Source organism: Halichoerus grypus, chromosome 11, assembly GCF_964656455.1.
Source record: "Halichoerus grypus chromosome 11, mHalGry1.hap1.1, whole genome shotgun sequence".
Taxonomy (NCBI): Eukaryota; Metazoa; Chordata; class Mammalia; order Carnivora; family Phocidae; genus Halichoerus; species Halichoerus grypus.
In genome coordinates this window covers 61320417-61442312 of record NC_135722.1, presented here as the reverse complement: position 1 = coordinate 61442312, position 121896 = coordinate 61320417, and the positions used below count along the sequence as shown (strand labels likewise).

General features: G+C 39.2%; 3 protein-coding genes across 5 annotated transcripts; 1 reads left to right on the top strand and 2 right to left on the bottom strand.

Moving 5' to 3' along the window:
* Positions 1–578: 578 nt before the first annotated feature.
* Positions 579–8098, bottom strand: DDIAS (DNA damage induced apoptosis suppressor). Its single transcript, XM_078057503.1, has 4 exons — positions 8046–8098; positions 5694–5855; positions 4679–4796; positions 579–3374 (listed from the first exon to the last, which is right to left on the bottom strand). Exons 1-4 carry the CDS (start codon positions 8096–8098, stop codon positions 882–884), a joined length of 2826 nt encoding a protein of 941 aa, XP_077913629.1. The 3' UTR covers positions 579–881.
* Positions 8099–11272: 3174 nt separating this feature from the next.
* Positions 11273–14383, bottom strand: ZNF232 (zinc finger protein 232). The gene is given in 5 exon segments (XM_078057502.1): positions 11273–11397; positions 11400–11455; positions 11457–11600; positions 11602–12173; positions 14360–14383. Coding segments are annotated over 5 exon segments (921 nt in total).
* Positions 14384–22881: 8498 nt separating this feature from the next.
* On the top strand, positions 22882–94464 carry PRCP (prolylcarboxypeptidase). Of its 3 annotated transcripts, none has more exons than XM_036099733.2 (10): positions 22882–22931; positions 24019–24201; positions 61192–61332; positions 65134–65235; positions 70554–70735; positions 70967–71124; positions 71693–71865; positions 82142–82306; positions 83031–83218; positions 94034–94464. In XM_036099733.2, the coding sequence occupies exons 2-10, from the start codon at positions 24034–24036 to the stop codon at positions 94263–94265; spliced, it is 1509 nt and encodes a 502-aa protein (XP_035955626.1). In that variant the 5' UTR covers positions 22882–22931; positions 24019–24033; the 3' UTR covers positions 94266–94464. The 3 variants fall into 3 exon arrangements, with proteins under 3 accessions (XP_035955626.1, XP_035955628.1, XP_035955629.1); XM_036099735.2 differs by lacking the exon at positions 22882–22931 and adding an exon at positions 23586–23604; XM_036099736.2 differs by lacking the exon at positions 22882–22931 and having other exon boundaries at positions 23939–24201; positions 93714–94177.
* Positions 94465–121896: the final 27432 nt, after the last annotated feature.

Genomic DNA, 121896 nt, shown 5'->3' with positions numbered 1-121896 from the left:
TTACATATGTAAAAGATTTCACAGGGTGCAGCTTAGATGCTGCTAAGGAGAGTCTAGACACTTGTTTTTGCTCCTCTAAGCTCTTCAAGCTTATCTCCTATCATAGAGCTTACCAGATGCTTACTGTTTACACTACTAGACCATGAGTTTCTTGAAGGAATGGGCTTGACTTTCATTTTTGAGTTCCTAGTACCTAGCCCAGTGCCTGGTATGCAGTAACCATTCAATAATTACTTACTAAATAAAATAATGACAGTTTCACATTTAACTCTAAACAGTAAGTATTTATTGACTTTTCTTGTCCCCAGCCCATAGATGTTGCTGGGTTAATTGATTCTCTACCATGCTCCCATAGCAACATAAATGTTTTAGTACCCATTAAAAACCTCTATCATTACATTTACTGCATTGTACTGAAACTGTCTATTATATGTCTGTCTTACCTAGCAGACTAAAATCTTTTGAGATTACTGATCTTGTAGCTTTGTATCACAAACTCAGTACAGTAGTTGGCCCTAATACATAGCAGGCATTTTCTGAGCTGGGCAGAACAATTAAGACTTCAAGTTTTGGTTTGCAAAAGCTTTATTTCTGAATGTACATGTGATCTTAACAAATACTTTTTAACAAGCAAAATTAACAGTATTACTAAAGGACAATCAACAATAAGATAAAGTGCCAAAGTATTTGAACAAGGGTATTCTGGATAAAACACTGGGAAAAATAACGGCTTTTCATTTTAAAAAGCACAACAGTGCCTATTTTCTATTTGCTTCTGTTCGAGTTTTCAAAATTCAAGATTGCTTTCCATACTACAGGAGGCAAAAATTTCTAAACAGACTTACCTTTAAAAGCTTAGCAATTGGGTTCAGGTTGACTTTTTATGAAAATAATTCAGGAGACCAATTGTTTTTAGTCTCAGGCACGGAAGGTGGCCAATTTTCTGAAAATGGAAAGCAACACTGGACTTCTGAACAAGAATCAAGTCCCAAAACTGACTCTTTGGATAGCCAGTCTGAACTTGTTCGTTTGACACATTTCAGTTTTTTTCTCGGTAACTCTTTTTTATCAGGACAATCACAGGCAGCAGAGCATTTCCTTAGACCCACGGCTTGGAATCCAAGCATTTCTGAAGGAAATACTTTTTTTGTGGTAGGGGGGACCCACTCATTATCAGTTTCAGGACACTCAGCAATAGGACTATTGTTGAAAATCTCTGGTTGTGTAATACCAGATTTAATAGGGCTTCTGAATTTCTGGCTGGGTGTCTTTACATTGTTTGGACAGCCAGGGATGGCTTGCTGTGCATCATTTTCAGAGGAAATCCTTTTTTTAGAGTTAACATCAAGCTCCGAATAAAAGGCAAGTAAATTTTTGAAAGCTCCTTTCATCCCATGAGTTGTTTGGTGGAATCCTGCAACTGGAGTTGACTGTGAACATGGAACAAAGTCTTGGCTATCTCCAAAATCATATTCTGAATCTGCCTGAAAATGAGGTGGAGAAGAACATGTTCTTGGACACACAGAGGCAGATATGCTTTGCAAAGATAACTTTTGTGAAAACTGGCTGGAATTCTCAGGAAGTGATCTCAGTGAGAAGTCTGATTCTGTATGATGACTTTCTGTCAAAGATTTTCCCCACTGTAACAAAATATCCAGTGACTTTTTGGTAGTTTCTGTTGTAATGTCCATTTCTTTAGCACTATCATCAAAGAGATCAGCAGAAGCATTGTAGCTACCTTCATGACCAGTAGAATAGTTCTGTGTTAAGTTATTGTTGATACGTCCACAAGGCATTTCTTTCAGTGTATTTGTACTTCTATTTGGACTACTGCAAAGTGCTTCTAAAGGATATGTAAGTTTCTTGCAGACTGTATAACTGTCACCTTGGTTCTTTGGCCACCTACAATGTTGTTTATTTTCTAAGTTGCAAAGGTCAGAAATACTGTTATATCTCCTTGAACACAAAGTTACTAACTTTTCACTCATTTCTGAAAGTGATTTTCCTCCACATCTTTTGAAATATTTGCTATTGAGATAAGATTGGTCACTCTCTGAAGTATTGCACTTAAGTGAAATTTCAGCCCTATGTGGTGGAATTCTGGTAGACTTAAGAGTACCTGTTGTTCCTAAACACTTTGAAGATGGAAACAGAGCTGACAGATAAGCATTTGGTGGAAAATACTCAGAAATATCACTTCCATTGCTACTTATAGAGACAGCCTCTGCTGTGTTATTTGACTGTGACTCCTGAACACTAGGACTTGGATTTGCTTCACAGCGGGAAAGGAAGTTATCTTTGCTACAGCTTGCTTTGACAGTTGCTTGAGATGATCTTAAAGCTATAGGCAGTGCATGCACGGCTCCAGTAGTTCTCTGGGAAGTCACAGATAACCTGCTGTGGTCTGCATGTAATCTATCAATGTCATTATCTAGATGACATTTCCTACTACTGGCATGTATCTGGGTTACAGCAATTTCACTTTCAATAACTGCCAGAAACTCATTCAGGCTTTCAGAGAATGGCAGATCATCCCAAATCTCAGGGTCACAGTTCTGGGAACCACCAGCTATCTCTTCAAGTCTGAGTGATGAAGGTGGACAACATGTAGATCTCTCCTGAAGGCTATCGGGGTTATCTAAATCATGATACTGGTGACATGTTAGCTCATGTGGGGAGAAATTTTTAATTTCCACTGCACCGTGGAAGGATTTTTCATTACTTGATTCCAGGGGTTCTTGCATTTTCAAAGGGAAAAAATTAGAGTCAGTAACTCTGATTTCCTGACTGCTATGGACTGCAGTGGGCTGATAAGCTTGTAAGCCAAATTCTTCACCCAACTTCTGTGCTGTACTCTTTTTATCCATGTATGAAACAAGGCTCCAAGAACCCTGAAAGGCATCGTGGCAGCTGCTGGAACCAGTGGCGTCTGCAAAAGAGATGCACTTTCTGTTCTGGTAAAGAGTACCAATGGCCTTGCTTTGTTCTGAAGCTGAAAAATCATCATTTGTTAGGTGTGGAAGAGTGGAACTGAGTTCAAGTGATGTCTGCCAGAATCTTGAAAAATTGTCTCTGCTATGGCACTTGAAAAAACAAGAACTGCTGTCAGGGCCACAGATGTTGCTGAGATCACTATTTGTGTGTTCTGAAGCAAGTAAGTGGCTATTTGATGCCTGGGAGCCACCATCAAGTTTCCTGAAATCAGAAATCTGCAAAAGCTGATGGAAGTAGTCAATGACAGTGAAGCCTGCGACACCTGGGTCTGGTAGAACAATCTGGCAAGCGACTAACGCTTTAACTTCTCTCCTGTGGTCAGAGCATTGCTTTAAGAAGTTATTGGAATCTGAACCTTGTCCATGTCGGTTTCCAAAATTCTGTGAAAGAAGTAAATGAATTTAAATGAGAACAAAAATTTCTTCCTTTGACTCAAAGGTGAAACAAGGATGTAACATTAAAATAGACACAGTTATAAGTCCTACCCCTATAATTTCAATTCCTAATAGGAGTGTTATAGGCAGAGTAGCATAAGTAATAGAAATAAACCTTGGAATAAAGGTTTTACTAGTGTTGGGGCTTTGGACAAATTATTTAAATTCTCTGAACCTTAGTTCTCTCATGTATAATACAAGGATAAATATGCAGGACTATTGTATTATTAATAACACAAGGAAAACTGCAGTGCTAAGCAAATAGTAGTTGCTCAATAGTACCTACTATTATATCTCTCATTAGATTCCAGAAACTTTGAATGTTTAAGGGAAAGTTCTCACTCATTAAAAAAAAGAAATGAGGGGCACCTGGGTGGCTCAGTCGTTAAGTTAAGTGTCTGCCTTCCGCTCAGGTCATGATCCCAGGGTCCCGGGATCAAGCCCTGCATCAGGCTCCCTGCTCAGCGGGAAACCTGCTTCTCCTTCACCCTCTCCCCCTGCTTGTGTTCCCTCTCTCTGTCAAATAAATAAATAAAATCTTAAAAAAAAAAAAAAAGAAAGAAATGAACAAAAACCATCCCTAAGATTTTAACAACAACAAAAAGCTCTGTAGCTCCTGATTTCACTGTTACTTTGAGTTTTTCTCAATGTTCAGCTGTGGAATGCTCTATTCCCTCTTTTGAAACCTTGATTCAAGGGTGGGCAAAATTTCCATTTGTTCCCTTTAGCATAGATAAGACAGAAAACGATTATTCCTTCAGAGTCAGTATATTCTTATAACTTCTACAATCACTTTTGTAATTATTTTTTAAGACCATCCTTCCCACCTTTTCTTAGAGTAACCAATACTCAGATACTTTCCTTTCCCTGTTAGTTCTCTCCTCCTTTTACAGATAATAGAATCAAACCAATAAAAGAGTTGATAAAAGTTTTACTACAGAATTTAAACAAATTTTGGAGAGTGAAATAAACACCAAATATCAAAACAAAATATCTAACTATTCTGACTTTAAAATTAATTTAGATTTTTTAAGCTCTGAAAGCATTTGAACTGGGCTCTTCTGACTTTTGAAAGAGGAAGCTGTCACACATGGTGTTTTAACAGATCACGGTTAGCCTATTTTTACAGTTTAAAGGGCTTCTACAGACTGTCAGATTTATGACTCCTAAAGCCTATTCAGAAAATTCAAATTATTTTAGTACAATGGAAACGTTAGCAGAATACTAAAAAGAAAGCTAGTCTCAATTACCGTCACTCCAAAAATAAAGCTTTGTCCAACAAAGCAAATTTCAACTGCTTTAGTTAATAGGTTCCGAACTGCATCACTGTCCAGTGTTTCTGAAATTTCATTAGGATCCTGAATGTACCTTGATTGGAAAGAAAAGTAAAAACGTGAAGACAAAAGCTTTGAAATTTTAACTTGCCATAAAAAAATACAATTAGTTTGAAATGCAGCATAAACCTTTTGAGTTACATATGGAAAAAAAAAAAAAGACTATAAAAATAGGCATTTTGCTCCCTCTAGTTTCCCATAGTTTAGAAAGTAAAAAATGATCAAGTGTGTATAAAGTACATGCCTTCCTAGTAATCAGGCCCAGCATTTATTCCAAAAGTGGCAGTAGGAGTAGTAGTGGGATCTCTAGCCCTCAAAGCAGAGGGAAGTCTTTCCTCCTTTAGTAATCCAGTTTGCTCTCAACTATAAGGAAATAGAGATTTCTTCTGTCAAGTGACTAGGGGAGGAGAGCAGAAGATGGAAGGGAAGAAAAAGCTTTAATTGCTTATATCATTCTTACATCTCAGGACACCTCAACAGGTCAAACTATGCAGATGAAGTTGCAGTGCAAGTGAGAGAAATGACAAATTTTCAACCTCTGATATGCAAATATTCCCTCAATGGCTTCTTTCATCTTAAGGGACTTTAGCTACTTGAATGCTAACCTCAGTCTGGATAATCCTTTAGTATGAAACAATTTTACCTTCTTATCTTATATTCCTCTAATCTCGATTAGAGTACTGTAAACTGATATTTTTACGACAGCTAAATTGCCCTGAATAAAAGGAGCTTGGTTTAACATCAATCACAATATGTAATCAGGAAATAAATACCTTTCTATTTATTTGATTATCTTTTAAAGGAACTGATGAACTGAGGTCAAGTGATTATCTTTCAACTAAATGCATATTACCTTAAAAACACGTATCTTCAAATTCTACTGATATACTAAAAGAGTAGCTAGGAAAAAAAATGCTTTAAATATTCTTACCTGTGCAAACCAGTGGCTGTAAGACCAAAAAATGCATCTAAGCAGCTTCCAAATACAGTAATGCCAAACAATTTGTTTGATTCTGCAACTTTTAAGGAAAGTTTGTATCTGTAACTGGCATTTTCAGCTTTACCAGTAGAGCCACATTTTGGACAATGAGACCTGGAGGAGTGGAGGAAAAAAAGTATAGAGATGTTCACTAATTTTTTTTTTATACCAAGGAAAACAAATCTGGAAACATAAAGATTAAAAATAATATTTTGTGTACAAATGTACTTACATAACTTATATTCTTAAACGATTTTAGGTCAGCATCTTTTCAATTTCTCTATTCATAACAACTACTTTTACTGACTTAAATTAAGTAGCAGCAAATTGATAGAAAACTGAAGGAGTGCCTGGCTGGCTCAGTTGGTAGAGCATGCGACTCTAGATCCCAGGGTAGTGAGTTTGAGCCCCACACTGGATGTGGCGCCTACTTAAAAAAAGGAAAAAAAATAATGAAGAAAAACTGTGTGCATGAGAGAGGGAGAGAGAGAGAAAAGAAGAGGAAGAGGGAGAGGGAGGGAGAGAGAGGATAAGGAGGAGGGGATGAAGAAAGATATTCTTATTAGGTAGCTAAATTACCATTAACAAATTGAGGCATATATTAGTGTGGAATTGGGGGGCAAAGTAAACAATGAAATGAGGACCACACCAACAGAAGACCTGATGTTTAATGTATATCTTTTGTTAAGAGAACAATATCTGTTAAGAGAATGATAATCTTGAAACATTTAATATTGATAATACAAAGCACCTAGTTTTCTTTTTCTCACCAATATAAGAATAACCTGTACTTTCTTAATTCTTTGGAATATGCTGAGAATTTATTAGGTTACCAAAATTAGGTGTGAAACATCTTTTTAAAGTTTTTTTTTTTAATTTATTTGAAAGAGAGGGAGATAGCGACAGAGATAGTGAGAGAGAGCATGAGCAGGGAGGAGAGGGAGAAGCAGGCTTCCCGCTGAGCAGTGAGCCTGACGTGGGGCTCGATCTCAGGACCCTGGGATCATGATCTGAGCCGAAGGCAGACGCTTAATCGACTGAGCCACCCAGGCGCCCCTTTAAAGTTGTTTTTAAGGCAATATATATTTATGGCCAAAGGCTTTCTTGGCAAAAACTACTGTGGTCAACTGTAACTCTACTGTTACGTATGTACTAGTGGTCTGGTCTTGGGACACTTATGAAGTACTTAAACCTTGATTTTCTAATCTATAAAAAAAACGGGGTTGAAAAATAAAATATGACAAAGTATAAGAAAGAAAATAAAGAGCAGCACCTGGGTGGCTCAGTCAATTGAGCATGGGACTCTTGATTTCAGCTCAGGTTATGATCACTGGGTGGTGAGATCCAGCCCCAGGTCCAGCTCCAGGCTCAGCCCGGAGTCTGAGATTTTCTCTTTCCCTCTCCCTTTGTCCTTCCCACCACTTGTGTGCACATGCTTGCATGCGTGCATGCTCTCTCTCTCTCAATAAACTCTTAAAAAAAAAAAAAGTAAGGAAAGGATCTAGTGCAGATCTTGCCAAATTAATAAGTGTCAGTCTGCTTCTTCTTCGGAATTACATTAAATACTGTGATGATTAATGTCATTTCTACTTAGTGTTTCCCTTTCTAGTTGTCTGCAATGTCTTTTAACTCTGATAGTCATCTTTCATGTTCTTAATTTAGCAAACTGACCTCTTAATACATCTTATGGTAATGTTAATCTTAGGACTTTATTATTCCTTCATGTCCCTAATGATCTGGCTTAAAAATGAGTGGCAAAATGCAAATAGAAAATAATGTTAGAGATAGTTCTGTAATTTTGATTACTGCCAGAAAGCCACTAGGGGGAGCCTAAAATCCATAGCTCACAAGGTGACTATTTTGAACAAAGGTTAATCCTTTGTATAAGTTACTGATTCACCAACACTAGATCCGTGCTAATTATTACTTTTTTTGCCACACTGAAAATGGATCCATGCCAATCCATTCATCTAACCTTACCCTTATGTATTAATAATGCATTCAGGTCTAATGTAAAGCTCTTAGCAAATCTTAGAAAAATATGTATCAGCATTTTACAGTTTACAAATGTTTTTAAGCAACCCTGGGATTTCTATGCATATTAAAGTTTAAAAAGCTCTAGTCTATTACTCCATACTAACATTTATTTATTTTAATCCAGCTTTATTCCTCTTGGATTATACATATTTATTATGTTAAATATTATAATGATAATATAAATATATTAAAGTATATATAAGTTAGTGTGTATGCATTAGTACTAATAAACCTAGTTTTTGTTAGACTATCATTGGTACTCTCTACTTGCAAGATAGTTCATCATTAGCCTTATAGTTCTTACAGTTATCATAAGACATCTTTGAGGGAAAAACTGCAGGCTAGAAATTGAAATCCTGAGATTTGGGTCATAAAATTCACCTCAATTGCTCCATTTGTAAATGGGGGTAAATACCTTGTTTACTTTGTTAAAATAAAGATTCTGATTCATTAAGTTTGGGACAAGGCCCAAGATTCTGCATTTCAAATAAGCTCCCAGATGCTGCTGATACAGCTGTTCTCAGACCACGTTTTGAGAAGCAAGGGTAGAGACAACACATTCAAATCACAGTCCCCTGATTTAACTTCTAGAGGCACCCCTATTTTCCAAAATGTCATTTGTTACGGAATAGCAGTCTTCAAATTTTTTGGTCTCAGGACTCTTTATATTCTTAAAAACTACTGAGAACACCAAAGAGCTTTTGTCTATGTGGCTAATATCTACCTATATTTTTAATTGAACGAGAAATTAAATGAAAATAAGAAGTTAAAATTGAGAAATCTAAAAAAATATTAATTCACTCACATAATAGATCCATGGCATGATTAACTAAAAAAACCTTATTTTTATGAAAAATAACTATGTGGGGCACCTGGGTGGCTCAGTTGTTAAGCGTCTGCCTTCGGCTCAGGTCATGATCCCAGGGTCCTGGGATCGAGCCTGCTTCTCCCTCTGCCACTCCCCCTGCTGTGTTCCCTCTCTCGCTATCTCTCTCTGTCAAATAAATAAATAAAATCTTAAAAAAAAAAAAAAAAAGAAAAAGAACTATGTGTTCCAAAATAAAAAAATTAGTGTCAAGAGAGTGGCTTTGTTTTATAGTTTGCAAATTTCTTTAAAGTCTGACTTAATAACTACAGCTGGATCCTCATATTTCCTTCTCTGATCAATCTGTTGTGTACCTAAACAGTTCAGTCAGAGCTCCCTTACCCAGGGCATCTTAAGTTCTGGGAAAGAGAGGGGGCAGTGATGTCATTCTGGATACAAATTCCACTGCTAATGTGAAGGTAATATAGTGATTATGAATGTAGACAGAAGGCAAATTGTTTAGGCTTGAATATGTTTCTTTTTTTTTTTAAAAAGATTTTATTTATTTATTTGCCAGAGAGATAGAGAGTACAAGTAGGCAGAGAGGCAGGCAGAGGGAGAAGCAGGCTCCCCGCCCAGCAGGGAGCCCAATGCGGGACTCGATCCCAGGACCATGGGGATCATGACCTGAGCCGAAGGCAGCCGCTTAACCGACTGAGCCACCCAGGTGCCCCTTGAATATGTTTCTGCTAGCTGTGTGATTTGGGACATGTTACTTAACTTTTCTAAGCTTTAATTTTCTCCTTTGAAGGCTAGCAGTAACAATAGCCATCACTCATAGGGCTGTTGTATTAAAAGATATGCTTATAAAGCTCCCAGCATAGTGCTTAGCATATGATAAACATTCATTAATGTTATCTATTGTTATTATCAGGCTGAAGAGTCAACAATGGCAATATTGTTCAACCTAAATTTTTGTTGCAGATTATCTTGATAAGAAATGACTTGGTAAAAAACAAACAAAACAGTTTTAAAAATATTTCACATGTACTGACTACTGATTATGTATTACAGAATATTCTAAGCATTTCATGTATATTAACTCATTAGATCCGTATATAACAACACTATGAGACAGATACTACCTTCCCCATTTTGAAGCCCAGATAACTCAAGTGACAGGGTTGGGAGTTTGGTTCCAGAGAATTATGCTTTTTAATCACCATGATATACTGTAGTAAGTAAAGTATACTTATAAACACTACCATATTGTCATTTATTCATTCACTTAACAAACATTTTCTGTGTATTTTCTATGAACTAGACCTTTAGGCTGGATGCTGAGGATTTAATGATGAATAACGAAACAGGGTGTTTCTGAGTTTACAAATGAATGCTTGAGAGAATGGCTCAATAAAAGAACAGTGATAACTACTAGAAGGATCCCTTAGTCTAGATAGGGGCTGGAACTGTTAATCCTTCCCCATTAAATGCTAACTTGACTATTTAAGAATATTGCTGGCATACTATTCTTACTTACATACTACCAAGTACTTACTATATATTCTCTCCTCTAGGCAGAGAGAAAGTATTCTTTAAAAAAAAAAAATTATTTATTTGAGAGAGAGAGTGCACGTGCCAGCAAGTGAGTGGAGGGACAGAGGGGGAGAGAAGAACTCAAGCAGACTCCCTGCATGACCTGAGCTGAAACCAAGAGTTGGACACTTAACCTACTGAGCCACTGAGGTGTCCCAAGTATTCTTTTATCTATTTATTTATTTGAGAGAAAGAGAGAGAGAGACAGCAAGCACCTGAGCACAACTGGGGGACGGGGGGGAAGGGGCAGAGGGACAAGCAAAATCCCCATTGAGCACGGAGCCTGTCGTAGGGCTCCATCAGGACCCTGAGACATGACCTGAATCGAAGGCAAATGCTTAACTGACTGAGCCACCCAGGTGCCCCAGAGAGAAAATATTCTTAAGGAACTCCAACCCTAACCCTGACTTGTACTTTAAAAATCAAAGAACCTTAGACTTTCAGGTATAGTTGGCCTGCATCTTAGCACCACAATAAAGGATTATGTGTCAAGCTGCTGAAAGGTAGAGATTTCTCTAACAGTCCCTGTTTCTCATAACAGTCCTGTTATGAAGGAATTTATTTATTTAAAAAAATAATCTACCGGGGTGCCTGGGTGGCTCAGTCGTTAAGGGTCTGCCTTCAGCTTAGGTCATGTGGGATCGAGACCTGAGACCTGCATTGGGCTCCCTGCTCAGCGGGAAGCCTGCTTCTCCCTCTCCCACTCCCCCTGCTTGTGTTCCCTCTCTCACTGTCTTTCTCTCTGTCAAATAAATAAAATCTCTAAAAAATAAAAAATAATCTAGGTATCAAGTGAAAATAAACAAATAATAAACAAACAAAAAAACCCTACACCATTCCAGGGATATCCCACAAGTGGAATGAGTTTTTGCATCAGGATTGGATTTACTCTCAAGAAGTTATTTTTCTCTTCTAAAGCAGGTACTTAGCAAAGGCTTGGAGGTAACTTGAAACCTCCCTTTGGCACGAGAGTATTACCAGACAATTCTATTCTGGATTTAAAGAACCAACTCAAGAGAATCTGTCCTGGTATATGGTGATTTTTTTTTTTTAAGGAATTTATAACTTTTATGTGATTTAGCTCTACAACTGATTAAACAAAAGTACAATTCTGTTTAGAGGTGTTTTCACTTTCAGCACATTGGGCAGGCTCTTCTTTGCAATGAATTTTCTGATGTCTAAGGAGCTCTGAACTCCACCTGTAGGCTTTCCCACATTTTTACATATAAAAGATTTCTCTCCACTGTGAATTCTTAGATGCTGACTTAGATATGAACTGACTGAAGGTCTTCCCAGCGTTATTACACTTACAAGGCTTCTCTTCTCAGTGAATCCTCTGATGCTGAACATGATGAGCACTCCACCTGAAGGACTTCCTATACTCATGACATTTGTAGGGTTTTTCTCCTGTATGAATCCTGATGCTGAATGAGGTTTGAGCTCTGGTTGAAGGTTTTCCCACGGTTGCTGCACTTAAAGGGTTTTTTCCCAGAATGAATTCTCTGGTGGATTATAAGGCATGAGTTATAAATGAAGACTTTGCCACATTCACTGTATTTATGGTCTTCCTTCCCTGTGGGAGTTATCTTATGGGTGACAATCACCTGCCTGAAATGTTTCCCCTGGGCAGGGGACTGCCTCAGTCTCTCCACTTGGGGATTTCTCTGTTGCTGCTCTAAAGTGCCCTCAACTTCAGAGGTAGCTTCAAATGTAGAGGTGCTAGTGGAGAGTTTTTCTGAGAACATCTGTGATTCCACTTCAGTAATGAGTGGTTGTGACGGTGATCCTTTGTCCCCAGACTCTGGGTCATCTTCACTCTCTGGGAAAGGCTGGGTCTCCTGAGATGCACACTTGAGCTAGGCCTCCACACTTGATGCCTCCTCCTCCCACGGTTCTTCCTGTGCAGGTCCATGTGTAGGACCTGGGACCTGGAGGTGATCAGGCACCACTAGGTCTGTGTGGAACCAAAACTTCCAAGGAGACTTAGAGACTCTCTTCAGGGTCAGCACAAGATGAAGGAAGAGTAGCTAGAGTCTTGTTCGGGGCTTAAGGGTAGAAAAGACAGAGATAGAAACATACACTAACTGCTCTATCTTGCCTCAGAGAGATCTGAACTTGGCAACTTCCCCTATTGCTGTCTCTCTGTCCAGCCTAAAGGCCAGTGCTCTGGCTCCCACAACAGATCACGTGTCCCCTTCCCACCTGTAGTCCTGGTTCATATCAAGTCCTTTCCCTAAACACTCCAGCATAGTTAGTCTCCTTTCCATTCTTGGGATGATGTCTGGAATGGTGAATTTAATCCTTATTTGCTGTTGAGCTGTAGGAAATCTACAGTGTACACACATATTTCCTCTCTCATGCTTACAGACTTTACTTTTACCTTTTGGAGACCAGGATTATCCGAGAGAAGCACTTCTGACATGAAGGATATATAAAACTGGAATTCTGGAGAGCAAGAACTGAGGCCAGAAGAAATTTTCTTTCTCTATTCATATGTTCTCACCGTGGCCTGCAAAACAAAATAGTCACGGGATGAATGGCAAATCTTTAATTGTATGTATGTAATTCATTTCTCAGGAAAACAACTTAGTCTCCACTGTAAAGTGAATAGATGTCTTTTGTGGTAAGTGTCAAGGTATTGGAAAACTCATTTTATTTTTCTGCCTAATTAAAAGTATTAATAGTAAGAAAGTAAGATTTAAAACAGAGTAGCTCAAACAAATATTCTGTTTTTGAATAAATGCTGCATCCCTGTAATTCAGGAATGATATCATTTAGCCCTTTTCACATCTTTAGAAGAGGTATAAGAACTTGTTCCTTCCGTTAACAGGAAGGAACTTAAATAAACTTATGTGATTCTTTTAAAGAACCTAAATTGGGTAATGGTTCTTTTAGGCTGAAAAAAAAATCACTTTATTAGATTTCATTGTATATATTTTTATACAACTTAAAGAAAAAAAAGACAATTCTGATTCTGCAAACAGAAAAATAAAAACATTACATGATCAAAAGAGTACAAAGTGCTTTAAGATCCTTGTATAAAACACTGAGAAATAAAATAGCAATGTTCTCCTCTTTTTAACTTTCTTTTTAAAAATTCAAATGTTGGTTTATCAAAATTTTAAAAATTGATTAGCTTACTTATAGCATAATATAAATGTTCTGAAATAAAAGTCTCTGTATATGTTCAAGGTAGAACTATATCAATAAATTTTTCATTTGTAAACACATGGCAAAGGTTTCAATTTCTGAAAATGGGTGGAACTGTTTCTGTGACTACCATCAGCAAAATCAGACAAAACGGAAGTTAGTTTAAAAATCATAAAAGAATCTTTTACATATAGCTCTTCCTAAGGATGACCATAAATGTAGAAATGTGCTGACTATGGAAGGGAAATCTAAAGTGATACCAATTCTATCAATCAAAACATTTCTGTGAAAATAAAATCTTGCCACCTAAAGCAATAAGATGAAAATTTGCAAAGATGAAACATAAAAGAACATATATAAACCACTGACCTATGTTATTAAAGGGAACATAGAAAAAAATCAAAAGTCTAATTCTAATTCTTTGTTGTCATCTTTGTTTTGGGACCCTTAGGATACATGACTAGTAAGGTTCTACCATAAGAAGATATGTATTCCAGGGGCGCCTAGGTGGCTCAGTCGTTAAGCATCTGCCTTTGGCTTAGGTCATAGTCCCAGGGTCCTGGGATCGAGCCCTGCCTTGGGCTCCCTGCTCCACGGGAAGCCTGCTTCTCCCTATCCCCCTCCTTGTGTTCCCTCTCTCGCTCTGTCAAATAAATAAATTAAAAAAAAAAAAAAAAGATATGTATTCCAAGATTTGGTTGTCATCTAGGTCACATGGCAATCTCTAAGGACAAAGTAGAGGAGGTGAATGGAATACAAGGGGAAGACAGGAAGGCCACAAAATACTGCATTAGTGCTCCTAACCTCAAGTTTCTTTCCAACACAACAAATGATGGAAATGTAGGTCAGCAAAGGCATCTTCCCTCCCTCTACCATCTCCTCTAAAATCCAGTTTGGGGAAGGGTATAACATGGTGGTACACCTACCTATGAGCTTTGGGAGATAAAGCAGGGCAAAGCTCCCTAATGAAAAATGTCGTTTCTTACCGGCTTAAAATTATGCTATTTAGAATGAAGCCTCAGTTCCTTACAAGGGCGATGAGGCTCTTGGTCATCTAGCCCCACCTCCTTACCTCACCCTATAACACTCTCCTGCTTAATCTCTGCACTTCAATCCATGCTAGCCTTCTTTCTGCTCCTCAAACACACCAATTTCTCTTCTCAGGCTTTTGTGCCTTTCTCTGCCTAGAGTGTTCTTCAAATAGTTGGCTCATTCTCATCCTTCAATCTATAACTCTAATACAACCCCTCAGAGAGCCCCACTTAATCTCAAGTAGACACACCTTCCTCTTAGTTTTATGACATCACCCATTTTATTCCTTCATAGTACTAATCCTGCTTGTGATATATCCAACCATGAAAATGCATATATCATCTTATTTTTGCTTGTTCTACCCCTACCAGTCTGAAAGTTCCAGGGCACCTAGGTGGCTCAGTCGTTAAGCATCTGCCTTCAGCTCAGGTCATGATCCCAGGGTCCTGGGATCAAGCCCCGCATTAGGCTCCCTGCTCAGCGGGCAGCCTGCTTCTCCCTCTCCCACTCCCCCTGCTTGTGTTCCCTCTCTTGCTGTGTCCCTCTCTGTCAAATAAATAAATAAAATCTAAAAAAAAAAAAAAGAAAGTTCCTTGAAGAAAGGGATGTGGTCTATCTTGTGTTCTACTATATACCCCAGTGCTTAGCACAGAGTATGTTCTTAATCAATATTGACTGAATAAAAAACTATAAGCAGAATTTTGCAATTTAAGAAAAATTTTTATGAGTAGGTATATGCAACATAATAGGATTTCCTTCCTTTTTAATTTAAAGGTCCCTTTAAAAAGTCTTCCACTATTAACAAAGAGGTCTGACCATTTGTTTTCTTTGTCTAGTCATTTCTATTTGGTTTTATTCTCCTTAATGCCTTTTTTCTTGGTTCTCTCTCTTGTTCTTTATGTGTTAGTAATTTATGCTAAAGAGAACACACAAAAATAATCTGAGTTGCATCCCTTGTTCTCTTCCCTACCCCCCAACACTCCCCTACTACAATATGTTTTACATTTCTCTGCCTTTGCTTCTTCTTCCTCTAAAATTTTTTCACTTTCCTGGTTAATGCTTATTCTTCTTTAAGAAGTCTTCTTAGAGGCCTTCTCCAGGATGCTTTCCCAGGTAAAGGACCCTACTTTTTATTTATTTTATTTTTTTTTTAAAGATTTTATTATTTATTTGACATCAAGACAGAGACACAGAGAGAGGGAACACAAGCAGAGGGAGTGAGAGAGGGAGAAGCAGGCTTCCCATTGAGCAGGGAGCCCAATGCGGAGCTCGATCCTAGGACCCTGGGATTATGACCTGAGCCGAAAGCAGACGCTTAACGACTGACCACCCAAGTGCCCCAGGACCCTACTTTTTAATTTGCTACTTATCACATCATATTCAACTTATCTGTTTAATGCTTTCTCCTGGAACCAGAGTAAGATCTTAGAAGGACCATCGCATTATATCCCCAGGGCCAAGCTCAAAAACTGTCCATCTGAACTTCAGCTGTTAACTTCTTTCCTGATTTTCAGTTTGCTTCTTCCTAAGCCGATTTTATCATATACCATAAATATAAAACACAATTTTACCAAATCACAAAATAATCTTATATTTGTATATACATCAGCGGGTACAGAGTAGTTTCATATATAGTACCTTATTTGAAACTTATTTTAATCATTTGCATTATATCCTCATTTCCATTTTCCCCCCTTAATTGCGGTCATATAATGCGCAGAAACTATCTTCTTTAGGGCTCTAAAATAAAATTTTATTTTGTACCACAACTATATGGGCACTTATGTCAAATCATATTCTTCACACAACTGTTATCAAATTCAAACTTTAGCAAATGGATTAAACCTTAAAGATAACTAGGATACTGTGCTAAATGTTGTAGAGGAAACAATGAAAAACAAGATGCTCACTGTCTAATTGGACAGACAGCTCACCAAAAAATGAAAAACACAAGCAGAAATATTTGGGATTATTTTCTAAATTGTGCAAGCACTAAGTGCGGTATTTTTAAGTAAAGGTGGTTAAATTGTCTTTATTTAAGGGTCTATTGCCCTCTAGTGGATCAAATAAGTATGTCTAAAAATACTACAGTATTTACAACTTAATGGCAAATTTGAGAACTAAAATGAAAAAGGTCAGTTAACTATTTTTACTATTTGTGTTTCACCTGGTAAGCTCCAGAAAATGGCAAAAAGTCTTCTCATTAATTGTCTGGAGGACAAAAATCCAGTAAGATCCTTTCAGGCAGTCACTGTTACTCTTTTTGCTGTTTTCATAGTATTTCCTTTATGACACTTGTCATCTAGTTTATCTCTTTCTCTACTGCTTGACCTGTAGTGTGGTGAATTCATGTTTGATGGAGAACTGAATGAAGCATCAGGAACAAGTAAATACCAAAGTTATGAAAACCTTATAATGGACTTGGGAACGATTTCATATGTAGTATCTCTTGCAATTTATTTTTCTTCTTGATTTTATTGGGTAGGATGGTGATAAAGCATTAATTTCTTTCAGCTCCATCACAGCCAGAAAATCATATTCCAATTCAATTTATCAGTTATCTGCTGTGCAGCTGCTAAATACCAGGTATTGGGGATAAGTGATGGGCAAAATGGACAATAATCACATAAAAATTTTAACTGATGTGCCAAATTCTATAAAAGAAATGTACATAACGCCATGAGAAAATATAATAAAGGGACTAATCTAGTCTTACGCTGGGAGGAGGGAGAATAGTTAGACAAATACATAATCTTTTTTTGAAAACTATTTTCTCAGAGTTGTCAGATTAAAGGTGATTTTTATTTTCTTTATATGTTTAAAGTATTTTGAAAATGTATTACATTTATACTTTAAAAAATCAATAAATATAAAAATACTAGGTAGAGAGCTTAGAAATAACATACAAAGAAAACCTTGGATCCTCTCAGTCCCTCACACATAAAAGTAAAAACAAGGAGGTTGAGATAGAGGGGGAGAAAAATATATGTTAGGATAGGTTGATGGGAACTAACTAGGGCCTCAGTTGGCTTTTGTTTTGAAGTCCCAGAAGATTTCCCAGGAATGTCCAAGAATGAAGAAGACTGACTTAGATTTATTAAAATACGTGGGGTCCAGTATTTAACATGGAATACTTACTTTCTTTCTACTCAAGCTATATGGGGATCTAAACCATATCCAAAGATGCTTTACTAATTTACCATGAAAAATTACAGTCACAGGGAAGGGACACATCTTAAACCCACATTTTCTTTTGGGTATAACTATGTTAAACGAAATTATAAAGAGAAAGTTGCTTGAAAAAGGGGCATTAGGTGAATCGAGTATTTTAATGGAATCAGGCTAATATAGCTGATGTGTTCTTTTCTCACTAGAGATGGTTTTGTGAATGGGCCCAGATACATAACTCATTAATTACCAACCATTTTCATACTAGCCAAGTGGTTCTCAAACTTCAATGTACATCAAAATCACCAGGAGGGCCTGATAAAACGGATTTCTGGGCCCCAACTTGAGTTTGATTCAGTAAGTCTGGGATGAGGGCCAGAGAATTTGCATGTCTCACAAGTTCCCAGATAATGCTTACGGCACCCACACTTGAAAATCACTGGCCTAGCTACTGAGGCTGTCTGATGGTAAACAACACTTGTGACTGTGGTTATAGTTAAATCATAAAGGCTGAGAGCATTACAGTCTCTTTCAGATGACTTTATAAATCTGTGCTCTACTTTTTTTTTTTTTAAAGATTTTATTTATTTGACACAGAGAGAGAGAGAGCACAAGCAGGGGGAGCAGCAGGCCGAGGGAGAAGCAGGCTTCCTGGGGAGCAGGGAGCCCGATGCGGGTCTCGATCTCAGGACCCTGGGATCATGACCTGAGCTGAAGGCAGATGCTTAACCAACTGAGCCAGCCAGGAGCCCCAAATCTTTGCTCTATTATCTGGAGAACTTTTATCTAAACTCCTTCACTACCAATTTCCTGGAAGGCACCTTAATATGAAAAACTATGGGCGCCTGGGTGGCTCAGTTTGGTTAAGCATCTGCTTTCTGCTCAGGTCATGATCCCAGGGTCCTGGGATCGAGTGCCACGTCGGGCTCCCCAGGGAGTTTGCTTCTCCCTCTACCCCTCCCCCCACTCATTCTCTCCTTCGCTCTCGCTCTTGTGCTCTCTCTCAAATAAATAAATAAAATCTTAAAAAACAAAAACAAAAATCATGCCCCTAAATGCACACACACTGACGTAATTTTTTTCTTCTTTGGGCTAGACTAGAAAATCTAGAATAATTTTTATTAAATGTTAGATCATGCAGAAAAATTTAATTGTTTAATGTTGTTGAGGACATGAATTCCTGTCCTCTTCAAGGTCCTTTTAGCTGCACTAAGAATCAAAATGACATGAGACAGATTAACAAGAAAATCAAATTTAGTCGCATGCATACATACAGGGAATCCAGACAGACCTGAAAATTCCAAAGTCAGGCAAAATAAGGTACATACGACATCTCGAACTAAGTAGAAGTGGGCAGGGGTCCAGGACTTCCAAGGGAAGGCATGCAATCCTCAGAAAAAATAAAAAAGGGTAAACATTTGGCAAACAAATGTTTGCTGGGCCACTCAGAAACAATGGGAATTAAGAGAGGACTTTGACCAAACAGGCCTTGCTGGGTTTCTCCTTTCTACCATACTTTACTATATATCATAATGTAGATCTCTGTGGTTATAGTTCTCTTCTTGGATGAGGTCCTCTATCTAAATTCTTTTTAGGCAGTTATAGGGGGAAGTAAAGAGCTTTTCCCGAATCTGCTGGGTTTTGATTGCTTTTTTTTTTTTTTTTTAAAGATTTTATTTATTTATTTGTGAGAGAGAGAATGAGAGAGAGCACATGAGAGGGGGGAGGGTCAGAGGGAGAAGCAGGCTCCCTGCTCGGCACCCACACTTGAAAATCACTGGCTTAGCTACCAGATTAGTCGGGACTCGATCCAGGGACTCCAGGATCATGACCTGAGCCGAAGGCAGTCGCTTAACCAACTGAGCCACCCAGGTGCCCTGATTGCTTTTTAATTCAAAATAATCTTCATGCCAGAGTGGCCCATCTGGGGCGTTCTCTATACTCCCAAAGCTGTTCTTGCTGTACAAGAAGATCTGTCACCTTGTTGCTCTCAGATTACCTGTTTCATGTTATACAGGCCAAGAGGCCTCAGCTACTTTGAGTTGTTCACTTAAAACTACCTAATGGTCACCCTCAAGGTGCATACTTTGTCTAATTTTTCTAAAAGTAGTCGTAACAAGTCCTTGAGAAATGATTTACTAACATTAACATGAAAATTCTAGAAAGGGATGAGAAGGCAGGAGACAGAAAATTAAACAAATAAAAAACAAAACCTCTTTTATTTGGAGAAATATTGGTGAAAAATACTTTTAAAAACACTACCCAAGAAGGGGCTGGGGGCTGGCTCAGTCTGTAGAGCATGTGACTGTTAATCTCAGGGTCATGAGTTCAAGCCTCACGTTGGGTGTGGAGCCTATTTAAAAAAACAAAACAAAACAAAACAAAAAACCCCCTAACAATAACAAAAAACCCAAGAACCACCCAAAAAACTCTTAGTGAGTACAATAGTTTGTCCATTGAATTTGTGGTAGATGAAGTACTATTTTAGGGATGGGGAGGAGGACAGAGTTACAGATAAAAAACACAGGCTGCTGTGTTCAAGAAATTTATAAACTGTTGGCTAAGACAATGTGTAACTACTAAGGAAGTGACACAAAGGTACATACAATATCTGCAAGCTCCAGACTTTCACATGGAGGGGACAGTTATGGAGAGCCAACTATTTTGATGTCTCATAGACATCTCAAGTTTTAATAAGTAAAAAACTTCTTAGTTTCCTCTTAAACTTCTTTGGAGAGACCGCTTTTAGGCAATAGGCTTGAGCAGTGTAATGTAGAGCAAGGCAAAAGGGCCCACAGTGACCACCTGGCTGAATACAGACAAGCCCATCAGGCGACCTACCTCAAAATATCCATAGGCCCTAACAGACCAATGGGTACTTACAACCAGGAACAGTTACCATAAAGTCCCGAAGTACCAAAAAGAAAAAATTCCATACGTCGCCATACCTCCTCACTTTCCCCCTTGAAATACAGCCCCACTCACTCTGTTGTGGCAGACGGTCTCTCCTTTGCTGTCCTGCCTGCCACTCCCTTGTGATGTATTCAATAAACTTCTATCTCCTTTGTGCTGCCTTGGGTGAATCCTTTCACTGCCAGTGCCACTGGTTTCCACCTGGTCATTGCCCCACATCTGGAGGCCCCCATCCGATTGGACAGACACCACATTCTTTTCTTACAGTTTTCTCCATTTCAGCAAATACTCTCCAACCAGTTAAGTCAGGTCAGATACCTAGAAATCATCTTCCATTCCTTTTTCCCTCAAATCCCACATTATACCCATCTGTATGTTCTTGGATCTATTTCCATATCTAAAAACCACCATCCACTTGCCCCCATAAATCTGCCACCACCTTAATCCAAACCACCATCACCTGTTGCTTCTGCTGCTGCATTAGCCTCTTAACTGTGTGATCTGGTCCCTGCCCATCTCTCAAGGCTCATCTCACCACCTGTCCTTTCTGAATATGTTCCAAGCAGCACTGGTCTTTCCTTAAGTTCTTGAGCACTCAGATGCCAAGCTCTTTCCTGCCTTAGGGCCTTTGCACAACCTATTCATTCTGGAATGTTCTTCCTTTTCTCTATTGCATGGCTGGATCATTCTCATCTTTTAGGCCTTACTCTAAGTGTCAACTCCTTTGTTAAAAAGCAAACCACAGGCCCAAAACGGAGTCATTTAGGCAGAGGGCCCAAAACCGAGTCATTTAGGCAGAGTCCCCCAAACGGGGCTTACTACCTAACCTAACTGCAGTTTTCAACGTCCCTCAGAAATATAGAAATACAAGGGATTTCCCAGATCAACGCCAACAAGAGCTCTCTCCATCCCATCAAAGGTAATCAGCATGGTAAGACTCCCTGCTCTTTCCCCAGAGGGAGAGTGACCTTGCTTGGAACAATCCTTTCTTTTGCTAATAACCTTCTCACCCCACCCTCTTTCCTATAAAAACCTATTTTGTACAACTCTTCGGAGCTCCCCTCTACTTGCTAGGTAAGATGCTACCAGAATCATTTAATAAAGCTAATTAGATCTTCAAATTTACTTGGCTGAATTTTGTGTTTTAAGACCTCAGAGAGGCCACCCCAGACCAACCTAACTCAAACAGTTTCCCTAATTATCCTTAACTCCATCCATCAAAGGTTTAAGTTCTATTTGGTGAGGAATCTTAACTTGTTCACCATTGTAATCCCAGTACCTAGTAATTGTTGGCAAGGGAGGCACTTAAAACTATCTGCAGAATGACTAACTACTGGGTACTTTGTGACCCAATCTTGCAGGGTCAGGAAAGGCTTCCTGACTTAAAAGGCTTAATAAACTGAAAGTTAAGGAAGGAGTAAGAATTGACCAAGGTGGGGATGGGGTTAGAAGAGGTCTGGTGGTGAGGTGGGTTGGTGCATTTGAGGAACTCAAAAAAGACATTTCATTGGGCTGGAGCCTAGGGCTAGAGTGCTGAAAAACAAAGCTGGAGAGGTAGGCAAAGGCTAGACAAGAAGGGCCCTGTCAAATAGTGAAGGAGTTTAGACTTAAACCTGAGGGCAAATAGGAGGCAAGGAAAGGTTTTAAATGGGGAGTGCCCTGACTGCTACTTACCGACTTATCATATAGCCTGGCAATATGGAGACTGGATTGGAAAGTAACACGACTGAAGTAAGAGCCAGCTGGGAGGCTGGTCACCTACCTATGTAGCAGTCTTGGTGTTAAAAGTGGGGAGAATTGTATGGATTTGAGATATTCAAGAGGCTGGTAATGACTAGCTGAATACGAGATAAGGAAGGAATCTAGAAAACTTTGAAGTTTCCGGTTTGAGCAGATAGATAAGCACTTTTTTCTCTAGGCCATCAAAGCCGTTTGGAAAAGACCCCTTTTCAGCACGCATTACTCGGCATAGCCTGCAAAATCCCTATCTCTGAGCACCTCAAAAGCTGGAGTAGTGCTTTTCCTCTTTCTATTACCGGTTTCAGACACTCACCCACATCTAGCTCGATGGCGTAGTAAATGTTGAGTAAACGCTCGCTGAACTCTATCAACAGCGCTGCCTAACATTTAAATGACTGACCTTTTCCCTCTTTACTCCCAGGACCCTTTTACAGAAAAGACTAACTCCTGAAAAAAACAACATAGAATGCTCTAATTCTCATTTATAACGACACTGAGGACCTCGTTAGGAGTCTCGCCCTTTGCGCTTCTCGAGAATCTCTTCCCACAGTTCCTCACCTGAGGCAGAAGACCGAGACCTGCCCGGGCGACGCTCGGTGGCACAGACCCCCGGGACTTCGCGACAAGCCAGGCGCCTTTCAATCGAATCTCCCGCGTCCTTTTCCGCCGGAAGTGACGTTTTGGCAGTGGTTCCTCACAGCCAATCAGAAGAAGGCGCCGCCGAGGGTGGAGATTGAACACTGCATTCTGTGAGTTTTTGGGAACGACTATTTTCGTCAAACTGTGGGTAGAGACAGGGTTTGGCGAATGTTCTTCTCTGGTGGAGTAGTGGCACAGTCTATAAAGTTGGTTTTGGGGGTAGCGTAGGGATCCCAGGAAGGGGTGGTAGCGCCCCTCCAGTCTGGGTTCAGCAGGGTGACTGGAAGGAGGAGTGGAAGCTGGGCAAAGGGGTTGGTGGCGCGGTGAAGACAGAAGGGGGTGTGGAAGCGGGGCCTGAAGCGGGCTACCCCGAGCCGGGTGAAGAAAGGGGGCGTATCCTGGAAGAAGGGACCAGGACCTAACGGGATTCGGGGGCTCTCTGGGCCCCGGCGACTCCAGTTAAGGGATGGATTATGTGGGCAACACGGATGTTTGGGGTGATCCATGAACAGAGTACCACAGGAAGTGGTTGGCTGACTTAATGGAAGTGGGGTGCAAGGAGCCAGACCGAGCGGTTTGCGGAGCCTGCACCCCTGCCTCCTGAGTGACCCAGTGCAAGTCCCTACACCTCTCTCGGGGCCTCAGTTTCCTCCTCTGTAAATGGGAGTAGCAATCATTCACGACACACAGATTGCTGTGATGCTTAAGTTAGATGAGTTGATGTGTGTGCCATTATGCCTAGCGATATAGTGACATGTAGAGAACGCTCAAGAAATTGTCATGGTAGCTATTATTATTATCATTATATGGGGTTTGCGGAGGGCAATGGGTGTGGCAATGGAATTGAAGCGGACAGGGAATGGCAGGAAAGGGGGGCTTGTGGAGCGCTCTAGGAAAGGATGGGATTCCGGCGGTCACGTAGGAGGGGGTCCTGGGATGGTAAGGGTCGACTTGGACTGTGACCGCAGTGAAGCTGGACTCTAAAGAGGGGACTGCACGAGAGGAACATGAAAAGTTGCGGCACCCTCGGGGTCGGGGGAGGTGTGGTTTGGGTGACCAGGTTTAGGCGGTGTTGCTGCCGGGCGGAGCGGGTTTGGGTTTCACCGGGGAGGAGCTTATCTGCGGTGGGCGGAGCTGCGGGCTGAGCTCGGGTCTAGCTCCCGGCATCTGCCGGTCTCGCTCCCACCCGCACTGCAGCCGGCAGCCTGAGCCATGGGGCGTCCCACCGTCCTGCTCCTGCTCTTGGCTTTCCTGACGCCTGGGGCCGCCATCCGTGTACCGCCGGCCATGAAGGCCCTCAGCAGCCTGCGTTGGTCAACCAGTTTCACATCCCGCGGTACTGTTGCCAAGAAGTACTCGATTCACTACATCCAACAGAAGGTAAGGCGGGGCAGGGTGGGCGTGGGGGACGACTGGGGTTTCGAAGTCCCCGGCCTAATAGACCCGAGCCTAGGCGCCGTAACCCACCCGGAATTTCAGACCCCTAATGCCTAGGACTTGTCCGATCTTTGGCTCACAGCTTCCAGAGGGTGCATCAAGTCTCAGTTCTATTTAAAATCTCTCCTCCCGTTACCAATAATTTAGTATCAATCCTGATTCCACACTCTCTTTTGTAATTGGCTATGACAGTCACTTCAACTTCTTCTCCCAGAGGATGCCCTAATTCAAATTCCCCTGACCCTCCGTCAAATGAAAATTATTTAATGCCACCTCTGCCTCCTACTCCGTGGTGACAGTCATCCTTTGTCCCTAAGCAGCCTCTAAATACACATTTCCAATATCTTACTAGGTAGTATTTAGTATTCAACCTAAAACGCCAGCCTGTCATCTCTTGCTTAGCTCAAAGTTGATTTTGTAGCCCTTTGATTAAGAGTTTTTAAGCATTCCTATTCTCCATAAGACTGAACATATGTGTAGCCCATGCTTATAGAGGAAGTTGTAGAAGAAAGTCAAGATTTGAGGGTGGGGGTTAGCATCTCTACGGTTCTGAAGCTTGAGTTTAGAATTTTAAAATAGGCTTGATGCCTTTGTGCTTGGCTGAAGCATGAGGCACTCTTCTGACAAGCGTGGATAGAAAAGTACATCTTGTGTAAAATGACAGGATCTCTTACAGTTCTGTATTTCTGGGAGCCTGTATAAAGATAGGCAAAGATTAGGGAAAGGTGTGGATTTAGAAAGAATGCAAGAGTCTGAGGTTTGGCTTTTGGAGTCAAGTAGAACAGCATTCCACTCTGCTAGCTCTGTGACCTTGGGAAAGAGTACTTCTCTGAACCCAGTTTCTTGGGGCGCCTAGGTGGCTCAGTCGGTTAAGCGTCTGCCTTAGGCTCAGGTCATGATCCCGGGGTCCTAGGATCGAGTAGGGCTTCCTGCTCAGTGAGGAGTCAGCTTCTTCCTCTCCCTCTCCTCCTCCTCTGCTCGTGCTCTCTCTAGCTTGCATGCTCTCTCTATCTCTCTCAAGTAAATAAATAAAATCTTAAAAAAAAAAAATCAACCCAGTTTCTTGATCTGGGGATTTGGTGATGGTTAAATGAAAACAGATGACAAGTCCCCAGCAGAGTATTTGGCCCTGAATTTTGAATTTTGATAGAGGGATTGCATGAATTTGTAACATGCAAGAAATTATTTTTAACCCAGAAATTTAAATTACAGTTTATGAGGAAGAGAAAATATTTTATTTCAGCAGAGGTACCAGGAAACAGGGGACTTTTTCTCAGACAACTTACTTAAATTAACTCTCTAGGGTACCATTTCTTCATTTGTAAATTGAGAGGGTTGAACAAGGAACAGCATATTACACACTCTACTGAGGAAAATTAAGGGCTTTTTAGGGAGCTGTCTCAGGGGGTTGGTGGGTAAAGGCCCAAGTGGTGGCCAAGTTAGGGTGCTCCAGTAACCCCTCTCTCCCTGAAATAACTTTGAGCCTGAGCATTATGCTTTGGTCTGTTTCATATATTGGGATTTTGTAGAGGATTATTTGCAGAGTTTTATTGGCACAGTAAAATTGAAGGGGAACTATTGGAATGAGGATCTCTGAAATCTCTTTAAACGTGATGAAGGGGCACAGCCTGGGTGGCTCAGTTGGTTAAGTGTCCCACTCTTGATTTTGGCTCAGATCTTGATATCAGGGTGGTGAGATCGAGCCCCACATTAGGCTCCCAGCTGAGCATGGAGCCTGCTTAAGATCCTCTTTCTCCCTCTCCCTCTGTTCCCTCCCCACAGTTGTGCACATGTACTTGTGCTCTCTCTCTCAAAAAAAAGAAACGACGAAAAAGAGAATTATCAGCAGAAAAGGGAGAACAAAAGGGGGGAAGAGACCAAATGATCTGTGAGCCCTTAATTTATATTCCTTCATTATACATTCCTTCCTTGACCACGTAACTATTTAGAAATATAGTTTAAGATCAGTTCTTTTTCCATTTTTGGTCATTTGCTAAATCTGACTTTACTCAGTCACCTTTTGCCCTCTGGCTTAGTTTATATTTTAGGATTCCACATATATGTTTATTACTATAGTAATAATTTTCCTTACATCAACTCCAATTGAGTTTTATTTCATTTTTTTGAGAAAACTTCCACATATGTATTTATTACATAATAATGATTATAGTAGTTGCCAATTCTGGACCATAGATTTTTAGTTGGGACTGACTATGTCTGTATAAACTCAACTTCCATTTTTTTTTAGTTAGAGGACATGAAATACTTTTGTGCCTTTTGATAATAGACATCATAATTAGAATTGTAAGGCTCGGTTTTTATTCAAGGTTGAATTTTTATCAACCTTTGTAATGATTTTCTTTATCTGTAGTTATATCTGTCCAGTTGACCAAGCCATTCCCAGCTGTCCTTATATGCACATAAGTTCCATGAATGGTATAGGTATAAAGGCTTAGCCCATGGCCCTTTCCCTCCCCTTCACTCCTCAACACACACGTACACTTTTAGCAACATAGAACATAGACTCAATTGAATTTTACAGTGTTGGAAATTCTGTCTGGAATATCGCTCTCTTCTCCCCAAATTAAACTCATACCCGTATTCCAGCTGAAATGTCACCTCTTTACGGCAACTTAGTTGTTTTTTTTTTCATTCTGCACACTTACTATTTTATATGTGTCCCCTATAGCTAGATAGCACTCTCCAGTACCTAGAAGAGCCCATAAAAAATATAAAGTACAAAATTATTATTTGTTGAGGGAGTGAATGAATGACTATCCAAAAAAAGCCTAAACAAAGCAAAGTCTACCATCATTTAATTGACACGTTATTTTTTATTTTTCTTTTCATTTTTTACTTCTATTCTTCACTAATTATTTTTCCCCTTCTTTCAAAGTCTTCAAAGGTTGTTGATTTAGTAGGAATATTTTTTTTATTTGGTTTCTTTTATCCAAAGTAACTGAACCAGGAGACCAGACAAAGGATAGTACATCACTTGGTTACATCCGGGCTTTGGGTACATGTGTGATGCCAGGGTTGTAAGGGACTCCTTGGAATCTATGGCTTGTGGTTACAAGGTTTTTCCCTTCTTCTCATTACCCTCCAACTCCCACCCTAGCCCCTCAGAGTAGAATGTGAGTCCTGAGGGCATTTTACTGTGTGATGTAGTGGGAAAAGAGAATGGGTCCTTTGAGGCTCTCATTTTCCTGTGTTACTAGGAAACAATATTTACTGTATTAGAGTTCTCTAGAGAAACAGAACCAAAAGAATGTGTTTCTGTGTGTGTGTATCCCTCTTTTCACAGAGATTCATTTATTTTAAGGAATTAGTTCATATGATTATGGAGGCTTGGTAAGTTCAAAATCTACAGGGTAGACTGGCAGGCTGGAGACCCAGAGAAGAGTTGCAGTTTGAGTCCAAAGAGAGCCTGCTTGCATAATTCCTTCTTGATCAGGAGAGGTCAGTCTTTTTTGCTATTCAGGCTTTCACCTGGTTGGATGAGACCCATTCACATTATAGAGGGTAAATCTGCTTTACTCAAAGTCCACTGATTTACATATTAATCTTTTCCAAAAAAACACCTTCCTAGAAACATCCAGAATGTTTGATCGAATATATGGCACTGTAGCCCAGCCAAGTTGACAGATAAAATTAACCATTACTTCTACCAATGTTGTTGTGAGGGTTAAATATGGTAACACATGAAAGCACATGCATAGTGCCTGGGAGATGGTAGGAACTTAAGGAACATAATAGAGTAAATGCTGGTTTCTTCCCCAATCTGTCCTAAAACCACAATCCCCATAGTGTTAGCATTTCAGATTGATCCAAATGCATGACAGTTGTGGTAATGCCTCTTCTAGAAACTTAGTGGTCAGTAATCTATACTCAACTATTCTTATTTAACTACTGACCAGTGTTTATGTTAGAACTCTGCATCTTGACCCAGCGTTAAGCTCATGGCCACTGACTTCTGCAAAGCCTTCCCACAGCTCCCTCCTTGTCTGCTGTGAGGCAGTCACATCAGTGGGCTAAGCTATTTCTATTTATGTACATCCATTACGGTTCTTTTAGTTCCTACTCCAGGTTCCCCTTTTCCACTCATGCCACAGTGACCCTAATGTCTAGTAAAATATTGATCTTTCTCTTCCTCCTCTCCTTTTTATTTTATCCCCTCTTCTCCACTTTTTGTTATTGGTTCATCTCTATGAACCATCTATTGATGGCTTTCCTCTTAGGCCCAGAGTATATGTCACAAATATTATGTGACTTCTGAATTGATTTCTGTTTTTACCCCTAGACTCATTGCCAGAAGGGGTCTTAGAGATCATGTAGTCCACCCCTTAGATATGATGAAGTAACTTTGATCTAAATTATGAAGAGTCAGGAACTTGATAGAGATTGATTACCATACAAGTTTGAGAACAAATTCTGTTTCTCCCATTAGCTGAGTAACTTCAGACAGATTACTCTGAGCATCTGGTTTTATAATCAGCAAGATGGGGATAATTATACTGCTCATCTCATAGATCTGTTGTGAAATGAGCTAATATGTGTAAAGGACTTAATAGCACAGTTTATATATCACTTTACTCAAAAAATGATAAATATTTTTATTTCATCTTGCAGTTTCTTAATATATATGGCTTTAACGTACCCCCTCTCCACACAGAATAAAATATTCAAATCATCACTTACCATACCTAAAATAGTTATTCTGGAAAATATGAAAATTTGTATGAACTCTTTTCAGTTATTTAAATAGTATATATATTCCTTTTTATCAGTGGGGTATAATTTAATATACTTGTACATAAGACAAAGAAATAAACTTTTTCCTTGTTTGAAATAATTTTCTTTCACACAAGACTGATCCATAATGAAAAGCATAGGAAGCTATTTCTATTATTATTATTATTATTTTTTTTAATTTTATTTATTTGAGAGAGAGAGAATGAGAGAGACAGCACATGAGAGGGGGGAGGGTCAGAGGGAGAAGCAGACTCCCTGCCGAGCAGGGAGCCCGATGCGGGACTCGATCCCGGGACTCCAGGATCATGACCTGAGCCGAAGGCAGTCGCTTAACCAACTGAGCCACCCAGGCGCCCTCTATTATTTTTTTTCTATGCTATTTTGCGTTTTGGTAAATTGCGGCGGGGACATATAATGAATGTATCCTTTTAGATTTTTGCAAATATCTTTTCTATTTTATAATAATATTAAATCTAACACTATCTTTCTGATAGCTTTCGATGTTTTATAAGTTAATGCTAAAATATAATTTCGGTAAAAATTAATTTTAAGGTTTTGCACTGTCATATTTATATTTCTGTGCAGCATATTGCAAGGACTTTAAAGCACTTAAGACATTTTCAAAGTTTGGGTTCTAGTATCAGACTTGTCACTAACTCATGGAATGACCTTGGGTAAGTTGCTTACTTCTAGATCTCAATGTAAGATCTCTTATGTAAGATAAGAGGATTGGATCTGATGACCTGTGATGCATCTGTAATTCTGTTCACTGAGTGCTTCCTGTCTATAGGGCCCTGTATTAGGAGCAGTGGGGATTTGAGTACAAGTTTTGTTTTTCCCCTTGCCATTAATTGCCTTTGGCATAGCAGACCTAAACAGTTTTTCCATCTCAACTCTAAATTAGACACAGACTCATATCATGTAAAGGTTTTTTTTTTTTTTTAATTAATATTACTCAGCTTTACCATTAACAAAGTATAACATAGAACACTGTATTTATATTTATGATTTTAAAGTTTGCTTGATTATGGGTGGATTGGAGAGAAAAGAATCATAGGGAAGGAAAAGACCTTGATGACATGTCTTATCTTATTTGTCATCATATTGCTAGAGCATTGCACAGTGCCCTCTACATAGTAGTTTTTTTTTTTTTTTTAAGATTTTATTTATTTATTTGAGAGAGTGAGCGAACGAGAAAGCATGAGAGCAGGGGGAGGAGCAAAGGCAGAGGGAGAAGCACACTCCCCTCCCCACTGAGCAGGGAGCCGGACTACGACAACGTGGGGCTCGATCCCGGGACTCTAGGATCATGACCTGAGCCGAAGGCAGACACGCTAACAACAGAGCCACCCAGGCGTCCCTACATAGTAGTTCTTAATAAAGATTTTTTGAATGGAAAAAATTGGCTATAAATTAAAATGAATAAGGAGTAAGAGGAGGGAGAATAAAATGAAATATGTAGTATATAAATTATTGAATGCACTAGTGATGCTAATAATCTGCTACTGTTTATTGAAAACTTTATATGCCCTAGGTTCTAAGTATGTAATAGACATTCATTCATTTATTTATTTATTAAGATTTTATTTATTTGAGAGAGAGAATGAGAGAGAGAGAGAGCACATGAGAGGGGGGAGGGTCAGAGGGAGAAGCAGACTCCCTGCTAAGCAGGGAGCCCGATGCGAGGCTTGATCCCCGAACTCCAGGATCATGACCTGAGCCGAAGGCAGTTGCTTAACCGACTGAGCCACCCAGGAGCCCTAGACATTCATTTATTTAATGTTCTATGAGGTAGATGCTATTATTGTTCCACTTTATAGGTGAGAGAACGATCATACAGAGAGGTTGAGTTACATGTTCAAGATGCTTATCTGTCTCATTTTGTTTTTCTGAAAATAAACTGTAATGAGTTTCTAGTTCTAAAGCAAATGTCATTACCTTGCTTATTGTACTAGTCAGGATAAGGCTAGGTTATGCTGCTGTAGCAGAACTCCAAAGTTTTAGTGACTTAAATCCCCAAAAATATATGACTCAAACTGTATTTCCATTGGGGTGAGCAGAGGGTTCCCTCATTACATTTACTTAGAGACTAAGGAGCTTATGGAGGCTTTCTCTCAACATACACTTTCATGATCACCATAGCAGTGAAAAAGGAACATAGAAAAATAATAAATGCTCCAGTCTGGAAATTGCACATCACTTCCTTTCATAATTCCTTGGCCCAAACTGGTTATATTGCTGCATCTAAGGACAGGGCAGAGAGACAAAAAAATACTGACTTTGGAGATCCTAGAAGGAGAAACAACATTAATGACTACCACACTCAATTAGTCTCTTACCCACCCATCCACCTACTCAGTGTTCATCCACTTCCTTTTATATGTCAGGCACTGGACTAGGTCCCAGGAAGGCAGAGATGATTACATCCTGGAGGACTTCACATACTTGTTGGCCATTCCAGTCACATATACTCAAGCTTGTATCTGAAAAATATGTAAAAGGACTGACAAATGTGTAATGTCTTGGCATTATGTGGCTGCAATTTACAGATTGCTTCAAAAAATCCCTGAAGATGGCACCCCTGGGTGGCTCAGTGGTTAAGCACCTGCCTTTGGCTTGGGTCATGATCCTGTGGTCCTGGGATCAAGTCCCGCATCGGGCTCCCTGCTCAGCAGAGAGCCTGCTTCTCCCTCTCCCTCTGCCGCTCCCTCTGCTTGCGCTCTCTCTCTGTCTCTGTCTGTCAAATAAAGAAATGAATAAATAAATCTTAAAAAAACAAAAAAATTCCTGAAGTGAGGCTGGTCTACTTGATATTTTCTTGCTCAACTTATCATTATCATGAGATTTCACTGACCTGATGTGTATATACATTGAAGCATGTGATTAATAAAGGAATTTATTTATTCATACTGTCACTCAGTACTTAAAATAATTGTTTTGCCTGTCTTTTTCATAATAAAGGAAACAAAACTGATATAGAGATTTATGTAAAAAATCTGAATTATGCTTTGTAAGTGTCCATCAAAAGGACACTTTTGCATTGACAATGTGTATGTTATTGGGGAGTTATAAAAATCTTTTTTTAAATATCTTTTTTATTCTGGTTCACAATTTAGGAAAAGTAGTCATTGTTGTTTATGAGCAGTGAATGAATAAACATTTATTGATTGTCTTATCTGGGCCAGGTATTATTTTAAACTCTTTTACATACCTGCTTTTAATTATTACAGTCACTTTTAAAAATAGTTGGTTTAATTGAGGTTCATAGAGGTTAAGTGACTTGATCAAGCTATTGAGGGACAATATATTTTAATCTTTTGCTTCCAAGATTTATGATCTTTCACTCAGTTGACATCCTGATGCCTCTGTTTTCAAAACTGATGTCTCTGTATCTATTTATATTCCACATTCAGTCTTTAAAACAATCCTGTGAGGTAGATATTATGCTCATTTTTAGAGGTGAAACTATCAAGCTTCAGAAAGATCAAAGGAAGAAACATCCAAAATATCCCACTTGTAAATTTCCTGGTTTCTCAATCCCAAATTATAAATAATTTGTGGTACATCCATAAAATGAAATATTATTATGCCTTAAAAATGATGGTCTTGAAGTATATCTTGTAATGTGGGAAATGTTCATGAATTACTGATAAATGAAAAAAGCAAAATAGAAAACTTGAATGTACAACATGTTTCCAAATTCATTTACTCTATTTTTGCTAAGTTCTTACTATTTGCAAGGCACTCTTCTAGGCACTGGGGCAAGAGCATTCAAGGCATAGAGAAAAGCAAGTACAAAAACCTGAAGGTAGATGTATACCTGGCAGGAACAACTCAAGGAGGCCAGTATGGCTGGAAGAGGGTAGCAGGGGATGAAGACAGTGAGGAGGAAAGAGAACAGAAATACTCTAGCAGAGAAGGAAAGTAAATGGACTAGGGACTTACAGTTTGATTACCGGCAACTTTGAAGTCTCATGCATGTTAGTAAGACCATTTGATAGGCTGTATGTTTCTCTAGCTACCTTTACTTTCTTGGGTATGAATGAAAAGTTGGTGGAGAGTTCTTTTTAACCAGGATAATCCTTTTGCCAAATCAGTAAAAGAAAGTGAGAGAGAGAGTCATGGGGATTCAGGGGCATATGCAAGGGAGTAATTTATTCATTGACCATGAAATTTAAGCCAAGTAAGGAAGGGAGTGAGGATGGGGTGAGGGACAGTGAAAGGTGGATTATGTGAGGTTGAAGGTCCTCCTTGCTACCTGCATTTAGCCCTCTACTGCAGTCCCCATGGGTCACATTAATCACTTCTCCCATCAAACACTCTTCTCCTCAGAGCCTGCAATGATTCCTAATTGTTTGCTTTTTTTTTTTTTAGAGATTTTATTTATTTATTTGAGAGAGAGAGTGCAAGAGAGTGCACAAGCACGGGGAGGGGCAGAGGGAGAGGGAGAGGGTCAAGCAGACTCCCCACTGAGCAGGGAGCCTGACACCAGGCCCTATCGCAGGACCCTGAGAACATGACCTGAGTCCAAGGAAGACGCTTAACAGACTGAGCTACCCAGGCACCCCAGCTGATTGTTTGCTTTATTTAGAACAAAATCCTGTAGTATTCAAGGCCTTTCACCCTGTGACCCCAACCCACCTTTCCAGTGTGCTAATCTGTTCTTCACACATGCTCATTCTTTTCCTGTTTCTATGCTTTAGCCCACATTGTTCCTTTTGTCTGGAATACCTCTCCCAATGCCCTTCTACCCTTTATCAATCCTATCCTTTTTTTCAGCCTCATCTCAGACACCGCCTATCTCCTCCATGAGGTGTTTCTTAATCTCCTGGAAAGTGTGTGATCAGTCAGATCTGTCTTTATACTTCTCTCATGGCACATGTCTTATTCTAGCCTTGTGTTAAAATCTTTTGTACTCTTGTCTTACTCCCTTTTTAAAGCAGGAACTCTATCTTGTAAGTATCTGTACTCCATAGCATACTGCCCATAGTTTTACATAGTTTTATAGTTCTAGAGTATCATCATTACAAATGTTTGTTGAATCTGTATCTTTCCCCCTCTCTCCTGCTTCCCTATACAATGAGATAAGGAAAGGGTGTGTGTGTGTGCAGGGTGGGAAACGGTATGGAAATTTGATCCTCAACTGTCTAAAATCCTTTTGGGAAACAATGTAGAATGCCAGGCAAATAAAAACAGGCCCACTTATTCACATTCTCTTATTCTGATGATCTGGAAGCTGTAGCTAGTTGTCTGTACTGATCCTTCTCCCCACATATGTACAGAGAAAGAATCATGGGAGGGAGTACAGCAAAGTTTGCTCTTTGTTTTGTGTCTGGGTGAGGGCCAGGGAAAGGATAAAGAATGAAGACATTAGGAAAAATGTCCCCTTAAAGCCTACTTCTGTGGCATTTGTGTACTGCCCATATTTATTAGAGAGCTAAGGTAAAGGCAGTACTTTTTATGGTTCATTTGCAAAAGGAAGCCAATTAACTGTGTATATTTGTAAATCCTTACTTTCTATTATGTACATATGTCAGTTCCAAGTTGCCACACAGTGCTGCACCTGGAGAGGGTCAGCTGTCCTATCTCTGTCAAGCTCATGATGTTCTCTTTCTTGTTGCTCATGTTGTGGGGATGCCCACATGGGTTAAGAAAAGACAGATTTATTAAAGTCAGATTTCTTTAGGAGCTTTCTCTGAACAGCTCTGCAAGGTGGTTATATGATACAATGAAGTATCATTCTATTACAGTAGATATGATATCTAACATACAGTAAAGAAGGACAATTGTATGTTCATCCAGAAATATTTATTGAACTCTTCCAATGTGCCATACACTATGTTAATAGCTGGGGATAAGTGGAAAGCAAAGACAGACCTCATGAAGTTTACAGTTTAGTGGGAAAGAACATAGTGATAAGTAATTACAAGTGTGACAATGTGTGCTTTAAGGAAGTAGTTTGTTGTGGGATCTACAATGGAGTCCTGAGTCTTGTATATTAGAGAATCCTATAGGCAGCAATGGTATCAAAGTAGAGACTGGGAAGCTAAATAGGAGTTAGCCAGGAGAAGGGAGATGATTGAGATTTCTGCCCAGGTAGAGGGTGTATCCTAAGGTAGGAAAGAGCAGTCCATGTTGGGGGAACTGAAAGTTCAGTAATACTGGGACAGGGGGTCAGACTCTATGAGGCAAGAGGTGGGCACTCAACAGTACGAGGTCAGTATTATTACTATTTCCATTGGCACATGCATGGTATTCCTTCTCTGAATCTTTCATTGACTTTAAGAACATAACTTGGTGTTGAAGTGGTAAGGGGCAAAGCCCTGCTCTGCTCCCCAGAGTAAATGCATTCACCTTGTGACAGGTACAGCCTAAGTGCTCTTAATGTATTATCTTCCACCCTGCAAGGAGGTACTACATCTTTTTTATAAAAAAATAAAGGGCTCAGAGGTAAAGTGATATATCCATTATCACATAGCTGATAAATGATAGTGCCAGGATTTAAAATGAGCTCTGTTGACATCAGAGCCCTTGATCCATGTTGCTTCTGTACTAGCTGTATTTCTGGAATAGACAGAAGATTGTGTAATTCATGGCCTAAATTAGAGATAGTGTGGAAGTCACATTTGTTAAGGAATTCCAGATTAGACAGTAATAAAGTCAATTCCCTAACACCAGGCTGGATAATTTTGGAGAGAAAAAAAAATCATAATGGAGGTTTTAACAATACAGAACTTTCTTCTGACTTGGCTTTTGTGTTTCAAAAAGAAGGCTTTTAAATGAATGCGCTTTAAATAATGGACCGTGTTAACAACAGAAGGGGACTATGAAAACTTCTAAGATACACACTATGAGATCTTTTTGGAGGGCTGTATACATTGTAGAGTAAAGGATATCAAGAGACCTCCATTGATGATCACAAAAAGGTATTCTCCAAGAAATAAAGGAGGAGACTAAATTGGTAGGGCAGGAGTGAGGTCACTGCTTTAGAAATTGTCCCCTTAAATTTGGTACTCAGTACAGTTTACCCTAGTTTCATTAGGGAATCCTCCTTTTTAAGCTTTCCCAACAATCTGTGTACAAAATTTGGCTTGGAATAAGTTAATTAAAGTTCATGTAAATGTTGCTCATCTATGCTGCATGAATTAGTTACTGCTATATATTCATCTTCTATTCATTTAAATGTTCCTCTTTTCTCCACTAACTCAAAGGAACAGAGGTCACCATTTGGCACTTGCTTTTGAAAGTCTACCTTGATTAGAAAGTCAAGTTCAGGTAAACATACCTATGTATTTGTTTTCTCTGAAAGCCTGGATAGTGGCCTCATCTTTTTTTTTAAAGATTTTATTTATTTTAGAGAGAGAGAAAGGGAGCGAGAGAGAGCAAGAGAGAGAGTGCGTGTGAGTGAGAGAGAACCAGCGGAGGGAGGGACAGAAGGAGAGGGAGAAGCAGGCTCCCCTTATGGGGCTCGATTCCAGGACCCTGAGATCATGACGCCAGTGGAGCCGAAATCGAGTGTCGGATGCTCAGCCAACTGAGCCACCCGGGCGCCCCTAGTGGTCTCATCTTTAAACATGGTGCTTAGAATGATAGTATTATTCTTCAGTTTAATAAAGTATTATCATTTTAAAGGATATTAAACTGAAAATTTAAGCTAATCTCTTTAACTACTTTTACGAGAAACCTGGCTATTTGAACCATGAGTCTAATTATATTATTCTGATCCCCAAGAGGAAATAAGCAGTCCTTTGAGATGTGGATTCAGAATCTTCAGCATATGGGGTGATGAAAGTGATGCTACAGATTATTTTAAAATTCTTTAGAAATAAGATATTCAGTCACCTTTTATTTTTGTGATTTGTACCTTTTCTCAAAGCTACATAATTCATATAGTGATGAATGTGTAACTAAAGGTATATTGCACTGTCTGTCACAGCACTGGATAGAAAGTCAGAAGCAGGGGCACCTGGGTGGCTCAGTCGTTAAGCGTCTGCCTTCGTCTCAGGTCGTGATCCCAGGGTCCTGGGATTGAGCCCCGCATCAGGCTTCCTGCTCAGCAGGAAGCCTGCGTCTCCCTCTCCCACTCCCCCTGCTTGTGTTCCCTCTCTCACTGTCTCTCTCTCTCTGTCAAATAAATAAAAATTAAAAAAAAAAAATCAGAAGCAAAAACATATCACATACCAGGCCATGTGATATTTAGTGTGTTAGAGACTTTCACTGTCACCAAGTCATTGCCTTGTTGCTGTTTTCAGTTCCATGATAACTGCAAATTTTCTTTTTTTTAATTTTGCTTTGCAAGGTCATATTGTTTTAAGCAAAAAGTTGGAACAAATTGCTAAAGTTTGTTTTTTGTGTTTTTTTTTTTTGCTAAAGTTTTATATCACTGGGATACCTGGGTGGCTCAGTTGGTTGAGTGTCCAACTCTTGATTTTGGCTCAGGTCCTGATCTCAGGATGGTGAGATGCATCCCTGCCTCGGGCTCTGTGCTCAGCCGGAGTCTTCTTGAGAGTCTCTTTCTCCCTCTGCCCCTCCCCCAAACTGCACTTTTGTGTGTGTGTGCGTGTGTGCGTGCACAGCCGTGCATATGCTCTCTCTCAATAAATAAATGAATAAATAAATAAATAAATGAAATCTTTTAAAAAAGTTTTATATGACAATTTCTTCCTCATAAGTAGTAATAGTAAACATATATCTTGTGTATGTTTTTGCGTGTATTTGGCAGTGGTTTCAGATTTGGGAGGTGCATGCTAATAAAACATGCTCTACAAAATATACTAGTAACACATCAAGCTCTCACTTCCTTCAGATCCTTGCTAGGTACTTGCATGCATGTATTATCCTACTTAATCATCATAAGACCTCTCTGAGGGGTGCCCTGGGTGGCTCAGTCAGTTAAACATCTAAATCTTGATCTCAGCTCAGGTCTGAGAGCACCACTCAGGGGGGTGAATTAAGGCGTTGGGCTCCATGCTGAGGGTGTGGAGCCTACTTAAAATAAAAAAAAAAGACCCCTCTGAGATAGGTACTATTTTTTTTTTCATTTTACATATAAGAAAACAAGCCCACAGACATGAAGTAACTTGTTCAAATTCGAATAGCTCTAATAGATGGCAGCGTTGGCATTCAAACTCAGATCTGTCTGCAAATTCCTTTCTCTTTTTGCTACCTTACAGATCATTCCTTTGTGGTTTTCAGGAGAGAAAAAACAAAGTTTTTGAAAGATACCCTTGGTACTGATCAGATTTTATTAGTGCAAAAGTGTGTGTATGTACACTTAAACCTTGACACTGGTATTTTTGATAAGTTTTCCTGATGGCTTATGACTAGCATGTTTGGCCTGCATCATTGTGATTTAATAACCTAATTTAAACAAGAACTACAACCCAAACAATGGCTCTGATTCAGCCGATAGGAAAGTGAGGAAGTACTTGTTATCATTTGTCAGTGAATTCTTATTTTTATACAGTTTGAACTGTGGGTCACACTGCAGACACTATCCTTTAAAACTGCCGGAAACCTCCGTCACTTCCTGAGCACTGATGGCCTCTTCCTTCGAGGGAGCAGCTCATACAACAATTTCTGAAAGCAGTGGTGATGACTCCCTTCTCCTTGGCCTAAGATTCCTCCTTTCTCTTAAACAATTGGCTTTAAATGACAAGGACTGGTGTGGCTAGTGCAGACCAAAACAGGCTTTCTGTTTGCCTTTTATGTAGTCTGATTTCTAGAAAATGACCGTAGTTTAAAAGAGAAGGTAATTACTATTTGCTGACCACCTCTCTGTGATCTCTTCAAAGGCAGCAACGTTGGGTCTCATTCATCTGTGGGTCTGGGAGGCTGCAGTACCAAGCTTTGTACACGTAGAGCTGTGCTGATAGAATGACCCTGCATGTCATGTTCTGTGTTATTGAAAACATTAAATGCAAATATCCAACATTAGGCAAGGTATAAAAGAGCTTCTTGCTGTTACATACCCCCAGTGCTTTGGTTCATCTCTGAAGAATTTGAGTGTAACATGATGAAATGAATGTTGGCTAAGATGCCAGGGAAGTTACTCTCCAAAAAAATGGATCATGGTTTTTAAAGATTTCCAGAAGGGCTTTTTGCAGTTAAATTTTTAACATTGCCAAACCCTTTTATTAGTTTGAATTTATAGTCATTTTTCTATAATCTCTGTTCTCTAGATGATCTTTCTCCATTTCACACTCCAGACAAGCATATACATACATTTACTCTTGCCTATTGGTCTTCCTCTGAAGATTTATTCTTTAAATACTTCTTGAGTCTTCAAGGCATCTGGCCTGTTTAGCACTTGCTTGTTTCCTTCTGTTAAAAAATATTCCCCTCCAGGAAGCCCTTCTTTGTTAATTGGAAAAGTAGTGAGGTCTTCTGTTGTTTTTTTGCTCCTGTTTCACATTCCCAATTAATTCACTGTCCTTGTTTCATCTTTGCTTACACACATCTAAGATGTGCAGACAACTCTAGTTGATTTGTGAATTCCATGTGCTTAATTTTTAAATTCCCAACTGCCTCACCCATGCCTTCCAGGATATTTTGATTGCCCTATCCCTCGTTCAGCTTGTATAGGCTTAGACAAAACAAATGGATTTTAGGATCAGCCTTTAAAAACATAATCAGAGAAATAACTCTGCTAGAAAAGAATCTCTAATATTTTGTTATTTCTTATTGACACTGTGTGCCAGGCATTACACATTGGTCATTTCATTGTTTTGTACACACTGTGCTGGGATGTGGCTCATACAGTACTGGTATCTCTCTGCTTGGAATGGTTTATCTTCCTCCTTTCTCTGCCTGGCACTCCTGTCCATCCTTCACGGCTCAGGTCTTATATCACCTCTGTGAAACTTTATGGGACTGCTTTGTTTCTCTTCCCAGGCTGTGTATTGACTAATATCCCCTTTGTGCCTTCCACTGCACTTTATAAATACTTCTTTTTTACTGCTACTCTGGATTGCAGTGATTTGTTTATATGTTGTTCTCTGTATTAGGATGTGAGCAGCCTGACTGCTGGGACAACACCTATCAGTGTATCTACAGTGTACACCCTCAACAGTTGTTTAAATGAATAACTGGCCCAAGCTGAGGTGATTATTCCCTTTTCTGAATGCTGTTAACACTTGCTTTTATTATATTTTGCCTAGTACTATCAATATGGCATACACACTGCCCAATTAGAAGAGAAGCTGATCATAGAGCTGAGGCCTTTTATACTGCCACGGGTTAGTTCTTTAGACCTGAGGTCTGGAGAAGGAACTGAGACAGTAGGATGGGTGGGCATAGAGTGGGGGTGGGCATCACTCAAGGTGCTGAGATAATTATTTGCTAACCGGTATAGAAGGATTTCAATATTTTAATAACTGGCTGAGTATCAGCCTTGGTTTTTCCAAGTAGTGGGTGCCTTAAGAATAGGATGCTGCTTAAACTGGTTAGTATCCCTCATATGGATAGTTAGGTGCAACTGAGAGGTATGGGTGTTCAAAGCAAGTTAAACTTTTATAAAAAATATTAATGTCATTACATAATACTCCCTTCTAAAACTCCTTGGATTTTTTTTTTCACATTACTGTCAATGGCACTAATCTCCTCCTGGTCACCCAGGATTAGAGTATTTTGGAATCATCGGATTCCTTCACCTTCACCTCTATACCAAAGTCCAATTAGCCACCAAGACTTTTCCATGATTCTTTCCTACTTTATGCCCCTTCCTTTGCATTTCCAGGGTTACTAGCTTTTATAAACCCACACAATTCCAAGCTAAACTATTACAATAGCCTCTTCAGTCCCTTTGTTCTGTCAGCCTCAGGCCAGGCCAGCTGGCACTATGGTTTTTTCTCCCCTTCTCTTTTCCAGTCCAGGCCTTTACTGGGCCCTGCTTAAAGCCCACCTCCTCAGGGAAACCTTCCCCAGTTGACCCAGCCTAGTAAGAGCTATCCTTCCCTGGGCTCCGCTAGTACTTGCTGTCTGTAACATTCGTTAACTCTACATTAACTTTGTGAAATGGCTCTTGTTGCCTGAACTGTAATTACATCTTAGAATGTGATTTAGCAGGCAGTTATCTCTCGAGCAGGAAGCAAACATGCCCTAGAATTCATATCCTCACAGGGTCATAATAGTTCAGGACACTTAGAGTTTTAAAATTTCCTGATTGACATAATTTAAAATTCTGTAGCCAGGTTGCTGAATAGCATGTAATTTTGTTTGAAAGAAATGCTGACTGTGACCCACTAACTTGAATTTATAACCATGAATGGATCACAACCTCCTTCTTATGAAACACTAATCTAGACTATATGGATCCTATAAAGATGAATGTTTCTCATATAATGGAGAGGTAAGGCCTGGAAGCAAAAATCTTTACTATAGGGTGAATGTAATATAGAGATATAATATAGATATAGCATATAGATATATAGATATATATAGATATCTATATATATAAAACACAAGATTTCGGAGGAGGGAGAATTGCGTGGTGAAAACTACTTCCTATTGTAGGAAGATGATTCTGTTTGGGGGAGAAGGCAGTTGGTATCTCTTAACAGTCTTAGAAATTTTCCCTTGATAGTTAAATCATTCCTTTCAGAATTTTTTGGTTTTTGTTTTTTTGTGCTTTATTATTACCGTTTTTTTTTTTTTTTTTTGCAAGAGCACATAGGAATGATATACATTCATTTCCTTTTTCTTTATTTCAATTCTAGTATAATTAGCACACAGTGTTATATTAGTTTCAGGTGTACAATTTTAGATTTCAGGTGATTCAACAATTCTAGTGCCCATGTCAGTAAGTGTACTCTTAATTCCCTTCACCTGTTGCACCCATCCTCCTCTCTGGCAACCATCAGTTTGTTCTCTGTTTTCTTGATTGCCTCTTTTTTTCTTTGTTCATTTGTTTTGTTTCTTAAATTCTACATACGAGTGAAATCATATGATGTTGGTTTTTCTCTGACTTATTTCACTTAATATTATATTGTCTAGATCCATCCATATTGTTGCAAATGGCGAGATTCCAGTCTTTTTATGGCTGAGTAATATTCCATTGTATATATACACCAACTCTTCTTTATCCATTTATCTATCCACGGACACTTGGGTTGTTTCCATAATTTGGCTCTAGTAAATAATGCTGCTATAAACATTGGGGTGTATACATCTTTTCGAATTAGTGTTTTTGTATTCGTTGGGTAAATATTCAGTAATGGAATTACTGGATCATATAGTAATTCTATTGTTAATTTTTTGAGGACCCTCCATACTGTTTTTCACAGTTGCCACACCAGTTTGCGTTCCCACTAACAGTGCACGAAGGTTTCTTTTTCTCCACATGCTCAGCATCACTTGTTTCTTGTGTTTTTGATTTTAGTCATTCTGACAGGTGTGAGGTGATATCTCCTTGTGGTCTTGATTTGCATTTCCTTGATGATGAGTGATATTGAGCATCCTTTCATGTGTCTTTTGGCCGTCAGGATGTCTTTTTTGGAGAAATGTCTGTTCATGTCTTCTGCCTTTTTTAAATTGTATTATTTGTTTTTTGGGTGTTGAGTTGTGTACTTTAGATACTAACCCTTTATTGGATATGTCATTTGCAGATATCTTCTTCCATTCAGTAGGTTGCCTTTTAGTTTTGTTGATTGTTTCCTTTGCTGTGCAGAAGCTTTTTATTTTTATGTAGTCCCAGTAGTTTATTTTTGCTTTTGTTTCCCTTGCCATAGTAGACAAATCTAGAAGGATATTGCTATGACTGATGCCAGAGAAATCACTGCCTGTGCTCTCTTCTAGGATTTTTATGGTTTTAGGTCTCACATTTAGGTCTCTAATTCATTTTGAGTTTATTTTTGTGTATGATCTAAGAAAGTGGTCCAGTTTCATTCTTTTGCATATAGCTGTACAGTTTTCCCAACAGCATTGTTGAAGAGACTTCTGGTTTTCCCATCACCATTTGTTGAAGAGACTGACTTTTTCCCCTTGGATATTCTTTCCTCCTTTGTCGACGATTAATTGACCATATAATTGTGGGTTTATTTCTGGGTTCTCTATTCTGTTCCATTGATATATGTGTCTGCTTTTGTGCTAGTACCATACTGGTTTGATTATTATAGTTTTGTAGTATATCTTAAAATTTGGGATTGTGATACCCCCCAGTTTTGTTATTCTTTTTCAAGATTGTTTTGGCTATTCAGAATCTTTTGTGGTTCCATATGAATTTTAGGATTATTTGTTCTAGTTTTGTGAAAAATGCTGTTGGTATTTTGATAGGGATAGCAGTAAATCTGTAGATTTCTTTAGGTACCATGGACATTTAAACAATATTTGTTCTCCTAATTCATAAGCATGGAATATCTTCCCATTAGTTTGTGTCATCTTCTGTTTCTTTCATCAATGTTTTATGGTTTTCAGAGTATAGGTCTTTAACTTCCTTGGTTAAGTTTATTCTTAGTTTTTAAAAATTATTTTTATGCAATTTTAAATGGGACTGTTTTCTTAATTTCCTTTTCTATGACTTCATTATTAATGTATAGAAATGCAGGGGGTTTCTGTATATTGATTTTGTATCCTGTGACCTTACTGAATTCATTTATCAGTTTTAGTAGTTGTTTTGGGGGAGTCTTTAGGGTTTTTTATATATATAGAATCATGTCATTTGCAAATAGTGAAAGTTTTACTTCTTCCTTATCAATTTGGATGCCTTTTATTTCTTTTTGTTGTTTGATTGCTGTGGCTAGGACTTCTAGTACTATGTTGAATAAAAATGGTGAGAGTGGACATTCTTGTCTTGTTCCTGACCTTAGGGGCAAAGCTCTCAGTTTTTCCCCATTGAGTATGATGTTAACTGTGGGTTTTTCATATATGGCCTTTATTCTGTTGAGGTGTGTTCTCTCTAAACCTACTTTGTTGAGGATTTTTATCAAGAATGGATGTTGTACTTTGTCAAATGCTTTTTCTGCATCTATTTAAATGATCATATGGTTTTTATCCTTTTTCTTGTTGATGTGATGTATCACACTGATTTGCTTATATTGAACCATCCTTGTATCCCAGGAGTAAATCCCACTTGATTGTGGTGAATGATTTTTTAAATGTATTGTTGGATTCAGTTTGCTAATATTCTGTTGAGGATTTTTGCATCTATGTTTATCAGAGATATTGGCCTGTAGTTCTATTTATTTGTAGTGTCTTTATTTGGTTTTGGTATCAGGGTAATGCTGGCCTCGTAGAATGAATTTGGAAGCTTTCCTTCCTCTTCTGTTTTTTGAAATAGTTTGACAAGAATAAGTATTAACTCTTCTTTAAATGCTTGGTAGAATTCCCCTATGAAGCCATCTGATCCTGGACTTCACATTCATTTCCTCTTTATTCACCATCTTGTTTTCCTTCTAAGTGTTTTGTGCTTGCATAATAGCAGAGCTTGTAATTGAGGTTTCCTGACTTGGACTGTATTTCTAAACATTAATGAGCAAAGCAGGATACCATAAGGGAAAAGATTTATTTCTTTTTTAATAGTCATGCATTTTGGGGACAAACAAAAATGACTATTTTTAAAATGGGGAGCTCTAGGAGGTACTAGGTTATGGGATGAAAATATTACTAATGAGTAGTTCACCTTCTCATTGTAGGCTGCTTGGATTATAGTTTTAAAGGGTACAATATCCTATAGCAAGTAGTGTTGGGAGGTTATAATTATTACTCCTGAGTTATATAATTACTCCTGAGTAATTTCCTTTAGAATGTGCTGTTTGTTTTTTATTGATTTTTCTTTTTAAATGAAATGAGCTCTCGAGGTGAAGCTTTTCTTGGTTATATTCTTTGTGGCAGCTCTTTTCTCTTATAGAAGATCCTTTATGTAAATGTCATCTTACATTATTTTTTCTGCTTCAATGAGGACAGAATTGTTCCTGGGGAAAATGTATCATCAAACTGCTTTTTAGGTTTCCCAGGGGTCACATGCCAAAATATCCAAATGGTTGTAATGTACTTGTGTGTGTGTGTGTGTGTGTATGTTTGAATATCACAAGGTGTAATTACTGATAGCTATCAATTACCAGGGAGTATTTGCTATAATTCAATAAATTGGGGGCCTTTACTGTGGTCAGGGATTTATACACACACTACCTTGAATCCTTGCAACCTTCTAGGGAAGATATTAGTACCCCTTTTACAGATGAGGCAACTGAGGTTCAGAGATGTGAAAAAATGTGCTGAAATTCACCTAGCTTGAAAGTGGCCCAATCGGCATTTCAACTCAGAGCTGTCAGGCTACAAAGCTGGGCTCTTCCCACTGGAGAAGCAGCACTCTCTTCTGGGCCTAGGGTTGTCCTGGAAAGCCCTACGGTGGGGGTGGGGGTGGGGGAACAGTGCTTCAGTGAACACATGGATGGATGGAGGATGAAATAGGGAGTTTTCTGTAATGACATGTAATGTCGTGTAATGTAGAATATTCCAGGTGGGGAAATTTCACATGCAGCAGCCTGGAGACTTGGGAAAGCATATTATGTCCAGAGGGTTTCTGAATTATGAAGTAGGAGAGGGCAAGTGATAGAAGATGAGGTTGGAAGAGAGGTGGGCAGGGCCCCAGTATAGGCATTATCATATCCTCTGAGTTTGCCTTCATTGGATTTTATCTCCTCTTTGCTGCTATAACAAACATCCTGTGCTTACCTGCATTCATAATGTGCATCCCTTGTGTAGAAATAGTTTCTTTGCCTGCTCGTCTCAACTAGACTGTGACCTCTTTGAGAGCAAAGACTGTGTCTTTTATCCTTGTGTCCGGTGTAGCCAGGAGCATGCAATAGGCACTCAGGAAGTAGTGGGAGGATGAAAGGACCTTGTCCTTGTTGAGAAGAATCAATATTAATCATAGTCACCTCTGTATTTAACACTCTTCTACCCTTTCAAAGTTGAGTTGGATTTTTAACTTGACAATTTTTGGATCTGTTCATATTTCCTGTGGCTAACACAGCTGATAGAAAGATAACAGTGTCACTGGTGAGACAGGGGCTGAGAACAGAGTTAACTGGTATAATCCAAGTTCAGCTAGGTCACTTGGTCTTCTGGTGTCACATTACACTTCTCACTTTTTCTACCCAGTTCAACTCCACAGTCACTGATGAAACAGTCCTATGCCCACTGTGCTTTGTACTGTGGGGATTCACATGTGAACAAGAGAGGGGAGGCAGTATGATGTGGTGGGAAAAGTCACCCTCTACACTTCATAGAGTTTCTGTGAAGAACAGATGAGAGGATGTACCTTTAGGCTTTAGGTGTGGCCCTTGCATTATTCACAGGGGCAAGAGGGACTAATACATATGATTTGATCAACAGATTCTGACATCTTATATGGGGTTACCTTAGTCTTGGGTTAATAACAGTATGACAGGTATAGGATATGTATATATAAATAACTATAGTGAAAGAGTGTATTTGAAAAATGCTATAATAGAACTAAAATTACCATGGAAGCACAAAGAAGGCAGGAAGGCCAAGGACCGCTTAGTGTAGGAAATGACATTGAATAGAATCTCCTGGACCTTTTCACACAGTGACATACCTGATAGAAGCCTGTAGAGATATTTTTAAAGATTTAATTAATTAATTAATTAATTAATTTAGAGAGAGATCTCAAGCAGATTCCCGCTGAGCATGGAGCCCAACGTGGGGCTTGATCTCGTGACTCTGAGATCATGACCTGCCAAAATCAAGAGTCAGAAGCTTAACCCACTGAGCCACCTAGGAACCCCTGAAGGCTGTGGAGATTAAAGGCTTAATTAACGATTGTCTGCTCTGAGACCCCTTCTCTGACCACTGTATTAAAATCAGATTTACCTTTGTATTCTCTGTTGGAATCAAGCCTGCACAATTGTGGTTTCCAAGTCTTTATTTGTGTATTTGCTTGTTTGTTGTCTGTTTCATTCATTAGACTATAAGCACTGTGAGGGCATTGACCATATCTAGCTTGTCCACTGTTGCCTCACTAGCACTTACCTATGGTAGGCACTCAAGAAATGCTTGTTAAATGAATAAATAACTATAACTATTCACTGCCACTTCTATGTACATCCTATTAACTCTGGGCAGTTGCTATACAAGATGGTGACACAAAGGCAAAAGCACCTGAAAGTAATCAAAGAAGCGACTTGGTCATGTTTGAACTTGTCATTGTTCTGAGTTTTTTGGTTTCAGCTGAGGATATCCTTTTCCTTTCCTTTATCTTTTTTACAGTGTCCTTATCACTCAGACCGGATGAATGCTGAAAACAATGAGTGGACTATAGAGTATATTTTTAAGTTGATGATTAAAGGTCTCTAGAGGCCATTTTATAGTGAAATCAGGACTGAAAACTGACCTTTGGAGTTCCCCATGAGGAAAAAGCTACTTTTCTTCAGTTGCTTCCTTTTGTGGGTGATTTTCATATGAGGATTTCATGAAGTTTAATATTTTGAAATGCTAAAAGCGTTTAAAATCTTGTATTATTCAATGTGATAAAAATAATTCATTTTAAAGCAATCTCTAAAAATGAACGCTGTAGATTTTTGTTGCAGTGATTCTCACAATGTGATTCACAGAAGATCTTCCATGGGGGAGGAGGGGATGCATTTTAGTATTGTGTTGTAGTATCTTGTTCATAGGTACCACTTAAAAAAAAGATAATTTGTTAATTTAACAGAGGTAACAAGGTAAAGATTGTGGTCCTTATGTCTTTTGTCTCATTAGAGAGAAACAGAGACTATAACTTTGAGAAATTTGGAGTCTCATTTGTACAATTTTTTAAAAGTAGTTTTTGGAGGAAAAAGGTAGAAATAGGATCTACTTTATTAACTTCCATTAAATGCTAAGAGGAGCCTGATGGCCTTTGAACTCTTGCCCCAGTTTAGTAGGGCTCTTACTATTTAGAATGCCCACAGTCAGGGTCAGTGCAGAACCAGTTATTGAAGAGCCGCAGTGGTGCTTACAGTTGTTCAAAAGACTTCCTTTTACTGATTGCTGTTGTGAACATACTGCTGATATTATACACTGGGACCTTTTAGATTGTGATCTTTCCTGGGTGTAGTATGATTTTGGAAAGTGAACATTGTTATATGTGTTATATATGTAGCAGTTTAAGTGACTTGGGTTGAAACTGAGCTTATTTATCATTCTTGCCATGATCTCTTACCTGGACCTTTCAGTAACCTTCTGTTTAATCTTTCTCCCTTTTTTAAAAGTTTTTTTATTTTTTAAATTATTTTATTTAAAAAAATATATATTTTTAAAGATTTTATTTACTTGTTTGACAGAGAGAGACACAGCGTGAGAGGGAACACAAGCAGGGGGAGTGGGAGAGGGAGAAGCAGGCTTTCCGCGGAGCAGGGAGCCCGATGCGGGGCTCCATCCTGGGATCATGACCTGAGCCAAAGGCAGACCCTTAACGGCTGAGCCACCCAGGTGCCCCTGATCTTTCTCCCTTTTTAAAACATCATCTCCTTCTCCAAGCCAGCCTCCACAGACAGAGTGATGTCTTTAAAACATGGATCAGAACAAATCTTTTTTTTTAAGAGAAGAGGAGAGAGGTGGGGGAAATAGGAAGGGGCAGGGGGAGAGAGAGAGAGAGAATCTTATCTAGGCTCCATACCCAGTATGAGCCCCAAACCCCTCATGACCCCGAAGCAGGGCTCAATCTCATGATCTTGGGATGCAGGGCTCAATCTCAACCACCCTGAGATCATGACCTGAGCTGAAATCAAGAGTTGGACGCTTAACCAACTGAGCCACCCAGGCACCCCTGGATCAGAACAAGCCTTAAAACTCTTAAGGCTTCCCATTTTCTTAATGTTAAATTTAAACTCCCTACCCTAAGCCTCATCCCATACTGTTCTCCCTTCTTTTGTACCATGCTCCAGACACTCTTGTCTCCTTTCTCTTTCTAACATGGTAAGCCCTTTCTGGCTTCTGGGCCTTTGTATTTTCCATTCCTTCTTTCTGGAATTCTTCCCCTGGCTGGCTCCTTTAAGCTTTACTTCCAATGCCACTCCATGGAGAGTACTTCTGTGTTTGTTTCTTAGGACTGTTGTAACAGTACTACAAACTGGGGGACAGAAATTTGTTTTCTCGCAGTTCTGGAGGCCAGAAGTTCAAAATCAAGGTTTTGGCAAAATTGCTTTGTTTTGGGGGCCCAAAGGGAGAATCTGTTCCATGCCTTTCCTAGTTTCTGGTGGTTGCTGGCAATCTTTGGCGTTCCTTGGCTTGCAGCTGCATGATTTCAGTGTCTCCTTCTGTTGTCACATGGCTGTCTTTGTTTTGTTTATCAGTGTCTTTTTTTTAAAGATTTTATTTATTTATTTGAGAGAGAGAGAGAGCATGAGCGGGGTGAAGGGCAGAAGGAGAAGCAGACTCCCTGCTGAGCAGGGAGCCCAATGTGGGACTGAATCCCGGGACTATGGGATCATGACCTGAGCCTAAGGCAGATGCTTAACCGACTGAGCCCCCCAGGTGCCCCCCTTGGTGTCTTTACATGGCCCTCTCCTCTCTGTATTTGTCTCTGTGTTTCTTCTCATAAGGACACCAGTTATATTGGATTAAGGGCTCATCCTACTCCAGTATGACCTCAACTTAATTATATCTACAATGACCCTATTTCCAAATAAAGTCATATTCTGAGTTTCCAGGAAGGACATGAATTTTTGAGGTGTTGGGGAAGACACTATTCAACCCAACACGCTTTTTCTGAACTGTTAAAGTAGGCTGCATTAGTGGAGCTATGTCTATAAACATACTCACAAATTATTTTCTTCTAGCCAGTGGTGAGCAAGACACTTCATTAGACCACATTTCATGCATTGCACTCAATTCTGGGCATGCCATCCATGAGAGGAACATAATTGAACTGGGATATGAATGGGATTATGAACATTTCAGAAATGGTGTTATATGGGTAAGAACCAGGGTTGCTCTGTTGGTAAGATCTGAGAAGTCCTCACAGCCCTCTGCAGGAAGACTGTCCCTTCAGAGGAGGGGAAATACAGAAGACTGGGTGGTTTTACATACACCACAGGGCTATAATCCTGTATTTGGAAAGCATGGTTTTGCCTTTTTAGGGGTAAGGGTGGAATCTTTATTTTTTTATACTGTACCTGATTCCAGTCTCCATCTTTCAGAAGATCTGGCATGGTATACGATTATAACAGTGCTACCAGAAGAATATTTTGCATGTCCAGAAGCATTCAGAACAACAGAATATAAAGGAAGAAAAATATTAATAATACATCATATTATATTTAACAAAGAAGGAGAATATAAATGTGTAAAGCTGTGTTTGGTAATATACAGCATTATATAACTTTTATAAGATTACTGTTGAAATGCTTACGTACTGTATATATGAGTTCTGTCAAGGTTTTTTTACTCCATAAAATGGAATAAATATAATAGTCTAGATTCCCTTGCAAGTCAGCAAGTGGATTTTGGCAACGTTTGTCTATGGTGTAGAGGACCTCATGGTTCTAGGTATTCATGCTTGCATGGAGATCAGGAATGACCTCAGTTCCCTTTACCCTGGTCCTTCTGTCAGCCTCTTTATGGAATTCATGTTCTAGTTTTATACAGCCGTTAAATGTTTCTGCTCCTATCCCTGGGTTGTGGACCTCTGCTGAAGCAAACCTATAACTAGGCAGGTTGTTGTGCCTGCAAATCCAGCCCCCACCTCAGGGACCCTCTGGAGGCCCAAGCATCAGTTCCTTCTTCCATGTCATGCTTTTACTTCTGTCTTCAAATCGTTGCAACACTATGCTCTTTTAATAGATATCCCTGCCCCCTACTTGACTGGTTAAAAAAGTTAAGGTGTTGTGTAAGAGGCATTTTAGCTAGAACCCCTTCAGTTTCTTCCCTTTCCACCTAGAAATGTAACTCCTCCTTCACTCATCTGTTACCCAGTGGAGGAGAGGTTCCTCCTCCTGTCCAAGTCAAGTCCCTCCATATTTGCTGTTGACCCCATTCCATCTTGCCTCCTCAGAATCCCCCTGCATCACGAAATGCCTCCTTACCGATAGTTTCAACTATTCCCTCTAATCACTTTTTGCTCTTGGCTTTGATACCTCTTATGTGTTTCTTCCTTCTTTATAAAACTCTGTTGTTGAGAAAATGTATCTTAAACATTGATCAGATCAACATTTGGTGGCATATTCAGGTTTACCAAACACCAGTATGCTGCCAGATATATACATTTTATGATGATATACATTTTACAGGTAGCTGTCATTCAGGTTAGATAACTGTGCACTGGCTGAGAGCCACACCTTTAGATCCTTTCCAGCCCTAAAAACTGTGACTATACCCCTGTCACAAGTCAAGTGTATTTTAGGTTATATACTTCAGAAAAATGCTGATTAGTTTTCCCCTGCCCCTCCATCCAGATGCTGGCTTTTGGTCTATATTAATTTCATAGTTATTTATCTTCCTGTTTCTACTCCCAGCAAAGGGCATGCAGTTCCTGTGTCCTCAGCAGCCTGTATAAGGCTAAACTGTTATGAGTTGGTTTTAGATTTTATGCTTGGGTTCTCCCTTGGGCATGTGATTTGTCACTGGGCAAAAGACAGCCAACCACAGTGTTGTGCAACTCTTCCAAAGTCAGTTACATGCCCATGCAATAAATGAACCTACACAAACTTGCTCTTGGGCACTTTGATCTCCATTCTCATTGCTTTGAATCATGCTGGTCTTTGAAGCAATGTTGGGTCTTTTTTTTATACCAATAGCAGAGCTAGGATGTATGCATGCAATCATTCATTCCCTGTATATTTACTGATCTTCTATTACGTGCCAGACATTATACTAGTCACTGGGAATTTCGTGGACAAACCAGATAAAAGTCTTTGCCTCATTAAGGCTCTATTTCTAATGAACCAGTTTCATTCAATGTTGGTTTAGAGAGGCAAACTCAAATTTCAGTTAGGTTTCTCTTGATAGGAAGATTTTCATATCTACATCTGGAGGCAGCCTGATGAATATAATCTTATCTCCCATTTCTTCCCCTCATAAACTATATACCTCCTGCCATAAAACAACAACAGTTCCTGAATATGCTTGTCCTGCACAGCTTATCTTGCTCCCTTTGCTTGAAATGCTCTTCTGTCTCTTCTGTACCTGAAAAAAAAATTGTTACTCTTTAGGGTTCAGCTTGGATATTCCCTCCTTGGTGAAGCCTTGCAGGATTACCTCAAGCAGGATGGTAACTTCCTCTTTTGAGCTCTCACAGCACTTTGTAGAACTTAACCACACCATCCTGTGATTGTTTATTAGCATGTTCACCACTTCTGTTAAATTCAAAATTTGAGAGATGGAATACTATCTTAGTTCTCTTAATGCCTGTCATTTAATGAGTACTCAATACACATATTTTTAAATGAAAGAAAAATCTACTATAGATGTGATTTAGTGCAGTATAATTTACATACGATTATAGTGAAATAGAAATGTAAACATACATACGTTATAAAATAATTCATATACCTTAAAGGAAATCTTAAAGGTTTATAAGTCTATTTTGTTGATTATCGTATACATATAGAAAAATGCACCATCCTAATTCTAGAATCTCCTCATTCTCTTTTAGAGTCATTTTTCCCCTACAAGAGTAACCACTATTCTAACAGTGTGAATTTTTGAACCCTTACTTTAAAAACGAAGGATGATGAATGCCATATTTCAATTATGTGAATATATCTTTTTTTAAAAAAGAGAGATTTAAAGTAATTGGCATCTCTGTATCTGAGTTTTTTTCACCTAAGAGTTTGGACTTCAGATCTAATCTGAAATTTTATGAATCTAATATTTAAAACTTAATGGTCTCCCCCACCTTTACTTCTTATACAACAGCGCCCTCTGATGGTGTAACATTTCCTAAAATTTATGTATTTAGTAATCACTGCTGCACTTTCTAATTTGAGAACTTAAAACTGTGGCCAGCTAATTCTAGTAGTACAAAGCTTCCTAAAGCCATTGGGAGTTGATCATGTGATTTATTGATCATGTGGTGCTTTGTGAAAGCCAACAGATGATGCCAGAATCTTCATCTGATGCAACACTTAACTGTTGTTTGACAAAACATGTTATTTCTTGATTTACTGTAATGTTTTAGATGTTTCAAGGGCAGGATATCTCTACCTCTGTTTTAGCAGTAGAGGAGAGAGTATTTTGTGTTTGTAGAATTTTGGTAATTTAGAGTGTGTTTTCCCCTCTGGGGCCCACGGTCTTTGGTCAGAGGAAAAGGGAGTTACTGAGCACTGCACAGTTACTGGAGAGGGTGCATGAGTCCATTTTCTTGCCCAGCATATACTATTTTTTCAAATGTAATTAGATGCTATTGTATATTCATTTATACCAGTATTAAATTTATATTAGCTTCTTTTGTGTATTTTCTCAAACATGGACTATTAAAATAGAACATGCATGCAAATTCTAACATTAACAAAAGGATTTCATACATAAAAATAGGAGGAACCACTGATTAGAAGAATTGAACTGCATTCATTTAATAATTATTTATAAAGTATCTGTCTTATACAGGTACGCTTTGGTAGCTATTGTGTTCTTGCCTTTCTAACTATCCTTTTATAAGGCTGGATAGTCTAACTTTTTTCTACAGGGGACTCTCCCATATCATTTCTTTTCTACCCCCCTTGTCATTTTCTCTTTAAATAAATAATTTATTTCTTTTAAAAAATTTTTTTTAAAGATTTTATTTTTTATTTATTTATTTGAGAGAGAGAGAATGAGAGAGAGAGCATGACGGGGGGAGGGTCAGAGGGAGAAGCAGACTCCCTGCCGAGCAGGGAGCCCGATGCGGGACTCGATCCTGGGACTCCAGGATCATGACCTGAGCCGAAGGCAGTTGCTTAACCAACTGAGCCGCTCAGGTGCCCAAATAATTTATTTCTAATAGTCTCCTTTTTAAGATTAGAGGTAGGTTACCAAAAAAGTATAAAAGGAGGGAATACATTTCTCTCTCCTGGTTAATATGGACAGAGGGGTATGTGCAGAACAGTGTCTTACTACACAGAATAATAATTTCATTTGAAGGGTATATCTGAGGAAACGTCTGCCTTCCTTGTTAAAATGGAAACTACACCTGCTAAGGTTGGCAATGAAGAAAACAGCCCTGTGGGAAGAGAAGGACAGTCCTGTCTCTTAGACCCACCTTCTTCTTGGAGGGATTTGGATCATTTCCTTTGTCACTACCATACTATCCTCGAGGGATATTGTTGCCCTTTTAATTCTTGAAGTCACATTTACTCTCCAGTCCTTTCTGTTTTCATAATACAGATAAGCAAATGTAGAACATTTAAGCAGGATTTTCGCATGGCCTTGACATAATAAAGTGGAAATATCAGATTCATAAGATAGGGTTTGCTCTCCCTTCTTGTTTTAGCTTTGGGCTACTCCTGTATGAGGGATAACTTAACTTAGTAGGACTCCACTTGTAGATATTCATCCTTCTCCAACTATAGACCTATGGCTTGCCTGAACCTTACCTTCCTTCCAGGTTTTGACTCCTTCTTTGAAAACTTGTATCCTTCTAACATGAGGGTATCTCCCCTTCAGGGGAGATCAACCTTGCCTAGAAGCAATGTGTCTCCATTTAGGAACTCTAACTGAATGTAATGCCATACTTCCAAAATTAATACAGGACATACATATCAAGTGGAAGAAAGTGGGTCTTATTTCTTTTTACTATCTTTGGATTAGAATTGGGAACCAGAGAGCCATCTTTCAAGGTACTTTGATTTATTGGAAGTGTGACTCCATTTTTTTTTTTTTTTTTTTTTTTTTGGTCCTGTATATCTCCGAGTATACTTTTCCTATCTTTAGTAAAATTTCAGTTAGCTATGATCATATATCTGGGTGCGTAAATAAAACTAACTGTAATACTGAGTTTTCTAAAATGAAAAGCTACTGAGTAAGAGTTAGTGTGATTTTGTTTTTTATTAGTGCCTAATTAAATGAGTTAAAAATAGTTGTATAGTAACAGTTATTGGGTTAGGCCAGTGAAAAGACCAATATTTCACATATTCTTCAGTTTAACTGTTAGTAAATGGCTGGGAGATATGTCCTTCATTTTACAAATTTGGAGAAAGATACTCTAGTGTCTCCTATTGAAGGTTGAAGTTGGTAGTCAGCTCTCTTTGCAATAGTGTATTATAGTGAAAAATCAGACTGGGTTTTGTTGGAGGTAGGATTGGGTAGGGGATAAAAACATGTGAAAAATTGTATTTGGGGGGGCACCTGGGTGGCTCAGTTGGTTAAGCATCTGCCTTCGGCTCAGGTGATGATCCCAGGGTCCTGGGATTGAGCCCCACATTGGGCTCCCTGCTAAGCAGAGAGTCTGCTTCTCCCTCTCCCTCTGCCACTCCCCTTGCTTATGCGCTCCCTCTCTTTCTCTGTCAAATAAATAAATAAAATCTTAAAAAAAAGAAAAAAATGTATTTGATTTTTATTTATTAGTTATGTTATCTTGGGCAAGTTATCTGACCTTTCTGAGTATCAGCAACCTTTTTTAAAACTAGTGTAATGAAAGTGCCCCCAAGGGTAATTGGGAAGATGATGTGATCTGTATAAAGCACCAGCATGGTGCCAGGCATGTAGTTGGTGCTCTGTGTTATTTGCCTTCCCTTCTCCCCCGCACCCCCAAATTGCCAACCAAATTGTGTCTAACATGTGTAATGTTCTAATGGACATTTCTGAATATGACTTTTATTCTTGAACAGTTTTGAAGTCCAAATAATTATTTTTGCTACAATATATTTTATTTAAAGATGTTCTCTATGTTCCTTTTTGCCTACACATTCTTATGGATCTCTTTCTTCTCTACAAGGTGAAGGAGAGAAGTATTTCTTGAAATTTCTTGGACTACATTTTAGAAAGGACTACTATATGTGACTAGAGGTGTGTTTCTTTTTTGAGGTCATGTTTTGTTGCTTTTACAGCACTATTATTTATTTTAGTTATTTCAATAAACCGAATTGCAAAAATAATTAAAAGTTCCACTTCTGCCTCTAATTTGTGACCTTGGCAAAGTCACTTGACCTCTTTGAGCCCTCTTTGAGCCCAGTTTCTTTAGTTGAACGACACAGATCAAATGGTTTATAAAGCCCTTGTCCCCTTTCCTGTTGTGATTTATAAAATCTCTTTATTCAGGAACACAGAGCTGAAAGTGGCATGTGGGTCTCAGTTCTCAACGGCAGAGGGCACACTGCCCCTAGTGTGCTGGGCCCTTAGGTATTGGAAACCTCTGTAGTTATGTAGCCTGAAGTTGATATCCTTGATGATAGGAAGGAGCCAAGGAAATTCCGTAAACTAATGTTTTGCAAAAGAGATTTTATGGCCTGTTTTCTAACTATTTAATATTTAGGTGAAACACTAAAAAAAAAAAAAAAAAAAAAAAAAAAGGAGATTTCGACATTCCAAGGGTACTTCTTACAATTATATGAAGAACTTTTCTTTTTCTTTTGTGAAGAGCTTTATCATCTCCCTCCACCTTATTTACCCCATCCAAGTACTCCATTCTTAGGATTGGTTTACAAATGGGGTGGAGAGGAGAACTAACATTTATTGAGTACTTACTATATATTAGAAATTATACCTGGTACTGTAAGTACATTTTCTGTAATCCTCACAGCAATCCTTTAAATTGTGTGTTATCCTTATTTTATGTAGGAAGATACTGGGCTCAGAGAGGTGAAGTGACTTGTGTGAGGCTTCACAGTAGAGATTCAAGTTCAGGTCTGTTAATTCACAAACCTGCTTTCTTTCTTTTTTTTTTTTTTTAAAGATTTTTTAAAATTTATTTGCCAGAGACACAGCGAGAGAGGGAACACAAGCAGGCGGAGTGGGTGAGGGAGAAGCAGGCTTCCCATGGAGCAGGGAGCCCGATGTGGGGCTCGATGACCTGAGCCAAAGGCAGATGCTTAACCGACTGAGCCACCCGGGTGCCCCAAACCTGCTTTTTTTCTTCCATACCAGAGTTCTTCCTTTTTTCTCCCAATTTAAACAATTAGGGATGAATTACTAGGAGCAGGCATGGCCAGACAGTGGTCACACATAGAAGTTTGACTTTCTCTGGTTCTAAAGTTTTGGTGACCCTTATAATTCTAGATGGAAGTTTTTCCTCTGACAAGAATTTTTTACCATTTATGTTTAACATGCAATATACAAACACATACCCATGTTTTCAAATTTGAAAACTTTAGATTGGATTATTGAAATATGTTTTTTGTGGGCTACTTTTTAAGGGTACAGCAATATCTCATTTTATAAGAAGCCTGGGTTCTAAAGTCTGTAGGTAAGGTGAAAATCACTACAGCGGAATAATCTTTGAGAATCCCATGGTAAGGCGTCTTGTTAGAGAGCCATGTACTTCCTTTCTTTAAGTCCAGCACAGCCAGTCTTTCCTTCTTTGGTGAAACAGATCATGGTTTTTCCTGTTGAGCTTCAAATAATGAGGTTGGCTTGTATTTGGGGGTCATGTTGGGTGGCGATGCACATCTTTAAACATCAGACTCTCATTCAGCATGGTGAGATGCTTATAGTATTAGAGGTATTCTGAAACCTAGATCAAAGGCAAGAATAGCAGAGTCATCTCCTATTTGAGGGCTTAGGCTAACTCAAAACTTCAGCTGTACATCAGAATCACAGACTACTGCATTCTACTCCACAGTTTCTGACTCAGTAGGTTTGGGATTCAGCCAGAGTATTTGCATTTTTAAGAGATTCGCAGGTGATGCTGATTCTGACTTCTGGGGACTTTGCATGGAGGACCGCTGTACTAACTGAATGGAGGCAAGTGGAATCCCTTGTCTTTCTTCCCTCCACTGTCTCTCTTGCTCTCTATTATTTTTAGGTGAATGGGTATAGTTGAATTCATTTAAATTAAATGTAGGTGTTGTGGCTCAGCCAACAATTTATCCCATTGCTTAGCTTACTTCTTGGCCCAGAACAGGAACTTGGCGATTCAATAGACACTTGTTGAATGAGTGATTGATTATATATGTTGAATTAACATATAAAATGGGAGGGATTTTTAGCACATGGACATCATTATCATATGCGTGTTCTATACAAACCATTTATTATCCTGAGGTGTAGGCAGTCTTTAGATTAGAATAGCTTATATTTTAGGACTATATATAATGATGATCATGGACATCAGAAAGTATGTAATTAGTGCAGTTTTGAGAAACTTGCATTTTGGGACCTCTGGAATAATGTGAAGTAGATATGTGTGTATAGATGGAGCTGGGTGTGAGGAGTCCCATCTGTTTTAGAAGGGCTAGGGAAGTCTTGCAGAGCCTGGTTTAGGTCTCACCCGGACAGTCTGGAGCAGCACTGGGGCATCCGGTGCCAGATGCAGCACTTTCACTTCTGTCTCCAAAGTACTGGGGAAATTCAGCCCCATGATCCTAAAGGCTCAGTGGGGCTCTGTACTATGGATAACACTGTAAATTCAGGTAGTTGCACATGAATCTTACCATGTTGTAGGATTTGATAATTATATTTTAAATGGTGAGTTTATTAAGGAAAGGGTAAAAAAAATCTCAAAAATTTGAAGTTCGTTTTAAGCTTAAAATTATTGTATCATTTTTCTCATTTTGGACATGTTTTATATTAAGTCTTGCAGAGTCTCAGTATTCTGTGTTTTGTCTCTTTCAGTATAGATTAAATTTTCTTCCTTTAAATTCATCTTACTTTTTTATGCTGAAATATTTTCAAGTAAATTGCAGACAACATGACATTCTATCTCTAAATCCTTCAATGTACAGCTGTAAAAAATAAAAACATTTACTTATGTAGCCACAGTATGATCACTCCTAACAAAATTAACAAGTCATTAGTACTATCTAATACCTAATCCATATTCAGATTAACATAATTGCCCCTAAATTATCATTTGTATCATTTGTTTGAACCAGAATACAACCTGGAATCATGCATTGCATCTGGTTATTTTGTTCCTTAAAGTTTATTTATTTATCATTACATTGACTTACCGTTGTCTTATCACACATTTGGATTTGTCTGATTGCTTATTCAGAGTGTCTTTAGCTTGGTCATCTACCCTGTGTATTTCCTGGAAACAGGAAATTAGATCTAAAAGAAATTAGATCTGAAGGCTGGAAAAAGATACAAGTTGAACATTTTTTGGCGTGATTTTGTCATAGGTGAAATTTGCTTTTGTTGAACCACCTGAGGAGATGCATAATCCATGCCTACCCCACTGTTAGTGATGCTAATTTTGATCACTAGATTGAGGGTGATGACAACCTGATCCTTCCATTGTAAAATTACGTTTTGCCGATGTGACAAGAAGGTACTCTCCATGGTGTTCCTTTGGTACTAATATGAATCTTCATTTCCCTGTCATTCATTCTCCTAATGCTTTTAACACCATGTGGTAATTCTTACCCAAATCACTAACTTCATAAGGGTTTGCAAAACTATCATTTGTCTAATTTTGTCATTCCTTCTGCTTTAGCTGACATTTAATTGAACAGAGCTCTTTTTCATTAACTGGGACTGTTTGTTACCTTGAAACACAATTCTGCTGGAAAGGCAGGTTAAATGTTGAGTTCTTTACTTTTGTATTCCCAATTTTTAAGTTAGGAGTTGGTTTAATAGACACCTTAAATGGTAGCAAATGACTATATACTTTGCTTTTTCCTTTTTGATATCCTTCTGAACTAGTAGATTTTTGTGAATTGAATGTTTCAATCAGCTAATGAAAATACAGATCGTAAGGGATATCTGTATTTTTTAAAAGATTTTATTTATCTATGTGAGACAGAGAGAGTGTGCACAAGCAGGGGTAGGGGCAGAGGGAAAGGGATAAGCAGACTCCCCACTGAGCAGAGAGCCTAATGCTGAGTGATCCCAGGTCCCTGGGATCATGACCTGAGCCAAAGGCAGATGCTTAACCAACTGAGCCACCCAGGTGCCCCAGGGATATATGTATTTTAAAAGTTAATGGATTCATATCTCTGTTTCCAATTTAGTTTTAACTACTGTGTTTTTAAATAGCTCCTTCATTTTTTTTTTTTTAAAGATTTTATTTATTTATTTGACAGAGAGACAGCAAGAGAGGGAACACAAGCAGGGGGAGTGGGAGAGGGAAAAGCAGGCTCCCTGCTGAGCAGGGAGACAGATGCGGAACTCGATCCCAGAACCCTGAGATCATGACCTGAGCTGAAGGCAGATGCTTAACAACTGAGCCACCCAGGCGCCCCTAAATAGCTGCTTCATTTTATAATTGTTATCTCTTCTCTTACACTGAAAATCTTGAGTACTGATAACATTGTTTTTTTATTGTTTTTTTTTTTAAGATTTTATTTATTTATTTGAGAGAGAGAGCACAAGCGGGTGGCAGGGAGGGGTAGAAGGAGAGGGAGAAGCAGACTCCCCACTGAGCAGGAGCCGACATGGGGCTCAGTCCTAGGACTGATCATGACCTGAGCCCTGAGCTGAAGGCAGATGCTTAATTGACTGACCCACCCAGGCGCCCCTGTTTTTTGGTTTTTATTTTATTTTATTTTTTTTTTATTATGTTATGTTAGTCACCATACATTACATCATTAGTTTTTGATGTAGTGTTCCATGATTCATTGTTTGTGTATAACACCTAGTGCTCCATGCAGAATGTGCCCTCTTTAATACCCATCACCAGGCTAACCCTTCCCTGCACCCCCCTCCCCTCTAGAACCCTCAGTTTGTTTCTCAGAGTCCATAGTCTCTCATGGTTTGTCTCCGCCTCCGATTCCCCCCCTTCATTTTTCCCTTCCTACTATCTTCTTTTTTTTTTTTAACATATATTATTTGTTTCAGAGGTACAGATCTGTGATTTTTTTTTTTTAAGTAAGTTTCACACCCAACGTGGAACTTGAACTCATGACCCTGAGATCAAGAGTGGCATGCTCTACTGACTGAGCCAGCCAGGTGCCCCTAATATTGTTTTATCTTACAATATAAAGAAAGTAATTTCAAAATAACAGTGCCAATATTACTACTGCAACTAAAATCAAATGAAGTTTAAAAAGTTTTGTGATTATTTTTGTAACATAAGTTGATTTTAATAGAAGAATAAATTTACTTTTTTGCTGATCTCATTTAATTACTTTCCTCTGAAATTTGTCTACTTTGTTTTTGTCATAGGTTAATCATTTTGGATTTGATGCTGATAAAACTTTTAAACAGCGGTACCTAATAGCTGATGAACACTGGAAGAAAAATGGTGGATCAATACTTTTCTACACTGGTAATGAAGGGGACATTACATGGTTTTGCAATAATACGGTATGTGCAAATTCCTATGCTCAATATGCCTTTTATTATGGCAAACTGGAAAAAAAATGTTTTGCAGTATATATGACCAAGTATTACTGTAACTAATTCTGAAGCTCTTTAGAAAATAACAGATAAAACTCACTAATAATAGAAAAATGGCAGAAGCATATGAATGGGCAGATCACAAAAGAATGAATACAGATATCCAATAAGCCTACATGTTCTGCCTTAAAGAATTATACATGAAAAGAAGGAAATATTATTTTTGGACAATTGCATCTTAGATTTTTTAAAAATCCCATCTTATTTCTAGAGTGAATAAGGATATGAGGGACAAGGGAATAAGAATGTTATTGCAGGGATACCTGGGTGGCTTAGTTAAGGGTCTGCCTTAGGCTCAGGTCATGATCCCAGAGTCCTGGGATGGAGCCCCACATTGTGCTCCTTCCTCAGCAGGGAGCCTGCTTCTCCCTTTGCCTGCCGCTCCCCCTGCTTGTGCTCTCTCTCTCTCTGTCAAATAAATAAATAAAATCTTAAAAAAAAAAAAGAATGTTATTGCATATAGATTTTTTTTTTGTTTTTGTTTGTTTTGATTATGGTCTCTAGAATGTAAACACAAGGGCATGAATTTTTGTTTGTTCAGTGTTGTATATTCAGTCTAAAACTGTGCTAGGCATATAGTTGGTGCTCAATAAATATTTGTTAAATGAATAAATGGATAAAACCTAAACAAAGCCAGGGCAAATAAGAAAAAAAAATACAAGTTTGTTTGTCAAATAGGATTTTTAATTTAGCTTTCCTGTTCTATTTTTCTTATACTTCTGAGGGTTAAAAAACTGTATAGATGTTAGCTTGCTTCCCTGACCATACATTCTATCATCTTTTATAATAACACTTAAATCCATTAACAACATTTAATTTAGAAGGACACTTGAAAGGAAGAAATTTTCCTTTTTTATGTTCCAAAGCTATGATTAGAGAATGTCAACTTTCTATCAAAAAGCTAGCCTGTGAACTACCTTAAAGTGAAGACTGAATTATATTTTTTCCACTGCTAATGGTGCCTGGTATTCAGGAGGTCTCAGTAAATGTTTGTTGAACTAAACTGAACTGAAAGCAAAGATATGAACCCAATTATACTGTTAACTGCATTTCCCATTTCTGATTATTTCCTTAGGAATGTTGAGTCTAAATATGTTAGTTGAAAATAAAATAATTCCCTGAGAAATGAGATCCTAGGATGTCTGTGTCTCTTAGATCAGTGACAAATGAAGTTAAGATTTACTTTCCATCAGATTCCTGCTTACTTTTTCTATGGAACAACTGAGGCTGCTTTAGCTTTTTTTTCTTTCTCTTGTGTGACTTCCCATTTATGCCAAGGCCATGGGGCAGCTTCTCCTGCCCAGGTATTTTTCTAGCTCCTCTTCCTCCTCCTCCTCCTTCTTCTTTTTTGAGAGAGAAAGTGGGAGGGGAGGGGCAAAGGGAGTGGGAGAGAGAGAATTTTAAGCAGGCTCCACATTCAGTGTGGAGCCCAGCTTGAGGCTCAGTCTCATGACCGTGAGATCATGACCTCAGCTGAAATCAAGAGTCAGACACTTTAAAAAAAAAAAATTAAAAAATAAGAGTAAATGAAAAAAAGAAAAAACATTAAAAAAAAAAAAAGAGTCGGACACTTAACTGAGCCACCCAGGTGCCCCCCCCCTTTTCTTCTTTATTATAGATAGGCAGCTGTTCCTGCCTCCACTGCTCTGACAGACACTGCAGCATAATTTAAGGCTTGCCTCAGAAGTGGTAGAGAGGAAGAACAATACAGTGTAGGAGCAGTTCCAGGAAGTGGCTAGAGGTAGATCCTTAGGAGGATCCTGTTTTTTTCCCAGCCCTAGACACCTCCCTGTACATACTAAAATGTCCTGGTTGCATAGTCACATATTCTGGACATTCATCTATTAAGAGACAGTGTAGCAAAATGGTCAGGAGTGATAGACTGATAAGGACTGTCAAGAATTGAATTCTGGTTTTGCCATTATGCTGTGTGACTCTGGGCAGTTTCTTATTCTGTGCCTCAGTTTTCTTATCTGCTAAATGGATATATTAATAATCTGGTTCATAGAGTTGCTGTGAGGACTAAATAAGAATTAGGAACTTAGGACAATGCTATAATATTATTATTATTTTTTTTTTTTTTAGATTTTTTTTATTTATTTATTTGACAGAGAGATAGCGAGAGCAGGAACACAAGCAGGGGGAATGGGAGAGGGAGAAGCAGGCTTCCCACCGAGCAGGGAGCCCGATGTGGGGCCTGATCCCAGGACCCCGGGATCATGACCTGAGCTGAAGGCAGACGCTTAATGACTGAGCCACCCAGGCGCCCCAATGCTATAAATATATTACATGGACCTCTTCTGAAAAATAAAAATACCCTGAAATAGATGCAGGCAAATAATCACTTATTATAATGTGAATCATTTCAATTAAATTGCTTCCTTTAAAAGCCTGAGGTCAGCTCCTCAGAGGTGTGGCTATTTTGATAAATGATCCTTACCTTTAAGAAGCTCATAGTCTGGTACGGTAAGACACACATTTAAGCAAATATTGCAACACAGTAATAGAGAGCTATGTCTAGCACAGTGGTGTTGAGAGGCGGGAGTGATCAGCGGTGCCAAAATGGGGCAGGCAGAAGAGGGCATCTTGAGATATAAGATCTTGTTATAAGATCTGCAGATAAATGGCAGGGAATAGGCAAGGTGTTAAGAGAGAAAGTGAGGGTTATTGAAACCATCACAGATAACAAGGTAAATTCTCCATCATCACATGCAAACAGATCTTTTAATTGTTCAATTATTGATCAAAATGAGCAAAACCTTTTAGAGGTTCTTAGTTGTTGTTAGGGAGCAGCAGTTCATTAAAAAACAGCAATGTGCCCTAGGAATGACAAATAGTTTTAATCTGTGCTAAATCTAAATCTAATCAATTGATGTTGGCTGCCTAGAGTGCTTTGTCAAGAAGGATTCTGAGGGCACCATTTGAGGTAAGTGAAAAAAATGCAGTGATTGATTAATTACCAGCATTCAGTGTGGACATAGGGAGGTCGAACAGCGCTTGATGATTGTGCCGTGAAGCCAGACAGTCAGTGCTTGAATCTTGGCTCTGCTACTTTCTAGCTGTGTGACTGTCATAGGATATTTAAACTACTGTGTCTCAGTGTCCTCGTCTCTAAAATGGGGATAATAAAAGTGCCTGTGTCCTAGATTGTTATGATAATTAAGTGAATTAATATATATGAAGTATTTAGAACAGTGCCTGACACACTGTAAGCACTCGATTATTATTAGCTATTGTTAGCTATTGCTTATTTTCAAGTAAATAAGATTAATATGGAACCCAAGGGAGTCCAGTATGCTTATTTGTATTGTTTTTTTTTCTTTTATGTTGTAAATGTTTACGAGTAGGCAGCTAACTTAGATGTCCTCAGTTTTTTCCTAGACTATTTGGTACACAGTGCAATTTGAAGGCTAATATTTCCGACATAATATTGATTCTACAGCTAGAATGTTAGAATAAGGAGAGTTGGAATGACTGGTGTTTGAGTGACTTGGGCTTATTTTTAATTGTCTCACTCTAATATAGTGTGAGATTGATGTGCAACAATGAAACAACAATTTTTTTATCTGTAGAACAAATATAAATTCTGCGGCTTCTCAGAGCTCTTTTTGGTCTGGTTTAACATTCATTTCATATGAGTTGCCAAAAGGTTCAATGACTTTTTTCACATCCTGATTTTTATCCTGTGGATTTGTAAATTCTTCCCAGGGGTTCATGTGGGATGTGGCTGCTCAACTGAAGGCTATGTTGGTGTTTGCAGAACATCGATACTATGGAGAGTCCCTACCTTTTGGTAACAAATCATTCACGGTAAGTACAGGCATACCTTGTTTTATTGCATTTCACCTTACTGTACTTCACAGATCATGTGTTATTTGCAAATTGAAGGTTTGTAGCAACTCTGTGTTGAGCAAATGTATCAGTGCCATTTTTCTAACAGCATTTTCTTTCTTTGTGTCTCTGTGTCACATTTTGGCAATTCTTGTAATATGTCAAACTTTTTCATTATTATTATATTTGTTACGGTGATCTGTGATCAGTCATCTAAGATGCTCACAGAAGATGGCAAACTTAATTGATAAATAACATATGTGTGCTGACTGCTCCACCGACTGGCTATTCCCCCATCTCTTTCCGTCTCCTCAGGCCTGCTTATTCCCTGAGACACAAAAATATTGAAATGAGGCCAATTAATAATCCTACAATGGTCTCTAAGTGTTCCAGTGAAAAGAAGAGTTGCATGTCTCTCACTTTAAATAGAAAGCTAGAAATGATTAAGCTTAGTGATGAAGGCATGTTGAAAGCTGAGAGAGGCCAAAAGCTAGGCCTCTTGTGCCAGTCATTCAGCCAGGTTGTGAATGCAAAGGAAGAGTTCTTGAAGGAAATTAAAAGTGCTGCGCCAGTGAACATACAAATGACAAGAAAGTGAAACAGCATTATTGTTGATATGGAGAAAGTTTGAGTGGTCTGGATAGAAGATCAAACGAGGCACAACAGTCCCTCAAGCCAAAGCCTAATCCAGAGCAAAGCCCTAACTCTATTCAATTTGATGAAGGCTAAGGGAGGTAAGGAAGCTGCAGAAGAAAAGTCTGAAGCTAGCAGAGGTTGGTTCATGAGGTTTAAGGAAGAAGCCGTCTCCGTAACAAAAGTGCAAGATGAAACAGTAAGTGCTGATATAGAAGCTGCAGTAAGTTATACAGAAGATCTAGCTGAGATAATTCATGAAGGTAGCTACATTAAACAATAGATTTTCAATATAGACAAAACAGCTTTTTGTTGAAAGAGGATGCCATCTAGGACTTTCATTGCTAGAGAGGAGAAGTCAATGATTGGCTTCAAATCTTCAAAAGGACAGCCTGACTCTCTTGTTAGGGGTTAATGTAGCTGGTAACTTTAAATTGAAGCCAATGCACATTTATCATCCTGAATATCCTAGGGCCTTAAAGAATTATGCTAAATCTACTTTGTGCTCTATAAATGGAAGAACAAAGCCTGGATGACTGCACATCTGTTCACAACATGGTCTACTGAATATTTTTAAGACCACTGTTGAGACCTACTGCTCAGGAAGAAAAAAGTTCATTTCAAAATATTATTGTTCATTGACAATGCACCGGGTCATCTAAGAGCTCTGATGGAGATGTACAATGAGATGAATGTTGTTTTCATGTCTCCTAATACAGCATCCATTCTGCAGCCCATGGATCAAGGAGTAATTTTGACTTTCAAATCTTATTTAAGAAATACATTTCGTAAGGCTATAGCTGCCACAGAGTGAATCCTCTGATAGATATGGGCAAAGTCAATTGAAAACCTTGTGGAAAGGATTCACCATTCTAGATGCCATGAAGAACATTCAGGATTTGTGGGAAGAGGTCAAAATATCAACATGAACAGGAGTTTGAAAGAAGTGAATTCCAACCCTCGTGTATGACTGTGAGGGGCTGAAGACTTTAGTGGAGGATGTAACTGCAGATGTGGTGGAAACAGCAAGAGAACTAGAATTAGAAGTGGAGCCTGAAGATGGGACTGAACTGCTCCAATCTCATGATAAAACTTGAATAGATGAAGAGTTGCTTTTCATGGATGAGCAAAGAAAGTGGTTTCTGGAGATGGAATCTACTGCTGGTGAAGATGCTGTGAAGATTGTTGAAATGACAACAATGAATGCAGAAAACTATATAAAATTAGTTGGTAAAACAGCTATAGGGCTTGAGAGGATTGATTCTAATTTTGAAAGAAGTTCTGTGGGTAAAGTGCTATTGAACAGCATCACATACTACAGAGAAAGCATTCATGAAAGGAAAAGTCAATCATTGTGGCAGACTTCATTGTTGTTTTATTTTAAGACATTGCCACAGCTACCCCAGCCTTCAGCAACCACCAACCTGACCAGTCAGCAGCTATCAGCATTTAGGCATGATCCTCCACTGGTAAAAAGATGAAAGCTCAGAAAACTCACTGAAAGCTCAGATGATGGTTAGCATTTTTTATCAATGAAATATTTTTAAATTAAGGTATGTACATCTTTTTAGAAATAATACTAATGCACACTTAATAGACCACAGTATGGTGTAAACATAACTTTTATGTGCACTAGGAAACCAAAATAGTAATTTGATTCACTTTATTGTGATACCCACTTTATTGCAGTGGTCTGGAACTGAACCTGCAATATCTCTGAGGTGTACCTGTATACTTTCTATTTTTAAGTTTAAAAGTTTTTTTTTTTTTGAAGTTTAGGAATTACCTGTTCTAATAACATGTCCCACTCTAAGAAAGAAATGATAGCTTTAATTTGAACAGCTTGAAAAATTTTTATTTAATCTTTCCTTTTTATATGCAATCGAACAGATTAAGCCTTTTTAAAACCATAATATTATCACTTATAATGTTGGTCAGTCTAACTCCGTGTGATGAGATTAGCTGTCACCAGCGAAATCTTAAGGTATGGCTGCAGAGACTGAAGGGAACTTCACATTGTTTCAAAAATGTCAGTAAATAATTCTGCTTTATAAGTTATACACTTAAATTCCTGGGTCTACCACTGGAAAAAATACAATCAGCACTCAAATAGTTAACAAGGTATTTTTCAATAAAATGAGGACAAATTATCCCTGGTTCAGTGAGTCCAACGGGCCACTTGGATTCTCTTCTAGCCTTTCCTGATCTCACAAGGAGCTTTGGCCTTGACTTAAGACTCTACACCTAATAAAAAGGATACTTTTTCCGCAACTAAGTCACTCATGTACTACCTTTGTGATTCTGGGTGTATGAATTTGCCATTTGCGTTATTATTTATGTAATATTTTTCTTTAAACAACTAACTTTTCAAACTTCGCATTACCTTAACAAGGGCTTAATGTACTAGTTATGTTTTTTCTAAATGACATTAAAACAAGTATTAAATTAAAAAAGATTGTGCATTATACTAAGACCATCATGCATACTACCAGTATACACATACCATCTTTATGGGGAACTCTGAGTTAGAAGAACTTGGGGACAGTAATTTTCTAGGCTGCCTATTTTGAAAGGAGTTTTAATTTTTGTTCCCAGAGATTTTATTAGCTCATATTATAAATAAATAAATAAAAAGTCCTTGTGTTGTAAATGAAAAGCAGAACAATTTGCTATTAGTTGTTGGGCTGCATGGGAAACTCTATTCTTTAGCTTATTATTCTGCATAATTATCCGATTAGGAGAGTTGATACGTCCTGAAACCACTGGGAAGTAGTCAGCTTGTTGCAGACAGAAACATAATATCCTTTTCTAGATCCCTTCGGTTCATACTTTGTTAGCAAAATGGAGCAGAAGGCTCTCTTTGATATGCTTCTTTCTCTTCATGTGCTCACAGAATTTGTCAGTAGCTTGGGGGATAATATTATAAATATTATGCGAGGATTAGAAAAAAATCGCACTCAACTATACGTAGTGCCATGAAAATTGGAAGTAAAAGACTAGTGACAGACAATAAGAAAGGAGGTGAGAGGTCAGAAGGTATACATCTTGGATAAGGGGGAAGGCTAAAGGAGTAGGTGACATACATAGGAAAGAGGAAAGATGGGAACTGTGTGGTTTTGGAATGTGCCAAATGATGGAAGAAGTCAAACAGAGTGGTGAGACCAAAGCATGAAGATCAAATAGGACAGCCTAATAGGTATATAGCCGTACTAGTTACCTATTGCTATGTAACAATTTACCTCAAACCTTAGTGACTTAAAACAGCAATAAACATTTATTGTCTCATAGTTCCTATGGGTAAGGAATTAAAAGTGGCTCAGCTAGGAGGTTCTTTTTCGAGGGGTCTCATGAGGTTGAGATGTTAGCTGGTGCTAACAGTTATCTGAAGGCTTGACTGGTGCCAGAGAACCCTCTCCTTTATATGGAGAATCCACCTGAGTGACAAAACGTTGCTGGATGTTAACAAGAGGCTGTAGTTCATCTCTTCCAGGGTTTCTCCAAAGGCTTACTTGAGTGGCCTCATGACAAGGCAGCTGGCTTCCCTCAAAGTCGATAATCCAACAGAGCGAGGTGGAAACTGCAGTGCTTATTATGACTTAACATTGGAAGTCACATATCGCTTCTGATACATTTTATTGGTTAGAACCAAGTCACTAAGTCTAGTCCAAGTTCAAAGACAGAGGACTTAGGCCTTGTCTTTTAAAGGGAGATACTTTATTAGCCTCCTTAGCTTAGCAGGATCCTGAGCTCTACCTCCCTATGTTGAAGTGAGGCAATTGTCTTTAGGCAGAGAATTAGATGATCATGGAACTTACTTTATGAATATCCTTCTCTCAAGGATCAAGGTCTTATGTTGCCTGTTTTCTAATGCCTGAATATAATTGCTCTATTGGTTTTTGTTTTTAACTCTAATTTTATATTGTTTACAACAGGGTAATTTCCAGTTGTTGGTATATCAGACATAATAATCATCTTTCTGATTAGAGAGGATGAAATTTATTTTTATTGATGATTCTTCAGTTTTTCACAGGATTCGGTCTACCTTTGCCTGTATGGTAGCCATTTTAAATGTTTCAAGTTTTAGGGCGCCTGGGTGGCTCAGTTGGTTAGGCGACTGCCTTCGGCTCAGGTCATGATCCTGGAGTCCCGGGATCGAGTCCCACATCGGGCTCCCTGCTCAGCAGGGAGTCTGCTTCTCCCTCTGACCCTCCTCCCTCTCATGCTCTCTGTCTCTCATTCTCTCTCTCTCAAATAAATAAATAAAATCTTTAAAAAAAAAAATGTTTCAAGTTTTAAAATAAAAATTATAATACAGCAGTTGTCCGTTAAGCTGAGAATTGTATTCTGTTACATTTGCTGTTAAATGTTACAGTTTGTTTCTGTTGTTTCTACAACCTCAACAAAATCTTTGGTAAATAGCATTTAATAGAAATTACATTTAAATGCAAAATACATTATGTTTGTCCCACAAACTTAAAATCATTTTTTTTAATGATTTATTTAAATCAGCATTGCTATTATGTTGACTGGTCATTTTAACTCAATTGCCTAGAAATTTTATTTGGAGAAAAGCTTATCTGACTGGCTTTTTTTCCTGGATCTGTGCTATGCCTAAGCTGCTATTATGTGCACATTTATACGTGTTCTTTGTTACTTTTCTTTAGGATTCCAGACACTTGGACTTTCTGACATCAGAACAAGCTCTGGCTGATTTTGCAGTGTTAATCAAACACTTGAAAAAAACAATCCCAGGAGCTAAAAATCAACCTGTCATTGCCATAGGGGGCTCTTACGGTGGCATGCTTGCAGCCTGGTTCAGGATGAAATATCCTCATACAGTGGTTGGGTAAATGCATTTATGTTGGACATGAGCACTTCTTAATGATTGTCAAGGCATACTTAGAGATTTGTTTTGGGTAAAACATGTTCTGTTGTACTGATAGTTCTACTTTCTATCTCATTAACAACTGTAATTTTTCTCGCCATTTTTGTTCAGTATCAGTTTCAATTTTAAAATTTGAATTCAGTGAGTTACATTTTTTTACTTTTGTCCTTTCTTATTTTTCTCACCATTTAGAGCTCTTGCAGCCTCTGCCCCCATCTGGCATTTTGGTAATCTGGTACCTTGTGGTGTATTTATGGAGATTGTAACTAAAGATTTTAAGAGAAGTGGTCCAAATTGTTCAGAAACCATTCGCAGCTCCTGGGATGCTATTAATCGATTCGCAAGAACAGGTAAGCTTTAATTAATAGAATGGAATCACAAAGTTTTTTATCCTTCACTTGTTAATTCAACACTTCTCAGTTTTTCAGTAACCTTTTTATTTAAGTAAAACATACAAAAACGTACACAAATCAAAATACATCACTTGATGAATTTTTACAAGGGAAAACATGTATGGTATAATAGTATACTCATCATCCAGTATAATCAGGAACACAGTATGTATGTTTTGTGTCTGCTGTCTTTTGCTCAGCACTATGTCAGATACATCCATTTGTTTTATTTAGTTGTGGTTTACACATTCTAATTGCTCTCTAGTGTTCCATTTGTTTACTTTTTACTTATTTCAATAGTATCTTTGAAACAGGGAATACTTCATATAATTTCTGGCAGACTCCATGTGAGGATAGACAACTTATTTATCATGGGATTATCCAAATGCTCTAAAAGTATTTTATTGAATGTTGAAAAAGCATTCTTGGAGAAATGGTGTAGAAGATTGAGTTTTCTAAAATACCAAGTAAAGCCTTCTGTCAAGTAGTGCTTTTTAGATTCCAAACAATGTGATTCTGTTCTCAGGTGCTGGCTTGCGTTGGCTTTCTGAAAACCTTGACTTATGTACCGCATTAACAAATACTCAGGATGTCCAGCATTTGAAAGCCTGGATCTCTGAAACCTGGATAAATCTGGCAATGGTGGACTACCCTTATGAGTCTGACTTTTTACAGCCTTTGCCTGCTTGGCCTATCAAGGTAACAGGAAAATGTCCTTTCATCACTTTTCATATGAACTTCTCTCTCTCTCTCTCAGTGTATTATTAGTTTCAGGATTTTGTTTTGTTTTTTAAACTGGTACTTTCTGTGACTTTTAGCATCAAAGGACTCTCCAGTGACAAAGGGGCTCTGGGTTTGACTAACCTGGGCAGAAATCCTGGCTTCTGTCACTTTCTGGTTACTCACCGTGGACATCTTACCTAACTTTTCTTTCTTTTTTTTTTTTTAAGATTTATTATTTTTTTTTTTTAGAGGGGGAACGGGTAAGGGAGAAGGAAAGGGAGTCTTAAGCAGACTCCGTACTGAGTGTACACAGCCTGATGCGGGGCTCATCTCATGACCCTGAGATCACCACCTGAGCCCAAACCAAGAGTTGGCAGCTTAACCAACTGCACTACCCAGGCGTCCATTATGTAACTTTTCTGAACATCAGTTTCCTCTCACTTGGATAAAGGAGACAGAATGTATAGATTATAGAGTTGTATGAATTGGAACTAAGACCAGTAGTTGCTGCTAATGGAATGATTACTATGTGCCAAGTCTTGTGCTGTACACTTTGCATGGACAATTTACTTTATTACTTCTTTGTGATGTATGTGAGACACATAGACCTATGTCATATATGGTTAGTGCTTAATAAATGGCAATTGCTATCACAGTGCTATGATTCAGTCAACTGCTAATGTGTTCTGAGTGCTACACTTACCATAAAGGAGTGATCTCCATGCAGCAGGGTGGAGTGGAAAGAGTACTGACTCTGGATCCTTGATCTAGAGCTACCATTTACCAGCTGTGTGATCTTGGGGAAGGCTGTCTTCTTCTGAGCTTCCATGTCTTCCTCTGCAAAATGAGATAATTATACTTATGTTCTCTGTAGGGTTGTACTCAGGATCAAATAAAATATTAGATGTGAAAACATTCTGGAAAGTGTGAAGACACATTACATCATAAATTTTTAGGTTCTTTACATGGCAAAATTCTTTATTTTGTATCCTCTTTTAAGCATTTCTTTGTAAAGAACATTCTTCTTAGTTTTAAAATCAAAGTTTGGCCAACTTGATGGTTAAGTTTAGAGAGTATAACTAATTCTACAGCTAGAATGAGTGCTGGAAATGTAAATAGACTTGATAATATGAGAACCAGTTTTCAAAAGCACTTTTAATTTAACACAGTCCCTTGAACTTAATATTAAATGAACATTTTGCTTAAAACTTCGTAACCCAAATGGAACAAGGTCATTTGCTATTAGAGATATTTTTCTTCATCTAAGAAGTAGAATGACAAGTGGATGTCCTGTACATAGAAGGCCAGAGGTAAATGTGTATTGAATTAAATTGAATTTAGACAATACAGAATTATTTAAAAGAGCTGATCTCTCTCATGGTAAGAAAACCTGGATCAAAATAATGAGAAAAAACTAAATTTGAGTCAGTTGGCCTCCATATATGTCTTTGTGCTAATAATCCCTTATCCAAATTATTTTACTATTTGCAGAACACTTTCATATATGCTATCCCATTTAATCCCCATAATAATATAATATTCTATATGTTAATATAGGAAATAATATATATTATTTATATATTATTACAATAATATAATATAGGAAATTATGTAATATAGGAAAAAGAAGTACAATGGAGAGGAAATTTTTGGAGTTTTTTGGAGAGGAAATTTAAGCTCAGTGAAGAGACGGTGAAAGTGGGATTTGAACTTGGGTCTACTATTGTTCAGAGCCTCTGATCTTCTACCATATTGCACTGGATTAGGAGAGGATTTGGCTGAAGTTTTGAGTGGATCACTAGTCGCATTGTGACAACTATCAGATTTAACTGTATTCTCTGTACAAAGTGAGAATTACGTTTGCATTTTTATGCCCACTTGAAGAACAAATGAATTGTCAGGTTATAAAAACATGTGGGGAATTCCCTTGTTATTTAGAACAAAGATTGGCAAACTTTATTTGTAAAGAACTAGATAGTAAATATTTTATGTTGTGTGGGCCATTCGGTTTCTGCCGCAATTACTCAGTTCTGCAGCTGTAGCGAGAAAGTAGCAATAGACAAATATAAATCAATGAGGAACACTGTGTCACAATAATACTTTATTTATAAAACAGGCAGTAGCCTGTAGCGAGAAAGTAGCAATAGACAAATATAAATCAATGAGGAACACTGTGTCACAATAATACTTTATTTATAAAACAGGCAGTAGCCTGGATTTGGCCTGGGGGCTATAGTATGCTGACCCTTGATTTAGAAAAAGCCAGAGGAATACGGCTTTTTAGTGTTCATTTGTTTATGATTTGGAACAAGGAACACTAACTTTGCTTTTCTCCCCATTTCTTTAATGTTCCTTTTGAGATATTTTGCTGTTGCATCTTAAATGTAAATATTCTATCCTTTCTCTCTCCTAAATATTCACTCAAAGTTAGTGGAGTATATCTTAAATCTTTTGTCATCTGTTTTTGATTTAGCACAATCCTTCTTTTATCTTTTGTATATATACATTATAAAAGTTTATTTTTAAGACAAGGTAACTTGTGTCTTTGCCTGACAATCACCTTTTACTTTTCTTCAGGACTACTTCTTGTCATTCTCTTCAGTTATTTCTTACTGGTTTTATCCTTTCTTTTGGCATATTAAGGAATTCTTGATTTCTTATAATATATTTATGACTCTGTTTCTTGCCTGCACCCCAACCAAAAGAAATCTCTCTTTGCCCCCTGCTTGAGAAATTTCCATTGCCTCTATTTCCAGTTTTATCCTATATGATTTCAGAGTATTTCTACTACATGTCTCCCTCCCAAACTTTTAGCTTCAGATCACTTTCTTTCACTGTTCATTCTATTTCTCCTTTCTTGACCTCGTCTCTGTTCTCCCAACCCACTAATCCCAGGAACACTACCCAGTTGGGGACCGCTCTTTCACTTGGATAGTTCCATTTAACCAGGACTCCTCCTCCCTCTGATACACTTCCTCCTTTTTAAAGGGCTGACAAACAGCCGTCCTTTTCTAAGTCTGTAACTGAGGCTTAGGATAGTGAGATGTGTAACAGTTGGGTTATGAAAAAAAGTAGGTGATTTCCAATTCTGCCTGGACCTTGTATGGTTCTGAAGGATCCATAGGCAGTGATTGAATGTCTTTTCCGTGTCAACTCAAGTATCATTCTTTTTAATTTGTTTGTGGGCTTTGCACACTCAGACTCCATTTGCTTTTGTTTACTGTTAACAGAAGCTGCAACATTCATGCAGAAATAATCATGGACTTGGCTGAGGGAACACAAGGAAGAAGAGAAAAGGGAAATAGAAAACCTCTCTGTCATTTGACTGCTCTGTCAGCATAATAACTACTGGGTCTATTCTCAGCTTAAAGAGCAGTTTTTAAGGATACTATAGAGGTTGTTTATTTTGAGTAAGTTTTTAGCTGATAACTCACCAAATCTTTTGACTTAGCTTTCTGAGCATGCAGATAGATAGAGTGAAATAATAAGACATAAGATGGAAAATCTCTTCCGTTTGTCTTGGTGTTTGATAATGTATGCGACCTCTCTGGGTGGTTTAAGCGGTTTAGGTGCATTCTATGAAAAGAGAGCTTTTAATGACAAAACTAATGTGATTATCTGTGAATGTGAGAGGGGTATTGAAACCTTAGAGAAAGAAAATCTGTTAGAAAAGCTGAATGTATCTGCTTAATCCTTTCTCTAATGTGGATGAACCATGCTTTCTGAGAGGAGATTGGTCTTTTTTTTTTTTAACCTATCTTTCCTTCTTTAAAAAAAAATTTCTTTGCCCCCTTTTTCTTTCTCTTATTCAAATGCTTATCCTTATAGGTAAGGGGACACATAAAGTTTTTAAACAAATCATTATCTTTACTTTCTCTAGTATATGTGGGGTCAAAGGGCAGAATCTAAATATTTGGGTGCAGAGCTAATTAATTTGGTACTAAGACTGGAATATTCTATCTATTTCTATACTCTTTAAAACCAGAATTATTAAAATGGATGTGTAATGCTCTTTTTAAGTTTTTTTCCTGAACGTTCACCTTTGTTCTAGGAAATAGAAAGTAAATTAAGTATTTCATATGTTGATTTTTGAGCCTCATATTAATTACTATTTTACAGTTTTCTTTTTTTGTTGCATAATAAAAAAGTTGTATGATTTTTTTTTAAAGATTTTATTTATTTGACACAGAAAGAGAGAGAGAGAGCACGTAAGCAGGGGGAGCAGCAGCAGAGGGAGAGGGAGAAGCAGGCTCCCCACTGAGCAGGGAGCCCGATGCGATGCGGGGCTTGATCATGACCTGAGCCGAAGGCAGCCACTTAACTGACTGAGCCACCCAGGTGCCCCAAAAAAGTTGTATGATTTTTATATTGCCACAGAATCCCTTTTATTAAATTTTTTTTTTTTAAAGATTTTATTTATTTGTTTGACAGAGAGAGACACAGCGAGAGAGGGAACATAAGCAGGGGGAGTGGGAGAGGAAGAAGCAGACTCCCTGCAGAGCAGGGAGGCTGATGTGGGGCTCAATCCCAGGACCCTGGGATCATGACCTGAGCTGAAGGCAGACGCTTAACGACTGAGCCACCCAAGTGCCCCCTTTTATTAAAATTTTTACCTAAGACAAATAAACTTAGAAAAATATAATCTAAGAATAAAAAAATTTGCTTAAAAAATTAAGCATGAGACTATAGGTATATTTAGGCACCGTTTGTGTTGTTATTTTTCTCTTATACTACAACTTTGAAGTTGGGTATGTGTAGTGTTGGTTATTACAAATGGAAGTTCCAGAGTGAGTCTTGCATTTGAATCCCAGCTCTGCCACTTCCTGACTATATGACTTTGGGCAAGTTTCTTAACGTCTCTGTGCTTTAGTTTCCTCATCTGCAAAGTGGGGGTATAGTATTTGTAATGCTTATTAGGGTCATTATGAGAATTTAATAGGACCCCGTGTATAGTAAGCACTAAATTGATACTAGTTATATAATAATAACAGTAGCTATTGTTATTATATAATAATAGAGGGACAGTGTTATGCCAGGACTTTATGGCCAAAGTCTGGGTTCAGAACTTATATTCATAGTTTTAAGATTGTATATCTGTAGCCAGACCTCTCTGAGCTTGTTTTCTCCTCTGTGATATGGGAATGGCCTTATGTTTTTCCCTGGGTCATTGTAGAGAAAGTACCTGACCTCAAGGAATATTCAGTAGTTGTACTAGCATAGCAGCCTCAGTCCCGGATGCCCTCATATCAGTGAATTTATGGCATAAGTAGAAATGCTGTACCTTATGTAGAAATTGTTTAGAAGAAGCTAATTTGATAGTGTCCACAAAATAAATAGAAAATATAGTACAGAGGCTACATGCGTGGTGAGTATTCTGAATGGAAGTGGTTGGCAGAGATTCTTTCCTTGTTGTCTGAGTAGATCATAGCCCCTAAATAAACAATCAGTAGGCCAAGTGCTTGTACTCATCAATTGGCTAATAACTGCAAATTATCAGGCTTAAGGTGAAGTGGATATTAGATGAGGTTGAACCAAAGAAGCTGATATCTGACTGTGTTTGACTTATAAACATGGCAATTTCATGTGGTTCCAACCTAACATTTACGTTAAGGGTTTGTGCATTCTGTGGATCTTTAATGAAAGTACATGATTATCTCCTTTTATTCTTTTTTTGTTGGTGTTTTGTTTTTGAAAGATATTTATTTATTTATTTATTTTAGAACTAGGGGAAGAGAAAGACAGAGAAAGACAGAGTGCTTGTGCGAGTAGGGTGGGGGGAGAGGAGCAGAGGGAGAGGGACAAGCAGACTCTGTGCTGAGTGTGGAGCCCAACACAGGGCTCGATCCCACAACCCCAAGATCATGACCTGAGCTGAAATCAGGAGTCTGACACTTAACTGACTGAGAGACCCAGGTGCCCCATAATTATCTCTTTTTGAATAAACATGGAAATAGTGCTGAGGTTTTGCTAGTATAACTTCAGTATTTTTTTGAAAACTTCATTCATTCTTTACTACCATAATTGTTAAGAAAGTACATAGAGATATGTAGAGATTGTGTTCTTATGATGCTTTGACTCACAGAAGTTTTGAGCTAGAAAGGAACTTTAAGAGCACTAAAATAATAAAATTCTCTTAGTAAATTTGTAAATATTTTACAAAAAAATTTTGAGTGATATTTTTTAGGCCTTCTATTATCTAGCGTACCAGTAGAATTATAAATTGGTACTTTCTTTCTATAAGGCAGCTTGACAGGATGTAGCAGAGGCCTTATAAGTATTTATTTCCTGGGGCACCTGGGTGGCTCAGTCGGTTAAGCATCTGCCTTCAGCTCAAGTCATGATCCCAGGGTCCTGGGATGGAGCCCCGCATCAGGCTCCCTACTCAGCGGGGAGCCTTCTTCTCCCTCTCCTTCTGCCCCTCCCCACTGCTGCTCTCTCTCTCTCTCTCAAATAAATAAACAAAATCTTTAAAAAACTGTTTATTTCCTTTGAATCAATTAGCTCAAGAAAACAATTAAGGATATATGTAAAGATTTAGCCCCAGGGTTATTTATTGTAGCCTTTGTAGTATGAAAGATTGGAAATTATACAAATGAGCAATTGTAGGATTGCTTCAACTTTTCCTCAACTCCCCATCCTGATTTCTCTGTTGGTCATTGTCCTTCTTAAAGTGTGGTGCTCAGAACTGGACCCAGTACACCAAAGGAGCCCTGACCTCACAGAGGACAGTGGACCCAGGAGTGGCCTTAATTTGGACATGGAGTTTCTATTAGACGCCAAGTTTCTGACCACGATGTTCTCTCTGTGTAACTGGGGCTGCCAAAATCCAAGTATTGTCAGCTGGTGCCGGTCCCCAGCCATGCTTGTGTCTTTTAAGGAGTGACAGTAACTGCTGTTTGCAGAGATGGCTATTCATGGGGACTCCTTTTCTTTGCCTGACAGAGGGCCAGTGTTCTAGCTCTGAGAGGGGATCTGATGCCAGCGTGTGAGTCACACTTAACTTGCTACTCTTCTTTTCCAGAGTTTTAGGCTACTTGTTTATTGTTGCTCATCAGTACTACCTTTTCCTCCTGCCCAGCTTACATTGTCATCCTGCCTCATCTATTGAGCTATGCTTGAACTTAATGCTCTTCTATGCATCTCATGGGTCCATTCCATAGTTTTATGCTGCATTTGGAAAGAGCTGAGTCCACTGTTAGTGTCCACAGTCAAGATGGAATGCTGATCAAATGTTGGCAATAATTAGTTTAACAAATTCTGTGATTGGTTCTTGATTTCCATATTTTCTTGTTTCTGATTGGCATATTTCTTAGGAACATGTTCTGAGAAAAGTGCTATGCAGGGGCGCCTGGGTGGCTCAGTCATTAAGCATCTGCCTTCGGCTCAGGTCATGATGCCAGCATCCTGGGATCGAGCCCTGCATCGGGCTCTCTGCTCCGTGGGAAGCTTGCTTCTCCCTCTCTCACTCCCCCTGCTTGTGTTCCTGCTCTTGCTATCTCTCTCTCTGTCAAATAAATAAATAAAATCTTAAAAAAAAAAAAAAGAAAAGTGCTATGCAAATGTTAGGTATTTTTTGACCTACCATGAATAATTGAAAGTTGTCAGAATAGTAAAACTGTTTTGCCTTTTTTCTTCAGCTTGCATTTTCTTATTCCTTTAGGCTTGATAGGTTTGCTCAATTCTGTTTCTTTATGTACACCTTTTCAGGTGTATATTATTCTTATGACCTCACTGTTACTTTTTTAAATTTATTTTTTAATTTTTTTATGTTCAGTTAGTCAACATATAGTACATCATTAGTTTTTGATGGAGTGTTCAATGATTCATTAGTTGTATATAACACCCAGTGCTCATCACAACACATGCCCTCCTTAATCGCTGTTACTTTTTTAAGGTATATCCAAGTTATTTGGACATCTTAATTTCTGACTTTTCTTTCACTTGTTATTTCCAAAACTTACTGGGAATAGTGCACACTCTGTCTTCCTTTTGGAAAGCCACATTGCAGTTGAGCATGTTAAAGGCCCTGAGGAACCCTGCAGTCAAGTAAACTGTTCACATTTGCCAATATAACATTTCTTAAAATTATTTGATTATGAAACCTTTTTTTCACAAAGTACCATTTAACATTTTACAAAAATATTTTTGTGCTGAATGCATTTGGAGAGAGACATTGAATTTTCCCTGATTCATTTCTTCTGCCTTTTCACATTTCCCTTTTTTATCAGAAAGGTGTTGCTGTAGGGGCGCCCCGGTGGCTCAGTCGTTAAGCGTCTGCCTTCGGCTCAGGTGCTTCTCCCTCTCCCACTCCCCCTGCTTGTGTTCCCTCTCTCGCTGTCTCTCTCTCTCTGTCAAATAAATAAATAAAATCTTTAAAAAAAAAAAAAAAGAAAGGTGTTGCTGGAAACTGGTCCTAAGCAAAACTGTGATGAGAGGCTGGGTTTGCTTTCTGCTGTTCACTTCCTTTCTCAGTGTCCTCCTTTCCTGAGTGGGAGCACGTCTCCAGCCCAGGCCTTGTGGCTTCTGCTGCCCAGAGTCTCTCCCCGAAGTAGAGTAACTAGACTCTTTATTTCTTCGCTTTTTCTTCTCTGGACGTCTCTCTCTCTCTCTCTCTTAATCAGAACTTGCCTACTGTATACATTTTTTCCCTATGAAATGAGAAAGGACCAATCACTGACTTCATGTCAAGGTGTTAGTAGAGGATGCAAGCTTAATGAATGTGTTTTCCGTGCCATCATGGCTATTTGCAGTTTTACAAGGGATGCTTTCTAAGCTGTGTAGCATAATGAGTAAGATGTGTATTTCATAACTAGAGAGATCTGGGGTTGTATCTAGATCTTAACATTTACTAGCTGAGGGGCCTCGAATTAAGTGGTTTAACTTAAGATTCAGTTTCTCTATGTAAAATAGTGGACGATAATATATCTGATAAGATTGTTTGAGAACTGTATGATATAATGGTTGTAAACCCAGAACTCAGTAATTAATAGCTGTTGTTTTTCCACTGTGATTTCATTGCCTGTGATTTCCCCCCAACATTTTATTGTGAAAAATTTCAAATATAGAAACATTAAAATAATTGGATAGTGAACAACCATAAAATACCACCTAAATTCTAGAAAAGTATTTCGCTATATTTGATTTAGCACATATATATTTGCCTAGCCATCCTTCTATCCTTCATTCCATTTTATTTTTTAAATGCATTTCAAAGTAAGTTGCAGATATCAGTACACTTCTCTTGAACACTTCACCTTTATCATCATTAACTAGAGTTCGGTATTTGTTTATGATTTTTTTTAGATAAAATTTATATACAGTGAATTGCACAAATTGCAGTGAACTGTTTGTTGTATGTTGTATAACCGTTTGTTGTCTATGAGGATATGGAATATTTCCCTACCCCTGAAAGTTCCCTGTGCCCCTGTCTAGTCACTCATGCCTTCACTCCTGACCCCGAGTATTGTCTATGATTTTTAATACTAGAATTTCAGGTGCTGATTATAGTCTAGTGATAGGAATATTTGGAAGCTGGGTTGCTGCCTGGTATGCTTCTTATCACACCACAGATGTTGGAGCTTGGTATCGTTTTTCCATGAGAAATTTTATAAATTTTGCAGTTTCATAAAAATGTATTTAGTTGCCAGATACTTTGCTAAGTGCTGAGTGAGATGTTCTGGAATCAAATGAGTACAGTGCCGTGTTATAGGGGCTCTGCTAGAAACAAGTACATGGCATAAGTAGAAGCACAAAGGGAGTGATTTAGTTCTTCCCAACTTGAGGGCATAGCTAATGATGGCCTTATAGAGGAGGTGATACTTGAGCTAAATATCATATAAAATGAATTAGTGTTTGCCAGACATTAATGGAGTGGGAGAGTGGGAAAAAGGTATTTCAGGGTGAGTAAAGGCAAAGAGGAGAAAAAGAGCCTGGTGTGGTGGGTATGGTTTTGCTAGACTGGAACAAAGGATGAGGCTACAGTGGTAGATGTGGAGGACTTCGCATACCATGCAAATGACTTTAATTTATTTCTATAGCTAAGAGAGTAATTTAAATTTTATAGTTGCAGAGTAATGGTTTATTCATTTATGAACAGGATTATACTCAAGAGATAAAAATTGTCAAGCAGTGCTGTTAGATGTTTAAGGTTGTTTTATAGGCAAATCAAAATCATATTCTTTTTTTCACTAAAAATTATGATTTTATAAATATATCCTGACTCTTCTTCCTTTACATCTCTTTAAAATGACAGGTAGTGTGCCAGTATTTGAAAAATCCCAGTGTATCTGATGCACAGCTTCTGCAGAATATTTTCCAAGCTCTGAATGTCTATTACAATTATTCAGGCCAGGCGAGCTGCTTGAATATATCAGAGACAACAACTAGCAGTCTGGGAATCCAGGGTTGGAGCTATCAGGTAAGTGTGTATTATTTCCTCAAGTGGAACCTACTTTTCACTGATATGGTTGTACTGTAACAGAGTTCACGAGATTTTGTCACTAACCTGGATCCAAATCTGGGCTCCATTATCTTACACTGTGAGACCATGGATAAGTTAGTCCGTCCCTCCCTCCCTCCCTCCCTTCCTTCCTTCCTTCCTTCCTTCCTGTATTTAATCATCACCGAATATATTCTGGGTACTTACTGCATGTCAGACAACATTCTAGGCTGCAAAGGTACGAAGATAAATAGGACATGATCTCTCTTTCAAATATAGCTCAGTGAAAAAAATACTTATATTACAATAGATCTTGGTAAGTCCTATAAAGGAAGCATTTTATGGTTACAGAAAAGAAAGGCAGTCTAACTTGACTCTCCCTGAGCCTCCATTCCTTCATCTGTATGAGACTAGTAATAATACTTCCCTCCAGAGTTGTTTTGATGATTATTTATGATAATAGATGTGAAAGAAAGCAGTTTACAAAGGAAGAATATATAGCCCTAACTTTTGTAACTTCTCAGCTGAGCCTTTCCAGGAATAATGAGAGGTGGTATGACAGAGGTAAAGAGCAGGTGCTCTGGAGTCAGACTGCCTGAGTTCAAACCCTAGCTTTGCTACTACTAGCTCTATGACTTTGGATAATTTATTTAACTCTGTGCCTCATTTTCTTACTGGATTCCCTTTTGGTTTCCTTTTTTAGGCCTGCACAGAAATGGTCATGCCTTTTTGTACTAATGGTATTGATGACATGTTTGAACCTCACTCATGGAACTTGAGGGAATTTTCTGAGGACTGTTTTAAACAGTGGGGTGTAAGACCGAGGCCTGCCTGGATCATTACTATGTATGGAGGCAAAAACATCAGTTCACACACGAACATCATTTTTAGGTGAGTTTTTACTGATGCAAAGGAAATCTTTGGTTGATGGAGACATTTGTAGAATAGCTGAGAAGATAGAACAAGAAAAATGCTGACAATAAACAATATAGAATGCAATAGTGGTATTCATCATGTCTTTCCTTGAAAGACAGAGGACTCTGCGTAAGAGATATAGTTTTATATTCTATTACCAACATGCTTAAAGGCTTAAAAAGAATAATAGCAACAAAATTTAAATATTTTATTAAAAAACACTAGCACAAAATGAAGCATCATCTGCTGCTCTCAATTTGTGTTGCTGTTGTTACTATTGTTATTAATAAAGGTTTTTTAATATTTATTCAACAAATACTTTTGAGGTGCCTACTCTGTTCTATTTCAGGCACTATGTGAGGCACTTTAAATAAATGGCCTAATTGAATCCTCACAACAGTTGTGTGAAGTAGTTGTTATAGTCCCCTTTTTACTGAGGAGGAAAGTGAAGGTCACTGTGTTCAGTCACTTGCCAGACCTCATCTAGCTTTGTTGTAGTTACTAAGTGATAAAGCCAGATTTCAACCTTGGCCTGTCTGACTACAAAACCTGTGTTTGTTCTTCTGTGTTACACTGCTTCTTTAGAAGGGATGTATTTGGTATTGGCTCATGTCAGACTTAATTGAGTAGACTCCTATGTGTATCTGATTGTGACTTTAAAATTTCCATATTTTGGGTTGAACACTAGGCTGTCAGCTCTTAAGATAACAACAAATTACTCAAAAAATTTCCCCAAATCTACATGGAAATAGTAGAGAGATAGCATATATACTTCTTAGCCTGGAGCCATTATTTAAACTGTAAATGTCATTCTTTTACAAGCTCTTTAAAATGAGAGTAAAATTTGGCCTTCTGGACATGGCCAATAGCTGAAGGATCGTTCTCTAGATTTAGGGTGGTGGCACTGCCCACTTTGCAAAAGAGCCTCTGTCTTATTAGATTCATGCTGTTTGCTCACCCAACAAGGTACCTGCCCCAAATAAAAGGTGAAACATTTAAATGGGAAACTTAAAGATTCTTTCATTTAATTTCTTTAAGTTGTGTTTCTTGTTCTCAGTAGGATTCTTCAAAACTATACTCTTCAGCTCAACCTTATAAAGTGATGGTTGAGCAAATAAATCTATGTAAATATAGATTATTTAAGGAAACTGTGCCAAAGTAGGGTGTGTGAAATCAGGAAAACATGAAGGGACCTAGAGGACTATAAAAGGCTTAAACACAACTTTGGGTGTCCAGGTTCATTTTTGTTCCTCAGAAGAGGAAGTACTTTGTCAATTTCTTGTTTTTCTTTGGTAATTTATCTCCATATAGTATTTAAATGGATTTTGGTAGCATGCTGGTACTTTAAGCTCATCCTTCCTTGCTTTGACCTTATAAAGCTGAAGTTCAAGTTGAATTGTAGAGTCTTTAAATCCTTGTATGAAGGTTTTAATATATGAGTTTTGGTTAAATCCTTTTTTATTGGATTCAGCCATTATAGATGTGTATTTTAGTTATCTGTTTGCCCTTTTATATTATTTTGCTTAGGCTATCAAAATCATCATCATCATTGGGGAAGGGGGCATATTTTGTGAGAAAAGTTTGGAGAATAGAACTGAAGCCAAGAAATGGAAATTATAACTGTTAGAAACTTTTAACTGCGTATTAAGGTGGGACTTTCTAACAGAACTGTGCAAAGGTCGAATGAGCTGTTTTAAATAAAACTACTTAAGCTCTTGGATCCTCAGTCTTTTTTCTGTAAAATGCTAATAATAATACCACTCACCGCACAGTGTTGTGTGATGCTTAAGAGTTAACCCAAGGAGGGGCGCCTGGGTGGCTCAGTCGTTAAGCATCTGCTTTTGGCTCAGGTCATGATCCCAGAGTCCTGGGATCCAGCCCTGCATCAGGCTCCCTGCTCCGCGGGGAGCCTGCTTCTCCCTCTCCAACTCCCCCTGCTTGTGTTCCCTTTCTCGCTGTGTCTCTCTCTGTCAAATAAATAAATAAATAAATAAAAATCTTAAAAAAAAAAAAGAGTTAACCCAAGGAAGTATTTGGCCCAGATTTGACAAATACATATGCTCAAAAAATATTTGTTGAATGAATAAATGGAAATACACTCTCTGCCTTGTACTTATGTCCTAGCCACAGGGAACTTTTTGTCTTTGCATGTCCTTTCCCTTCCTCTTTTTCTCCCTTTCTTAAGACTCAGGCATCCAAGAAACCTCCCCTGAGTCCTCTAGGAAGGTTAGATTTCCCACAATCCCTTAGCTCCCCTAGGTCTGTGAATATCACTTAGCACTCTGTATGGAAATTATCTATTTGTGTTTCTTTCTGCCCCATGAGATTGTAAACTTTCTCAATGACAGAGACTTTGTCTTAATCATAGCTGTGCCTTTAACACTTACTCTGGTGACTGACACATATTGGATGCCCAAGAAATGTGTGTGTTGATAAAAACAAGGAACAAAATACAAAGCTTAGAAAGGCTTCGGAGGCATATGAAAGTTTAAAGGCAGGACTATGTGAAGATACTGGTTTATCTTTTTGCAGTGGCATGTCTATTTTTAAAAAAGAAATCTTTATGCTGCTAGGTGTCAGAAATCCAATGTAAAAATTTTAAAGTAAAAAATTTAAAAATTTCCTGCTTTTCTGAAGAAAACACATTCCCAAAGTAAAGAAACAGCCTTAGGTGTCTCTGTTCTGTCTACTTAGTGGCTACCAGCTAGAAAAAGGTTTTGGTTGATGAATAAGAAAATGTCCAAGGAACCAGGTGTAAAGTATCTTTGTGTCCATGCCTCTCTCCTTAGGTCATCTCACACAAATCCAGTTGTGACCGCTTTTCTGAATGGAAATTTCAGTCTGTGTTTATCAGATAGGAGGTTTGTCAGTTAAATTAAAAGTTTGGGCTTTTAAGTCAAGGAGACCAAGTTAGCTGTATAGCCTTAGGCAAATTGCCAATTTGTTTAAGTTAGTAAAAATGACTACGAAACAGGGTTACTTTAATGAGTAAATAGATTATCATGGAAGTAAGCACCATGAGGGCAGAGATTTTGTCTGCTCACTCTTGAATGCATCATACACACTGGGTAAACATTTGTTGAATGAATGAGGACTTAATAAATAGTAGCCATTAATCATTTCATTTCAGTAATTTTTTTTTTATTCCACAGTTGTTTTGTTAGAAGGATTTATTTTTCCCCCAACCCCAACTGGTAACAAATTATCTTACCAATGGTCATACTCATTTAAATATAAATCCAAAAGGGAGTCCCTGAGGAGCTGGTTAGTTTAATATCATTTCTCAGGCAAATTCATTGTTGCCAGTGATTAGAAGCTTGCTGTTGGGAATTTTATCCAGGCATCTAGACTCTCTCATGAAAGCCAGTATTTTTTTTTTTTTTTTTTGGTAAATGTCCCAGTGGCTGGTTTAGCTTTCACGTGTCTAGGACCAAGAAATTCAAGTCCATGTGCATCTTGGGTCTCTCGGCAACTCCAAACACTGTTGCTAAGCCACTGGGCTGATTCAGATGACCTTTTAAATCAAATGCAGTTTGCTTATTATGTGGCTGTTGGGATGGCTTTTTTGTTTTGCAAATAATGGAGAGTTTCCTATCTGGGTTGGTCCTGTCAAATTGGAATAATGATAAAGGCTATTTGTTCACATAAGAGAATCTAACCCCTTGTAGTTTATTTTAAGAATTTATCTGGTAGTTGAAAACTAAGGCTGCTATTTTGCAATTGAGTTATCCTTTTTGTTTTTAACAAAATCAAAAATCTACATTTGTGGAGTGATTTTTTTTTTTTCTCCCAAGAATGAAGTTATTAAGTTGCAATTGAATTAATTTTGTTTCTAAAGAGAGGTGTGGTGAGAATAGAACAGGGCCTTTTTTTTTTTAAAGATTTATTTATTTGAGAGAGAGAGAGTGAGCGTATGAGTTGGGGGGAGCATATGAGTTGAAGATAATTCCTTCTGAGCATGGAGCCCATGGTGAGCTTGATTCCATGACCCATGAGATCATGACCTGAGCTGAAACGAAGAGTCGGACGCTAACCTGACTGAACCACCCAGTCGCCCCTAGAACAGGGAGCTTAAAATTGTATTTCAAATACACACACACACACACACACACACACACACACACAATGTACCTAAGTGCCTCTTTTCTCATTTTGTTTGTACATTTACCTGGAAAAAGTTGATCACATTACTTTTCTGGCTAGATTTCTGTGAGACATGCTTTCACATTCTTTTTCATGATTCATTTACTTCTCAGAAGTATTAACTTTTCATGCTTACAGAATATGATAATAATAATTATAATAATACTGTATGTTTGTGTATTATTTTATAGTTTATACCTTACTGTCACATTATTATTTAACTTGAACCTCACAGTATTTCTGTGAGGGAGGGACATTATCTTTTCTTTAAAAAAATTTTTTTGGGGGCGCCTGGGTGGCTCAGTTGGTTAAGCGTCTGACTCTTGGTTTTGACTCAGGTCATGATCTCATGGGTCAAGGGATTGAGCCCCATCACGGGCTCTGGGCTGAGGGGGGAGTCAGCTGGAGATTCTCTCTCTCCCTCTGCCCATCCCTGCTGCTTTCTCTCTTCCTCTCTCTCTTTCTCTTTCTCTCTAAAATAAAAAAAATCTTTAAAAATATAAAATGTATTTCTTTGTAATACATGTGGGAATTAAGGTTCACAGAGGTTAGATGACTTACCCATGGTCATGGGCTGGTAAGGGTATAAAACTTAGATCTTCTTAGTTAATTGTTCTTGCCACTACTACAGACAGGTGAAGGTCAGTCTCTCTATATTTATATTAATCACTTATATTAACTCTGATTTCCCATGTAAAAAGTACTGAAGTGATTTCATGTTCCTGAACTTGCATACATACATTTATAGATATCTTTGTAGGGCATTTAGTACAAGGCCGTAAACAACTAGACACTTACATTTTTTTTTTCATTCATTCAATAAATATTTGACTCTTACCATGTGCCAGGCCTGGTTCTAGGCACTGAGGATATAGTAATAATCAAAAGAGACAAAATCCCTGCCCTCCTGGAGTTCTAGTTGGAGAGATAGGTAAAGATTGTACCTATAAATACATTAGAAGGAGCTAAGTGCTAAGGAGGAAAAATAAACCAGGGGAGAGGCCATGAAATGTCTGGAGGAGGGAAAAGGTTTGCAATTTTATTTTATTTTATTTCTTTTATTTACTTAAGTAATCTCTACAGTGAATGTGGGGCTCGAACCCATGGCTCTGAGATCAAGAGTCACATGCTTTTCCAACTGAGCCAGCCAGGCGCCCCAAGTTTGCAATTTTAGATGAGAGTTACCAAGGAAGACCTCACCAAGGGGGAACTTTTGAAAAATGAACTAGTGGGGGCGCCTGGGTGGCTCAGTCGTTAAGCGTCTGCCTTCGGCTCAGGTCATGATCCTAGGGTCCTGGGATCGAGCCCCGCATCGGGCTCCCTGCTCAACGGGAAGCCTGCTTCTCCCTCTCCCACTCCCCCTGCTTGTGTTCCCTCTCTCGCTGTGTCTCTCTCTGTCAAATAAATAAAATCTTAAAAAAAAAAAAAAATGAACTAGTGGAAGAAGAGAGCCATGGGGTTGGTGGGGTAAGAACACTCTAAACCGAGGAGTAAGCAAGGGCAAAGGCCTTGAGAGGTAAATGTCTTATCATGTTCTCTTCCAGGTATAGTAAGGAGGTCAGTGTGGCTGTAGTGGAACTAATGAGGGAGAGAGTAGCAGGAGAGAAAATCAGAGGCCACAGAGGGCCCAGATCATGTAGAGACTTGTAGATCCTAGTAAAGATTTTGGTTTTTAGTCTGGGTGAAATGGGAAAACTCAAGTGTTTTGAGCAGCGAAGTGACATAATCTAATTCAGGTTTTAACCAGATCAAATTGGCTGCTCTAAGTAGGGAGATAAGAATAAAAGCTGGAGGATCAGTTAAAACACTATTTAGGCTAGAGATAATGGTGATTTGGGTCAGAGTGGTGGCAGTGGGGGCAGTGAGAAGTGTTGAAATTCTGGATATATTTTTGAAGATATAACTGACAAGAATTGTTGACCCATTGGGCGTGAAAGAAAGAGAAGGTTAAAGAGTGACATCAAACTTTTTGGCCTAACCAACTAGAAGGATAGGGTTGCTTTTAACAAAGATTGGGAAGATAGTGAGAGGGCTGGTTGGGAGTTGGGAGTATTAAGAGCTCTGTTTTGGACCTGGTAAGTTTGAGGTGTCTAATTAGATTTCCATGTAAAAATGTCAAGTAGGATTTTGCTTTTCAAGTTTAGGGGAAAGGTCCTCGCTAAAGATACTATTTGATAGTCATCTGTGTATAGATTGTACTTAAAGATGAGACTTTTAAAAATGAAAAAAATGATTGTGTAGATTATGGGAACCATTTCATATATCTGTAATGTGAGCCTAAAGATTTGTTATTTCAGGCTTTGTGTCAGCAAGATGGTATGTACATGAGACAAATGTCAGAATGTACATAAAAATGTTCTGTAAGTGAAATCAAGTGATATGTAGATAAAGATATACCAAGAAGTGCAGTACCAGGGAAAAGTGATCTTAAATCCAGGAATTTCAGTCTTTGTTTTATTTGAGGAATCTAAACTTCCATGAGATTAGGAAGGAGAGAAGCAGACCTAGGAATGGAACCCAGGTGTGTCTAATCCCAAAGCTCATGCTCTTCTTACTCTACACCACACAAGTCAGGAGGATATGTGCTGTTCATTTCCAACCTGTATCCATGAAATGCAATGTAGTATAAGAGTGAGCATTGGACTGGGGTTACAAGGCCTGAGTTTGTATCTCAGATTTGCCATTTCTAGCTGAATGATTTGAACAAGTCTTTTCATTTCTCTGGATACTAGTTTTCTCATCTATAAAAGAGTTGTAATAAAACCTCACACAGTTGTTATAATGGTCAAATGTGAAAGGCTTTGTAAACTCTAAACCACTCTATGCAGGTGTGGAGTTAATGCTAGGGAGCAATTTGATTTACGATAGCATCAAGAATAAAATACTTAGGAATAAGTTTAACAAAAGAAGTATAAAACTTAATACACTGAAAACTACAAAACACTGTTGGAAGAAATTAAAGATCCAAATAAATGGAAAGGGATCTCATGTTCTTGTGGAAGAGGTAATATTGATAAGGTGTTAATATTCCACAAATTGATCTACAAATTCAGTGCAATCTCTATCAAAATCTCAGCTGTTTTTTTCACATAAATTGACAGAATGATCTTAAAATTAGTATAAAAATATAGGGGACCCAGAATAGCCAAAACAATCTTAAAAAGGAAGAACAAATTCAAAGTACTCATACTTCCTCGTTTCAAACTTATTATAAAGCTACCATAATCAATACATTATTATACAGTCATAAAGAAAGACATACAGATCTTTCAAAGAGAATTGATAGTCCAGAAATCAACGCTTGTTATGTGTATGGTTAATTGATTTTTGACAAGGGCCAAGACAATTTACTGGGGAAAGAATAGTTTTTTTTACCAGAAATGATGCTGGGAAAAAGGATATTCACAAGCCAAAGAAAGAAGTTGGATCCCTATTTCATAACCATACAAAAAAATTAACTCAAAATGGATCAAATGATTTTAATTGATAACTCAATTTAAAAACAGTCAAGGATCTGAATATATATTTTTTCAAAGAAGATATATACCTGGCCATTCAGCACATGAAAAAATGTTCAATACCATCAGTCATTTGGGAAATTCAAATCAAAACCACAGTGAAATTCCATTTCACACCCACATAGGATGGCTATAATCAAAAAGATAATAGGTATTGGCAAGGATATAGAGAAATTGGAACCTTTATATTAATGGAGGATAGTCGGAAGAAAGACAGGCAGGGGAAAGGGGGGCCCTGTTCTAAGAGGAAACTACTCTTGGTTCAGGGTCCTCAGGTGGTATGTAGCGTGACTGAGTGGTCTAAGGCACTGGATTAAGGCTCCAGTCTCTTCAGGGACGTGGGTTTGAATTCCGCCGCTGCCAAAACATTTTTTTGGGCGCCTGGGTGGCTCAGGTTGGTTAAGTGTCTACCTTCAGTTCAGGTTACAATCTCAGGGTTCTGAGTTCTTATGACATTTATGATATTTAAGCAAAGAGCTTGATCTGGTGGCCTGCGACTGACCAGCATGCCTTAGGGCAGTGGCGGCTGCAGTCCTCTTGATCCCCAAGGCTTCGAAACACCACTCTGGAAGGAGCCCTCCACTCTTTCCCACGTGAACAACTACCTGATAGGTAGATGAGTGCGTGGACAAAAACTTGATAGGGTGACAGGTGCATGGAGGGTTAATCAGATTAAATCAACCTGCCAGAAATCTCATAAAAATGCCTGGACTTAGAAACTCTGAGGGCGGGGCGCCTGGGTGGCTCAGTCGTTAGGTGTCTGCCTTCGGCTCAGGTCATGATCCCGGGGTCCTGGGATCGAGCCCCACATCGGGTTCCCTGCTCCACGGGAAGCCTGCTTCTCCCTCTTCCACTCCCCCTGCTTGTGTTCCCTCTCTCGCTGTTTCTCTCTCTGTCAAATGAATGAAAAATCTTTAAAAAAAAAAAAAAAGAAAGAAACTCTGAGGGCAATCCTCTCAGGTGCTCTCCCTCTTTGGGAGCTTTGTGCTATCAATAAACTTTGCTTTGCTGCCCACCACTGTTTATGGGGTCTACCTCTTCATTCTTTGAAGTGGTGTGACCAAGAACCATGGGCACTAAAGGAAAAGAAATCCTGAAACAATATGTTGCTAGTGGGAATGTAAAATAGTGTAGCCACTTTGGAAAAAGTTTGACAGTACATTAAAAGGTTAAGTCACCATATATCCCAGAAATTCCATTCTTAGGTGTATATCCAAGAGACATGGAAGCCTGCACCCATGCAAAAACTTGTATACAAATGTTCATAGAACCAGTGTTGTTCATAATAGCCAAAAAGTGGAAACAATACGCATGTGCATCTGATGAGTGGATAAATAAAATGTGATATATCCATACAATGGAATATTATTTGGCATTAAAAAGGAATAATGTACTGATACATGATACAACATAAATGAGACTTCAAAACATTAAGCCAAAGTGAAATAAGTCAATCACGAAAGACTACATATTATATAATTCCATTTATATGAAATGTAAATGTAAAGGCAAATTTATAGGGGTAGAAAGTTGATTAGTAGTTGTCTGGGGCTGAGAGCGAGGAGGTATGGGGGAGGGGAATAGGGATTGACTGCCATGAGTATGGGTTTTGTTTTGAGGTGATGAAGTTTTCTAAAATTGATTGTGGTGATGGTTGTAAACTCTGAACATATTAAAAACCATTGAACTGTACATTTTACATAGGTGATTTTTGTGATGGGAATTATATCTTAACAAAGCTGTTAACAATATTAAGAATGCTATCAGTGGAGTATTGGGTTTTTACTCAGCTAAACTAAATAGCCAGTTTTAATGACTGATCCTGTTTACATCATTCTGAAATGTTGTGTGAACCAGCCAAGACTAATAAAATACCATTTAACTTAAAAGCTAATATAAAATGAAGATCTTTGAGTAATACCCAAAGTTTCTGATTCCAGATCCAGGGGAATTTTTTCAGTTCTACCATCCTATTTCCCAAAGTACTGTACTAAGAGGAAAATATTATTTAAAAAGAAAAAGGGGTGCCTGGGTGGCTCAGTCGGTTAAGCGTCTGCCTCTTGGCTCAGGTCATGATCCCCAGGTTCTGGGACCGAGCCCCATGTTGGGTTCCTTGCTCAGCGTGGAGCCTGCTTCTCCCTCTTCCTCTGCTCCTCTCTCCTGCTCACTCTCCCTCCTGCTCTCTCTCCCTCTCAAATAAATAAATAAAATCTTAAAAAAAAAAAAGCATTTTTTTTTTTTTAAAGCTGAGATAAGTAGCATTTTTAAATATGGGAGGTTTTTTTGTTTTGTTTTGTTTTTAATCATTCTGGTAGTTGGGTCCTAGAAAAGAAGGAAACCGGTATTAATTGAAGGACTCCTCTGTGCCTGACACTTGTGCTTATTCAGTACAACCACATCTACCATCTGGTTTAACCTTTATAACAACCTTAGGAGGTCGGCCTTATTATCTCTATTTAAACAGATGAGGAAACAGAGTCGGGTAGCTTGTGTGTCATCTAGCTTTTGAGTGATGAAGCTGGGATTGAAATTCAGCCTTCTGAATTCCAAGTCCTAGTGTAATCTGGGTTGATTCATGGAGCACCACCTTCAGCCTTCTCTGATTCTGTTTCTTGCACCTGGTTGCAGAAATGTTATAAAACTCCAGCATGAAGCAGCTTTTTATATGACAGATTAGATCGTCATATCAAATACCCCAGGTTATGAACTTATAATTTTAGATGTTATGCATATAATAGGTTTCTCCTATCTTATCTGGGTGTAGTTATGAAAAACTAACCATCTTATTTTTTCTTCTTTCCCTCACTTAGCAATGGTGAACTAGACCCCTGGTCAGGAGGTGGAGTAACCAAGGATATCACAGACACCTTGGTTGCAATCACCATCCCAGAAGGGGCCCATCATCTAGATCTCCGAGCCAGAAATGCCTTTGATCCCACGACCGTGCTATTAGCCCGCTCCTTGGAAGTTAGACACATGAAGCAGTGGATCAGAGATTTCTATGCCAATCAGAGAAAGAAGCACTGAACAATTTTGATCATTTTCAGTTTCTTCTTTTATGTTCATTCTACCCATGTTCCCATTCACTTTGGTTTTCTGCATGTAATTACTTTTCCTTGTTTGTCATTAGATTTGGTGGGGCGAAGGTTGAGATAGAAGAGAGGGTGACGGTGGTGACGGCAGACATCCCACATCCCGGGTCCTCGCCATCTTCACGCCACCTCCAGGAAGAATCTCTTTGTGACAGCTTTCCTACACCATCAGTGGCCCTCATAACTGGAGCAGAGTTCCTGACTGCCTTTCACAAGAGGGAGAGTCACTTCTTTTGTTTCTCTGCAAGCAGGGCTTTCTCTTGGTTTTGAGGTTAAAGTCTCTTTGGTCCATTTGTCACTCCCCATCCCTCCCCCCCGAAAAAAGAAAAGCAGAAAATAGATAAAAATGATGTAATTGCAGCTGGTAGGAAGGATGTCCGAGCCAATCCAGGAAATGGAAGCCATTTCTTTTGTACTTGATTTAATGACTTTGAACTGTGCTATAAATAAAGAGTAAGGCTGGACCTTATACCTGTGTGTTGCTTCTGAAGCTCACTCCAGCTGTTGGGAATGCTGTGTACCCTGGGCTTGGCTGCTTTTGGAAAGTCCTTTAATTTTCTCTCTTCTATTTGGCAGCTTTTCTCCGTTCTGGGATATTTGCCACTGTGGTACTGCCAGTAAGAAATCTGGCCTTTTTCTGCTCCATTTCTCTTTGTTCCTCAGGTCAGTTTTGTGGTAATTTGGTTACATTTTGCCAGTTTAGGAGAATGACTCTGTTTTGCTTTTGCTTTTACATCTGAGCAAGCTTTTATATACTGCAGTCACTGACAATACTTCAGTGAGAAGCCTTTAAAATTGATGAATCAACTATTTAGAAGATAGAATGTAGTTATATTCAGCATTTTGTTTTTTAAATTTTATTTTCTGGTGGTTGTTACTGCTGTCATTAAAGTCAGAAGTGTCAGGGTGCTAAGAGGCAGGTGCACGAGAACTTTTCTGTATGGCTTCCAAAAGACAAGCTGACTAATTCATGCAGGCAGCATATTTGACATTAATAAATGGCCAAGCCATTCCTATTTCCAAGGGGTTGGCTTCTTTCAAGCAGTTCTTACACTGAGACCTTTCTTCAGAAGAGCTTTTCTAGGATAACAAATAGGGTTGGATCAAAACCTTTCAGGAACACAGAGAGAGACTAACAGTTTCTACTCTGTTGAAAGATTTCTTCCCCCTTGTTTCTTTTTATTTTCTCTCAGTAATTTTTTTTTCTTCACCCTGCCTTGGGAACATTTTCTGCTTTTCAAAAACTGTACCTTGAGCTCAGTCATTTCTAAAGCACTTATTTTTTTAGAGTGCAGATATAGAGTGCATTCTTGGGTGGGAAACTGAAATATTTCCCTTACTTTCCCAGCATCTGGGAGATAGAGAAAAAATCTTTGTCTGGTTTCGGAAGCCTTCAGTTCTCATTGTAATGAGTTGTCCATCAAAGCATTTGGTCACTATTTCTGTTTCAGCATCTAAGAAAAGTCTGCTGGAGTGAGAATTTAAGGGTCAAAACAATACTAGTTTTTATTCTCTATCAACTAAGAAGTTATATAATGCAGGGTTTAAGGCTTAATAGAGGAGATGCCTACTCTTTATTTTAGGTACTATTGATTTTGTGATATTTTTCTTGAAAATTTATACTTGTTTAAAATATTTAAAATATTTTGCCATTTGATTTAATATTATTTGGATGAGTTACATTTTTGTGAAGAGACGTATTGCCAAAAATTGCTGTATTTTTCTGCAAGTATAATTTGGTCTTATGTACATGTTTTTCAATATATGTTTCATTACAGAAAGCAACCTTAAGTTAACCTAATTATGCTAGAATTTAATTTTAAGTTGAAAAAGAATTGGAACAAGAAATAAGCCTTATTTAAAGCATTTCTCTCATCAGTAGATGATGCTTTTGAAAGACATGGAAAGAGAAACCTCAAGAATTGGGGTGTTTTTATTTCTATTTTTGTTACTTTAACTACCTGGAGCCAATAGATAGAACTAAAGAAATAGGAATCTTTCTTAAGGGATCTGTAGGATCAAGAGATTGCCCAGAGGAATCAATGTCTAGTCTAGTATATTAGAAGGCGAGGGCACTCAGCTATCATCCAGTCTAAACCCATCATTCGTAGGTGATGGCATTATGGCCCAGAGAGACAGGACTTGTCACAGCTTATTTCTGGTAGAACCAGGTCTTGAATCCAGGTTTTGTTTTGTTTTGTTTTGTTTTGCTGTTGTTTTTTAAATTGATATAGTGAAATAGTCTGTTTGGATAAGCAACAAAACCTCACCAAACCAGCTTAAGCAAAACAGGGAATTTATTGAAGCTGTGCAGGAATAGCTCCAGGATTTGAATAAAACTAGGAATTGTGAGGGAGTGGAACCAGGGTCTAGCAAGTCATGAAAAGTCAAGACTGCTACTTTCTGTTTCATCTCACTTTCAACAGAGATCACCAGCCTATGGATGAGATTTTTATAATTTGGCCAGCAGTATAAAATGTATATGAGCATCAGAGTTACCTAAAGGGCTTGTTAAAACACTGAATGCTGAGCCTCACCCCAGAGTTTGTAATATGTCGGGGTGGACCCTGGGAAGTTGCCTTTCTCACAAGTTCCTAGGTGATACTGGGGCATCATACTTTAAGAACCACCAGTTGAAAGAATTGTGAATTTGAGTATCTAGAGACAGGAAATGCCCCATCAATTCACCTCACTCCTGTTATCCTGCCTGATCCCATCTAAGTGTGGGATCCTCGCCTAAAGCGTCTCATCCCATGGTTGCTTCATTCTTTCTCTGCAGACGAGCTTCTCTGCTGGTACAAGGCCCATGACAACTTCCCAGCATGATGTCCTCAGGCCCCTGTGGCTGCACCATCTCACAAGCCCACGACTCTCAGGTGTTTAGAAAGGGATGAGGTTATAAAACCATGGCTTTAGAGATACACTGTTTAGGATGGAGAGGAAGCAGTTCAGGCAAATATATATATATGTATATATTTGTCTCAGAGTGTTTTCCAGAACATAAGTATCCAACAAAATGCCAATACTTATGTAGTAGAAAGATCCACAGTTAAGCTAGTTTGAAAAATGATGGGCTAAACAAAGTTAAATACTTGTTCTTTTTTGTTTTTAATCTGTAAATATGCATTGTGACTCTCCAAAATGGTAATGGAGAATGCAGCTTTTCCTGTTCTTACAGAGCAATCTACAAGGCATAAGGCATTCTGGGACTTGGAGAAAACAATGGTGAAAAAGCAAACACAGTATCTGTTCTAATAAAGTTTATGTTCTAGTGGTAGAAAGACATGAAATGTCAAGTTATACAATGAGTTGGTATAAGTGCCCTGAAGAGTGGGGGTTATTAGCAGGGAATCTGAGCTAGTCTACAGGAAGAAGAGAATGCTACTTAGAGATGTGATGTTTTAGCTGTGATCTAAGTGTGAATGGAAGCTATATAGGAAGAGGAGTGGAGAAAATGGCATGTGCGAAAGCCTGGAATGTGGCATATTCCAGGAACTGAAAGAAGGCCACTGTAGTAGGATAGCAGACCACAGGGAAAGTGACATAAGATGAATCTGCATATTTGGGCAGGGAGAAAGCTCATTCAAGTAGACGATGATTAGGAATCATTATAAGGAATGAGAAATCAATGATGGTCCTAGGTCGGGAGTGACATGAACACATTTTCATTTAAAAAGGTCACACTGGAATATGCATTGTAGGGGGCAAGCATGTGATGTAGAGACCACATCATTTTTGCATTTGTCCAGGTTAGAGAAGAGGGTAGCTTTGACTAGGGTGGTAGAGGTGGCAATGAGAAATAGATGAATTTGGGAGAGATTTAGTAAGGAATGTCAATGGGATTTGGTGATGTATTCTCTGAGATATGAGTTGGGCAGGTGTCAAGGATGATTTTTGGCTAATGCACTTGGATAGATGTGGTGCTGTACACTGGCAAAAAAGCACCAGAGGGTAGAGGGTGAGCAGGTTTGGCAGGAAGAATATGGGTTCAGTTCAGTTTTGTCAGGCTGAGTTTTATGCAATTTGAAATAACCACGTAGAACTAGCTGTCAAGTAGGGCTGTTGGATGTAAAGATCTGGAATCCAGTCTGGGCTGGAAAGCCTTGGTGAATAGATGGCAATCAAAGCATGGGATGTCAGTTCAAGGAACTAGTGTTCAGGAAACTTCAGGAGCCACTACTCTATTGTATCTACCATGATACATTAATTAAGCCCTAAACATCTTAATTCTCCTACACTGTAGTACATATGGCTCCATTTAGCCAACCTACCACTTGTGCTGTGGTACAACCATGGCTTAGATTGGGATCTACCTCTCTGCACTCACTTCCCTTTCTTATTTGCCACCTATTACTTTCCTTATGCCCTGCCATTCAGTCAAACCAAATTTCCTCCGAAATTCCTTTCCTAGCATTACCCTCCAATATGTTTTCACTGACAAGCTTTTGTGCATCTTTCAAAGCCCAGGTCAACTTGATTACTTCCACTGTGAAGTCTTTCTCAGTTTTCCTAAAGGGAATGAATGGTTTCCTTATTTATGCTCTCAAAGAACAAGGTTCATACCTAGTATGTCAGTGACAAGGTAAGCTCCACCAAGGTAAGGATTGTCTGTTTTATTCATTTCTGCATCTCTAGTACCTTAAACGGTACCCAACTACCTCTAATTTAGTACATATATCCCAAGTTGTGATATTTTGCTAAATGTTCTCACCGTCTTTTTAGGAAGACCAAGCTCTTTGAGAGCAGGAACTATGTCTTATTCTTTCTAGTAATCAGCATCTAGAATGGGGTCTGGCAGCCAGGTCTCAGTAGGCCCTCTGTAAATTTATGTGAGTAGATACATTTCAGGGTGGAAAGGCCAAGCTTTCTATCCATTGGTCTCTGTAGCAAAGGACCTTTCACAGCTCTTATGTGCATGTGACCTCCTGTCCCAGGCTTTCCTAGATTTTGGAAAGGGGATGTCTTAGTACTCAATACCCCTAGAACTCAGACTTCCTGATTTACCTTCTCTTCAACTGAGTGTGCTGTTGGCTCCCTCTCCCACTCTGTCAGCCTGGCACTCTTTGTCACAGTGCTGAATGTAACTCTGTCTTGAGGTTAGGTGGGAACTAGACCATTAGAAACAGAGACATGCAAGTGGATGGATATCTCTGAAGCCATTTTTCAGTGCAAAGGGTCAAAGAAGGGGCTGGTTCCAATAAATTTTGTTACCTACTAATGGAGATGGGAGGATGGAAGCTTCCAGTAGCAGAGCGTGAACTCAGTCTTGGATTGTTTAGTTCTACATGTGTGTTTAATGTGGCTGACACCTTTAATAAGAAGCTCAGGCCTGGAGTGTAGAAGTTACCTGCCCAAGGTCATATAGCTAACATGTTTATTTAATATTAATTTTTAAATTTTTGTTACATCTGGTTCTAAAGGTGTTCTAAAGATATACATTAAACACAGCAAGAGTGGGACAGAAGAGATTTAAAAGGGATAGAGATGTAAAATGGATCTAGGAAAGCAAATCATAAAGCAGCATTTATCAAATAGGTTCCACAGAATGCTAATAAAGCCAGATGTTAGTGGGTGTTTCATCAAGGAAGTATACGTGATGAAAATGTTTGAACATGGTTGAAATAAATTTAAACAGATTGTCTTTACTACAGAATCTCTCAAACTTTGATACGCTATGTGCATTGTGAAGAATGCAACATTTTCCAAACTTATTTGATCCAGAACCCCTTTTCAATATTTGAAGAACTAGTGCTTTGCCAAACACTCACTGAGAAATACTGCCATGGAATTCTATATATTTTTTAAAGACAGGGGCCAAGAAAATTTGGCTAAGTTTTCTAGCAGCCATCTGCAAAGAAGAAGACAAAATCAGTTAAACAGTTCACACTGTGCATAAAATAAATCAGATCAATCAACCTGGAGGACCCAGGCAGGAATTTCCTGATGGAGCCTCAGAGAGGGGGAAAATGTGGTGAGATCTTCATCTTCTTTACACATATTGCTAAATTTCATTGTATTCATCCTTACACAATCCTTTAGTGTAGAGGAAAGGCTTTATTTTTTTTTTTTAAGATTTTATTTATTTGACAGAGAGAGAGCATAAGCAGGGGAAGCGGCAGGCAGAGGGAAAGGGAGAAGCAGGCTCCCCGCTGAGCAGAGAGCCCTTACATGGGGCTCGATCCCAGGACCCTGGGATCATGACCTGAGCTGAAGGCAGATGCTTAACTGACGGAGCCACCCAGGTGCCCCTAGAAGAAAGTTTTAACACCATACTACAACAATTATTCTATAATGAGCTAATGAAATACACTACTGGAATATATATTTTTTGCTGATCTGCCTGAATCTAGAAATAGATTCTACAGTGTTTGGAGGAACACTCTCAGCCAAAATTTTGCCAGATAAATGTTTCTTGGCCAGTTTCTAATGCCTTAGTAGACAGTTGAAGAGGGAGAAGGAATGATGTTTTATAACACAAATGAAGTAGTTTGAGAAAAACAAGCCTCAGACATGCGAATATACTGTGAACTTACTATGGGACCAACGGTAGCTCACCAGCCATGTGGAGGCAGAGCCGAGACAAGGAATCGGTAGCTCCTGAAATCTAGAGATAAATAGACAAAGATTTACAGAAAACCATCAAGTCAATAACTTCAAGATAAACTCTAAATGAAACTTTTTGCTCAGGTGCTATGTAAAGTGCTAGGATACTGAGGGTGTACAATAAGTGCCCCTGAATATGTGCAATACAGTGAAGTAGCTAGATGGCTTGATAAATAAAAGGCTCCCTTCTCTCATCAGCAAGGCCTATCTATCAGATTCCTGTTTCAGAAATCTCCCTTGCGGGGCACCTGGATGGCTCAGTTCGTTAAGCGTCTGACTCTTGATTTTGGCTCAGGTCATGTTCTCAAGGTTTTAAGATTGAACCCCGCGTCCAGCTCCATGCTCAGTGGGAAGTCTCCTTGAGATCCTCTCCCTCTGTCCTTCCCCCCCCACACACGCACACTCTCTCAAATAAATAAATTAATCTTAAAAAAAAAAAAGAAATTTCCCTTGCAGTTGACAGAAGACGTTTTATATGTTACCATGATGTTAGTTCATTTGGTCAAACTTCCTACCTACAGAATGGAAGGTACAATATAAATCAGCAAAATAAACTATGTGCTTTATCTTTAAGGAATTTATGGTCAGAGTTCCACCATCTCTTTTGTCTGATGCCACATAAACCCTCACCTGCAGGAATTTAGTGCTTAGGTATAAGCAAGTGGTTTTCAACTGGTGTCAATTTTGCCCCCCTAGGGAACATTTGGCAATGTCTGGGGGTATTATCGGTTGTCACAACTTGGGGTTAGGCTGGTATCTAGTGAGTAGACCTCCTACAATGCAGAGGACAGCCTCCCACAGCAAAGAGTTGCCTGACTCAACATGGCAATAATGTTGATGTTGAGAAACTAGTCTAACCTTTAATCTTCTCTATTGTAATTTAAGGCCCTTCCCTCAAGTTTTACCCTACAAAGGAGATGAAAAACATCGTTAATCCAATTTACCTATCAGTCTTACATTGTAAATAATACAATAGCACAATGTTTAGTACAGACACACTCCTCTCTAAAATTTAATAACTTTTATTGTAGAGACTGATTCTTAAGTTACTCCTTGAACTTACCTTTCCTGGGCCAAATAACTGTAATTCTTTAGATTGTTTGTTTATTTATCATTTGTTCATTGAAACATTTATTGAATGGCAACTCTATGCAGTATAGTGTTAGATAGTAAGAATTCAAAGGCAAAGGCAGGTTGTTTTCAAGAAGCCCAGTGTTAACCGGGAGAGGTGGTCACAATGTCAGATGTTGGGGCTAAGAATTTGTGTTGCATTCAGGATGCTGTGGAAGCCTGAAGGCACATGTGATGAATTCACCCTGCAGGTTTGAGGGAGTCTTTAAAAGAGAAGTAACATTTGTATGGAGACTTGAGGGATGAGCGTTTGCAGGGTGGATGGAGCTTCGTGAGAAGGGCAACAAAAGCATTATTAAAAAAAAAAAATTCAGTACACATTATGTACCAAGCATTAGGCACCAACCATGTTACTGTGAAAAAAAAGAAAAAAAAAAAAGACCTAGTTTCTATTGTTAATGCGGTTCATAAAACGAAAACCAAGGGAAACCTCCCCTGTAATGCTGGTGTCATACTTTATAGATCTCAGAACTCTGCTGCCTGTCTTTTCTCATTTGAGTCCCTCAACATCCCTGGGCCTCTGGGAGGCAAGGCAGATATTACCTCCATTTTATAAAGGAGGATCATGAAGCCAAGAGAAATGATGTGACTCTTCCACCCCCTGCCATGGCCCCAGATCTAGTAAGCAACAGTTGTCTGATTTGTCTGATCCCAAATCTTGTGCTTTTCTACTCTTCCTTGGTTCCAAATGCAATTTTCTGTGCATAGAGGCAAGCACACTTCTTTCTACCCCCTCCTTGCCCTACTGTCTTCATCTCTGTCTTAACTTTTGTTTTCTGCTGGCCTCAATGCTGAAGGAGTTTTCCGGTCTTCCCAGTTCCACTGCCAAGGGAAGGGAGGAGTGAGAATTGTTGCCCTGCCACTGTCTATTTGAAAAATCATCTCTTCCTCTATTTCCCAAAAGTTTTTGAGGAATAAGGAAAACTGAGATGTGGAACAGAAAATCCCTTTTGTTTGTCTTGGTGTTTGATAATGTATGCAACCTCTCTGGGTGGTTTAAGCGGTTTAGGTACTTTCTATAAAAGGGAGCTTTTAATGACAAAACTAATGTGATTATCTGAGTGAGTGTGAGAGGCGTATTCAAGGCTTAAAGAAAATCTGTTAGAATAGCTGAATGTATCTGCTTAATCCCTTCTCTAATGTGGCTGAACAATGCTCTGGGAAGCCATTGGTCCGTTCTTTCTTCTAGTAAATGCCTGTCTCCAGAGGTAGGGACTGTTTGCCACTTTTGATACCCTTACGCTTCACCTTCTCAGCTGCACAAAAGCACAGGGAAAGTCTAGAGGAACCCAAAGGACTGGCAGAATGCAAGTGTTTTCTTCTGAATGCTGAGGGCAAAACGTACAACACATGCCTACTTTCTCCACAGCGTGCGGAAAAGCTGAGGCTGTGGTCATCAGCAGGAATGGTATCTCTGAGAAGGGCCCAGGTCTTAGCGCCTGCTTTCATTGAGTGCTGGGTGAGGGATCACTTGTGGAAGCTTAACATCTTACACCTGCGTTAAAGAGTGGCTTAGCTGCTCCTTTTTTTGAGGGCCGGCATGGGGAGATGGGTGGGAAAGGGAAGCTTAAGAGAAGAGCAAAGTGATACAGGTTTGGATTCTGCAAATTGCTCTGTTTACTTTGGGCCAAAATTAGATCCCTCTGAGTCTGTTTCTCTAATCTGTGAACTCGGGATAATAATGCCTGCCCCTTAAAGTCACTGTGAGAACCATCCTGAAAATGTGAACATAAATAGGAAAGTGCCACAGTCAATCTAGAATATTGTCAAATAACGTTGTACACTTTTTATTTTATCTTACTTTATTTAAAGTATTATTTTTAATTGTTCTTTTAAGAATGCTCTTCTAAATGTATAATTCATTTTAACTCAACAAAACATTTGTTGGCTACTTACTATATGCTGGGCATTATGCCTAATTCTGAGAATACATATATAAATAGGTGTGTAACCCTTAAGGAAGTCACAGTCTTGTAGGGGAGGCAGGCATGTAAAATTCAGCTTGATAAATGTGCATCAGAATTGATTATTTCAATAATAATAGCTAATTCTTACACAGTGCTTTTTATTTGCCAGGAGCTTAGCCAAATGCTTAAGTTACTTCATTCAATCCTTATAGCCCTGTGAGGTAGGAACTGTCATGCCCATTTCACAGATGAGGAGGCTGAGGCTTGGTCAGAACCTCGAAGTCACTTTTCCACTGTGATAAGTGCTGAGCCAAATTAGAGTCCCAGATCTGTCTGACTTGAAAGTCTAAAGCCTTACTCATTATGCTGGGCTATGCCTCAAATCAAGAAAGACTACCCAGAGGAGTTAACCATAGCTGGGTTTCAAAACAGATCTAGAAATTTTCCAGTATACAGAGGAGAAAGGGCATTCCAAGCAGATGGGATAGCATAGGTAAAAGTACATTGGCTAGAAAAGCATTTATGCCGTTTGAACTAGAACTGGAAGCAGTTTGTGATTAGTCGTGGAGTGGGCAGGTTGGAGGGGTACATAGGAGCCAGATTATGATCTCTCACTCTGTACCTTTGTGAAAAAAGTAGGTAAATTATTTATTTTAATTAATTTCTTGATTTATATTATGTTTATCAAAAGAGTTTTGCAGCAGAGTGGCAACTCTTGCCATTTTATGGTGCAGAAGTACAAAATATACTTCAAATTTTGGAATGAGAAAACTTTCAGAATAGAGAGCACATAATGTAAGAAGAAATCAAGGTTGACTCCATACAAAGGTCTTTACCCAGGTTATAAAGCAGTTTAATCAGCTGATCCAGGAATATCTGTGTTTTTTAGATGGATTATGAAGTGAAAGTAAACATTTAATTAGAGTTACAAAAAAAATACAGGATTATCTTCAGGTGCATTTATAGAAATTGGTAAATTGATGGGATGCCTGGGTGGCTCAGCTGGTTAAGTGGCTGCCTTCGGCTCAGGTCATGATCCTAAGGTCCTGGGATCAAGTCCGCTTCGGGCTCCTTGCTCAGTGGGGAGCCTGCTTCTCCCTCTGCCTGTTGCCCGCTTTTCCCTCTGCCTGCCACTCCCCCTGCTTGTGCTCACTCTCCCTCTGATTTAAAAAAAAAAAATAAGTAAATTGAAAAGAGGGAGAGATGTGTAGTAGATAATTCTGGGGAATGGGTATAATAAAGTCCTTGACTGAAGCTATAGTTTCCCCACTGGGAAACTTCATAACAGCCATCTTTGGAGAAGTGTGTTGGATATGTAAGTGAGTATCTTGGCTGAAGTGACGCTGGGAATCAGGTTTGTCTGGAGGAAAGAATTAGGGGATACCTTCCTATGTCTATTTATTAATTTTCTTTGGCTACTTTAAATGGGGGCCCTGCAGAGATGTGGTTTGGTTCTTGTTCTTACTGAGCTCATAATCTGAAAGACAGGACAAGCAAGAAAACAGGTTATTGCAACCAACTGGAGTTAGTCCTATAATAAGGCAAAACCTTTAGTATGGCTATGGAAGTCCCAAATGGGCACGAGTTACCGGACAGTGTTATGGATGGGTGAGGAAAAGCTTTCTGGGTTGAGGGAGTGACACTTAAGACCTGAAAGATGAGTAAGAGTGTGGTGAAGGTGAGGGCGAAGAGTGCTCTAGATAAAGGGAACAAGTGCTCAGAGGGGAGAGACTATTGCATTGGGGAACATTAGCTTGAATGTGCTGTTCCCATTTGGTATAGCTTACGTGTAGTGTGTGAGGTGGGAATGACATGAGATGCTCTTTCTCTGACTCTCCTTTCCCCAATAAGCAAGCTTACATAGACAGGTAGTTTACTGGAATGTGTCACAACTCTTTCCAAAAAAGATTGGAAAACATTTGGGGTGCCACAGAGAGCAGGTGCTGACGTGCTGCGGGCATACTAAAAGATTGCACAAAACAAAACCTCCAATGTTCCCCCTTCCTGTGTCACTACACTGACCTGAGAACTCGTCTCCTCAAAGAGGCTACTTCTTACCTCTAAGATGGAAAACAAAAGGCATGAAATCAATGCTCTGAATGTAAACTAGACAAATAAATGCCAGGGCAGCAGGAGGGGAGAGCAATAAAGTGAGCAAGCCTGAGTGATGGCGGTAACCTGCTGAATTCCCAGGTCACAGAGTAATTTACTGACTGGTCCTAGGCCACTAGATAATTACCCAGACAGGCCCAATTCTGGTGCAAAGACTCCTGCTGCTCAGGTTATTAATACCAGCAGCAACCAGCGGGTGTTGGTGGGAGCAGAGAGGAGCCAACTGAGCCCCCAGGCTGCTGAGTGAACGCAGAGTCACCTGCCAGGGCCCTCTGAGCTGGACCTCCCCAGAAATGCTGGCTAGCTCCAGCATTTAGTTCTTAGCCCAGCTGCTGCATGGTCCCCAGGGAGAGGCTCTCCAAGGATGGATGAGGGCTTGGGCAAAGGAAGAAGACAACCAAGTCCTGAAGTTTGACCAGCTTGTGCCAAAGAAAAATCTGCTCTGTTTCCCCTTGGAGCTGACCGAAAAGTGATTTTGAGGCCTCCCCTGAATAACTTAAATTAATATCCATGGAGTAATGTCAAATACTCCTCTTTGACATGGCGTGGGAATTAGACTTCACTGTGCTCAAATGGGGCCAGGAAAAATGATGGTGTCTGTCCTAGGATTAAATCATTTGGGAGCTTGACCTCAGGTAATCCTGAAGGGATTTCTGGGGGCAGGTGGTGTGGGGGTGGGGCTCTCTTATCCCATATTCCTCTTTAAATTATGGTAATATATGTAGTGGTCAGCACTTTGTAGATGTTTTCAACCAACGTGAGTACACTTCCTTCTTCCTCCTATAACATTATCTGGTGAATGGCCACCTGAATGGTCTTTCATCTTCTTTTCCCTTTAGGACAGTGGTTCTCATCAAGGGGCAGTTTTGCTTCCCAGAGAACATTGCCAATTTCTGGAGAGACATTTTTGGCTTTCATAACTGAATTCTACTGGTACTTAGTAGCTAGAGGTTAGGGATGTTGTTAAACATCCTACAATGCACCAGATGCCCTCCCACAACAAAGAATTAACCAGTTCAAATATCAGTAAGTGCCAAGGTTGAGAAAACCTGCTTTAGGAGATTCTACACACTATAGCCATGGTAATTCTTTTAAACACAAATATTAAATCACTTTCTGGCTTCAAAAGTCCCAAATGGTTTAGCCATCATAAATTCATTCCTAATTATTCACTCAATATGTATGGAGTTCTGTTCTGTGGTAGACACTGTGAGATTACAGAGATACATCTGCATAGACCCTGCCCTTGAATTCATGATTACAAAACACTGACTTTGTGTCATCTCCAGGATTTAGTCCAATCCACTGAGGATAGAGACAAGATGTAGGCAAATAGAAAATGAGAACTTGGTTTTGGGACACGAGGAGTGATTCTGCTTGTGAGACATCTCGGCAAATTGGACAAAAAGGACAAGAAATACCACTCTAGATGGAGTAGAATGTTCTACAACCAGAGGGCTGAGGGTAGGGTATTATTTCTTGTTTCAGTAAATAGAACTTCTACCTTCTCAGGTCCCGAGCCTGAAACCCAGGCTTTCTTCTTGACCCTTCCCTCTTCCTCGGCTATTAAATCGTTCTCATGTATTTCATGAAGGAATTATGCCTCACTGCTTAAAGTATCCATTGTGTGTAATGAATTAACTTTTCTCCATTGCATCTAGAAATGGTCCTAGCTATGCACCATCTTTAGGAATTAAAAAAAAAAGTAGTTCAAAATATTTTCTCTAAGATTTAATTTCATCAGGGGATTCTCATTGAGAAAGGTTGCCAAGTATCATGTCTCTATGGCTTGTGTTTTAATTGAAGATAAGATATCATGATCTTTAAATATTTTTGTCTTGGAGAAATGTCTATCCGGGCTTTTTTTGTTTTGTTTTTGGTCCGTTGTTAATCAGGTTATTTGTTTTTTTGCTATTGATTTGTAAGAGTTTCTTATATATTTTAGATATTAACCCCTTATCAGATATATGGCTTGCAACTATTTTCTCCTATTCCATAGGTTGCCTTTTCATTTTGTTGATTGTTTCTTTTGCTGTGCAAAAGATGTAGTTTCTTTGATGTAGTCCCATCTGTTGATTTTTGCTTTTATTGCTTGCGCTTTTGGTGTCATATCCAAAAAATCATTGCCCATTGCCAAGGCCAATCTCAAGAAACTTTTTCCCTGTATTTTCTTCTAGGAGTGTTATAGTTTCAGGTCTAGTGGTGATGAACTCCTTTAGCTTTTCTGGAAAACTCTATGTCTCCTTCAATTCTGAAGGACTACCTAGTTGTAGGTGTGCCAAGACCTGGCAGTGTCCCAAAGGGGAAGATCAAATTCAGCGTCCAGATGAAGGCTGATTAGAAGCTGGAGCAGCTACTGGGCAAGTATGTATTTAACCCCATTCCAAGTTTTTACTTGCTTCCTCTGTGCTTGGCCCAAGTGTATAGCCACAGGGGTGTACTCCTGCACTCATTAAGAACTGTGTCTTTGCTACAGTCCTGTGAGACTTGTGAATGCAAGCCCTGTTGGCTATTAAAGGCAGATGATATGGGAACCCAATTCTTGGGTGGTGGCTGCAAAAACTGGGCACAGACATGTGTATATACCCTTCCAGTTTAATACTGGTGACTTGGAGCAGGCTAGAGGGAGAAAGTGGGGAAGGTGTCCACTGTGGTAAATTAGAAGCCTGACCCTTAGGCAGCAGCTTTCAAAAGTATACAGATAGACTCCTTTTGGGGAAAGACTGGAAAATGGACCTTTTTTTCCCTGTTCCTTCTGCATGGATCCCTGGGGGTATAGCTGTGGTGAGTAATTGTGCACCCATTAAGAACTGCTTCTTTATTTACTATAGTTCTGTGGGACTTGTGAATGCCATCCCTGTAGGCTTTTAGAGCTAGGTGTTTTGGGGACCCATCACTCAGGAGTCTTAAAAATTAGAGCACTAAAAATGGGATCCAAACTCTGTGCACTTTAGAGAGAAGCCAGGACTTGGGATTTCCCTCCCAAATGCATGGCACTGCCCTGGGGGTAGAGTCTATAATAAGAGTGTATCTCAGCCTTTCCTACCCATTTCAATTTGGGCATTTTTTCATCTGCCTTATGTGTAAGAGTTGCTCAGCTAGTTTCTGGATTTCTTTCAGAGGAAATTGCTCTGACTAGCTGTATATTCAGTGTGTCCATGGGAGGAGGGGAGCTCAAAAGCCCCTCTGTTGCCATCTTGGTCAACCTCCTGAGTGTCTTGAAGGTTTAAAAAAAATGGGTGTGATGTGAGGGGAAACATGTATGTGTGTATTTTGACTGGAAGGTAAAGTGGTGTGTGTGTGTGTGTGTGTGTGTGTGTGTGTGTTAGGGGAAGGGGAAGAGGAAGGTGCTAGGTGTGTATAAAAGACTTCCTTAGAGGTTGTTGTGATGATAATAACGGTTTTACCATACTTTGGAAACTGTTAAGTGCTGTTGAAATGTAGTTGCTGTTAGTGTTAGTGCTTGGAGCAATATAATCCAGGCTCTTGGAGGTGGCACCACATTGAGCCAAGCACCAGGATTTTCTCCTCTAACCCCTTCAAGCTTTGTTTCCTCTGTACTACCTTCACAGGGCTTTTCTTGGCTTAGAAGCAGATGGGGTGTATAGAAATTATACCACCTGTCCAAGTCAAGACAGATTAGAGAGGAAAGCAGAACTTTCCTAAGCACTGTGACAGAGGTACTGTTCATGGTCTCATTCTCCTTCCCCTTGCAGCAGGGAGTGAGGACCCCAAAGAGGCTTCTTGGTAATTTGTATTTGGCCCAAACTGAGATGAGACATCATGTTGGTTCTAGCCACACAGATACTGCCAAAGGATATTGCCTACTTAAAATGCATAGTAGCCAGGCAGTGAGCTGCAAGATAAAATGCTGCTTCTCCAGATACAGGTATAGACGTTTTATTGTCTCTGGAGGGATCTCAAAAGTGAGCACTAGCCTGGGTGTCAGGACACCTGAACTCAAGGCCAAGCTTTGCCTTTCCCCAAGTATGTGACCTTGGGGAAGCTCTTTCACCATTTTGGGCCTCAGTTTCCTTAAGTGTGAAATTAGGGAATAAGATTTAGATTTTAAGGGCAAATACAAATTAAAAATAAGAGACTTAATTCTCCCTGTTGAGAGTAAAAGACTTTCCTTTCTTTTTTCTTAGAACATTTTCTTTGGACAACTTATAAATTCTTTCTCAGCTTTCTCAGACCCTTTCAGATGTATATAAATCTTTTTAAAAGCATCCTGCCGGTTTTACAACCCAGGAAAGTCTTTCTCAAGGGCTTCTCCTTTTTTTTTTATTGTGGTAAAATATATATAATGTAAAATTGATTGTGTAGACCATTTTAAAGTGAATGGTTCAGTGGCCTTAAGTATGATTCACATTGTTGTGCGGTGACACCACTATTGATCTTGTGAACCATCCCTTTGAAACATAATCATCAAGGGAGATAAGATAGCACCCCTACATCCCAGTTCTATGGGAAAGGTAGGAACCTAACTTCAGTGGGTGCCCAGCTCCAAGTTGTAAAACTACCTCCTTTCATAAAGATAGGAAAATTATATTTTAATTTTTTTTAATAAAGCCAATTAGCCAACATAGATGCCCACCTCAATTACTAGGTGAATCTAGGATGAATTATGTGTGTGATAGATGGTGCTATCAAGTCCTCTTACCTGAGGACTAGTTATTGTTTATCTTGAGAACATGTATGAAATGGATTGCATCTGCTTGGCTCTTGGTTTGCTAGGGCTGCCATAATAAATACTACAGACCAGGTGGCTTAAAGAACAGAAATTATTGTTCTCACATTTCTGGAGGCTGAAGGTGTCAGCAGGTTTGGTTTATTCTGAGGCATCTCCTTGGCTTGCACATGGCTGCCTTCTCACTGTGTCCTTGCATGACTTTTCCACTGTGTGCACATCCCTGATGGCTTTTTTTGTGTGCAAATTTTCTTTTCTTAGAAGGCTGCCAGTCAGCTTGGATTAGGGTGTTCCCTTTAACTACTTCTTTATTTTTTATTTTATTTATTATTATTATTATTTTTAAGTAGGCTCCATGCCCAACATGGGGCTTGAATTCGTGACCCTGAGATTGACAGTCACATACCCTACCGACTAAGCCACAGGTGCCCCTTACCTTCCTCTTTAAAGGCCCTATCTCCAAATGCAGTCATATTCTCAGGTGCTGGGGTTATGACTTCAACATATGAATTATTAAGGGAAAAAATTCAGCTCATAGAAAACTATATAAAAGGGTAAGTTTTCTTTCTGTCTTTGTAATCTCTTTGTGGATTGATTTCCCCTGATATGCATCATACTCTGGTTTAATGCTTATTCGATAATAAAATTGTTTTCTTTCTCTTCAACCTTTGTGGAGAAGTTTTCTGGGTTGGGAAGAGAGTTTGTTTTTAATTTTATTTCCCCAACAGTATAAAAAATACTGAGGTGGGAACCAGGGTCAAAGTTTGAGGTCTGGCTCCTATGGAAAGCTGTATGAGTCACTTCCTGTTTGGGGCCTTGGTTTCCCAATCCTGATGGGCAAGTGGAGGGTTGTTTTTAGTTGGGATTCAAGTGATTTCTTCAAATTCTATGTCTTATGGAAATAAAAGCTCTCAATTCTTTTTCTTATGAAATGCATTGGTGATAGTGGTTTGGGGAGAGTGGGGGAGGGGGGGAAACCCAGAGCAAGAACAGCCTACAGGAGCACAGTCTCTGAAAGACAGCAGTTCCAGTTGCCTCCAGACCCCTATTGAAATATCTGGGTGAATGAAGCTCTTCTTATTAGCATTCTTCAAGGGGCTCTAAGACTCACACAGATTACCCTGGGCCTAAGGACTCACTTGCTGTAAGATGGCCACAAGTTGATCTCTGAACCAGTTTCCTACTTTCTATCCCTTTTTGACAGAGCACAGAGGGGCGGCACCTTTTTTGTTGTTGTTGTTCTGAGTTGCCTTATTCTTCCTCTTTTGGTCTCCCTACTGGGTCAAGTATTCATTTGTGCCCTCCTTCATCCAATGCCATACAGTACGTGGAGGACATTAGATGAAAAAGAGGGGTACAATGCTAAGAAGCTGTATTGTATAACAGTTAGCTAACCTTGGGTTCTGGAGCCAGAATGCTTGTGTTCAAATACAAACTCTGCCACTTTGTGGTTGTGTGACATTGGGAAAACTATTAAGCCTCTCTGAGCTTCCGTTCCTCATTTAAGAAAATCAGGATGCTAGATAGAATTTACCTTATGGTGTTATTATGAGGACCAAAAGAGTTAATTTATGTAACATGCTTAGAACAGTGCCTGACACATAATAAGTGTATAAAAAACATCTAAAACTCACTGAGGCAAACCTCAACAATCAGGATATACAATTTATAAATAAGGAACAATCCACTTCTTGGGCTTTATTCTACACACTGTAAAGTACCAGAATATTTATATAAATATATACCAGAATATTTAATAAAGACTTTTTTTGGTAATGCTAAAATGGTGAAAAAGAAAGAACAGCTCTATCTATAATGATATGGAACAATGTCTAAGGTAAATTGCTAAGTGGAAAAATGCAGGTACAGAACTGTGAGTATAGTATAATAACATTTGTGTAAATAAAAGAAAGTATGCAAACACACTTTTATTAGTGGAGAATATATTTTACCAGGGAATATATTCTTTTTAAAGATACACAGGAAATTGGTAGTTACCTCTGGAAGGGATTAATGGGAATGGCTGGGGGACAGGTAGATTTCCTTTCCATTGTAACCTTTCATACTTTTAGAATTTCTTTACCATGTGCATGTATTTTCTAGCCAAAAAAAAAGTACAAGTGGTCAAAAAACTATCTGTAAAAAGTAATTTTTGTAGATTAACTTTACATAGACCTGATTTTTCACTGGAAAACCATTTGACTTTCTAGTTTCAGGTGTTTTTGCAAAATTCAGCAAACTAAATCCCTGGATTTTAACTCAAATATAATCAGTTAAGTCACTTAAGTCAATTCATTAACAGACCTATAGTTTTTTCAGTTAGAGGCTACTCATTGTTCCAGTGTTGTCATCTCTTTAAACCAACAGCAGGTGTGCTCACCCGGTTGACAAGGTTGCCAGAGGAATATCTGATAAGGGTTTCAACAGTAATTCATACAGGTGATGGAGTTACAGAAGTGGGGTCTGTTACAATTTAAGGATGTTGGGCAAAATTTAGCCAAGTGTCCTCCCTCCAGCTCATCAATTCCAGAAGCATAAAAGCATCTAAATTACCCCATTGTTGTGGTTTGTGGATCTACTCAATCTGCTCTTTCCTCTTTACCCTGAATGAGCAACTCTGCCTTGTTTCTTGTGAGATTAATTTGGAGCATCACCATCTTCCTGCCACCAAGCCCACCCTCAGCCATCTTTGACTTCTTCCACTGCCCTCAACCCATGTCCAATCCATTGATAAGTTCAGTGGCTTCTGTCATGGAATCTCTTCATCTGTTATGGAATCTCCACTCATACAGCCCGTAATAGCTGCTTGATGTCCTTTCACTGGTCCTCCCCCTCAGATGGTCCTCCCAGCTTCCTTGACTTGGTGAATTGTTACTTGATTCTCAACACTCAGATTGAATTTGGCTCTTCATTAAATCTGTGCTGAAACTTTCCCGTGAGGGTTACTATTCTGTGTACACTCTACTTCATACTTATATTTTGTGCACACCTTTTGTAGCCTTTGTAATATCACAAAGTGCAATGGACTGAATGTTTTTATCCCCCCAACCCCAAATTCATGAAATCCTAACCCCCAATGTGATGCTATTAGGAGGGTGGAGCCTTTGGGAGGTAATTATGTCATGAGAGTGAAGACCTCGTGAATGGGAACACAGAAAGAAGGTGGTGGTCTGCAACCCAGAAGAGGGCTCTCACCAGAATCTGACGGTGCTGACACCCTGACTTTGGACTTCCAGTCTGCAGAGCTGTGAGAAATAAATTTCTGTTGTTTATAAGCCACCAGTCTATGCTAATTTGTTATAGCTGCCGCAACTGACTAAGACACAATAGGACTACTTGTTTATCTTATTTGTTGTTTTCCCTAGACTGAGGGGGCTCCAGACAGGGACTAACTGCCCTTCCCCTTTCTAAACTATCATTTATTGATTAACTTCTGTGTACCAAGCGCATACTATATAAGAATTTTGCCTATATTGTCTCATTTCATCACTCCCTCACCAACTCCTGGAAATAGATATTATGAAATCCATGTTAGAGGTGAGATTCTAAGAGCAGAGAGTTTAAGTGACTTGCTGAGCTGAGATTTGAACCTTTCCTTTTTACATTCTGTGCCATCATCCAGCTCCATGACCAGGCATGTGACAGATGTTCAATGCTGAGTTATAAACTAAAATTCCTGAATGTAAGCCTCGGTTTAGATACCACCCATTCTAGGAATCTTTCTGTAACCTAATGTTGCCTCTTAACACATGAACCCTGATCAGGCCTCTGTTACCACACTTATCACTCTGATTTGTGATCTTTCACCAGGCCAGTCAGTTTTCAAAGTCTGTTGAGTGAACCAGGTGGATTTTGCTTCTCCTCTGGTGAGAGTGAGTGGGGCAGGAATGGGGGGCTGGCCTGCTGAGCCAGCTCAGGAAGAAATGCTCCTGGAGCACCCAGGGCTGAGGCAGTTAATTTGCCCCAGTGGTGAGGAGGAAATTTCTTGTAAAAGCTAGCTCCCCTCAGAACAATGTGGCCTTTTATTTTTTAGCTTTGGAATGGAGCCTAGCTGTCCATGGAAACAAAGAGAGGAGAGAATCACTGAACCAGTCTTGCACATAAAAAACTGACCATGTCTGTCTTTGAAGTCTCCTTTATGTCGTTTAGAAAACTTTGGATTATAGGGGTGTTTTTTCCTCCTTTTCTTCCTCAGTTCCTCACCCACCCCAATTTTTTTTTTTTTTTCAGAGAAAAGAGAGAACTGGGTGTAAGGGAACCTTTCTTTGAAACAGGGCAGAAGTCATTAATTAAGGCTCCCATTCATTCCTGCTGACACTTGCTCATCAATCAGATTTCCGCTTAGCATTCTGATGACCCTGCTGACCTGGGGTCCTCCATACTGTCTGCCAGACAGAATTGCAACTCAGACCACACACCAGAACAGAGGGAGTGGGCTCTGGCTCCTGGCTTCCTGAGATTGAGGAGAAAGAGTCTGGGGACAAAGCTGGCTGGTCAGGAGCTCTTCTGAGTAGAGGTAAAGGTAAATAGAGAAGATACTTTCTTTGCGGAAGCTAGTGTTGCTCACTTCACTGAAGCAGTGATCTATAGTTGCCCTTCCCTTTCTCCCCCTCACCCAGGGCTAGCCATGGAGCTCGGAGCCCAGCCAGCTGAGCCCAGGAAACGAGGCTAGCAGTTCCCCTTTGCCAACTCGGCACTGCTGAAAGAAGTTAACAACTCTAAGCCTTTTCTCAGAAAAGTCCAAGGAGCTGTTGTGGAGATGACAGTGGCATTTGAGAGGAGGGGGGTAGTCAGCCTGAGGTGTAGGACCTTTATTTCATTACTTATTCATCGTTCACTCATTCAGTAGCCATTTACCTGGCACCCAGTTTGTAGTAGGTGTTGTGGCAGGTGCCGTGGAAGAAGCAGATGCACTCTTCATCCTCATGGAGTTCATAGTCTAGTTGGGAATATACCCGGGACTTTGCTTCAAGAAAAATTAGGGTTAGGCAGACTCATGGTGGTTATGTGCAATTAAAGTTCAATGAATATTTATGGATCTCCTTCTAGGTATTAGGCATTGGGCTAGGAGCTGGGAATACCAAAAATTAAAAACAAAAAGAAAATGCCCCCAACCCAGGTCCTCAAGGAATTAACAGAGTAGGCAACAACAGAGCGGTAAACAAGCTCATTAGTATTCAGTGTGAGAAGTGTTATCACAGTGGTACACACAGGATTCAGAGAAGAGAGAATGGTTTACTCTATGGAGTTCCTTGGCTCTTATTCTGAAGGAGATGGGAACCACTAACGGGTTTTGAGCAGAGGAGTGAACAATCTGACACATTTGTAAAAGTTTGGAGTCAAGGGAGGAAATAGGGACATTGGTTAAGAGGTTTATTGCAAGAAACCAGGTTTAGTATCCTGGACCAAAGAGGTAATGACGTGGGTATGGAGAAGAAGTTGGATTTTAGATGCTTTCAAAATACAGCCAGGAGAATTGGCTCTAGGTAGGAGCAAAGACTACCCATTCACAGTAACAGGAGGGGAGGTAGAGAATGTAGGCACAGACATGTGTGAGGGCAAATGGGCTGATGTCGCTTCGGGAAGTTCTACGTGACTGTTTCTCCTTCCTCTGAGAAAGAGGAAGCAGTGATGGAAGAAGGGGTGGCGGTTTAAAGAGAGGAAAATCCATGAAATACTTCCTTAGGAAAGCTGGAGAGTGACTAGATCAGGGGGATGACTCCTGAGCAGTTCCAAGAGTCTGCTCCAGTTGAGGAGTCATGAACATAAAGTCAGCCGGGTCAGCACAGCTGTGTGTTTACCTCCAACCAGGTACAGCTGGTCAGAAGCAGCCTGGGAGAAGTGAAGAGGTGGCTCTCACTGAGATTGGAGTTTTCAAGGTGAGTACAATGAAGCAAGAAAGGGAAAAGGAAGTTGAAGGTGCACATAAGGGAGAAACTATTATGACAGAGTATAGACTCTGAGCTGGGTAAAGTGAGGAGTGAAGCCACAGAAGGGTGCTCTAGTGGGCAAGAGTGAAAAGGAGTGGAATCTGTAGATTGCAGGTTACTGTGTGGTCAAAGATTTCTTGGACTTGGAATACTATGAAAGGAAAGGTAAGAGGGGGTGGTGATCAGAAGGTGGCATGTTTGAAACTGAGACTAGATAAATGCCATTATTGATAATAGTAAGCTGTAGGATAAGACTATAGGAATGAGTGGCTAGGTTGAACTGCAGGATAATATCATTGGAGAAGATGAGGTCAAGGAACACCAAAACCAGGGTATCGGGAGGAACATCTATATGATTATTGAAATTATGTCTCAGTGAAATTATTGAATTATAACTAAGTAAGAATAAAAGTGAAACACACTCCAAGAAATAAGGAGGCATGACTTAGAGGTCAGTAGATGACAGAGACCAAGAGTGGGTAGTGGGCAGTATGGTCTGGTGACATGATTTAAAACTAGGAGTTTTAGGGAGATGCAGAGGCATTGTAATAGGCAAGGAGAACCCCACCTGGGCTCCATAGTTTAAGGAATTTGGAGATAAAAAAAACCCAACCACTTGAGAGGGTTGCTGGGGAAGCAATGTCCTCCCAGAAGGGTCAGGTTTCTGTTAGAACAAGAAGGCAAAGGGAAAGTACAAGATTGAGGATGTAAGGGTTTTGCTGATGACTGGCTTTGATTTCCAGGGGGATACAGTAGAAGGGTTTCCTAAGGTATCTCCTGAGGTCAGTGGCATCAGGAAAGAGGATATAGAGAACCAAGTGGGGATGAGAGCCCAGAGGATGAGGATGTCCAGACTCCTTTTGATGCCCGACTTTAGCAGGTATAAAGGGCATGTGAGATGAACTCTGACGGTCTCAAGGCAGATGGTAGTATGAGGCTATGGGTGTTGAGCTGGGGGAGGAGAGACAGGTGAGAGTCCCATCAGGAGCACAGAATTCTGAGAAAGGTGGTCTTATCTGGATTAACCCAGACTCCAAGGCACTCTTCCCATATAGCCCAAGGTGCTCTGAGGCTTGCTCCTGCCTCTATTGGTGATTTTTTTTTTTCCTGGTGAAACTAGGCAGCGCTCACTTATATAAAACTCTTTGTGTTGACATTATATAATCCAGACCTGCCTTAACTCTCCTTTTAAATTGGGGTCTTGGGAAATGGCCTGGCTGGCCTACCCCTAAATTTGGCTCTAGGAATAATAAATAACTCAGTTTGGCTGAAGATAATCCCTGGATTATTAAGAGACCATTTGTGATAGGATAGAAGTCAATCAGAACATTTTTGATTCTGAGATGTCTGGCAAGACATCAGGGAGTAACAAGTCATTGAATCTTGGTGATTTCCTTGGGCCAGGGCTGCCAGTGGTGTACATACTTTTCTGCAAGGTATACTGAGGATCATACTTTTTAGACTATTCAGATGAATTTTAATATACATTTTATTGTCTTGTAGCTTCTTACTCAGTGACTCGATGTCATTATCTTTCACTAGAAGGCCAGATACCACCAAGTGCCCGTTATTCAGCTTTCCGTTTCAGACCTGAGTTCTTTGCTGAATCCTTAGAAAGATAGTTTTGAGAGTCAGACATTTTTGAAAGAAAAGCTTGATTTCTAGCGGTCTTAAGCTACTCATATATCAAAAGCAAAGCTTAAATTCCTTAACAAGAATTTAATTTTAGCCAGGGATTTTCAGACTTTTTGACCACAATTCATGGGAATAGATACATTTTTTTTTCATCACCTAACACACACAGAGACACGAATATATTCATGTAAAATTGAAATAAAAATTTCAGGAAATAGTATTGCCCTTTAGGGCAGACATCCCCCCTCTCCTAGCATTGTTAATGTTGAAAGAAAGAAGAGAGCATGGAAGAGGTAGGAAAAAATAGACAGACACCAGAGTCCTCAACCCCTTGCCCCCCTTTTAAGGGTATGATCTTGAGGTGTGTGTGTAGGGAGAGTGTGTGTGTGTGTGTGTGTGTGTGTGTGTGTGTGTGTACCATAGAAGTCTTCAGGTAAGTGTGAGGGAACTGAAAGCATTGGGACTAGTGGCCTGGGACCAGGGTCCAGGGATGCTACTAGCCTCTAGTAGAAGTTGTACATTTGGGTTAGCACTGAGTCTAAGCAGAGTCAGGAGCTGTGGCTGAGAAGTCGTCTAGCTAGGTGGCATAAGTAGCACTACTGGTTCCTCCAACTGAATACAGGGTATTCAGAAGTTTTCTGCTCGTCTTAGTATGGGGCTCAGATGTGCTGAGATTGGTGGTATGATATCCCCAGAGACCTGGTAGGATCAGTAACACCTCCGTGTGCACCAGTCTAGGGGACAGGCATAAGGAACTTCCTAAAGAGATATGAGGGGCCTCCTCCCCAGCTGCCACCAACCCAAATAACCCCTCCTTGCAGACCCTAATGCCATTTCCTGGGTGGATGAGAGGAAGGAGAAGAAAACAGAATGCCTCAGCATTTACCTCCAAAGACACCAGGATACACAAAAGAGACTGTTAAACCAGAAGAGAAAGAGATATTTAATTGAAATTTTTAAATCCTCTTGTTCCTTCATCTTTTCAGGAAGATTGGAACAATTAAAGAAAACATGAAATGGTAGTTTGTTAAATCTGCATCCCCATTAACTGGAGTACCAGTTTCCAGATGTTTTGTCTTAGTGATCTGGACAAACAAGATCTATAAGCTGGGCACTTTCTTTTTTATTTTCTTATTTTTTTAATTCTTTTTAAAAAGATTTTATTTATTCATTTGAGAGAGAGTGAACGAGAGAGAGAGAGTGAGAGGGCATGAGTCCTGGGGGAGGGACAGAGGGAGAGGGAGAAGCAGGCTCCCCACTGAGCAGAGAGTCCAATGCAGGACTGATCCCAGCACGCTGGGATCACGACCTGAGCCGAAGGCAGACGCTTAACCGACTGAGGAACCCAGGTGCCCCAATACTTTAGACAGTATATCACTTAAACTTAACCTCGAAGGTGTATGCTATTAGCCCTATGTTACACAAAAACTTAGGACAAAGAGACTTGGAGAATAATAGTGTGTCACATGTCACATAACTAGTAGGAGGCAACACTGGACCCCCAGCCTGTCAACGTTCAAAGTCTTGTGTTACCTTGCAGCTGCTGTGGTGATCTAATTAGGCTGTTGTCCCAGCGGCTGAAGTTGCTAATTCCTTCAGTGCCACTGGGCAAACATGGTATACACAGGAAAGAACTGAAACAAGGGGATGGTAAGATGATAAACACATTCAGAACTAGATAGTCTCCAGAGAGTCATCAGGTACTCTTGATAATCACATATACAGTGCTTTACACTTCATAAGGCTCATCACATTCCTTAGCTGACCTCCACAAAAACCTGGAAGTGGGTGTTCATATTATCCTCCTTCTACAGATGGAGGAACCAGGTCTTCAATCAAGTAAGTTTCTGGAAGGCACACAGTGAAAGGGTGGCATGGAGACCTTCAGCCTGATCTTTTTACTCCTAGAGAGACACACATCATAAGACTCTGCCTTCCTATGTAGACAGAAAGACAGTGGCAAAACATTGTCGCCTTCCTTTCTTCTTCCCTGCAAGTGGGATACAGGCCCCTTGACCCTCTTCATGTCGTTCTTACGCTCTGACTGGTGGTTGCCTTTTTGTGTCTGACTCCTGTTCAGGACAAGCGGAGTCTGAATTTTTGACAGGTGATAAATGGCAACAGTTTATTTGCCTTTCTCCACTCCGAGGGCTGGCAACGGCTGCAGCTGGGAAGCAGCTGCCCAGAGCTGGGGTGTGGTGCGAGAGGGGGCCTCTCAGGAGGTCTGGCCATAGGTGGATGCAGTTATGCGGGCTTCTGTTTCCAGAGCCTTTGCAAGAAGGTCCAGCTTGAATGCTGACCTCTCTGACCAGCTGGTTTGGCACCTTTTCCTTTTTGGTTTTGAGGAGTCGGAGAAGATGAGGAGTAAGGAACACAAGCCTTCCTGCTGACTAGAGACCTAGCTTGAATGTCTGAATAAATGGGCTTCCATATTTTTTTTTTTAAGCTCTAAATGAATCGTGAACAGAAGAACTGATGTGTCTCTTATCAGTCTGTTGCCTGTTGACTTTGGCTGGGAGATAATCACCATGGTTAACAAGGATCCTGGCAGCCAGTTATTACTCATTCCTGACCATTCTCATTCACCATTGTTTTGGCATATAATACCCTGAAAGAATATGAAATCCCAATGCTCTGAAGCGTTGTGGTTTCTCTTTATGAACCCCAACCTCCTCATCCTTTCCCCAGCTCTCTCTCCCTTCTTGCTCCCTTCCCCCGACTCCTACCAACAGCAAGGGACAAGGAGGGGGCTGAGCAGGCCTTCCAGACCTACCCTCACTCCAGCCCACCACAGGAGCTCTGCTACTATCTGCCTTATGAAATGACTTACGGGGCATCATTTACTCCAGCGTGTTTCTTTGGGAAATAGTTGAAAACCACATGCTCTCAGAGGTTCATGATGACCAGCTACAAGCTCTGACAGGGGTGAGGCATTGCTTGTAGGCTTCCTGTTCTCTGCCCATTGTGTAAGTAAGAGCAAATTATTGTTAGTGTGTGTTAACTGTCCTCCCTGCATCTGCGGCACCAGAAAGCAGGTGGAGAAACCTTGGCACTGATCGAATTCATTTTTTTAGTCAGGCCCAAGCCTCTGAAGGCCGAGCTGATTTTCCTGGCAAGGAAATGAGTCACCAGTCTCAAGTTTACTTAGTCTTGATCCAAACTTTGGTCCTGGGGTAGGTTTGAAGCTCCACAGGTTGACAGTGTCCACATAGTTCTGTTCCTTTAACTAACCAGGGCTGGTGACTCAAGTGCATGGCGGGAGCAGCAAGGGAGCGGCAAGCAATCCTGGCCTCCAGCATGAATTTGGGCATCACCATGGGCTTATTCCCTGGTACTCGATTTGGTTCTCTTCAGTTGACATACTATCTTGGACTCATTTTTCTGTTACAACATCAGCATCTTCCTTTAAGATGTATAAAATTAAAAGTCACTCTCTGGATCCATAAATTGCAACTGGGCATAAAAGTTTCCCTGGCCAAACCCCCACTCCCACCAGGTCTTGGGCGGATAAATTCTAGGGCAGGCTCCTACCTGGATTTTTGTCAGGGAAGAGAAACAGGAACGTGCCCACTTAAGGAAAGTCCAGAGGAGAGAGCAAAACCTCTGTTAGGAATGGGAAATTGGGCTAGTACATAAAGTCATGAATCATTACCAGGCCCCGAGGCAGGTAATGAAGACCCAGCTTTTTTTTTTAAATTTTTTATTTAAATTCAATGTAATTAACATATAGTATATTAATAGTTTCAGGGTAGAATTCAGTGATTCATCAGTTGCATATAATAGCTGGTGCTCATTACATCACGTGCCCTCTTTAATGCCCATCACCCAGTTACCCCAACCCCCGCACCCCTCCCCTCCAGCAACCCTCAGTCTGCTTCCTAGAGTTAAGAGTC

Coding starts and splice junctions, on each gene's coding strand:
- DDIAS (XM_078057503.1), bottom strand. CDS start 8,098: ATGTCTTATGATAACTGTAAGAACTATAAGGCTAATGATGAACTATCT. Junction 5,856..8,045: donor AATGATGAACTATCTTGCAA/GTAGAGAGTACC, acceptor CCACTCCTCCAG/GTCTCATTGTCCAAAATGTG. Junction 4,797..5,693: donor ACAGCCACTGGTTTGCACAG/GTAAGAATATTT, acceptor TTTCCAATCAAG/GTACATTCAGGATCCTAATG.
- PRCP (XM_036099733.2), top strand. CDS start 24,034: ATGGGGCGTCCCACCGTCCTGCTCCTGCTCTTGGCTTTCCTGACGCCT. Junction 70,736..70,966: donor TATCCTCATACAGTGGTTGG/GTAAATGCATTT, acceptor CTCACCATTTAG/AGCTCTTGCAGCCTCTGCCC. Junction 71,125..71,692: donor TAATCGATTCGCAAGAACAG/GTAAGCTTTAAT, acceptor TTCTGTTCTCAG/GTGCTGGCTTGCGTTGGCTT.